General features: G+C 42.7%; 1 protein-coding gene across 1 annotated transcript; it reads right to left on the bottom strand.

The window, feature by feature from the left end:
- Positions 1–73,443: 73,443 nt before the first annotated feature.
- FOXO1 (forkhead box O1) lies at positions 73,444–138,747 on the bottom strand. Its single transcript, XM_030456612.1, has 3 exons — positions 137,924–138,747; positions 77,413–78,769; positions 73,444–77,053 (listed from the first exon to the last, which is right to left on the bottom strand). The coding sequence occupies exons 1-2, from the start codon at positions 138,527–138,529 to the stop codon at positions 77,426–77,428; spliced, it is 1,950 nt and encodes a 649-aa protein (XP_030312472.1). The 5' UTR covers positions 138,530–138,747; the 3' UTR covers positions 73,444–77,053; positions 77,413–77,425.
- Positions 138,748–144,179: the final 5,432 nt, after the last annotated feature.

Below are 144,179 nucleotides of genomic sequence, written 5' to 3'. Positions count from 1 at the left end.
TTGTCTGATGAGCTTCAGCTCTCTCTCCAGCCCTCACTAGCACAAGTTCCTATTTCAAAGCTGAAAGACACAGGTACTCTTTACAGCTTCCTGCAGCATCTGAGGCATTGGCACAACAGCTGTCTCCTACTGGAGAGGCAGCCAGAGGCCATGCCAGGCACCTGGGGGTGCCACGGATGGCACTAGGTGTTTGGGTTTAGGCAACTGATTCACTCTGTACACAGCAGGCATCTTGCCTAGGGCAGGATGCTGGCCTCATGCTCAACTCAGCACAACCTCAGTTCAGTAAACTGAACCAGACATCTGTATGCTCTGGGAGGACAATAAAGTGAATTTTGAGGTGTCCAAGCCACAGTCATGCCAGTGTGGCAGGAAGAGGCCCGAGAGCCTCCATTTGAGGGAGCAAAGACTGAAATCTTGGCACACAGGGAGCACCAGAAAACACAGGGGAAAGGTGCTGGGCTTGGAGCTGTAGGCTGGTGCAGCAGCCTCCACTTCAGTTTCTCTCACTAGTGGGTTTACTTCAAAGACTTTGATGCTATTTTAGAGTGTTGCCTTATATTTATTTCTCCTTTTTATCTGTGCAATGAGTTAAAAATGCCATATGCCTGTTTTGATATTCCTTGGGCTTCACCCCCACGCACACCCCATACACACACAGTTTCCAGTTGACTAAGGAATGCTAAACATTTATCTGTGGCTCAGCACAGCCACTGGTATACCAATGCATACATCCAGTGTGGGTGTACTGAGAGATATAGATGCCATATGGAAACCACATCTGACACATACAGCTTGGGACAAATGGGAGAGAAATCTGTGCCACTTGCACTCACCATGCGAAGAACTTCTTCTGAAAACTGCTGTTTGCTTTGGCTTTGTACCTCTCTGATACACCAAAGCACAGATGACAGCTTGTTATTAGAAAGGAGTTGGATGGAGGCATGAGGTTTGACTGTGGCACAGGGGGAGTATCAGTAGCATTTAGCTCCTTCCCCTAATCCAGATTTTCCAAAGGGCTGGACCCAGCCGAAGGAGGCAGCTGCGCTACGCCCACCCACCGACTGGCAGCTCCACGTCGGCATTCCCAGGGCTGCCAGGAAAGAGCTGGCTGCCATCCTGCCTCCCAGAGCTCCCTCCCTTCGGGGGACAATATACACTTCACCTTCTAAAAACTGGATTCCCAGATGCTTCATAGAGCCAAATGATAACTGATAGGCAAACAAGTGAAATCAAGCAGGGCAAGGAGTTTAAGGTGGGCTGAGAAAAAGATAAGTTAGAAATCGGATTTAATTATACAGATGTTAAGGTGATTAGGGTCATCCAAGTAGGTAGATGGATTTACAAATTCAGGAAGTTTTGCTCCAGTGGCAATGATTTCCAGCCCCCCCTCCCTCTAATGTGCCTCTGCTCAGAGCCTGTCTAAGGCAGCATAGCACACAGAGTCCCCAGAGGTAGCAGACCTGGGCAGTGCCCCTGCTGCTAATGACAAGCAGGGTTGTACCAGCACTGATTCAGCTTCTTCAGGTGCTCAGGGCAGACTCAGCCCCCAGAAGTGCTCAGGCAGTCTGGAGGGAGGGTGCTTTTCCAGGAGTGAGGAGGAGGAGAGACCTGATTTCTGAAGAAGGTTGGCACCAGTCTATGGAGAGGTTTGCACGTGGGAGGCTCTATCACCCACTCTCTATGCAAAGAGACTCGTACCACCATCCGTGGAAGCCTGGCTGAACAAAAACCCAAGGGCTGGGCCTGCAGAGGGAACATGTTGTTCTGCAGTGTGAAAGGAATGTGTAGCCAAAAAAGCTGGTTTCAGGTGGAGCTGAGGTGGTCGTGCTCAGTGGGTGTGGGAGATGCAGGCAGCAGCCCTCCTCTCAAGCCCTAAAGCGGCAACACTGAGAACTGAGCTGGGTAAATTCTTGTGTTTAACCCCAAAAATGTAGATTCTACCTGCAGCTGCTCATAAAACATCTTAGATGGAGTGAATATTGACAGAAGGTTCACAGGTTTTTCACTTCCCCAACATCAGAGCTAATTCCAGTACTTACAAACTGCGATGGGGTAGTGGTGGTGGCAGTTGTTGGCATTTCTCAGATGAAATTTCTCTCCGCAATCATTACTCTTAGTCAGTCCAATCTGACCTGAAAACCCTAACACCAACACAGTCCTGAAGAGGGAACTAGTTCTCATCTATCCAAAGGGGGAGGAAGAGAAGTAAAAGGCCAAGAGACAAAAGTGTACAAGGTTACTAACATATGGAGGGGAAGTAAAAACCTCTCATAAAACAAGAGCCAAGGAACGTGCTTGCTCTCCTTCTCCTTCGAACAACTGCACAGCAAGGTGCTGACTGTAAAAACAAATACAACATTACAATGCAGAGGCAGGAAAAAACCAAATCCCAATCACACAGAGGCAGGGAAGAAAAAAATTAATCGAGTAATGCCAAACCTAATAATAACATAGTCCTCCCCATCAGCCTCCCCAAAAGAGAGGAAAGGAAAACAAAGGCACTGAAACTCTAAAAAACAGGAATTAATGGAAAATATCAAACACATGTAAGAATAACAAGGAGGGTAAGACTGCATACGGGCCTCCACTTCCCTTTCCCCCTTAGGCGTACAGAGAAAGAGAGGGAAAGCAAAACACCATTTCCCAATCACAGTGTTTCTGGAGTTGGTAGATTGGGAAAATATTTATATGGTATCCAACTAAAAAAAAGAAAGCTCAGGAAAGTAATCTATGCTGTGCTGATGGATGCATCTCCTCTGCTCTCAGTTTGTTTGTTGTACAAGCTAGAGCCTGGAGTGGAGGACAGAGGAGGTCTGTCTGAACATAGACGTAGCTGTGGGAAGAAGTGTGGGATAGTTCTGGGTTTTTGCTGTCTCATGTTGGACAAGGAGCTGCCAGAGACAGGAGATGCTGAAGAGAGCCAGGAGAAGGAGCATAAGGTGCTCCTGGAGAAAAGTCTGACGTGGAGGAGCATGTTCCTCCCTGCTCCTGAGTGTCATCCTCCAGCCAGGCATGGGGACAGGCATCGTCCATCTTCTGCAAAGTCAGTCTGTAGGGGCTGCCACATTTCATCCTGCCCAGCATGGTGCCCGGGCTCAGGGCAACATTTTCCCATGTTTTTGGCACCCACCCTGGCTGAGGGATAGGGCTTGTTCCACCTGACTGTATACCTCTACAGAGTAGACATTTCCAGCTTAAATAGCCACTCAAGGGCTGCCCTTGGTATGAGTGCAGAGAAACAATTCTTTCTAAGTTGAGATTCACCTCACCTTAAAGGAGATGTCTGAAATAGGTCAAGTGAGTCAGTCACAACAAGTACCAATTGCCCTCCATTTTCTATAAAGAGAGTGTAGGTATCTGGTTCAGGGGAAGTTATATGGTGATATGAAATTGATTCCATCCCTGGTGACCTTTGGGCAGTCTTCACTTCAGTTTCATCTTCAGGGTAGCAATAATGATAAATACCCTGCTCTGATACATCTTCTACAAGTACAATGGCATATAAATAATGTGTTTTGATTGTTAATACCATCTTTTTAAAAATAGTAAAAATCTCTCCCCCTTCATGATGGGGGGAGCAGTGTTTGTTTAGATGCATTTATTTTAGCTCCTTATCTTCCTGTGTACACATTCAGGGAATGCATTTATTTATATTTAATTTCATAGAATCATAGAATCATAGAATTGGCTGGGTTGGAAGGGACCTCAGAGATCATCGAGTTCAACCCTTTTACCACCGTTGCGGTTACTAGACTATGGCACTGAGTGCCACATCCAGTCTCTTTTTAAATAACTCCAGGGACAGAGAATCCACTACTTCCCTGGGCAGCCCATTCCAATGCCGGATCACTCTCTCCATAAAGAAATTCTTTCTAATATCTAACCTAAATTTCCCCAGGCACAACTTAAGACCATGCCCTCTTGTCTTGTTGAAAGTTGTCTGGCAAAAGAGACCAACGTCCACCCGGCCACAACCTCCCTTCAGGTAGCCGTAGACAGCGATGAGGTCCCCCCCAAATCCATTTATCCGATCCATTTATTTTCATGGATCCATTTATTTTCATGGATCAAAGGAAGAGAGAGTGAGAGAAAGTGCACTGCGCGCTCCTTAAACAATGAGACCCACAGGTCATGGCTTTCTTTCTGTGGCCCTTTTTTATATCTAAATCACCCCACAAACCCACCATTCTGTCAAGCATCCAGGGATTCGTTCTAAACCTTCCCTTTCCCCTTCAATCCCTTCCTGCTGGCTATCCAACCCATCTAACCTAAATTTCCCCAACCAGCTTTCTCACTGAGATCTTCCAAATCTTCCCCCTACCCCATCATGGCAAGAGCATTGAAACTGCAAAAGAAGCAGAGTTGCTACTCATGGAGTCTGTGTTTGGACATGGATGTGGCAAGGGAGGCACCAGTCAGGCTGGGGAAGAATCCCTGTTTGATCTGTCAATCCATCCCCTCAGCACTCTCATATGGAAAGGAGCAAACCTTTTATGGATCTAAGTCACAAGGCCAGTGGATGAGAGTTTTGCAATCACCAGCAGGTTTTCACACAGAGACAAAGGTACATTCCTAATGCAAGACCACCATCCTGCCAAATTTTGAATCCATGTCACAGTGTGAGGGAGATAGAAGTTCTCAGATAAAAGGACAAATTCCAGAAACTTCTGTAATATGGGGGCTGTTCACACTCTTGTTCCCAGCTAATAAAACACAGTATAGCATCATTTACTCACACACTTCATACAGCTCCAAAGCTGAGATGTCTGCTTCTAAAACTCACTGCCCCTGCTTCCCAATACACAAATTCTGCTCTTACACGATGGACTTTACAGCCAACTGCACCAAATCTTACATAAGGCCAAAAAATTACCCACACTGGGTCTTCATCTGATTTATTTCTGGCCCTGATTCAGTATATGTGAGTAAGCTGAAACACTGAGTCCACACAACCCACATTTTGGGGAAGTTCAGCTCAGTACCCACACACAGTGGCTTGCAACATACCTTTTCCACAGAAGCCACAGTAGTGTTCCTAAAACTTGTTGTGAGTGCAAGGATGACATGAAGGAAAATACTTTAAAAGCTAGGGAGCCATGTACTTTTAAGGAGGACTTCTAGTATGTGAGCATGTCAATCTGCTCCGGGTGTTCTGGTGCACCATCCTCATTCAGTTTCTGTTCACTTCCCACACCTATGAAACCACTTCCCACACTCAGCTTCAAATTCTGTTCACCCATTTTTCTCACACAGAATCACAGGGCCAGTCATTAAGTTTCTCCAAAGAAAGGTCACCACTCTCTCCATACTTTTGAGTGTCCACCCTATACCAAAAGCTGTGGATCCACAGTTTCCCCTACCACCTCCTGCAGCACATCACTATCCCCACTGCTGATCTAACCTCAAGATTTCATGCTCTTTAAACCCAACCTATCCTCCTGTTATGCCTCAGCCTCACAGATATCTGAAGGCTCTTACCATGCCCTCTGCGCCCCACTACTCTTTTCTTTCTGTGAAGTCACCCCTGTCATTCAGTTTTTATTCAGAGAAAGAAAATTTCTAGACCACTGACTACTGTAACAGCTTTCTTCTGAATCCCCTTCCACTTCTGTGGAAGGTCCACTTTAGTCTTGAAGCACAGTCCTCAAACCAGATACATGTCATAGCTGAGGACCCACTAGCAGTGGGCAGGATGGACAACTGATGGAGCATGTCAGGCACATCACAGAGTGGCATCATGTCTTATTCGTGGCATGTGCCACAAGGTCTGGGTTGTTACCATGACCCTCAGAGCTCTGTCAGGGCTGTGTGAAAGAAATGGAGTTATAATTTTAACTGAGACACTTAGCTTAGCCTTCCCAGGTGGTGAGAGAAGCAAGATATGCTGTTCAGGAGGGAATGAAAGAGGGCAGGCAGAGTTCATTCTGGGCTGCTGTCACAAGGAGCTGCTGGCTAAGATGTCCAAGGTGTGGCTTGAGATTAAATAGTTGGAAGACATTAGGTTTTTGTTCACAGCATGTAGAATGAGGGCCTTGTAGAGGGGACACCCACCAGACCTCCCCCAGGAGCTGGTAATCCCCATCCAATGGCACCAATCAGGTTCCTGCATCTGGACCACACACAGCACGGCTGCTTGGCAAGTGGTTCTTCCAGAGTATCCGTGTACTTGGTGTGGCTACCCCTACTGGTTTCCAGCAGGCTTTGAGCCTTTTCTCACATCATCCTCTTCTCAAACCACCAGTCCCACCGTATCTCTGCTTCTGCTTATATCACACCCCCAAATTGGCTTTCATATTCTCTCTGAACCACAAACAAAACCTTTGCCTTAGAGCAAAACACTCCTCTCAAGCAACAAGGAACCAGGGCAGGCTCTGAGGTTACATCCTGGGAGTGCTGCTACCCAGAGAAGGGCAGCCCCACACCACAGCATCCCCAGCAAGCAGGGGGCAGTGAGGTGCATGAGTGGAAGCTGCTTTGCCCAAAACCCCTGCTAATCACCCAATATCACCCCACCTCAACCTCAGTATGCATATCAATTGTTGTAACTATGTCAGAAGACCAGGAATGCATCATGGAAACCCTCCCCCCGTAACCATAGCTGGATGTAACATTTGCAAGTGTTAGGTGCTCATCTTTGTGCAACAGCCCTTCCGTACACTGTGTTCCACCCAGGGCTGGGCAAGAGGAGTTCATGGAGACCTCGTCACAGCATCAGATTTAGGCACAGTCACACTCTTCTGCCATGAAGGAGGTGAGGGAGGGAGAGAGGGAGGGGGGAGTTGAAAGCTCCAGTTCAGTGCCAGCTGAAGCAGTAAGCTGAAGTGACAAATTTCAGGTTTCCACCCACCTTCTTCTAAATTTGACATTTTGGTGCTATCGTTTTCCACGATTTATCTCAAAATGTAGAGTTAGTAATAGCAGCTTGAATCCAGTCCATAAAAGTCAAATGAAAGGAATCAAGTCATTTAATTGATGAATGTGCCAAGCAGCAGCGCAGGCAGTTCAGAGGGGACATCAGGAGGAAGGACTGGCCAGGACATTGTAGGTACTGGTACAATGGGACTGCAGGACGGAACACACAGTGGCTGTCAGATTGTCAACAAAAGCACTCAGATGCATCTCAAATTCCTTTGTTCGAGAGGTAATCTAGTATTATTCCAACAAATACAGGATAAAGTCTACTTAAGTAAGGGATACACATACCTCTATTTAATCTCCACTTAAATAGAGATAGAGAATGCTTTTATTAGACCAACTGTCTCTTAAGTGTAGCTGCTGCATGGAAGGCAGAGGAGAGACCAGACAGCACACAAAGCTGAGCAGTTATCTAACATTTGCCAAGGCTGTGAGACTCAGATTGTTTTTAATCAGCCCAAATATACTGGCAGAACAACTGGGAGTTAATTAAGCTAATGAAAATACTGCATAGATAGAGTGACCTACAGCTGGGTTGTGTTGGAGTTCGTGGCCAGGACAAGCAGAGCAGCCCAAGGGTCCTGAGAGAGCCATGAGGAGGTCTCCCTCAGTTCCTAGTAAGGATGTTCCTCACTGTGAAACAGCTCAGTGCTCCATGGGAGGAAGCAAGGACCAGGGACTGACCCTGTGGAGCGAGTATCAGAGCATTTAAGTGGGGATGGAGGGATCCCCACTGACTTCACTCCTCCAATCAGCGTATGCAAAGTGGAACAGCCTGAACATGAGAAATTGGAAAGAAACCATCCTAAAATGTTCAGTGACCTGGTGACTGGAGGAATCAGGTTCTGTCACCAGAAAAAAAAAGGGGGGGGGGGGGGGGCGGAAGGGCAAGAGAATGTGCAATTGTAAGTTGCAGCTCTTGGGAACAGATGGAGCTGAAGATGACCTCAGAGAGCAACCTCAGAGAGCAGAATCAGAACCTTCTCCCACAGCAGGGGAGGGGGAGGCATTGTAGCAGCAATCCCCTTCTTCTGCTGCTTCACATGACAGCAAAGACAAGAGTTTGTGGTCCCCCTGCAGATGCAGCTGCAAGGATGGGTGATGCTAGACACATCTGCCAGGGCTTCATCAAAGCTAATACACCTAACATTTGTGTGAAACCCTTTCCTATCCTTCCCAGAAGTATTTTGTAAAGAAATAGCTTGGAGTTTTCTCCTCTACTTGACATTTACCCTGCTTTCAATGCAGCAAGATGTTTTTAAGATTAATATGTTGCCTCCATTGAAAAAACATCATAGGCAGAATTGGTTACAAGATTATAGATTTTTTTAAAACACAGCCTAAGTAAAGAGCACAAAATTTTTGTAGTAGAAATTGGAATTTGTTCTTTGCCTATATAATGTCCCATGAAGTGGGGTTCCAACTTATCTGGGACATCCAGATGCTCTGAAAGTAAAAGAGGATATTTAAAATATTAATATTCATCAATAAATCTACTCATGTTACTGATTTTACCACTATTATAGCAATATTCCTAATGATTATATAGTACAAATAATTGTAAGAGCAAAGTAATAATAGCAAATACAAAGTAAAAATAGCAAAGCACAATGGGACTAGAACTGACTTTTTAAAATAGTGATACCTGAAATCTCTTCTATTTTGAGCACTTAGGAAACAATCCCATCACCTTTATTTGCTGAACAAATCACTGTTAGCCTGTGAAGGAGCAGCCCATTTGCTAACAAGTCATCAGAAAGGCTGACAAAAATCAGTAAACCAGTCATTAATATATTTGCAATTATGCCAAAGGACGGTATCTGGACAGACAGCTTTAAACGCGTCTTTATACTAACTTTTTTCCCTAAAAATAAATCAAAATTGTCTCCTTCAGTAATTAAACAGAGGTGCTCTCTAGTGTTTAAAAATCTAGTATTGACCCACACAGTCCAAATGTAAGAAAAACTCAACACTAAGAGGGGCCCAAAGCAAAACCTCAGTGAATAACTCCAGTTTTAGGGAAGTTCTAAGTCTGGTTCATACATATGTTTCATGTAAGAGAGCTCTTTGGGCTTCATTTGTCCTGCAGATTTTCCCAATCCTGCCAACCTGGAGGTTGCACCTATGGAACAAGAAGCATTCCCAAGCAAAAGTCTCCATGACCTACACCACAAGGATGGCTCCTGGTTTGCCTTCAGGTCTCAGCCACCAGCCCCAGGACTGGCTCAAGAACTTTCCTTGTTTTGGAGGTCCCTGAATGGGAGAGCAGAGTGTTGCTCCTGCAGAATGGCATTGCCATGATGTGATGACCTATGCAGACCTCTCCCTCATTGTCAGACCCAATGCTCACTTCAGCTTTCCAGCTGTCTCCTGTTGGTTTTGTTGTTGCTGCTTTGGAGGAGCACAGGAGATGTCACCACCCATGTATGAAAACAAAACTCACTTTACGTTACATCAGTAGCCTATTGACATGGAACAGCACAGTAAGCTTTCTCACTGATAAATAAAAATTTTTAGCCTAACTGATTGTTGTATATTCATCATTCTTGATACCTGGCAAACATTCTGGTTGTCAAGCAGGTAATATCTGAAACATCTGCTCTGTTGTTTATCTCTCAGACTACACTAACTCAAGCATTCCCTCCTTGACTTCGCTCTTTGACCACTCTCTCAAAAGAGCTGATTGGAAGTATGGCCATATTTCCATATATGTATGGTATTTTTTTAAACTTTTACAGTACTAGGCTAACAGTGAACTTCTGAAAGCTTATAAAAACTACACCACATACTTAGTACCATTACTAATTCCAGCCATTTGCTACCTGCTAATACAATAAGCACTTGCTTAGGGCTATGCTCAGGCTACCTAAAATAGCATCTAATACTCCAACCTCCAAACCAAAGCTCAAGGGAACAAGAGCAGTTTTGTTGGGAGACAAATATTCACAGGAACTTTATTATTCATAGGAACTTTATAAGTGCCAGTTAGAAAACACAGACCTTACACCTGGATAAAAAGCCAGTTCTGCAGCCCTGGGTAGCAAGTAGCTTGTTCAGCTAACCCTTAGCTCCCTTGAACTTACAGTTTGTAATCAGAATGTAAGAATAGCTGGTGTGAGGCTCTTTAAAAGGCTGACAGGACACTGCTTGAACTGCCACATTCAGATAAAGTGGAATTCTAGCTAAGTTTGTATCTAGAATCAATAAGTCTGACAGGCACTTACAAAACCCTTTCAGGGCAATTTAGAGAGCTTACTCAAGGTGCTCACTGCCATCTTCTTGGCATAGATTCAGAAAGTAAACAGTTCTTACCTGGTCATTACCATTTCTGATCAATTAAACTATGATCTCTACATCTAAAAATAAGTGAAATGTGTCTCTAATCCCAGTATTTAGCTTTTAAAAAAAATCATTTCACCTTTCCACCAAGATACGATGAATTTTCATTCCAAAGTATTAAAAAGAAGAACAGCAACTAAAATATCAACCTTAAAAGAAGATTGATTTATGCCCTAATTACTTTAGGAACAGCTGTAAAGAACACATGCAAAAATAGAGAAGATCTTCAGTGTTGGATCCCACTTGGGACTATCTCTCAGGCTCCCAAAATAGATGTAAAGCCATGCACTTCATCTTAGGATCACTACTTTCTCCAGTTCTTCCCTCAAAATTGCCACAGGGTGTAATGCAACCCCAGCCCAACCATGGGAAGACAGAGACAGAGAATAACACTGGAATTTTCAGGGGATGAACAACCTGTTGTGCCAGTCCAAAAGCAGCAGGGCTGCAAGGTTGGCACCAATAGAGTAACAGGGCTGTGCCAGTCCAAGTGGAGACAGAGGGTCCCTGCCTGCTCCCTGCAGAGGGAAAGCTCTGGGTAGTGGGGCAAGAAGAACAACACTGTCATTTGCAGCCTTTTACATTTCATTAGTTGTAATTTTAATGCTACGTGGTGCTTCACCAACCATATAGCCCCTGCCTCTGACACAGGTGATTTCTGCATGAAGAAAACAGACAGATGTGCATTCTCTTGGCAGAGTTTGTTTCAGGCACCCCTTCTTCACTGACTCCCCACTACCCCAGGATCCCAAGCCCTTGCTTATAGCTTGCCCACGTGGGTAAAGATCACAAGAAATCCAGGGAGTCTGAGCAGCATTGGAAGCCATAAGAAAGCCTCCACCCTTGACCAAAGGAGAGGATGGACTATTTACTTCACCTATTATTTTCTTCACTCTAAAAAACAAAAAAAAAGTTTGCTCAACTGTGAGAAGAGAAAGCTTAGAGGAGACATTATTATGATGTTCCAGTACTTAGAGGGGAGCTACAAAGAAGATGGAGACTCCCTATTTACAAGGAGTCACATGGACAAGCCAAGGAGCAATGGTACAAGTTGCTCTTGGGGAGATTCTGACTGAACATAAGAGGAAAATTTTTCATTTTGAGGACAGCCAGACATTGAAATAGTTTCCCAGGGGAAGTGGTGGATTTCCCCACTTTGGAAATTTTTAAATATCTGCTTGACAGGGTGCTGAGACATCTCATATAAACAATAATATTAGAAGGGTTGGACCAGATGATCCTTGAGGTCTTTTCCAATCTGACATTCTATGATCCTATAAATATCCTCTCTTCCTCTGCAAGGCTGTATCAGATATTCCCATGCTCAATGATTGGAGTAAGCAAGATAGAGAGACAGAAATTGAAACTGTATAGAAAATAGGAAGGACAACTAGAAGGCAAAGAATTATGAAAAAAGCCTGAGACTAGAGAAAGAGATGGGGACAGCCCCTGGCTTAAGGAAAGGCAGGGGACCACCTGACAAAGAGCCATTCTGCACCAGACAATTGGGTATAATTGAGCAGATTCACACTGGGAAAAATACTGATATCAGACAAGCAGCTCCAGAAGGAGACCAGACCATGGAGCTAATCTGGAGAGATTACCAGAAGCACAAGTGAAGCTGGGGAATGACAAATGGGAAGAACTAGCAGCAAAGAGGAACAGATAGCAAAACAAAAGTGCTATAGTGCCAAGTGGGAATGACTCGTTCCAGTGAAAACCAAATGGGGAGTTTGCAATGGGAAGTTACTGGAGGACCTGCTGAATGAGGAAACTGGAACCTGAGATAGGAGATCTGAAAATGAGAGAATGATGCTGGCTAGACATGTAGAAAATGGTCAGAACAAGCAGCCAGATTTGGCACAGGAGAAGGAAGAAGGATGTGTTGATCCTGTACACTGAAGTAAGCAGTGCTTTTGAGCCCTCCATCAGGAAATTAAAGACTATGCCAGGAGATAGACACAGGAAATTATGATTAAGTTAAAAATCCAGAAGGAATCTTGACTCTCAGTGTAACTTGGAAGAGCTGAATTGTGCAGCCTTGGAGTTCTCGTAAGGTGCTTTGTGCTTGTATATGTTTGTGCTTTATAGCACAGGATGGGTTCAGTCCATTCTGTGCCAGAAGCTGGTGTGAAAACAGGGCTTTCCTTCTTTGTGATTTACCCCTTCTGACTCTTCAGCTGGAAAAGTTCATTGGCTTGTTTTGTTTGTACTCCACATTACAGCACCTAATCTCTCATATGATCAGTTGTCAGACAAGGCTCGTTAGAGCTGTCTCATCTCCCTTATTTGTCCCCCATCCCAGTTTTTCAAGCTTACTGCTCCACCAGTTTCTCCTTTCTGTGGGAGGAGACCTTACATCACCTCTAGAGGACTGGCTTATTTTTACCTACACTGAATTTCTTTGTGTTGTGTTTTCTACATATTTTAAACACTGATATATCTCTTACTCACTGTTTTTCTTTTCTCAGTGGGTCTCAGCTTTTCAGTTTAGCCTCCTCTTGAGATGTCACCTTCAGGCACAAGCCACCATTCAGCTGAATCCTTAGCAGGCCACTCCGTGGGAATGCAGGGGTCTCAGAGGCCACCAAATATCTGGGTTCTACTGAAGTGCTAAGAGAACAGAGATGACAGCAGTACTTAGGAGAGGGCAACAGCCCCATCTTTCCAGTCCTGCTTTACAAACAAGACCAAGCTCCTTGTACATCACCTGGTGGTGTGCAGACACCTCTCAGTCTGGGCAGAGCACCTTCACTACGGCTCCAGGCAATTCCACACATATCAAGCTGTGGATTAGCACTAGCCAAGCAGCCTCAAGACTCTAACAGAATAAGATTCTTTTCTTCTCCCCGGCCTAATCCAGTGGAAGCCCTTTTCTTGTTCCCCTTGAAATGCCAGCTCCCCAAACCAGTACCCCCAGACTGTACATAATAGTATTACAGATTTATAATCACAGAGTCATCCAGGTTAGAAAGGACCTTCAAATCACCAAGCCCAACCAGCAGTCCTACACCACTGTAACTACTAAATCATCTCCCAAAATGCCACATCTACCATTTTTTTTAACCACCCCCCCCCCAAAAAAAAAAACAAAAACCCATGGGTTTTCTCATTTTCTCATTTCCCAAACTCCTACAGTTTCACACACAGACCCAGACCCTCAATTCCTGTTTCACAGCTCTTCCTACTGTTACTTTACAGGAGAACTGTCTGGTGACCTCTTCCATATTCCATGCCCACTGTCCCTTTTCCTTACTTTTTGAGCCCACCCTTCTTCCATATCCTCAGTTGAAAGCACTGGCTCCATCATTAGCTAAATTCCTCCCCAAAGTGCTCCAAAAATGGCTGCAGAGCAGACATCAGAGCCAAACCTGCCTCCATACACAAGACCAAGTCACCACGTATGAATTGACCCTTGCTCACCCATGACCACTCCCGTGCTCATCTGTGTGATCAGTGCACAAAAGTTTCTCCTCTGCCTATATCCTTGTGTTGCTAAAGTCCATGCAGTCCCAAGAGAGTAGGCAGGAGCAGCTGATACCTCCTGGCCACCTCAAAACTAAGACATATGGAGAGAAGAGCTGATGAATTTTGAGATATATCATGTGACAGGTGCTTTTGGCTCTGGGTGTCTGGAATGAGGGGGAAGAGGTGGAGAGGGTCTCAGATGGATAGCTTTCTAGGGGAGGTTTAAATATGCCTAGCCATGAATCATTCTTGCCTGTGCTGACCACACAGTATCACATCTGTTGTTTTTATGGTCAAAAAATTAAAAAAGAAAATGACTAATACATCCTTATATAGACAAGCCACTTGTGTCAAGTCTAAAGCAGATTCTGCTAATTGGACAAAACCATGGCTTGTAATAGCATTTTAACTTTTTGCTTTCTTTATGTTTGTGTTTTGGTTAGTTACTGGAGGGTGTTAACCTAGAATTGGTCACCACAAGGGTTTGAAGTTACAGTAACACCCCATTAAGCAGAACATGGCACATTCACTTCACACCTGCTTTGCCAGTGGTAGCATTTCACACTGAGGGCTTCCAGCCAAGCCAAACAGCACAAGGATCCATGCAATGACTGAGAGTTTACAGACAGAAAAGCAGTCTGCATTCTTCCATCTCTTGATGAAAGCAGGAGGGGATTCAAGCAAAGGCTGTGAATTGACCATGTCCATATCTGCAGCTTGGATAGGTCTTCTCTGCCAGCACTTGTGTGCTCAATGATGGGCAAAGCTGTCCAGTGCATGTGACAAGAGCAGCAGAGAGCCAGTGTTCATACAGTGTCTGGGCCCCAGGACACAGATTCATATCCCAACAGTGGTAAAAGCATACGATAATAGCACACAAAACACTGGAGCCACAGAAATAGTCTGGGTGAAAGCATTGGCTGGTAGAACTTAGCCTCACCTTTCTTTGCCATCACTAAGTTAGAGACTATGAGGTTTCAGTCACGCTCTGGGTAATACTTCTATGCACTTCAGAGCACTCTTCCTGGCTGAGTCTGCAGTTTTCAGTCCTTGTTGCCCTCCTTCTCTACTGATACACTCAGCAGATCATACCACTGTGGCCTCAAATCTCCTCTGCTACTATTTGACCAGTAAACACACAACAAAGAGGAAAAAGTCTTTCTACATTCCTGTAGTTCCTCAGGCTCAGCTCCCAAACTCCGTCTGAAATAACGCCAGCTGCTTTACATAGGTGCTATTCATGTTTTTATTTACATATGAAAATTTATTTAACCTACAGGGTGGGGTTTGCTCCTTGTCCACCTAACAGTGCCACCTTCAAACATGCAAACCTGATCTGTTTGTGGCATCCAAAATAGAAACATCGCTCTAACAGTAATTAGATCAGAGTTTAAAAGAATCAGATCCTCATTAAGGCTTTTTCTCAAAGACTTTACAAGCTTAGAGCTTGAAGCTAATCTTCAGTGTCAGCTGAAAGGGAAGCCAGGGGCATTGAAAGAGGGGAACAACAACCATAACTGGCATTGGTTGCTGTCAGTGAAAAGAAACAAGGGTTTAGTGCTGCATATAGTTAAATACATAAGATCCTTGAAGGAGAGCCACAGCCTTGAAACTCTTTGAAGTATCCCTGCCTTCAACAAGACTTCAGTGTATTGTAGAGCAGAAGCTGAGTTGCAGAGTGCCCTGACTTTCCCACCCTCCCTCTCCCCCCCTAAAAGCAGCTGTCACAGCAGGCATCCATGCTGAGCATGTGGATTATTTTCGGAGGAAAAATCCATAATCATGGTGCTGACCCAGCCAGGTTTCCCCTGCCCAGGCTTAATTCATACTTGCAGAAGCTTCACGCTGTCTTTTTTTCTCTCTGTTTGGTCTTGGTCATCTCTTCCCTTCTTCCCACCACACTGCAACCCTTTCTTCCACACCATGCTTCTTAATAGGGCAAATGAGTCACAAAATATCCTGGTGAGTTAGCAAAGGTTTAATCACCCATGTTTTATAGATAGGAAACTGAGGGACAGGAATATTATATACCTGGCCTATTCAGCACTAAGAAGTGTGTGGAAGGGCACAGACAACCTCCAAAACCATCTTTCCTGTCTGTGGCCATTCATTCACATACAGCCCTTGCACAGTGTGCTGTGTCTTTACCTTTCTCCTCTTGTAATCAACTTTTTTCCCCCTTGTTCCCTGTCTGAAACTCTGCTTCTTGATGTTCTTATTTTCTTCTTGATCTTTTGCTACAGTCTTCACTTCCATAGGTCTTTACTGATAACCCCAAACATCCCCTTAGCAGGGTTCAATAGATTTTCTTCATGTCAAAGCTTTGCACACCCCAGGAAAGCCTTGCATTTAAAAGGTATGAAAGGCAGCAAGAAACCTAATAGACACTGGTAGATCTCTTCCAAACTATAAGGATGTGTTTAAGATAAAACTGATTCTTAGGGCCTGGAATTTAATATGGAAGATGAGCTGGAGGAAGTAATCCAATTGATCTAAGCCTTAAATATGGCCCAGCTCTGCCTGCTAATTAAAAGCAATAATTATGCATAACCTATATAAGCATTTGATTTCATTTTAATGGCCTTTGCAAATTGCATTACTGGGTCATTTGTTTACAAGAGCAACAGATTGTGAAACAAATCTATCACCTCTTATCCCCATTATCACATTGATTACAAAGAGCAGTGCAGGACATAAAAGCAAGTGGAAACAAATCCAGTCTTTGATAATGTTGAACTTTAAATTTCTGTCATACAAAAAGAAGATCAGTTTTTTCTTTAATACTCAAGATGCTTCTGGTCTAAATCTTACACTACTAAGAACTGTGTTTGTACCAGATGAATGATGTCAAAATGCAGGTACACAAATGAACTGATTATGAAGACTGATAAGACTAAGTGCAATCTATAATTAGGGGAACTGGTCTACTACAAAGCCAGGATCAGAGCACCCTGCTCATGAGCCACAGAGTACACAGGATTTTACCCTTTGTCTCACCTCTTGACACTCCTCAAATAGGAAGGAAGCACCTAAAATACTTTTTCAGTGTTGCAACAATGCTTCTTCTGTATTACTCTTCACTTCACTTCCATTTATTAAGATGGGTTATCCACGTCATGCTAAACCCTGACATCTTTTTCCTCACTAATTAGCTAAATTCCCACCCAACCTGGTGCTACACAGTTCTGAGTTTTGCATTGTCAGTTAGGCCTGGTCTAATCAGAGCAGTTGCATTGTACAATCACTCCTCAAAGGTATAGAAGTACATAAAAGGATAAGAAAGAAAAAAGACTGTTACCTTGCATTGATTTCAGTGAGTCAATGGGAGGTCTGACAATTTCAACCTATAGAAATGCTTTTCCAATAAAATAAAACATGGGGCACTGACACACCGGGAGAAATATTTCAAGTGCCTCCAACTTGAAAAAAAGTAACAAATAAAAAGAGACTATGCATTTTGTACAGAATGCCAAAGATCTTAGATGTCAAAGCAAAACAACAACCAATGTGAAGGATTATCTAGTTCGGTGGTCCTCATGTTGGATGAAGGTAAAGAAGAACAGACTATCCAGATTTCATCCCCACACTTTTCTCCCTCCATCTGACAATCCCCTAAAAATCACCAAGATTAAATGAGCCATCAGGAGCTAGAGGAAAATGCAGTGTAGATGCTAAGCAAGCCCATGGACCAGTCCCATATCTCACCATCATGTGGGATCCAGGATCAGGCCCACAGAGGGATTTGCCAGAATAGGAATTCAAGGATTGCTGAATTGACCGGGTCCCTCTAAATAAGATTTTAAAACTTCTGAAATTTGTACCAAAAAAGAAAGCAATTATATGAAAAAAATGAAGAATTTGTGTGGTGAGACACCAACATCTCAGAAATGCTGATGGAGACCTTTACGCCCATGCTAACGAGCATCCAGATCATATTCCTATCAAGACTAGAATCGAGGTGCTTTGTTCAAATCTTTTCTGTTTATTAAAGCAAAAACAAACAAATGAACAAAACAACAGCAAAGAAAGCAAACAGTGAGGATAAGAGAGTCAGAGAAGTCTCCTGGGCCAAAATCTGCTTTCTGAAGAGAACAAATTCTCATCTGGACTCCTCAGATATGTCTTTACTCATATGTCAGGCTGTTCCTGCAAATTAAATACACTTTCTAGTCTGAATGAGATTGGTACCTTTTTTGCATGTCAAAACTTATTTATCAACTGAACAGAAATACACAGGTATCATGAAACACTTTTCATTAAACTTGCAGAACCCCTCAGCCCTCAGTGAGTGCATGAAGAACACAGAATGGTTTGGGTTCGAAGGAACCTTAAAGATCACCCAGTTCCAACCACTCTGCCATGGGCAGAGACACCTCCCCCTGGACCACAAGCCCCATCCAACCTGGCGTTGAACACCTTTGATCAAATCCATGGGTGGACTCACCCCAACAGCTCCATGTCCTTCTTATGCTGAAGGCTCCGGAACTGGACAGGGTACTCCAGGTGAGGTCTCACAAGAGAGTAGTAGAGGGGGAGAATCACCTCCCTCAACCTCCTGGTCCTGCAGCCCAGGCTACAGTTGAATTTCTGGGCTGCAAGTTCACATTTCTGGCTTGTGTCGAGCTTTTCATCACCAACACCCCCAAGTCCTTCTCTTCAGGGCTGCTTTTAATCCATTCTTTGCCCGGCTTATATTTGTGCTGGGGATTGTTCTGACCCATGTGTATGATCTTGCAGTTGGCCTTATTGAATTTGATGCAGTTTGCATGGGGCCACCTCTCAAGCCTGTCAAGGTCCCTCTGGATGACATCCATTTCCTCCAGCACTTTGATCACATCCTACAGCTTGGTGTCATTGGCAGACTTGCTGAGGATGTGCTCAGTACCCCTGATTTTCTGCACAAGGTGAGCTTTACATCAGCTGCCACATTAAGTCTCTATTATATATTTCAGTATCACTTTGGAGTCCTTAAGTTGACAGAACCTCTTGGAATGAAATATAATGATTTATTTTCCTCATGTATTTTGAGGGAAATACATAGTTCATATAGTTTCTTCTTATATAAGAAGCTGTGAAACAAATCTCTGTCTGCATCCTGGTCTGTCTTACATGATGGGTCTAAGGGTCTGGAACAGGTACTGTGCTAAGTAAGAGGTGAAGTGCAGGCCATCTCAAAACATATTCTCTGACTGCTTATCTCTGCCTTATAACCTCTAAACGAAATAATCAAGACAGTAATTAGGCTTTCCTCAGTTTGTTTTTCTGGAATGAGGATTTTCTACATTTGCACCTAGCTTCCTTAGGATCTATCTTTGTAGATGCAGCTTTCTCTGATGATTCTGATATTTTTTAAAGTGAAGTGTTACATACAAGGGTGATTTTTAGTTTTACACAAACAAAAAATCTGTTTCAGTTTCAGTTCCTTGGTTGGGATATCTAGTTGATCGGTTCATTGTTCAGCTCTAAACTCAATGATCAAAATATTCAAAGGGCTTTCAGAAGGTCATCTAGTGGTGCCCAAAGGCAGAATTGCCTATATATCAGCCATTCTTGGCAGCTGCTTGTCTAACCTGTTCTTAAAAACTTCCAGTGATGGAGATTTCATCATCTCCCTAGGCAACCAGAGCATAGCCATCCTTATCATTACAAAGTTTTTCTTCCCAGTATGTAGGATCATCTACTGGAAGACATATCAGTCACAGAAATGCTTTGAGATAATGCTGTACTCTTATCCAAATCTACCAGGTGCTTTCCTAGGTCTAACATTTGGTCAGAAATATGCCATCCTTAAAAGATACAGAAATGTTTCTGAGCCACTCCCAAGGCAACTGATAACAACTGATTCAGATTCAATTAGCTCTTGGCTCCTGGGAGGCAATAAATATCTTAGTGACTGCTTCTGGATATCCTCCACATAATGAATAGGAACAAACTGGAACCCAAACTTCTCCAAAATACTTAATTCTTAAAGAATAGCCATTAAGAGGGGGAAAATAAAAGTGCTTGGATAAAATACTGAAAGCATCCAGCCCCTGATGGGATCCAGATGGCATTGTGAAACAGATCAGATTAGACTGGATTAGGCCAAATATATATTCCAAGCTCTTTTGCCAGTGAGCAAAAAGAAGAAGCTTCCAAGAAGGCCTTCTGAGTTTTTAATTTAAACTGGCACTCCCTGCAATATAATCAAATCACTTCAGTGGCAGGCAGCCTTGTGAATGCATTTTTGTTTTGTGCATGGTGCACAAATGCAAACAATAAAAAATGGTTCTAATGCGAAAAATAATAAAAAGATAAACAATAAAAAATAAAAATCTAGAGCACTTGTTTAATGGTTGAAGAGAAAATGCATTTTCAATGGTGTTCTGACCAGCAGATCTTATTTGGTGTGTGTACATTTCAAGAAGGAACATGGAGGCCAGGAGAAACCAATCACCCAGTCCATTTTGGCTAATTCAGTTTTCCATGCCTGAGATTCCTGAGTTTAATAAGAGACAGAGATGCATCTTACTTCTTCGTTAACTTTTGTAAGAAAAATATTGAAGCTGTTCTTTTGCTCTATTGAAAAAGCTTTCCATGGAAACCAGATAATGACAGTTTTAAAAGAAAAAAGGAAAAAAATTCAAACAGAAACTCCAAGACTCAATCACAAGCCCTCCATTACAATTTTATTCTTTTCAGATCCTAGCACTCACTTGGTTCTCATCCAAATGATGGCTGAGAGATCCCGCTGAGCCACCTACTTTGTTGCTTCCATTATCTGTCAAGAAAATCAGCAAGCTCTGTGCTTGTGGGAAGGCTCAAACACGTGCAGGGATGCTATGATGAACAAGTAAATCCTACGACCCCAAGAACAAACCAGATGGCACATGAAACAAACCAGATGTGAGAGGAGATAAATACTGCAGTGGTTTTCAGTGAACCTACACTGGATTTTCAGGGGACTTCACCCCTTTAGCTCAGGCACGTAACTGAAGCCTCTTTCTATCCTTTGTGATTTCATTAGTCAGGGGAAGGAGACAGATATCTCCAGGCCATTCAGGACCTGTGTTGTTCTCAGAGGTCTCACTCTTCTACTGCTGCTGTCAGGAGAAGCTGGGCAACTTAATGCCTTGGGCAATGCATCATGGCAACTGGGAGACACGTCAGCCTGTGACAATGGGGAGCCCTATCAGCTGTTCTAAGAAAGAACCTCCAATAAAGTTTAAATCTTGACTAGAAAGCTCAGAAAGGGCTTTTCACCTCTTCAAGATTCTTCAGTACGTGGACAACATGGCAGTCCTGTCCACTCAAGCCTTAGCTGCAGAAAGGCAATACAAGAGCCTCCTGACCAGAGTAATCCCTGTGGACACAAGATGACCTGGGCAAGCCCTCATCCTCCTTGAGGTCATTTTAGACCACTTCCACAAGACAGATATAAAGACAAAGTTATGGGTCATTTAGAGGAACTCAGTCTGGTTCTGCAATATAGTTCCCATCTTGGCTGTCCAAGTGATTAGTTAATTTAGTAGCCATGATCAGAATACTTCAGTAGTCCAGGTCCTAGAGCAATCTGAATTGCTAATTACTAAGGCTCTAGTCTCTGGTTCTGTGTGTTTGTGTACATATGCATGTCTGCATGTGACTTTTCCTAGAATAACAGAATAATTTTTGATAGAAAAGACCTTTAAGACCATCGAGTCAAACAGGTAACCTGGCTTGTTCAAGTCCACCACTGAACCATGTCCCTAAATACCAGATGTACACATCTTTTAAATACCTTCAGGGATAGTGCCCCAGGCAGCCTGTTCCAATGCCTGACAACTTCAATGCAGTGAACAAACTTTTCCTTGTATCCAGCCTAAACCTTCTCTGGTACAACTTGAAGCCATTTCCTCTTATTCTATCATTTGTTGCATGAGAGGAGACCAACACCCAACTCTCTACAATCTCCTTTCAGGTAGTTGTAAAGGGTCAATAAGGTCTCCCCTCAGCCTTCTTGCTCCAAACTAAGCAACCCCAGTTCCCTCAGCCAGTTCTCACAAGACTTACGCTTGAGACTCTTCAATAGCTTTGTTGCCCTTCTTTCTTCCTGTAGATTCCTCACCAAGGACATCAAAAACTGAAGTAAAGACTGTTTCCAAATAATGTATCCTGGGTTTTAGATTGAACCTTTCATTTTCTGACAGTAGGAACTTAGTCAGCATTTTGGTAGTGTTCACACATTGCAGACATGATCATTAAAAAAGGCTTATGGCTGACTGCAGCCAAGAGTCCCTGTTAGACCCCTTCATTTGGCAACCCTGAGGCTGTGTCCTGGAGAGGTTGTGGCAGCACCCCCTAATCTTTTAAACTCAACCTTCCTAGGCAACCAAGGACAAGCAGTCACAGGACTGGTCTAGTTCAGTCTGTGGTTTTTCAGTTGCATGTTGGACTACCTCTTTTTCTCTGTCCCCAGCCCCGGGGTGATATTTCAGGCTGCAGCAGCTCTGGTGTTTACCTCGCTGAGGGCTGCCAAGAGAGAAATTGTGGTGTGCCCCAGGACAGTGTGGCCTGGGAGAAAGCACAGCCCTGCAGGAGACCTTGTTCTGGGTGAGAGACAACCAAAGGGTTTTGCCCCTCAGGCACCAGGACAGCCTCAGCCCCGCAGGTCAGGAGCACCATACCCATCACCTCCATCCTTCATCCCATCCCAGCTATAGCTTTTGGAGCACAAAAGGGAATAACTAGATGGGAATGGAGGAAAAGCTGGGAGTTCTGACCTCCTAATAGATGTTATTTTGCCCAAACCATTTAATCTTTATGGAGGAAAAAACTAGAAAGGATAAATATTTAATCTTAGTTTGGGCATGAATAGCAATTGAGAAAAGCTTTGTATTACCAATCTATATGTTGTCATGTGATTCTATTTCTCCAAGACAAACTGATAGAGAAATTGTGCTTAAACAGGGATATTACATTTTATTGATTGAAAATACAATTAAAGGGTATTAGCCTAGAGCTGCCAGTTGGTCTGTCTTCCATGTACTGAAGAAGGAAAAAAAAAAATTGCCCTGGCATTAATAGCTGGTAAAATATGAAAAATAAATTACTAAGGTTGTCTCTCTTTCCCCTTCCCACCATGAAGTCATCCAGAGCCAGTTCCTTAACCTAATAAAGGATAGTTAATAACTCATTTTAGAAAGAGTAAGTATGCACACTTTCATCTTGTGCCATGGTTACTTGCTAATGATAAAAATAAATCTGTTCAGGCAGGAACTTAGGAGGGTTTCAAGTAGCCAAAACAGTCACAATTTCCAAAAAAAGCATGCTGAACAACTGGCATTAAGATATTTTCCTAAGTCCTGGGTGAAAACCAGCCCAGCTGTAGGTCTGACACTTTGAAGTGGATCAGAGCTCTATGAGTTCAGCCACATCCAAATTATAAAAGGTACATCCAAAGGGAAGCCAGTCAAGTGGGAACTCAAAGATTAATTAATGAGTCTGGTAACTCTCAGCCTCCAGATTCCTCTCCTGTAGACACCAAACCTCTACAGAGCAAAAATCCACTTCACTATCCCCTTTTCTCTTTGCTCCTTGCTGAAGGCAGGTCAAATAAGCTTGTTCCATATGAAGCTGCTTTCTTAGTTTAATGTAAGGTGCTTATTTCAGTATCACTGAAACGGGAATTTAAATTAATCATTCATTGACACCACCATCTTGAGTCATCCAAAAGTGCAGGGGCAGTTTTCTTTACAGCTCCAATTAAAAATAGAGGTGGCTTTATCCTTCTGAAAAGGAAGTGTCAGCAATGAAAAACACATGACAAAAACTCTGATGCCTTGGGATCTTCCCCCATGCCCTGTTGAGATGTTCAAAAGGCCAGCAGGTTCCTGACAGAAGTGTATTCAAACACAGATACCTTGTAAGATTTGCTTTAAAATCCAAAAAAAAAAAAAAAAAAAAAGTTTCTTTATTCACTTATCAGTGATTAAGCTGTTGTTTTGAGTGGCTGGAATTTGTATGTTTGTAAGATAAATGGCTGTCTACTGGGGACACTTTAGTGGGCAGGAGCTGGTATTCAGCCATAAAGGAGTATTTATTTTAAAATAAAATTATCTCTTTGTAATTGCACTTTGGCTCTTCTTTGCAGCAAATCAAACCACAATAATTTCTCAACAAGAAATTCAGCTATCAACTACCAAGCCCCAAACAACCTTGGATCCCCAGATAAATTTGCCCTGAAGGATTCAAACCAGGAGATCACTTCTGCTAAGTTGCAATGCTATGAAGAGTTTCGAAAGCCAAGCACTAGGCCATAAATTTTGGCTTTGGGGCAATCAGCGAAGCAAGTTTTGCTTTCAAAACCTTGCTTCCCACTCACCGAGGCGGGGAGGCTCTGATTTGCTGTAGATGTCACAGTTCGTGCAATATCACCCAGAAGAAAACTAAAATGCACGTGTCCCATGCTGACTCAGCAGAACAGGGTGAGAGATGTGGTCTGGTGAGGAAGAACCACGCACAGGCTCAGGTCCCTGGTTCTCCCTTCGTGGCCTTCTTTCAGGCAAACACCCTGGGAACTGGCAGCTCCTCAGGATGCTGAGTAGCCTGCGGCCAGGGCAGCACAGCAGACGCATGAGCACTCAGCCACCACTGCCCCCAGAATGCACCCATGGGCATGGGAACAACAGCCCAGGCACCAGACACCCTTTTCATGAGCTCAAGGGTGTTGATGCATATGAATCATCCTCCTTCCCTCTTTTATAGGTTGTGCCTTCCCTCCCCCGAAACCACTGTCCCTCTGCCTTCCCCTGCTCCCACCAGACCCACACCACAAGTGGCATTTTCTCAGGGCCTTTCTTCCTGCACCTCCCAGCCACAAGCTGTGACACGAGAGTGAAAATTTTGGCATTTCTTGTGTGTTATGAATTCACGCTCCTCCCTTCCCCAACTTGAGCTCAAAAACTCAGCTGGTGGGGACAGCTGTCATCTTTTTTCATTTTTTTTTATTTCAGTTTCTTGCCAAGGGACCACCCTTCACGTCTGACTCACCACCTCACAGGCAGGCCCAGAAGGAGTTAACTTCCTTATCACCCTGCTCTGAGGTTTCCTGCTTTGATACTGCAAAGACTTTTCATATAGCAACAGAAAGGAAAAGGTGTGGGGGGGGAAGTCCTTGTCGTTTTAACATCTGGTCAAGATCTTCTTGCTTGAAAAAAAATCATGCTCCCCTTTCTCTCAAGTTCAATATAATCAGGACTATTTCCCTGCAATCAGATTGAGATCATAAAATCATAGAATGGTTTGCATTGGAAAGGACCTTAAAGATCATCTTGTTCCAGCCCCCCTGCCATGAGCAGAGAAACCTCCCACCAGACCAGGTTGCTCAAAGCCCCATCCAGCCTGGCCTTGAACACTGCCAGGGAGAGGACAGCCAAAATTTCCCTGGGAAATTGTGCCAGTGTAGTGGGGAATAGTTCCAGTGCCTCACCATCCTCACGATAAAGAATTTATAGCTAAAATCTAATGTAAATCTACTATCTTTCAATTTGCAACTGTTCCCCCTTGCCCTATTGCTATGTGCCCTTGCAAAAAATCCATCTCTACCTTTCCTGTAGGCTCCTTCAGGTACTGGAAGGATGCTATAAGCCTTCTCTTCTCCAGACTGAACAACCTTAAGCCTCGCAGCCTGTTCTCAAAGGAGAGGTGATCCAGACCTCTGATCATCTTCGTGGTCCTCCTCTGGACTGTCTTCATGAGCTAAATAAGCATGCAGCTGTAGGCATAAGGGAGTAAATGCAGCCAGGCTGAGTGGGCAATGGGGAACTGCACATCAGTCAGTGTCTGAGATAAAAGCCTGAAGGTCCTGTCACCTTCAGCAGTTCTGTCTATATAGATGTGGTGGAACACTGCACAGAACAGATCACCCTCAGGAGGCCTTGGGACTAGGCCCTGGGTGGCAGACAGTCTGTACTGTGCAGCACATGATCCTGGATCTCCATCGCTGTGGTCCCATATAACAGTATCATAGACTCATAGAATCATAGAATATCTCAACTTGGAAAGGATCCATAGGGATCATTGAACCCATCTCCCTGCTTCTCTCAGAACTACCTAAACCAAAACCACATTAGTAAGAGCATCATCCAGATGCTCCTTGAGCTCTGGCAGGCTTGATGCCATGACTATTTTCCTGGGGAGCCTGTTCCAGTGAGTGAATATTATTACTTTTTGTGCTTTTCTTAACTGAAAATGTTTGAAGTAGTGAGGATTTGGCTTACCCCTGAGGCATAGTGTCATGGCACTGAGAGTCTATGTTGCACACTCCTGGCATGGCAAGAAGGTGTATTTGGGGATGCACAGCCCTCTGAGATAGCACAGATGACTCTGTGGGGTGAAGGCACCCACACACAGTGCTCTCCCAGTGGGCAACATGAGCTGTTCCCAGGACTCTGGGGTGGCTGTATCATTCAAAGTGTTCATTCAAAAGAGAGATAGGGAATGAGTTAGGCTGGAGAGTCAATCAGGGCTTCAGCACTCAGGATTCTCTCCTGCCCTTTTCCACTTATCACTATAGACATATCCTATGAGGCTGAGGGTGTGGAATCCCATGCGGGCTCACACCCTCTCCAGGAATGTCTCCAGTGGCATGCCTGCAAGGCTTTTGTGACTGGGAAAGTGGAGCTAGCAAGGATGTAGCAACCACTTAACCCAAATGAGCTGAGCCATGGCAGTTATGAATGAGTCTGCTTTCTGTCTGTAGTAAATGCAAAGAGGGCCTGGCTAAACCACAGTGATAGGGTGTTAAGCTGGGTCAGATTTCCTCCCATGTGCCATAAGTTAGGAGCATGCACTCAATTACTGTGCTCCAGCTGATGCTCAATGTATTTATTGTGCTAAAATATTCTGATCATATGTCTGAGCCTCAAGAAATGATTAACATTTCTGGTTTGATTAAGTGAAGGTCCCTTTTGAAGCTGCAAATGATGCCGCTACAATCTATCAAGCAAATATGTACTTATGAATATTTAAAAATGCTAGTTATGCAAATGTGCACTTAGGGAATTTAAAAATACATGTAATTAATCTCTTTGGGGTTGCTGTGATCTGTTGATTGAATACATATCCAAGGAGAATAATCAAGCCAATAAGCCAACAATTACTATTGCAGAAGGATACTGAGTTGTATCTGTCTCTCTTCTCCCCAGGTAACACACAGTGGTTCTGGTGCAGACAGTTATCTTATGTCTTCAGTCATTTCTGTGCAAGGCTGCAATAGCTTAGGCTGTGTGATGAAGCATTCTCTGCCACAGCCACACCTAATCAGGGCCTTAAGACTCATTACAAAATCATTGCTTAAAAAAAAAAAAAATGTGCAGCATCTTTTTTAGATTATATGTTTGTGTTCACACCTTCATCCCACCATTCACTGCAGAATGTTGTGGCATCAACAGTATTCAGTGCTTATTTCTTGTAATGTCTGACCCCACTTTTTGGTGGAATCCTCATCCCCAAATGCATGTGATGCCCAAGGAGTGTGAACTGTCTAAAGAAAGAGGTGCTGGAACCCAGCCAAGTTAAGGTTCACTAAAGTTAGCAAAGATACAAAGGAAAGAAATGGTGCTTAAGGTATATAAGGGTTGTTTTCACTATCTAATAGCTCAGCTCCCATGCTTACTCTTGCATCTTAGTGCCCTTGCTATCCATACTGCATGTATATTATCTTCTTTATAGAAGGCAACAAGAAAAAACATTAACATAGTAATAGCAGGACAGACATAGCCTAAGAGGCTAAATGGATCAGCAGTGCCTGTCTGCAGCCCAGTTAGCATTCATTCACTCCCGAGATGTCCAGCTGCTTTCTCATGGCTTCTACATAAGCCTCTCAACCTGTTCTTGTGGAGCAGACAAATGGCTTTAGGAGCAACACATGGTCCCCAGGGTATGCAGTGTAAAGACCCATTGAAGAAGTCTGGTATCTTTGAGACTTCTTTTTATTTGTTGAATTTGATCAAAATTAGATAATGGATTTTGAATGTACTGGGGAGGAGGGGGGGAAGGGGCAAGGGGAGGTGGGGATAGAGCTAACAGAACACACATGCAGAATAGATTCTCAGAAGAATTTTGTGTAACTTTCTCAGAAGGCAGAATAGCTAGAGCTATTTCACTTCTTCCTTTACTCCATATCAGTTGGTGATTGCCTCTATAATCTGCTCAACAGGGCTTTCACCCTGTTGGGGTGAAATTGGGGATCAGATCCTTCTTATAATCCATTTGTACAGTGTTCAACAGGCAAGATTAAGACAGCCTCACCCCATAATTCTCCACAGGCAGTGCTTCACCCTGTTATTTAGATTGAAGAGAACCATTTGAACCTGAGGGAAGATGCTTTTCACATCCAAGTTTCTGTTCATCCTTCCTACTGGACAAGAAGCCTTCACCATGACATGTTCTGAGCACACATTGAAAGTCTGACCAAAGAGTATCCACCCCATGACTGAAGCCAGGTCAACACTCATCCTGTCTGCATGCTTAGCATTTGAATTTCTTGGTTCAACAGACAAGATTTTCGAGACACTTTGGTGAAATAACTTTAGATTCAAGGCCTCCTGCATGACTGTAATAATGGTGGGAAAGGCACCATGGCAAAGGTCTGTTCTCCTATCCCCTTGGTTTTCATGCCATACCTTGCTTGCTTATCCAGTGACAGAATTTTCCTTGACATAGGCCCCTTCCTTGGAGGTTTCTCCCATTAAAACTCTGGGTTCATGTTCACAGAATTTCTCACTCATTCTGGTGCTAGGAGCATGTCCTTGCCACAACGCTTGCAGAGGTTTCAGCCTGCAGGATGTCAGCATCCCTGGGGGTCACTGGCATCTACCCCAGGAATGTCTATGGAGCCCATCAGCCCATCCTTCCCACATACTCCAGCAGCAAGACTCCAGAACAGGAACTCAAGAAAATGAACAACTATTTAGTCAGCACTGATTCACACAAAGTGGAAAATGCTAGGCCTCAAATATTACACATTGTCATCTCCCTATAAACAGCATAGCTATTTTTCTAGTTATTTCACATATCAACTAAGACGAGCAGTCAATTTGCAACTCCAGGTTTGCCAGAATAAAACAGAAAGAAGAAAAGAACCAGCTTAAAAAAATACTGCTTTGAAATCATGGTAGCTGGGTCTATTCTTTCTGGAAGTGAGAAGTATCTCAAGATCCTCCAAAAGGTATTTGAACAGGCTACAGACCTGGAACACAGAGAGAAATGGCAAAATTCATCATCATGCAGATGTCTACAGCAAGTTGGGGGTGCACTGAAGCCCACAGTCCACACAGTCCTGAGTAGTCTCCATCATGCACACTGCAGCTCTGGCACTCTGCACTTGTGGCAGTCACCCTACACCAGAGCAGTGCTGGTCCCATAGCAGATTCAGGAAATACAAAGGCAGGTGGGTACCAGTAACAGAGGATACTTTGGATGGTTCTGTTCACTTATGTTCACTTAGTGACTCCTTTCCAAAAGCAAATAGAGACAATACAATCTTTCACAAAAAAGCTTGTGAAATATAGACCCAGGGCCAGGCTTGTGTAGAGAGGTAAAGTTCAGCCTTTAGGGAACAGCCACTAACTTCATAGGTACCTTATCAGCCACATCTAAATCGACTACTACCACACTTGAGACCACAGGAGAAGCAAATGCACCCTGCCTGGGAATTTGCTCAGTGTGGAAGGGACCAAGGAACTTGACCATAATTCAGCAGAACTGACTATAAAGTTTAAGATACATCAGCCTGTTGCTGATTTCAGATGTCTGTGAGAAAAGGCAAAAGCAGGACCGTTGTGTTCAGCAGTGACATTTTCATATGCTAAGTTTCAGTCACAAAACCACTTATCTCTAGTGGAAATATTGACACAGATCTGAACAGCAACACTAAACACTTTTAGAAAAGCATTTTGTTCCTGAGCTTAAGACCTACTGTTTCAAGAGGCCACAACTAGTAGTTCTCTTAAGCAAATTAAGTCAAATTATCTGATGTCTAAATTATAATCCTCTCCCTGCTCAGCTCCATTTGCAGCAATTTTTAGCACAAGAGCAATAACAGTTACTCACACTTACCTAATTATAGATAATGATCTTTATAAAGAGCTGCTAGAATATGCTAAGCATCTTAGCATAAACATACTCATTCATTCCTACAGTAAGAGTATGGTAAAGCCTGGTGATCATGGCAAATAGTACCCCCATGGAAGCAACTTGCTCAGTACAAAATACTGTGTTAGTCAAATCACTTACCCCTCTCCTTTCCGTCCTATTGGCTGCAGAGGTTTGTTCCCATCTCAGGGAGAAGATCTCAGACTGTTCACCACATTAGCAGTTTTTAGGAAAGGATCCTTCACTGCCTCTGATGTTTCATGCTTTCTCTCTTTGCTGCCATAAGGCAGACCAAATTGAAGATCCATTTTTTTCCAGACCCCACTCTACTCACACTGTCAGGTAAAAATTCATGAACAGATTCTTCTGCTAGAACAGATTAAAGAAACCACTTGTTATGAAAGGGCCAGATTTCATTAGCATAAGGAAAGTTACATGCAGGCAATAAAATAAACATCCAGTCCTGTCTACTACTCTTCTTTCCCTTCCTTGATCTTTGTAGTCTGATTCTGCACACCAATAACACATAAGAATTAAATAATAAGTGAACAAATCCTTTTGATACCAAATGATTTTGGGTGAAACTACATCTGCACCATATCCCATATACTGAAATTTATTCTGCATATTACAGCTTTTTCCTCATGGAATGGTTCTTTCTGCTGAGGAAAGATAAAAAGAGGAGATTTCTTATCCGCTTGTAAAATTAGAGGCCTGTGCCCAAATGTGGTGCTTGTGGACCTGTGGGATGCCATGGTCACATGCAGAAAAGCCCTGTATGTCTGTGATGTTCAGGACCCCCCATCTACTGCTGCTCCCCAACCCACAGCAACCCCACAGATAAAGCAAAAGGCTGCCCAGCAGCAGTAAGCTTTCCAAGTAACATAATGAATCTGGAAAGGGAGAGAATAAATACATTACAAATAGAGATTCCCCAGCACTTGGGCAGTGGAGCAGGAGAGCATCCTGACATTAAGATTACAGAAGCAAACTCTGCCAGTTGCCAGGATGGCCTGTGCCACACACTCCCCAGCCCTCCCTGCCTGACAAAACCAGCTCCATGTCACAAAGGGCAGCTACTGGAAAGACAACCTCTCTTCTTACCACCATGAAATTCCTCTCAAAAACAAACAAACAAACAAACAAACAAAAAAAACCCAAAAAACAAAACTATGCTGTTAATAGAGAGCTAAAAGGAAATGAAATAGCACCCCTGCGTGAACCCCAATGGCCTGGGGAGGTCCTTCGGTCAGATTTGGAGGACCCAGCCCCTAATGTGCTGTCTGGAACACACACACTTTTTAACATCTGAGGACCTGGTCTGCAAGCCCCAGGGAGGCAGGCTGAGCAGCAAGCTCATTTTCTCCCTTTGCTGCCAGCAGACCTGAAAAACCACAAACCACAGGGCTGGGAGGGGCTGTGGGAGCAACCTCTTCACAACAGTGGTCCAGCATCTGCACCTGATGCAAGAGCCTCCTGAAAGAGCTTGCACTTGGCCAAAAAGTTTCTGCCAGAGGGGGCTGTGCTCTTGCATCTTTGACAGCACTGGGCTGACCCACCAGAGAAATCATTCCTGCTTTATATCCCTGTGAAAAACAAAAGGGAGGAATCCTAGTGCATACACTGCATCTGCCTCGGGGTTTCAGGCAATGGGGGGCATGGCAGTAGCAGATTTTGCTACCCTGGTCACCCGGTAGAAACAGAAATTCATGCATCTGGCATTGTGAGAACCAGCACATGGGGCATTTATAAGATGTATTTTCATGAGCTGTTGAGGGTCTGTAACTCTTGCAAGTACAAATAAGCCACTTCTGTCAGAGGAAACACAAAAAGGGAGCATCTTTGCTGCTGTAAGGAGCAAAAGATGCAGTAATAAGAAGAAATCAGAAATTGACCCTACTGAAGTCTCATCTGCTTGAAGATAAAAAATTAAAAGGTCTAATCAGAGAAAGGCATGATGCTGAAACAAAGCTGCTCTGAGAGGCCAATCCCATGCTTGGGAAAAGCAGTAGAGATGAGGCTGTTACAAAAGAAGAAAAAAAAATGGTGAAAGACCTGCTCCTACATGTGGTACACTATCTGTGTGAATATCATCTCTGATGCAGACTCATATGACAAGTACAAAACCTTTCATAACTTAGAGGTGAGGTTGCAAGACAACTGGCCTCACCATCACAAACCTCAACACTTGGGACAAGCCCATCTCACAGCTGCTGCTCACAGCCTGCAGCCAGACCCTCCCCATGATCTCCAGAAAAAATCAACTGTACAGTGTGGGTTTAGGAAATTCACATTAATTGTGTGCAGAACAGATGAGGGTGTAGCTGGTGTGCTGGGTTAAGAAGACTTCCTGCCTCTTACCCAGGAAAGGCATGGTCTGCAGGTGTCATCTGGGGTGAAAATAAAATGCAGCTCCCACTGACTTCTAGTTACCACTTTGACTTGCACAGTTTGTGAGGGAAGCCTTTTAGTCATGCTGTGTTTTTGAGAATCGTAGAATTGACTGGGTTGGAAGGGACCTCTGAGATCATCAAGTCCAACCCTTGATCCACTACCGCTGCAGTTACCTGGCACTGAGTGCCACATCCAGTCTCTTTTTAAGTATCTCCAGGGACGGAGAATCCACTACTTCCCTGGGCAGCCCATTCCAATGTCTAGACACCAGGTGACAGTAGGAAAAGGAAGTATCATATTCTTCTGGGCAGGCAGGGTGCTACTGAAGGTAACACACAAAACCCCATTCCTTACAGTGGCAGAGGAGTGGACAGGCCAGCATTGCTGGAAACAGCCCTTGCAGATGTGCCTGGAGTGCTTTTGCATGAGGGACCTTTGCATGCCCCAGGCAAGCAGGGATCCCAGGGCTGAGGGAGGCTTCCCACCTCAGCCAGCTGCTCCACGGAGCAGTTCTGTGACAGTCACCTCAGAATGGCCTCAGCTGGGTGGATTTAACTGTCAAGAAAAAAGTCATTTCCTGCTGATATGAGCAACAGTACTAACTCTTCTACACACCTTTTTTTTTTTTTTTTTTTTTGGTCACACTTCACAGACTGAGAACCAAAGAAAGAAAATGGTACTGTGATCCACCTGACCTGGAGTCAGGCTGAGCACCCAGGGTGCCAGGAGTTTGCTCTAAACATTCCTGTGACCTTGTCTTCAAGGAAATACACCAGCTGAATCAATTTTAATAGTGTCAGCCAGGAGTGATTCTCTGGTACAGGCATACATTTTTCATTACCTGAAACTGCAGATTTTCTACCAAACGGGCTCTGCTAAGTGATCTGAAACACTCAATCAAATCTTGATTAAACGAATGATTTTCATAAAAGCCTTCCTTTGGACAACTAGGAAATCTGAAGGGCATGTTCCCTTCTGCATATACTGGCCTCTTTTTGTATAGGTGTAATAGGCATTAATGATCCTACTGTTTAGAATTATTTACCATAGACCTTCTGGAACAGTAATTCTTACCGTATCCTTATATAGTTTTATACTTAGTTTAGGAAGGTCCCGGAGCGGGTCCAAAGGAGGGCAACTAGGCTGGTGAAGGGACTCAAGCACAGATCCTATGAGGAGAGGCTGAGAGAGCTGGGGCTGTTCAGCCTAAAGAAGAGGAGGCTCAGGGGAGACCTCATCACTCTCTACAACTCCCTGAAAGGAGGGGGTAGCCAGGTGGGGGTTGGTCTCTTTTCCCAGGCAACTCTCAGCAAGACAAGAGGGCATGGTCTTAAGCTGTGCTGGGGGAGGTTTAGGTTGGATATTAGAAAGAATTTCTTTATGGAGAGGATGATCAGACATTGGAATGGGCTGCCCAGGGAAGTAGTGGATTCTCCGTCCCTGGAGATATTTAAAAAGAGACTGGATGTGGCACTCAGTGCCATGGTCTAGCAACCGCAACGGTGGTAAAAGGGTTGGAGTCGATGATCTCTGAGGTCCCTTCCAACCCAGCCAATTCTATGATTCTATGCTGATTCACCACAAAGCTTGTTTACTTTTAAATACTAATCTTTTTTTTTTTCCCAGTTAGTATTATGTTTTGGAGAGGAGACGAGAGGAGAGGTGAGAGGAGAGGAGATAGAGAGGATCCATTAGATGTTGCTTTACCATAGGTAAGAATAAGACCTCAGAAGGAAGGTGCCAAGCTCCATCCACTTTGATTTACTTAGGAGGAATTGAGCTGCAATTCAAGATGAACTGGAAGTGGTAGGAAATGCAGAAATACCAGGGAGAGTGTGTTTTCTTTCCAGCACAAACCACTTCACTTGACTAGGTCCCTGTCAGTCTCATTTAGAGAGGAGAAAATATTTACCCTCTTTGTAAACCTACAAACGCAAAACCGTGAGATAAGTGCTAAGTATTAGCTGAGGGACTGTAACATTCAAAGAGACATCTCCACCATGCTGGAACTTCCTTCTGCAATGGGGAAAAGACATTGCCATGAGTAAAGGAGAAAAACTCAATTCCTTCTCATTCACTTACTGAAAAGATAATTGTAAATCACCCTGGACCAGATGACTTCAGAGAAACAAACACTGTTTCTAAAGTTGTTTAGAAATCATTGTCAGTAGCAATAAATGCTCCAAGCAGTTGTTTTTAACTAGGGACAGTTAAATTACAGTCCTTGCCATGCACATCAGCAATGACAGATAATGTAACTAAACAGCTTCTATCATACTCCATAAAATTAAATGCAAGTATTCTCAAAGGTATGGGTTTCTATTCAATGAACAACCATGAGGTAAGTAATTACTGAGCATACACAGAAGAAAAACTCCCTCTCTCTGTAGGCAAATGGTTTAAACTATAGACCCTGCAATGCTACTTGAAGGTCTACATCCTAAAACCTATGGCAATCTCTCAATTTATGCCAATGGAAAGTTTATCCAATTATAATCAATGTGAATATCATTGTTCCAGTCTCTGAAAAATGCAAACATGCGTGCCACAGGTTGGAGGAAATTACAAGTGAGCCATTATAATGATTAAATAACTGAGAAAGCTTTTGATAAGTCCCAAGTTATTTAGCTTTCCCTGGAGCCACGCTGTACAGTGAGCAGCAGAGGAAAGAGTGCAAGAGGCTGGCTGGGAGGGCAGCCATCCTAGAGCTATGGTCCTGCATGAAAACAGTGTTTCTGGAACATTCACCTCCTTAGCCACACTTCCACTGAGCTCACTTTTTAAAGCTACAATTACGTTACACACTTCTGCCAAAAAAGCAGCTGACACATGACGACATTTTAGAGAACTCTGCTTGCTCTCTGACTACAGTACTTGTCCTGCCCTGTGTTGCTTCTCTTGGCAACTCTGTCAAAAGTCAATTTTTATGTGTGTTTTTCAGCTGGTTCCTGTAAATAAGGATCTGGGGAGTCAGCACCTGGCTGCAGAGCCCAGGTCTGCCAGATTTTCTTCTTCTAAAGTGCTACTTTTCAAGAAACAGAGAACATTCTGCTGAGATGAACAGCAACACTGACTGATTTTCTGTATATTGGAATTATTTTTTGGTCCTGTTTTGCAGATTAAGAAACCAGATCTTAAAGATAGGTTGCAATTTAGCTGGGAGCAACCCCACAGAAGACGCACATGGAAACAAGCATCTGGAAAAACCTGGATTAGCATCTGGAAATGCCTCCACGGCCACGTTCCCCTGACGCAAACCTCTGAAGAGCCAGTGCCCAACCAGCATTGCTCCACGTGCCCAGAAATAACTGCACAGGACCTACACACACACCCATTAGACAATTTCAGATGTCTCTTACAAAATACAGAAGTACTCAAAAGGCTGAAAAGAAGGAAATGGGTATCCACACACAGAAGAGGTTCCTCTCTCAGGGAAATTAGGTCCCTGGAACCGTATCTCCAGCACCCAAGTTCACCTTCAGGTGTTAGATACATATGCAACTCTAAAAATAATTTCAGTCCCTGGGGATGACACCTTCACAAGTGCTGTCATCTTCATCTGCAAAACAATCAGGTTCTACTCACTTTTTTTCTTTTTTTAAGGCTTGTGTATTCCCCTTAAAAACATCTCTTATCTTGCAGGGATATAGCTACTTGTAACCATAGCAATGAGATAACAAAATCTTCTGGCTCTAACCACAGTCTACCAATTAATGTTGCACAGGCAAATGTAGTTCAGAAGCAAATGAAGTTTTAACCAAAGGTTTTAAGTACCATTGTGTCATTTGTCTAACTGAGAGAGAACACCATAATTTGAATCTAATGCAGTTTTCCATGTTTTTCAGAAAAAACCCAAGTATTTGGATAGGAAAGTAGATATGTCCTTCCAAAAAAGACCCAAGTGGCTTTTTCTTTTTTTTTTCTTTTTTTTTTTTTTTCTGTATTAATACTGTCTCATCATCACCAGTACTCCAAAGGCATAGGGAGACTGGAGCTCATGTCAGTAGAGTGAGGCTAGTTCAGTGCTACCTGGCTTTGAAGACCCAGCCCAGGAGATCCTCCAAGAGCACAGGCTGTGCAAAGTAGGGTCCAAATAGCAGAACTTCGAAGTGGGAAGGAAGTAGGTGAAGAAGAGACAACAGTGAGTTTTGACAAAAGGGGAAGTATCAGTTCACAGAGAAGCTACTAATAAAATTACTCTGGCATTGGCCCCATCTTGTTTAATGTTTTGGCAAGTGACTTTGAGATACAAAGTGAGTGTGCTGGTGACTTGCTCACAGAATAAAGGAGACATGACGTTCATAGGGGAGTCTTGCAAAGCCAAGAATCACAGAATCACAGAATCATCTGGGTTGGAAAGGGCCTCTGAGATCATCAAGTCCAACCCTTAATCCACTGCCACTGTGGTTACCAGACCATGGCACTGAGTGCCACATTCACTCTCTTCTTAAAAACTTCCTGGGGTGGAGAATCCACCACCTCCCTGGGCAGCCCATTCTGGAGGAGTAAGGTGACTGGAGACACAAAAATGGGATGAAATTCAACACTACTCAACACAAGATCATATATTCATGGAGTAATATCAAGAACTGCTACCATAAGCTGAGAGCTCATTAACTGGAGATGACTGAGGAGGAGAAGAAGCATGGAGCATTAGTTAATTATAGGATGACTTAAAACTACCAAGTGATGCAACTATGAGAAAAAGCGAATGTGATCCTAGCATATGTCAGTCAAGGTATTTCCAGAGAAGACAGGTGATTGTTGTCATAGCATAAAGCAGTGGTGCAACATGGAATGGTAGTAACATAGAAATGGCCATACCCGTTCAGACTAAGGGTCTTCCTAGTCCATTACTCTTTCTTCAACAGTAGCCAGAGTAAGAACAGGAAGAATAAGAATAGGACCAGCATATGCAAGACTTCCCTCTGATACTCTCACAGGCTCAAAATATTTTCAGTTCAGGGGATTTCCTTTGCTAGATGTGGTTTAACTATTAAGCAACCCAGAATGGATTTTTCTGCCAAATGATTATTGACCTACACTTCAGAGAGTGTAAATTTCTTTGAATCCATTGCGTCCTTCAGTAAGGACTTCCTCACATTTACTGCTTATCACATTAAGAATTACCCTTTTTTTGGTTTTTGTTTTGTTTTGAAAACGGTTCCAAATAATTTCATTGTGTGGCCCCTAATTGTTGTATGGGATGAAAAAAGGAACAGTTGATGCACAACAACATTTTTCCAAATTTTGCAGTTTTCTACCATGTCTTCCCAAGCAAATTCTTCCAGGCTGAACTGGCTCTGTGTATTCAGTCAGCCCATATCCTTTATCATCCCTGCTGCCCTATTTCAGCTTCAATACACCCTTTCTAAGTTAATGAGAGTAGGACTGCTCTGAGTCTTCAACGCATGGTCAGGTCACAGATTTAAACATCATCATAAAGGTTTTGTGTTCTCTATTCCACTCTTAATAGTTCCTATGTTTTATGTGGATAAGCATGGTTTTGCTTTCTGATGAGTATAGAACAGATGTTTGACTGTCTAATTCAGTCATTCATAAGAAACATTAACTTCACTTCGAGGAGATTCTGAAGTACAAAATCAGGCTAAGATGAGAGATAAGAAGAGTTTAACATATGAGCTGAGTTTATAAGAAAAGTTATGATTCCTCTCTGTACGTATCACTGAAAGCACCAGGCAAAGAGTAGAGGTATTGAGGATGAAAAGCAGTGTTAGGACAAAGATGTAAATTGAATGTAAATCAGGCTTGAATATATTCTGACTGCTAAATAGGAAAAAAAACCCCATAAAAACCTGAGACTGAGAGACTCTAGAACAATCGCTCAAGAGAAAGGGTATAAAACATTATAAAAGTTCCAAGATGGGTGACAATCAGTTTGTGAAGGGACAGTCACCTTCTGACACCAGATGTGTAATAGAGGAAGGCCCCATGTAGGTATGCATTTAACAACATATGAGGTGCTTCACACCAGATCTTTCCAAAGCTGCACTTAGACCTTTCCAAGCAGGATGCTGCTTGCTTTCCTCTTAGGATAGAATGTATTTCTTTGCATGCAGACACCCAGAGAACTGCCAAAAGCATCCACAAAGAAGTGAAGGCAGAGTAAGCAAGACAGGATATAAAGTTCACTGCTAGTTAGAGTTATGAGCCATTACCAGATGAAGAATTATCTTGGGAAGGTACAAGGGACTAAGAAACCTTCATTAATCCTTCTACAGTAGAGCGAAGCGGTGGGAGGAGCAGGTTGCATAATCCTTAAACATCTAAATAATTCAACACTTATTAAATATTAAATCATTTAAGCAATTATTTATGGCTTGACTAATCCCCTCATTTATTGCTCCTTGTGTAGACAGTCTCAGAGTAACCATTACTGCAAATAGCTTATAGTAGACCAGATAACATAAGAGCGGAGCTCATCTCCCTTACTAAATTGCCAGTAGAAATTACAACTTTGATTCAAAAGAGTGAGACTGGTATTCTACATCTCTCTTTACCTCAACTGTGAAACAGCTACCTTGTCAGTACCACTGACAGTCTCAGAAGATTCAGCCTATTGACACAGGTTATAATGCTGTGCCTTAGTGCCAAAGTCATCCAGCCAAAATCCAGTGTCCAGAAGGACAAGGATTTAGAGCTGACTATAAGAAGAACTTGATAAATAATCTTAAAACATGAAATATAAAAACTTAAATAAGTTTCCTGTAAGATGTGTTTAAAAAAAAGCATGTAAAATAATTTAAAATAATTTAATTACTTATGGTATATGGGCAGTGCACAAATACATTTTTTTCTCAACAAAAATATATTTTGCCTGTCACAGAAACATGCGAATGTGGGGTTGATAACCACTCTCTGTATTTTTCTTTTAAGAGTAAAGGAGGGATGGATTATGATGATGGCTGCAGAATTTCAGAGGTCCATCCTCACACTGCTCAGCTATGGACACCTCACCCAGAAGCCCCAGCTTCCACATCAGGAAAGAGAGATCAGAAGAGAGCAATGCAGCCCCCTTAAAACAGTCCCAGTAAATCAAAACACTTGAAACCCCGTTTAAGAAAGAAAAAGAAAAAAGAAGAAGAGTAAAAAAGCTCTCATCATTTCTTTTCTATTCCCACCAGGACTGTGTCATCTAATCATCAACAATAACAATAAAATCAATTCATTATGTTCCACTGAGGACAGCCTCAGGAGAGGGATCAAAGAATGAGAGGAAATGAAAGCTGACCGACTTTATCACCTTTGGAGTCAGTCCCAAAGATCTCAAATTAATTTAGATTGGTGGGGCAGCACATAAAAGCTGGCAAGTTCTTTACCAGCAGAGTCTCTATACAAACCCGTGAAGTGCTGTTGTCTCCAGGGTTTTTCAATAAACCAAACATTTTTGTGAGTGCTAAGTACTTCTTCCTTTGACCATTTCAAGTTTATTATCAGAGGCAGGGGGAATACATTCACATTTTCCTCTTGAATTCTGCAGGGAGCCATCTCTCTCTCCTGAAAGACCCAGTGGTGACATTTCTGTGTCAGTACTCTTCCCCCACAGGAGGCTGCTGGCTGCTGGCCCTTCGTGATGTCGACACCAGTCTCCCCAGTCTGTCTCCTATGGACAGCAACATCCCCACCCCAGCACCCTGGGACAGCATCCTGAGCCCACTGCCTCTGGGATAGCATCCCGAGCCAGTAACAGTGTTAGGGGGAAACAAGAGCTGCCTGCAGTGAATCTTTCTCTCTGCTCAAGAGAGCAAAGCATTTCTCTGGAGCTGAAAGTCACAGGGAGCTTGCCAGGGTTGCCACAGCACAGAAGTTCTCTGGGAAAGGACTGCAGCCTGAGGGGGATGCTCATGTGGGAAGCAAGGATCCTCCTGCTGCTGGCTTTAATGACCACCAAAAACCTGACCCCAGCCTCCCTTCCCTCATCCACACCAGTGCTGCAAATGCTCCCAGACCTTCCTCACCCCGCTGTTCATTTTTGTCCCTTTCCTTGGAGCTGGATTTCAGATGTTTGTGAACAGCCCTCTGAGCACTAATTTCCCCTCTGGTCTTCTCTCTCAATGCCTTATTATGTTCAGCCTTTGCTTTTATACCCAGGTCCTGGAGTCTGAGACACAAGACAGGCTCTGTGCAACTTCCCTGCCTTATACCAGGCCAAATTTCACAGCATCCATGGTACCACATGCCACAGAGACAGGGACAAGCTCCTGACAGACACCTTCCCTTCCCTCACCTCTTTGGCAAGTGGCTGCATACTGGAAACACCCAATTAGTCAGTGGATCTCATTAGCCCTGGTGATTCAAAGCTGTGTCATCTGCAGCTGCAGATGAGCACTGCCTTTTTCCCCTCTGCTGAGTGCAGCTGTCCTCATGGCTTGAAGGTATTAAGCATCTCTGGCCTGATTCCTCAGCAGCCAGCAATGTGGAGCTTGAGCCTACAAAGCTGTGGAATCTCCCTTGAAATTAGATGTGCTTGATACCTTAACACTTTCTGCATGAGCCACAGAATGATTTGAACCATGTGTTTCAGAGATGAGATGGAATTTAGAGAAGCTTCCAGGCATTCCACACCATGAGATCAAGCCCTACCACCAAAACTGGGAACCTCTGAAAGGACTCTCAGCTACTTGCTGAACATCCAACAAAAACTGAATTTGCTCAATCAGTCCCAGTTCTACTTTTAGTAGGAGGTAAAACCTCATGAAAAAAATTGTATTTCATCAAACAGTTCCTGATTCTAACTTAACTTGTCACCTGAGGACACCCACAAGGAGCCCGAGGGAATGAACAAAGTTTGCAGATCAGCCAATTTTGAAGGCTCAGCCCTGAAAGAAAGCTGCTCTGAAGAACTTAGAAAATATGCATTTATTGTCATTAAAAAATCTACATTCTTTGCAAGCAGTTTGAAAACTTCCATTTTCTTTCCCAGGACCATCCCCACGTTACCTTACTGGAGGGCATCTTATATTTTTGTCTGCTGTTCCCAAATCATGGTGAAAATGCTTTGTGAATAAACCTAGTCATGAACTGTGCACCCAAAGAAGAAGAAACTGTCCCCAGCCCCCAGACGTTCAATTTGCATGAAAATAAAAAATAAATAAATTGATAATATTTTTTAAACTGACTGCTGTTCCTGTATTTGAATGCAAGGGGTGATTTTTCTCACAGCTTGGCTCTTGATGGATAAATCCACAGGATCAAATGAGTTTTCAAAAGTAAAGTATAGTCAGACTGCTGGCAAGTTTGAAGAACAGACGTGCAGAGAGACAGAAGAACTTTTCAGCTTCTTTTCCTTGTGGTCACTTCAGCTGAGTGTCAAAGGACAGTGATAGTCTAAAGAAGAGATGCTGCCACTGACACATACCAGCCTTGCTTGTAAATAAATAAAATGCATCACTTTCCTCTGCTGTGAATCTGGCACCCTTCACTCAACTGATTTAAAACCTTCCTAAGGAAAAACCTCAATGTTTAATTTCTCTGGCTAGCCTTAGGTTCTTGGCCCTACTTTTATTTTCCAAAACACCCAGTTTATTTCTTTTGATGCTTGTTATCCTTCAAAAATGCTATTGTAATTAGATCATGACACTCTACAACTATCTCCAAACTTAAGTATTCTCTTTCATTGAAGACAGTCTATGTGTAAATTTCACAAGATTTTGAACAATGTTATCTTGAAAGTACACAGTGTTCAGAGCCAGGGTGGAAGGAAAATAAACTCATAGAAAATAAAAACCAATTCAGACTTCTGCCCAAAAACTCAAATTAAGCTCTTTTGATCTTCCAGAAAAAACTTACTTGATTTTTATTTATTTTCCCATTCTTCTCTACTTCCTCTGCTCAGATCAGGAGGGAAATACTGAAACACAGCATGAAAAAAAATTTTCTTACTGTATTTCAGCTTAGCAATCTCTGGAAAACTAAAAAGAAAGCAGCATGATCTGAAAGTGACTCAGTTCATTCACCTCAGGAAAGTTGTCTAGTTAAGGGATGAATATGACATCTGAACATGGTTATCTGTAATATGGATTCTGTCCATTTCAAACTGGTACAGTGCCACAGACTCACCAAGGATCACTCACTGCTGAGGCCAAAATCATTGCTTCTCATATGCCTTTGCTTTCAGCTTCACATAGTTCAGCATCAAATAGCTCATTCTCCCCTATTTTTTTCCAGAGTATCTCTGGTCTAAAACCAGACAACTTTGCTTTCTTTTCCCAATTCAACTCATCTGCCAAGGAAACTTCTTTCCAAAAGCAATCAAACTAAATATCATCTGCCTTTTAAAGGTGAAATGTTTATGCTCAGCCCCCTGTTCATTCCCCTGTACATATAGCTTCTTGGGAGTTTTGTTGGCACCTCTCTCTAACTTCTGGCTGCTGGCCTTGAGGGCTCCTTTCTGTACCACCATCCAAGGGTACATCCAGAGGCTTCACCCTGAGCTACCATGTGGGCAAGAGACAGGTCCTGGCCTTCACTTGGCAAAGCTACCTGAGCAGTTGCCTAAATACACCTTCCAGATGCTGAATGCAAAAGAAGCTGCTTTCAAACAGGGTCACAAGAAGAAGTGCCATGGAAGAAAAGAGAATGAAACCAGCTCCAATAATGTCCCCACTGCCTTTCCATAACACTGGCACCAAATTTTTGCAAGACAGTTCCTCCTCCGAACCAGAGAACAGTGTTATGCATAGGTTTATACAGAGATCCTGAGCCAGCAAGACAAGAAGCTGAGTCCAGGAGTGGTTCCTTTTACCACAGTTATGTTATGGTGTCCAGACACAGTCATCTGCAAACCATCTGAGCTCCCCAATCCTCCTGCTGCACAGCAGCCCACTGTTCTGGGTGGGACTCAGATTTTATGTTCATGTTCTGAGCATATAACCTCTACCTTCTAAATCAAAAGCTTTCAGTGAGGCCTTGATTTCCCTGAAGTTTCAGGCTTTACACTCAGGCTCCCAGCTGTGCCATTCCCACATTTCAACAACCTCACCCCACAACAAGACATCTGCAAGGCAGCATTGCTCAAGTCTGAAAGAACACCAAGGACATTTCTTAACATGCTAAGGAAATAATAATCACTTTTAAAAGAGAACTTTTTTTTTACTGTAAGTGGACTCAACTTTTAGGAGGCCAAACAAAACTCCTGAGAGGTTTAAAACTGCAGACAGCTTAAGGCACTTGGCTTTAGAGCAATCATTACAGAAATCTGTTGATTTGGTAATTTGTTGCATGTTGATTGGCAGGTTTGAAAGCAGATCAAAATAACCTTCCTCATGGGCCCATTTTGTATGTGAAAAGCAACTTTCTTGGGCCTGCCTATAAAATTGACCTTCCCTCATCAAAGCAGACTGCAATTAAAAACCAGTCATTGGTGGCTACTGTCCAACCCATAAGCTGAAAATTCCCCTGAAACTGCTCCCCCTCCCCCAGTCTCTGTATTTCCCCAGTCCAACAGGCATGTTCAGGAGAACAGCCCTGCAACACAGAGCAATGAAAGCTCAAGAAGACTCACATGATAAGCTTGAACTCACCTAATCTTCCAGCAGTCAGAGACTGTGTCCCAGTGCTTCATAGTGAATAGAACAGATGTAGAAATATAGATAGATAGATAGATAGATACATACATACATACATACATACATACATATTTATATAGAAATATATCTCTGTATATAGGAATTTAGAGATTTCGGCTGGAAGGGACCTACAACAACCATCTAGTCCAGCTACCTGATCAGTTCAGGGCTGATCAAAAATCATCAAAGGATGATTAAGGATATCATCCAAATGCATCTGAATATTGCCAGGCTTGGGGCATTGATGAACTTCCTAGGAAGCTTTTTCCAGTGTTTAGTGAACCTCATGGTAAAGAAATGCTTCCTAATTTCCAGTAGAAACCCCCCCTGGGGCAGCTTTGAACCATTCCCACCAGCTCTGTCATTGGATCCCAGTGAGGAGAGCTCAGCACCTCCCTCTCCAATTCCCCTCATAAGGAAGCTGAAGGCAGCCCTGAGGTCACCCTTCAGCCTCCTTGTCTTCAAAGTAGACAAGCTCTAAGTCCTTAGCTGCTCCTCATAGAATGTGCCTTCTAGACCTTTCACCAACTTTGTTGCCCTCCTCTGGATGCATTCAAGGACATTCACATTCTCCTTAAACTGCAGGGCACAGAATTGCACACAGCACTCAAGGTGAGGCCACACCAACACTGAATTAATAGAATAAAATAGAATAGAATCATAGAATCATCCAGGTTGGAAAGGACCTCTGATATCACCAAGTCCAACCCTTGATCCATTACCACAGTGGTTACCAGACCATGGCACCAAGTGCCACATTCAGTCTCTTCTTAAAAAGCTCCAGTGATGGAGAATCCACCACCTCCCTCAGCAGCCCATTCCATCAGCCAGCCTGATCACCCTCTCTGTAAAGATTTTTTTTCCTAAAATCCAACCTAAACCTTTCCTGGCAGAGCTTAAGTCCATGCCCTCTTGTCTTATTGGCAGCTGCCTGGGAGAAGAGACCGACCCCCCCCCCCAGCTCCAATCTCCTTTCAGGGAGTTGTAGAGAGTGATGAGGTCTCCCCTGAGCCTCCTCTTCTCCAGACTGAACAGCCCCAGCTCCCTCAGCCCTTCCTCACAGAACTTGTGCTGGATCCCTTCACAGCCTCCTTGCACTTCTCTGGACCTGCTCCAGCACCTCAATCTCCTTCCTGAACTGAGGGGCCCAGAACTGGAAAGTCACCTCTCTTGACCAGCTGGTCATGCTGTATTTATTGCACTCTAGGTTTGCCCTCCTGGCTGCCAGGACTCACTGTTGACTCATATTGATCCTGCTGTCAACCAGTTACTCCAGGCCCCTTGCTACAGGGCACTCTCCAGTCACTCCTCTCACAATTTATACCTGTGCTCAGCATTGCTCTGTCTTAGGTGCAGAATCTGGCACTTGGAGTTACTAAATTTCATCCCATTAATTATAGCCCTATGCTCTGATCCATCTAGATCCCTTTGCAAGGCCTCCTCTCCCTCAAGAGAGTCAACAGCAATTCCCAGTTTGGCATCATCAGTAACTCGCTACTGGTGCATTCAACTCCTGCATCCAGATCATTGATAAACATGTTGAGCAGAATTGGGCCCTGAGGAATGTCACTGCTGACTGCTCACCAGCCAGATGCAGCCCCATTCCCTACAACCCTTTGAGCCCTGCCTTTCAGTCAGTGGTCTCCAGTCATTCTCATGCAACAGCATGAAGGTCAACCAAGGCCATTCCTTACTATCAGACACATTACCTACTGTAGTTCTTAAACCCATGGGAAAAGCTGATTCAGCCTGTACTTAATGTAAAAACTCCTTCAAGCATAAAAACCCTCCAAAACACTGAATAAAATCTTCAAACATTTTATCCAAATATTAAGAAAAACAAGCAGTTCTCCTTCAGACAATTTTGAAGCCCTCTTCTGGGAGATTTTGGTTGCCCCAGAGCCAGTTGGCTTCAGAAATGTAGGATCAGTTCAAGATCTTTAGGATAAAGCTGATACTGAAGTCCAGACATGTTTTACCTCAAAGATCAAAAGCAGTAACCATTACAAGGCTCTTCTGAATGTGTCCCTTTTTGAGCTCTCTTCATCTTATTCAAATCTAGTCTCTGGGAGAAAACTCATGGTAATAGCACTAACCTGGTTCTTTGTTCAATGGGTTTGTTTCCTCCCTGCCTTGATACCCAGTACAGTTCCCAGTACCAATGCACCACTAGGAGGTAAGGTTATGAATGAGGTTTATGTTGTTCTCACCTTTTGGGATGGGGTACTTCTCAAAATGCCCAGGTTAAGTACCCATCAGAGGGAATCCTAGCTCCTCTCTTAGTTTTTCCTTTCTGAAAAAACAGTTCATGCTGGGAGGAAACTCATCCAGGCTTAACTCTCCCTGTAGAAATTTGCAAACACTTCTAGATATTTTACAAGAAGATGAGAGGGACTAAATTAATAACCTGTGCAATTCAACTATGTACAACTCAGATTTTTAGAATGCATTAAAAAATAGAAGTGCAAAGTTCCCAGGACTGAACCTGGCCTCTTTCTTCTGCCACTAGAGGTGTTAAGGGGGATGCTCCTTTCGGCTGACAATGGTAATAAAACCAGTATGTCCCAGGGCCAAAATTCTCCTTCAGTTCCCGCAAGTACAAGATGGAAAGAATTTCATGGGACATTATCAGAAAGAATTCACAGTGAGATAAACACTTCTTCCATTTGTTTTCATTGAGACTTGACTTGTCACTAGTAATTATGACAGAGGATGTGATAAATGTCCGCTCAACCTTTATAAGAACAATATGCTTTACCCAAACATGAGAACATACAGGAAAAAAGGCTAATCATAAACTAATTATTTCTTACACTAATCATTACTGATGTGAGTCACTGTTTCTATGAATTGCAGGGCTTTTCTTTTTTCCTTCAGAAGTGAAGCAAAGCAATATTTCAACCTTATTTTGTTCCTCACTTTGCATATTTTTCTTTTCATGTTCTTATGTATTTTATTTCTCCTTGTCAAGCGTTTGTGGATGTTCCAAAACCTATTGAATTTTCCAGCCTTCATAAATCTATTTAATGTCATAAATCCCAAAACGCTAAAAGTTATTGCATTTTAATTCACTTGAAGTGTAGCTCCTTGGAAGTCACATTCTTTTCATGGAGTTGGATGGAGTTTGAATGACAAAGTAGGCCCATACTTTACCTTTTTTTCAGCTGCCACCTTTCCAGGAGGTGGAAAAACTCTTTTGCCACAGAGGTTATTTTGGGCCTCTGTTTGCTTTCATACCTAAGCAATAGTCAAATGGTTGAAATATCTTACCATTCCCAAATGAAAAATAAATAGGTAAGTTTCAAATTCTTGACACTCCCTCCTGCCATGGCAACAGAAGTCACAGCAACTGCCCTGGAGAGCAGGCATCACAGGTTGGAAAAAAAGGTGCTGAGGAAACAGTCACAGGCTCTGTTGGAAATTTACAATTGTTAAACCTCACAAGTTTAGAAAGTCAACATTTCAGGGAGTTTTATTTCCTTCATGAACTGTTGAGGTTCTTTCAACAATGGGACTGTGTAAAACCTCAAAACTGAACAAACGCTTTGAGGTCTTGTAATTATCAGGCACAGAAAATCTGCTCTTCTTCTGGGTACATTCTGTAGAATGATGGACTCTCAAACCAGTCTCTGTGCCATCCAGAAATGGGACTGTGTGTCATGCTGGAATCAATCAGGCTTTTGTGCAGGCAAGGAGAGTTTCTGCATATTTCACCTAAAAAGACAAATTCTAGATCCTTCAATGAACTGTGTAACTCCTATGGTACTGAGTGTTCTCACCTTCTCTTGGCTTCCTGAAAAGTTCAGCATTCTAACTGGCTAATTCTAAGCATTCTAACCTTCTGGATTTAGTCCTTGATAGTAATAGACTGCTTCTTAGATAGGAAACTCAGGTAATTTGGTTAGCATTCAAGAGAAGGGAGTAGTTCTGGATACTGTACAATCTCTGGGGAAAAGAAAAAAAAAAAACCTCAACCACCAAGATATGAGCAGAAGCAAAACTAACAAATGCTCTCTAGAAGCTGCACAATCTGACAGTCACATACAATTTGGAGTTATTGTCAACAACCCTATCTCCTTGGAGACTGGCTGACGCTGCAGAGAAATATTAGATGGGAAATGAAGGTTAACAAAGGGTTTCCTACTGTTGTTCCTAGTAATATAAGCACTTTACACATCAGTTCTAACTCTGTTGCACTGAGAAAAAGGAAATGGGAGAAGGAAATTTAAACAGGGACCCTCATTCTACAGCTGAATCAGCTAGCAGAAACCCTCATTAAAACCAGAGGCACCTTATCCTCCATAGACTCATGTTCCCACCAGCAAATCACTGATTGCAGGCTTACCTTACCTTTGTTGACTTGTTCAGACGCAATATTTTGTTTATTATTGTTTTAAAGTTCTGTTATTTTGCTACTTACCCATGTTCAATAGCTGTTTTTCAGCAAGGTCTTGTTTCTGTTCAGGTAGAAATGTGACATGATAATGTTCTCAAAAATATGACAAATGGCTTATTCAAAAGTTGTCTCGGGCCTGATGCTGAGGGCCAGTGAGCAACCCTCACAAGCAGTGCCACTGATGCAATGCTTGCTCAGCACTCTTAATCACCATGTATATCAAATTATTCCAATGAATATGAACTCAAGCCTCTCAATAACAGCTGTTATTGGCTTTCCAGCCAGGCTCTGACATGAACCAAGTCAAAGAGAAAAATTTCCATCTCACTTACATAGACGAATCAGCAACCATGAAAATATTTCAGGAGCTCTAAGAGTTCATTTCCATTCAGAGCTGACTTTCTGGCTGGTGAGTGGTCACGAGTTGTGTCCCCTAGGGTCCAGTGCTGGGGCTTCTTCCCTTTAATATCTTCATTAATGATTTGGATGAGGGGATGGAGTGTTACCTCAGTAAATTTGCAGATGACATCAAACCAGATGGGTGTGTGGATCTGCTGCAGGGTAGGGAAGCCTTACAGCAGGACCTGCACAGGTTGGGCCAATGGGCCAAGGTTAATTGTATGAGGTTTAATAAGGCCAAATGCCAGGTCTGGCACCTGGGTCAGAACAACCCCATGGGAAGCTACAGCCTTGGGGAAGTGTGGTGAGAGAGCTGTAAGTTGGAAAGGGACCTGGGGACATTGGTTGACAGTCAACTTAATATGAGCCAGCAGTGTGTGCAGGTGGCCAAGAAGGCCAATGGCATCCTGGCTTGTATTGGGAACACTGTGGCCATCAGGAATAGGGAGGTGATCATCCCTCTGTACTCAGCTCTGGTGAGGCCACATCTTGAGTGCTGTGTTCAGTTCTGGGCATCTCACTACAGAAGGGACATGGAAGTGCTAGAGTGTGTCCAGAGATGGGTAACAAAGCTCATGAAGGGCCTGGAGCACAAGTCCTGTGAGGAGAGGCTGAGAGAGCTGGGGGAGTTCAGTCTGGAGAAGAGGAGGCTGAGAGGAGACCTCAGAGCTCTCTTCTACTTCCTCAAGGGAGGTTGGAGTGAGGAGGGAAACAGCCTCTGCTCCTTAGTGACCTGTGACAGGACCAGAGGGAATGGATGGGAGCTGTGCCAGGGGAGGTTTAGGTTAGATGTTAGGAAACATTTTTTCACTGAGACAGTTTTCAGACATTGGAATGTCCTGCCTGGGGCTGTGCTGGAGTCACCATCCCTGGAGGTATTTAAAAAGAGCTTGGATGTGGTCCTTAAGGACAGAGTTTAAGCAGTGAGTTTATGGTGTTACTCAAAGGTTGGACTGGATGATCCCGGAGGTCTCTTCCAATCTCTTCCAACCAATTCTGTGATTTTGTGATTCTGCTATTTTCCCAAATTAATGCAATATTCTCATCTTGGACTGAGAAACCCTCAAGTATTCAGAGATGATACTGACAAATCCATGTTAGCATCAGTGGCTACGGTTCTCCATGTTCTCACATGCCTGTGAAAAGAAAGGTGGCTATTTTGAATTAGAGGCACCACAGCATGCCTGCTTAGTGAATCTTCCATGAGGACCCAAAGACAGAGAGAACATTTCCAGGGTGAGGTTCCTATCTGAAGCGAAAGGGTTCTCAGCCTTCTCATTCACATGGGGAAGAATGCATCCAGTCTGAACATTTTTATCACAAGGTGGCCAAATGGACCTCAAATACCATGTTTTAAATTCTGCTTTGATTCAAGACTCGTGGACTTCATAATAGTGATTTCTGTGCCTTACACCTTTGCCTCACAGGGATAAACAGGTTTGCAGAAACTCAGGAGAGCAAGAAAAAAAAATATTTTCTTGTCTCCATGAGTAGAAAATAGACTTTGTGCAACCTCTGCTATCACTAAGTGTGTATCCAGTGCTACCATGTGCTCTCCTGATCCTTCTTATTCCATGAGCCTCTGACTTCATCTTGCTTTTGGACTGAAAGAGATCTTGAGATGGAACCATCTATCTGTATAGTAAAGCATATACTGAGTAGAGAAATGTAAACCATGGTCTTTCAGATAATATCCTTATCTTCTGAGAATTCAAGATCTGGAAGCCTGAAACTTCACAGAACTTTTCTTCCTTTAGAACAACCTAAGCCTGGTTTAAAAGAGCTGCAATAAGAGTGGAAACAATGCAGACTTAGCAGCACAGAAATTATCTTTCTGTAACAAAAGAGCTAAGAAAATACGAGGGGAGTGTGAATATATTTGCCAGTATTTGCTTCAATGGCCTCCCAAATGCCTCTGTCTCTATATAGTCTCAGGCTATTATCATGCTCATATACTCAGTTAATGCATCTGCATCCCACTAGTCCTAGACAATATTCCAGAACACCTCTCTCCCTTCACTGTTTCCAGTTCTCCTTGATCAGCTAGTCCCATTTTATTCAGCCATGTACCTGACCACAGCTACCTTCCCACCCAAATCCCTCTTCATTAGTTCACTGATCCACTTAAACTGAATTTCCACCTATTCTACCTTCCAGCATTGTTTCTCTTCCCTCTTGTCACTTTGACCAGCTGAGGTCCTTATTTTACACACTCTTCCCACCATGACCCTTGCCATATTTTAATAAGACAGCTTTCTCCTCTCTACTTCTGGGGTGCCAATAAAAGATCATGAACAGAAGAGATATTCTCCATTCCATTCTCACTTCCAGCAGCTGCTCTCAGCTCAGCCCACAGTGGTTCAAGACAGACACGAGATGCTTTCCTACCTGCCATAGACTCAGATGAATTGCAAAAATGGAGAATACATGTGAGGACATTGCCAAGGCTGGAAGGTGGCCAGTGAGGAAGATATCTTCAGGAGATCTGGACTCTAAAACAACCTCAAACTTTGTGCAAAATGCAGTTTCATGTGACTTATAACTTGATCAAATGATGTTCACAGGGATGAAAAAGTGCCATCTTTGATAGCAAAGCAAACGCTTCCTACTATATATTTTTATCTCTGCTACAAAACAGAAGGAAGCATGGAAATGAGAGTATTCAAAAAATAAAAAAGAAAAAAAAGAAAAAATAACATAAAAAAATTTTATCTTGAACTCTCTTTTAGGGAAGACTAAAAAAAAACCCAAACAAACAAAAAAAAACCCCATTCTTGTCTCGTTTCCTTGCTCTACTTACCTCATTGCATTCAAAATTTTCAGCCTACATAGTTGAGCCTTGAGAATGTGAGTAATAATTAAAAACTGAATACCCAGATGCCAGGTACCACATGACTTCAATGATAGTCAAAGCTGCCAGCCCCACCTATATCCACATCTTTAAAAGAATAGAAATGAACCATCCATTTCTAACCTCTTTATGTTCATTATCACTGTACTTTTTTTTTTTTCTCCCATCTGCCACTCTTATCTAGCTCCTCCCATCACAGCCACAGTATCTTGTGGAAAGACCAGTCACAGCCTGGGGGTTATGATTGTTTTCCAGGACATGGTCACAGAAGATTTCACTATGGCTGGCAGTGTAATGCTACAACACATTGTACAATAATATAGTCATATTTTCAAGCAACCCTGTAATGCTCTATTCTTTCTGAATCAGTTGAGTTTCATTATCTAAATCCGTGTGAGAACACAGGAAGCTGTGTTTCCCCAACTCCTGAAATATCTGCCTCAGGAAGGAAGGTATATTGTCTTTTTGATGCCTCTGTTTTGCTTGTGAGATGGTTCTGTGTGCCTGTTTTGCAACAGCACTACAAAAGCTAACCAATTCAAATCTCCTATGGAAATGGCATGTTTGCTAGACACAGTTTGCATCCTTTTAACTCGAGGATGACTGGATCTTGAGCATATCTTTAGCATTATCAAAACCTCTGTGATCTGGAGAGCTCCAAAGTACAATCTGTTTGAGCTGCACTGGGAAATTAACAATATGAAAATTATTCTCTGCATTTCAATCACCCCATATTTTTGTTTTGAGAATGGGAAATATACTTCCTGAAAGTCTTTCACTAAGTCCACAACAAAATAAGAAAACCAACTCTATTATTGTCTTTTAGTGTGTGAAAAATAGTATCTGTAGCGTGAGATGATTTTTGCGACCTCTGAAAGCATGAAAGCAGAAGTAAAATAATAATAATAATTACCCAGACTTCTATCTTCCTCATTCTTTGCCTACACAAATCCTACTCCAGGCACTTGGAATTTGATCCGACTAATAAAACCTAAAGACGCAGAGATTCAGCTCAGTTAGGAAAGTGTTACTAAGCAAGTGCAAGGTGCTGACATGATAAATTTCAATCCACAAGTGTAAGTCATCAAAATAACTGTGAAGTTTAACTTCTTGGTTTTACAGTGAGGCTACTTTTGTAATGCTTCAGATTCGTTTCTTAAAATTATGCTCTTTTTTTCTGCACTCCGCTCTTCCTCCCCAGCCAGCAAAAGACAGTTCAAAGGAGCACTTACACATGCACGTACAGCACACACACCAGCTGAATTGGAATTCTCACCAATCTGAACTATCCCTTCCCTTGCAGAGTCCCATCCTTGCTTACCCTTAGGTACCTGCTTCTGATAAAGCTGTGTCCAGTCCCTGGGCCCTGATCCATCCTGCATCTGCTTTGGTTTAGCTTTGGCTCACAGGCTTGCTGCTGGCTGCAGTAGGCTGTAGGTTAGCCTTGGAAAATTGCTGCTGTAAATTACCACAGATGCAAGCAGAGACAAGAAAGCTTTGTGAGAGCTGCTAAGAAAAGGCTGGCAAGTCCCCTTCTGGGCATTGCTTGGGTCCTGAGGGGAATATCTAGAGGGACAGACAAGTGCCTGAGGAGCAGGACAGAGCAGGTAACGGAGTCCATTGAGGACACGTCTCCTGTGACTGTTCTCATGTTTATTGCTCTGGGAGAGCTGTTGTGTTCTAGCAAGGCTAGTGGAAAAGGTTAATACTTGTAAAAGGTGACTAAGGGGGTTTTCTTCTTGAGTTCATAAATGTTTTTGGAATGGGAAGATGTTCCTTAAGTTTACAGTATACCTTCTGCCCCTCCTACTCATTAGACTGGATAAACATTTCACAGATGCAAAATAAAGCCTGGAAGAAGGCCCAGTGGGCTCTGGTTGTCCATGCCACTTGTTATTCTCTCTCTCAGTTTATAAATACAACTTGAATTTTTTTAAAAAATTATTTTACACACCCTTTTTCATATACAGTGTTGGCCTACTGGGATAAAACATATGAAAAAAAAAATCTACAAGGTTTAGCACAGTGCTTTCAGGTCATGTATATTATCAGCTCAGAAATCTTCCCCACAACAACCTAGGGTAAGAAATGAAAGGAAGAAATGCTCTTAAAAAGTTAAGATACAAGAATAAGGTAGATAAAACACTTGTTCAAGACTACATAATGTGTTCTTTATATTCTCCCATGGATACATTTGTATTTTATAATTCAGTTCCTCCACCGTCCAATTATCTACAGACAATTCAGTCTTGGGTGGACTGTAATAAGTTCTGCTTCAGTTCAGCCAGGACAGAATCCTAGATGCTTGGTACAAGGCCAGAAGCAAAGGAGTGGCAGATTGCTGAAGTATTTTCAAGGTCACTTCTTATTCTGAGCTTCCTACAGTGTGTCCAAGCATATTGTAATTTTAGCTTTTTATGTTCAGCACATATCCAGGTCTGAGCTAGAAGTTTTTACTTCCCTGCTTATTTCAAATGCCTTTGTGATACGAACAATTACCAGCTCACCTCCTGTTCAGGGTTCAGAAACTGTCTACCTTCCCACTCTCCATCCTTCTAACATTTTTTCAAGACCAGCAGCTAAATACACTGTTCTCTACTGATCAACATATCTGATGTACAATCAAGCATAAGACCTTGGTTTTGATTGTTTTATTTTAACCTTTCTTAGGAGGACCGAAACATGGGGGGGAAATTCTCTTTAAGCACATTTAAATGGCAAGTCTACACTCCACAGTTCAACCAGTGTAATACTGTGTGTGCCTGCGACTATGCTGAAAGAAGGATAAATTGAATGTGTTGAGAGCTCAGCTATTACAGCACATTAATACTGCAGAATTTAACTTCTCTTTAATTCTCACGTGAAGTTTCCTGTAATATTATAAAACCCCCATTGTCTTGCATAGAACAGAGTCTGGTACTTTCCTTCTTTTTAAAGTATACTTGACATTTAAAACACCATCAAAATCTTTGAGGTTTTCTGACAAAAGCTCTCAAAGCCTTGCTTCCTGTTCTGATCTACAGGCAGACATAAAATTCACAGCAGAACAGCATGTGCGCCAGTGAGCCCTCGGTTCTAAGGAGTTTGTGCATTTGAGGTGGGTTTTTTTCTTTTTTGCCTCTCCCGACATGCACTATTAGCTTCTACTCCATTTGAAAATCAACTTCAAGAAGGTCTTAAGCCTCCTTTGAGTGAAGGTAGGCTTTCAAAGTATTAGCTGCCAAACACCAGCAGGCTCTTCAAAGCAGATTTTTGGAGCCCCTGAATGACCCTCTCCATTGTCTGCTTTTCTTCTTTTCATCATCTCTCCATCAGCCCTAAAACCTGCTTCTTTGGGATGTCAGCGTGGCAATCAACACCGTAGGTTGTGAGCTTGAAGTGATCCGGCCGGTGTGAGTCCTTACCCCAAAGCAGCAGACACTCCCTGCCACCCCTCTGTCTTCCTGCTGAAGCCTGGGAATGGTCCCCTGAATTCTCACACACCACACAGGTGGCTTTCCTCCAGACTTGGAGTCCCCAGCTGGCAGGAGCACCTCGCTGCGTGGGTGTGCGGGGTGACATGAGCTGTGGATCCTGCCAGCAGGGACACGCCTGGAGCCTCCCACAGTGAGCACCCAAGCTGCTCACAAACAACTATCCTGGAGAGCAAATATTCCATTCCCTCTACAGGTTTCTCAACATTTCTGAGTTTCCTATTGTTCCCAGAGAAAATAGCTCCTGGATTATAACCTTGCTTGGTGGAGTATGTCTCCCTAGAGCTAGGAATATGTTGATTTTGTGAATAATGGAAGGACCTTGGCAATAGCTTCCACCGGATAATATCCATTTCCTCCCACTAAACAACTCCATTTCCATCATAAAATATCCTTAGAAGGATATTTTTCATTTAGATAGTTGTGCTGCCTCCAAGATCAACCAGTCAGACAGGTCTATAGGTTTATTCCTTTGTCTCCAAAATCTTTTACCCTGATACACCCTTATAACCCAAAGGCAGGACTAAAAAGCCAACATCACACCGCTAATAAATTGTTTGCAAAGGATTTCACTTCAACACAATAAACTAATGTAGTCAGTGGGCTAGCATCAGCTAGGTTGGTTTTCACTATCTAGCTTCTGGCAGCAACTCTGCCAACTTTATTAGGACTGTTTACATTGTAGACAGCCGCTTAATTACATCTCTAAAAATCTAGCAGTATTATCTTGGTCCACACCCTGTGTTTTTCACAGCAAACAGCTATGCCTTTCAGTGCCTCTCAGTCACTGTTGCATGGTAATTAGGCCTGTTTTGCAGAAATGTCTGGACTGCAAGCACCTAAGGACAGTCAACTCCTTCCTAGGACCAGCACCAAACAGCTCTTCCACAAGGAGCTGTTTGGTTTTTTTTCCCATGGGCCATTTCAGAGCCACGTGGAGTGTAGCAGCAGAGCCCATCCATCATATCTGGTGGTCTGAGAGATAGGTGTGTCAGAGAAGAAAATAGGGTGCCAAGGTCCTTTGCATGATGGGAGCTGCCCAGTGCCATGGAGTGAAGGGTCACTGTTCAAACTGGGCTGAAGAAGTTACCCTCACTGGCAAGGGCTCTGGCTACACCATCTAAGTCACAGAAGGCAAAGGCAGAGACTGGGAGAATAAAGAACCACCCACTGTAGCAGAAGAGCAGTTTTGAGATCACCTAAAAGTTTTGAAAGTGCCCAAGTCCATGGGACTTGACAAGATCCATCCATAGCTCCTAAGGAAACTGGCAAATGAAGATGCAAAGCCACTTGCCATCACATTTGAAAATGATATCCTGGTCTCAGAATTGAAAGGATAAAGATGGACTACTCAGTGGATAAGGAACTGGCTGGATGGTTGTGCTCAAAGAGTAGTGGTCAACAGCTCAATGACCAAGTGAAGACCAGTGACAAATGGAATTCCTCAGGGGTTGAGACTGGGACTGATGCAATTTAATAGCTTTGTTGGAGATGTGGGCAGTAGGATTGAGTGCACCCTTAGCAAGTTTGCTGATGACACCAAGCTGGTGTGTAGTTGACACGCTGGAAGGAGGGGATGCCAACCAGAGCAACCTTGACAGGCTTGAGAGGTGGGCCTATGGCAACATCATGAAGTTCAACAAGGCAAGTGCAAGGTCTTGAAGCTGGGCCACGGCAAACCCAAGTACAAAGAAAAGTTAGGCAGAGGATGGTCTGAGGACACCCTTAAGGAGAAGGACCTGGGGGTGTTGGTTTTCAAGAAGCTCAACATAAGTGGGTAATGTGCACTTACAGCCCAGAAAACCAACCTTGGTGTTATCAAAAGAAGTGTGGCCAGCAGGCTGAGTGAGGTGATGCTCCCTCTCTAGTTTGCTCTCATGAGACTCCCATGTGTAGTACTATGTCAAGTTCTGAAGGCCCCAACACAGGAAAGACATATAGCTCTTGGAGAGAGTCCAGAGGAGGTGATGAAGATGATCTGAGGGTTGGAGCACCTTTCCTATGAATACAGTCTGAGACAGTCGGGGTTGTTCAGCCCAGAGAAGAGAAGGCTCCAAGGAGATCTTATAGCAGCCTTCCAGTATCTAATCGGGGCCAAGAGAAATCACAGAATCACAGAAATATCATGGTTGAAAAAGACTTCTAAGATCACTGTATCCAGCCATCAACACCCCCAATCTTGAAAAACAGGAAAAAAAAAAAAAAAAAAACCAACAAATATACAGATATAAATCAATGCCCAGTAGAGCATGTCCTGAAGTACCTCATCTGCACAGTTTTTAAATGCCCCAAGGGATGGTGACTCCAACCACCTCCCTGGGCAGCCCATTCCAGCACCTGACTACTCTCTGAATAAATAAATTCTTCCTCATATTTAGTCTAAACCTCCCCTGGTGCAACTTCAGGCCATTTCCTCTAGTCCTCTTATTTACTTGAGAGAAGAGGCCAACACCCACCTCCCCACAATCTCCTTTCAGGTAGTTGTAGGGAACAATACATGTTGTCTTCTTTCAGCCTCCTCTTCTCTAAACTAAACAATGCCAGTTCCCTCAGCCTCTCTCACAGGACTTCATCTCCAGACCCTTCACCAGCTTGGTTACCCTTCTCTGAATTCACTCTGACAGCTTAATGTCTTTTTTTCAGTGAGGAGAGCAGAACTGAACATGGTAATTGAGATGTGGCCACATCAGTGATGAGTACAGGGGTACAATCATTCCCCTTCCCCTGTTGGCCACGCAATTCCCAATACAAGCCAGGATGCTGTTGGACTTCTTGGCCACATGGGCACAAGCTAGGGTGTGTAGTGATAGGATGTGTGGTGATAGGGTGATGATATGGTGTGTGATGTGATATGTGTACCCCCTCATAGGATGAGGGGTAATGGTTTTAAGCTGGAAGAGGGTAGATTTAGGTTACGCAATAGAAAGAAATTCTTTCGTGTGAGGATGGTGAAATGCTGGCACAGGTTGCCGAGGGAGGTTGTGCATTATCTCTCCCTGGAAGTGTTCAAAGCCAGGTTGGATGGGGCTTGGAACTAGATGATCTCTGAAGTTCCTTCCAACCCAAACCATTCTATGATTCAAGGGCTACTCCGAACTTGCACATCAGCATCAAAGCATCTTCTCCGAGTAAGAGAGGACATCACATTGCAACTGGCAAATCTGACATGCAAGTAAAATACAAAGGGTACTTACCATAGCCTCAGAGATCATTAAGATCCACAAAACTGCAATTTAGGAACCACTAACTTAGGCTTTAATAATACAGGCACTCCATACAGGGCTTAAATTTCTGTCAAAACTGTTGACATTTATGGATCTGCAGACAAACAGCAACTTTTCTGGAAATCACTGCTCTTCTTATAAAGCCTGGTTTCCAAGCTTCTCATTTTACTCTCATTGTTACTTCTCATTGTTACTCTCTGGTAACATTTTCATGTTACCAGAGGAAGAAAACCCTTCACATTGCAACTCGTAAGCAGAAACCATGCTTATGGAGTAAGACAATAAAGACAGTCAAAATGCTTATATTTCTGACATCTTTGTGCTATAACTTCTGTGTGACTCCACTAGGAATATTGGTGCTGTACTAGGTAAGGTACCAGGCAAGCTGAAGAGAGAGGTGCATCAGGACTTCAGAACCCCTCAACACTAAAGGGTGGAAGAAAACTGGAAAAGAGGAAGAGTATGGACAAATTATGTCATATTAGCAACCCAGACTAAAGGGGGATTAAATAGATAAACACAATTTTATCAGTCTGATACTGATTCTAGAAAGTAGTGACTGATTGACAAAGTGATTGACAACAGGACTGAGAATGGTGTAGTATTATATATAGTTCATGATATCAACATGGTTTTATGGAAAACAAATCCTATCAAATTAAACTGGTGTCCTAACATGACACATATTTTCACAGTGGTAATAGGAGTGGTTAAACTGCTTAATTACATACAAAGTATTGTGATGGGCGCTAATTTGGACCAGGAAGACAGAAGAAGAATAAAAGAATAAAATGCATGATAAATTAAACCAAATCCAGTATTCTTAAAATGTCAATGGCCATAATCATCAAGGAACTGTCTTAAGGGATGCTCCATAGGCCAAGAATCCCCTCAGGCATCCATGACTGACAGATTATGGGTCATGATTTTATAGCAAATTTGCAGTGTTGCACTTTGGCCAGAACACAAATGCAGTTTTTGGGTGTGTGAACAGTCCTGTTCTAAATCCATGGTGGGAATCAGATGACTACAGCTGGTTCAGTGCCCCTAGCTAGGGTGAAGGGGAACACTGGCAATCAGGGAAAAACTCAAAGAATGACTGAAGGGTTTTAAACACATGCCTTGTGAAGTGTCCATCTAATCACTCCAATTTGTTCCTCAAAGAAGATTGAGAAAACCACAGTACTTTTCCAGGGAAGAGAAATTTATCCACTGTACTAAAAAAAAAAGAGAACAAGATTCAAAGGTTGAAAGCAGAGGTTAGGCAACTGATGCAGCATCTTCAACACCTGTTGGTTACTTCAGACTCCCCTTGTAGTCTAGACAAAACCAGGGTCTTACAGGATGCAGTTCATCTATGCTCATTTTAGATGTCCATGGGGTACATCATACCCCAGCAGTGCCTATATCTCTACCAACCAGCAAATATGAATGGTGAGAAAAAGCTTGAATCTAGATACTCCTTTTGTAGTGAACTGAAGAGGGAGAGAACCTACCTAGCCAAAAAGGGGAGTCAGATCCCTCTTGACAGTACTGGGACAACACACCAAAAGGCAGAATAGATTTTCCTTCAGCAATGGCATCTAAATCATGGTTAGGAGGTGCATTATTGTTGTGACAAGTCTCATGGCCTGTAATACGCAGGTGGTGAGGCAGCACTGAGAGAGATGCAGTGCATCTCTCTGGCCTTGTATCAGTCTACATTTGGCTAAATTTCTTGCAGAACAGGTTGAATTATTCACGTGAGCAATTCCATTTATTTATACCATCAGTCTTCGCTCACTGTCTGTTGTAATATGACAATGGCTATCCTATGTGGGCTTAAATAAACATTTTATGTGGGCTTGTGTACACATATGTAAATATATGTGAATAACACTTGTGTATGTATACACATAGACAGTTTTTCATAGAATCACTAATGTTGGGAAGGACTTCTAAGAACATCAAATCCAGCCACCAACACCACTATTCAACTAAACCATGTCCTCAAGTGCAATGTCCACACAATTTTTTAACACCTCTAGGCCAGTGACTCCACCACTTCCCTGGGTAGCCTCTTCTAATGCTTAACAAGGATTTCAGTGAAGAAAGTTTTCCTAATATCCAATCTGCACCTCCTCTTGTGCAACCTGAGCCCATTTCCTCATGTCCTATCACCAGTGACGTGGGAGAAGAGACCAACCCCCACGCCACTACAACCTCCTTTCAAGGTAGTTGTAGAGATCAAGAAGGTCTCTTTGTAACCTCCTCTTCTCTTGACTAAATAATCCTAATTCCCCTGGCTGCTCCTTGTAAGATTTGTTCTCCAGACCCTTCACCAGCTTCTGGATGCACTTCAGCAACTCAATGTCCTTCTTGCAATGAGGGAACCAAAACTGAATACAGTACTCGAGGTGGAAATTTTACATTTATGTCTGACTCTTGATCATCAATGAGCAATCTAGAGATACCTGTTAAATCCAGCACACTTGGGTATAGGCTGTTGGTGTCTTTCTTCATGAAGCATCTCCTTGTTTTGGAACAGTAACAGTTTCCACCTAGACACTTGCAGGAGTGAAGAGTCACCATTTTGCTGACATACTGTGTAAGAAAAAAAAGCCAAGGTTTGTTGGTACTGTTTCTTGATCCCCTGTGAAGCAGTGACAATTTCCCTAAGCCCAGGGAGGCAGGAGCAACAGCAGAAACATATCAGGAAAAGATCATTTAAATTGTTTTGCCCAGCACTGTCTGTTTAGGGTCAAAAAGGTCTTGCCAGCATTTCTTCCTGCTTTCTCTGTCTTCCTGGTAAAAAAAATGAGATCTTTAAAGAAGATGGTGCCTACAAAGGCCAGCCTATCATCTCTAACATCAACTTTCACACCAGTTGCTTGTTTTTCTGCTCTGCAGGTTCCGCCTCGGAGCAAAGAAGAGGCCAAATGGAAAGCAGGAGTTAGCTGGGCCAGTTCATGTCTTGTGTTGCAACTTTGTGGGAGGGAATGCTTGTTCTGGCTATTGTAAATTAAGGAGAATAATTCCCTCATCTCTGGATGGGGTGGAGCTGCCATTGAGTTGCACACCTTTGTTTTCTGAAACACAGCCAAGGGCTATTACAGTTCCATGTGTGACCAAGAAGCAAACAATCTAATTAACCTGTCCATGCTAGCTTGGGTATGGTACTCACACCATCCCTGCAGCCCTGGGAACAAAGATAATATAACAATGGGGGGAAAAAATAGAAAGTGACATGGCTATTTTCAAACTACTAAGTGAAATCTGTTCTTCAGCACATGGCTCAAATTTGTTGGGTAGCTGTTATCCCAAATCAGAACAGCTGCCAAACAAGAATCCAATCCATTAACAAATGGTCAAGCCTCCACAGGGAGAGAGGATAGAGTTACTTAGAGAAGTTACACAGAACAGAAGATGCCTGGTCACTCTCTGTATTTTGCCAGGTGACAAAAAATACTTCTTTGCAAGCTGAGGAGCTTTTCAGATAATTTTTTTTCCCCCTGTGTTTACTCTGAGCTCCAAAAAATGAAGCTGGCTTAAACACCTGCTGAGTTTATCAAGGCAGTTTCTCAGAAATATCAGAGAATGGCCAAAGGGCTCCATCAGTTCTCCTGTGCAAGGCACTTGTACACACAGACCTCCTCTCTGCTGTGTGCACAAAAGTGAGAAGGAAGCTCTTGCCTAAGTGGCCTGTGTAGGAACAACATACAGGCATTTATTTGTGCTTGCATCTGAAGTACTCAAAGCATTCAGAAACTATCACTAATGAAGCTCCCAAAATCTCCTGTGAAATAGGAAGTTACTCCCCACGGTTCTGGGGACACAGTGTAGAAGCTCTGGAGTCATTTGGTGTTTTGGTTTGGTTTGGGTATGTTTTGTTGTGTTTCTTTTTCCTTTATACCAGACCATTTCAGTTAAGAGTGAGCTGTCTGGAGGCTAAACAAATGCTGAATCTGAGATCTTAAAGCTGGAACACATTTGTGGATTTAGAAGCTTAAATTTTCCAACAAATGGGGTTTTATAGCACGAAGTCTCCTAAGCTGAACATCTCGGACCTACAGACATTGGGCTTAACCTATGCTCAAAGGTCCCTCAGCACCTGATAGACTTCACAGCTGCTGAGTTTTATTGCTAGAACCAGACAGTTCAAACTGAGGACATCAGCCAGTTTAATAAAAGCACAGCAAAATATCCCAACAGTGGCCTATTCCACATATCATGTGTATATGGGCATGCTCATGCCTTATCACAGTCATGTTTGAACAGGTCATTAGACTGGAAACAGCAGCTTGCTACACCTGGTTGTGGCATGCTTGGCCATTGCAAGGAGATGATGAACTCTTCTGAAAGTGAAATCCACTGCAGACCATTCACAGGCTCCAAAAAAGCAACAACACTTCACAGTTTAAAGATGGGATGGAGAAGGAGGAGGAAAAAGGAGGCCTTAGTCTTCTCTAAAATATTTTTCTCCAAAAACATTATAATGAGCTGGGAGGAAATTGAGCACTGAACTACATACAGATAGTTTTATTTTGCACAGATCCATCTCTGTCTAAAAGCAAAGGCACTTCTAAAAATCCTTCTATACTGCAGAGCATGCATCTGTTGATTTCTAGTAATTTTCCTGAGCTAAAGCTGCCAGAGGGTGAGAGGGAGAGTAGAGAGGGCATGACAATTGTCCTGAATGCCCTCAGACAGATGGGTGACTAGTAGCATAAACAGGGCTAGATGTATCAGACCAGCACTGGAAGAAGAAGCACTGGGGAGTTGCCATGCCAGGAGTGAGTTTAGATATCCATTCAAGGTGGGGCTGACTGCACTCATTGAAAATTTTAAGCTGCTAAACTTAAAACTTCAGTATTTATTTACCAACTCACTCCCAACAAAAATATTGGCAAAAGGACAAAAAGAACAAATTATTTCAAAGCTTCTGCATCAGGAGCACTGTTTGGAGTTATCTTAATCAAATGGACTTGGCTTTGCAAAAAAAAAGAACGTGGCAAGCACGGGCAGAGTAATATTTAAAGCATGGTATTTTGGGGTTTTCAGAAAAGTAAAAGTTCCCTGTCTCAGCACCTGCCTTTTAGGCTGGATAGTAACACCTGGGTGTCCCTGTGCCTTGCTTTGGAGGAAGCACTGACCTAGCATGGCTCCATCTCTTAGCTCAGCTGCTATTGAATGAATGGTGTTCATAGATGAATGAATAACTGTATAACATTATGGAGTGTTAACAGTGCTATATAGAATGAATGCAGGTGAGTTGCACTCTACACAGGCTACAAATAGCCCCATCCCAAAATGCAGCACTTGACAACAGTGATCCCATTCCCAATTTCCCTGAAGACGGGGAGAAAACCAGCCCCACACACAGCCTTTACAACAGCTCTTTGAGGAAATATGTGATTGGTTAGAAGCTGATATAACAAGCAAAGCTCTGTTTAGCAAAATCCTAGAACAGATTTGATGTCTTGGAAGGAAAAACCTACAGTATATACCCTTGCTCATAGACCTAAGGATTCAGGCAACATTTTGTCTTTCAAGCACTGCTTTCAGTTCTGAATAATCTCCATTTCCACTGTCATCTGTCTCGTTTTGATTCTACTAGTACCTACTAGTAGATTCTACACTTGCAATGAGAGTGCCTCTACCTGGTGTCAGGCTCTTACAGTGACTGCCAATGTGTTTACTTTCATGGTTCACACCTGATCGACCACACAAATACCATCCAAAACTCCTCTAGGAGCTGAGAGTCCATGGTTTCCAGCATGGTGGCCAAACTCTATCCATACATAGTATAGAACATTCATCTTATATAGCATTGTTAATACACTCCATAATGTTATACAGTTATTCATTCATCTATGAACACTACTGTTAAGCTCATTGTTTTGGATACTTTACCAACTTTGACATAAAGAGCATCCACTGCCACATAGGACATAGTAGCTGAGATGCTGCTTTTCCTGGACATGTGATGGAGATGATGTCCTCCCCCCACCCCAACAACTTTTGCTGGCTCACTGCATGAGGGGCTCTCAGACCAGGGACACCTTGTTCAGCCATGGGTCTGAACACCTGGTAACCCCCCAGCTCTCTCTCTTCTGCACTGACCAGCAACTGAGTCTGCTCTTTTCCACTTCTTTCTCCACGTGGCCCTTACCTCTCCTCCCCAAACCCATTTCATTTACCTCCATTTCTTTCTGCAGATCCTGTCCTTTTGGTTTTCTTTCTCTTTAGCTTCTCTTCTGCTCAGCACATCAAAATCAAATACAAAAACCTTAGATCATAACACAGGTTGGCAGCATGCTACTAAATCCATTTCTTTGTTTTCCCTTTTTCCACCCTGCTTCCCTTTTCACACCAAAGACCATAAAGGCTTCAAATCAGAGACAGTTTCCTGGAGTAGGTTTTTCCAACACCAAGCCCAGTGGGGCTTCATTCTGCCATATGCAATGCTGATTAGTAGCAGTATAAATCTCTTCAAAAAGGGAAGGACAACAGTAACATGGAAAAAACACAGGTACTCAGTAGGCTAACTCCCCTTAATTTCCATCATCTGTCAAGGACTAAATTTATATCTGTGCCCCATATCATTTGATTTATTTTGGACTCTTTCAAGCTAAAAACAATTCAACTCTCTCTCCATATAGACCTAATAACTAAGATATGCCTTGTTCAAATACATTGCTAAAATGTGTTTTAGAACTGTCTATATCATACAAGAGCATGCAAGAATACAGATTAACTTTTAAATTTAAATTCACTGATTAGATGTGTCTTCTCTTGAGAAAAATAATTCAAAAATCCCCTCTGTCCTCATTACACTTGTTGCTATCAGTATAGCAGAATCCATTCTCATCTGAGCAATAAGCAAATCATTTTCAAATATAGTAAATGCATCTTAACCTTAAAAATTGCTTTCAAAGTTTTTCAACAGCACTCCCCTAAAAATAAAAAATTAGAGTCTTTTTGAGAAGTGGGTCCTTTTTTAAACAGATAGAGAGCAGCCTGAGTAACCATGCCTGCTGTCTTCATGGGATTTCCAGTGCCATTGAAGTTGGAGGCTACCGAGCACCGTAAGAGCCCCTGAGAACCTGAACCCAGAGAACTGAAGACCACGCTACCTACCTACTGCCTTTGAGGAGTGTTTTACAACTGGGCAAAACTAGATCCTAACAAAGGGAACAGAAAATCCCCACCATCATGTGCCCTGCAAGGACTGCTCCCTTCCTGCAGCAATGAACAGGGGGGACTCAGCTCTTGGTGGGCAGCTCCCAAGGGCTTGGCATTGGAGAAGCAACTTACCTGAACAGAGCAGCCTTCAGAGCTGGGATGAACCAAGGGTTTGGCAGTGGCTTAGGCAAGCCTTCATTTGCTGGAGTTTGTGCACTCCTCTCCTTCCATGGGTAGGAGTCACATTCCAGCAATTAGCACAGCAGCAGCACCAGAAACGTGGAGCAAACTGGGCTGCCCGAGACCCCGCGCCAGCAGATCTGCCAGCTGGATCTCATCCCCTTGGCAGCCAGAAATAGCTTTGTATCATCAGTCAGTCAACTAACATACAAAAGGCAGCTGTAATGCTGGTGTGCAATGGCCTCTTAAAGCAGGGAATCTTGAGGTCTTCCTCAGTCAAATGATGGGGGTGCACGGGAATGGGGTGAATAAGGGAACTGTCACCATCAGCTGGGTTGTGGGTTCCCTTTATGTGGCCACAGGTACGTGAAGTCATTCAGCTTGATTGAATACAGACCTTCTCCATAGAGTCACAGGAACCAACAGTGTAAGTATCTCCAGACAAAAAAAAAAAAAAAAAAAAAAAAAAAAAAAAAAAAAAAAAAAAAAAAAAAAAAGGAGATAGCAAGTTGATACAAACCACCTCTAAACTGAGTTTATTCAGAGGGAGTGGGCTCACATGCTTAGCTTTGCATCCTCAGTAGCCTCAGAGTATCTTCACAGCTTCTGGAGTGGGTGGTAGAGAGCTTCCTGAAGCTCTCATAATGACCTCAACACATCTAAACATTGCCAATGGCTAATGCAGCCAAAACAGGGTTCAGGACAGGACAAACTAGGAAAATCTGAGGAGAGACATAGCAGCCTCCAAAACCAGTCATGCAAAAACCATTGCTTACTACAAATGGTCTGTTGCAAGCTTTTTCAGAACAGGAATATTTTCATCATGTTTTGGAAAATGCTTCACACCTTGTGCACACTGCTCATAAAAGCAAGTAAAAGAGAAGCTGCTAAATAACAACAGATGCCAGAAGGAACAGAAAGGAGCTATGGATGCCCAGTCTCTGACATTTCATCCATGATTAGGGTGAAATGGGTCCACTAAGCCCTCACCAAACCTATTGACAAGAACGTGGGTGAGAAAAGATTGAGAAGAAACAATGGATCTGCTTGATAAGAAAGCCTGATCAGTGCTTTATAAAGCACATGGTTCTTATATCACTCAATTTGAAATACATTAAAAAGTCCAGGTTGCAGCTTGTTTAGGTACCAAACATTAGAAACAACCTACAGGCTGCATTTATGGAGGATTAGATATCTCCATTTTCTTTTACAGGTGGAAATTTAGAGAAAATAATCACTCGCTCTTGAAAGAGAACACACAGAGGTGACAGCTTTCTTAAAAATTCTTTTGAATGTTTTGAGAAGAGTCAGCATTGATCAGACTTCACATTTCAAAGCTCTGCAGAGGAAGCAGCTTTGGACATAGATCTAAGGAAAGAAAACTACGTTTGCAATGCATATGGCAGTCCATTAGCATTATATTTTCAACACTTGAGTGAAGTCTGTGATTTCCTGCATGTTGACTGGTGAACTACAGCATAAATTCACTCTCACCCAGTATTTATAGCTGCTGGCATTCGAGACTCAGTTGCAATGTCTCTTCAGTGTCTTTTTACATGAAGCCTTATAATGGGCTGTCTCAGCTACCAGTAAGATAACAAACCTTACCTTTCCTTGCATCTTTAGGTCAGTATTTCTTAATCATTTGAAGTGAGTTAACAGGCCTGATATCATTCTGTCACATACAAAGAGCTCAAACTATGGATCCAGCAAGAAAATACTGTTCTGTCCTCCACTAGAACTCCATTGTACATCATTAAAATATTTCAAAAGAGATAAAGCTGCATATTTTACACACATTTCTCTTCTGGCTGACCTCAGCTGTCAGCACTGGAGAAGCTGCTAGCAGTAACACACCATTATTTCTAGACCAGTTCTTCTAGGCTCACTGTCCAGTATCAGTATTGACCATCTTCTAAAGGCTTTCACATGCCCACATGAATGACCTTAACCCCTTACCTGCCAACAAAAGCAAAAAATGTGGTGCTTTAGTCAGGGGTGTGAAAGACCAGGATTTGTAACAAATAATCTTATCCCTTCCCTGAGCATAGCCTCCATAGAGCTGCTAGGAAAGAGCTGCTTGGGAAGAACAACAATTTTGTTTCTCCCTTCTCTGTGCACTTTTTTTCCTGCCTAAAAAGCTTACAAATCCAGCCTGATAGTTTGCATTTTTTACATTGCATCTTATTATGAGGATACTATAATCCCAGCTGGGGCCACAAAGATGATCAGAGGTCTGAAGCATCTCTGCTACGAAGACAGGATGAGAGTTGGGGCTATTCAGTCTGGAGATAAGAAGGCTCTGGGGAGACTTTATAGTGACCTTCCAGTACCTGAAGAGGCCTACAGGAAAGCTGAGGTGGGACTTTTCACCAGAGAAGGTAGTGATAGGAGTAGGGGTAATGGTTTAAAACTGAATGGGGTGGTTGAGCAGTGGAGCAGGCTCCACAGGGAAATATGACACCAAGCCTGTTTGAGTTCAAGAAGCATTTGGGTGACACTCTGATGCACGTGGTGTGATTCTTGGGATGCCCTACACAGGGACAGGAGTTGGACTTGATGATCCTGATGGGTCCCTTCCACCACTCTGCAGATTCTATGATTTCATAATAAGAAATTCTTCACCATGAGGGTAATAAGATACTGGAATATATTACCCAGGGAAGTTGTTGATGTCCCCTCCCTGACTGGATGGGGCTTTGAGCAACCTGGTCTGGTGAGAGGTGTTCCTGCCCATGCAGGGGCTGTGAAACTGGATGATTTTTAAGGTCCCTTCCAACCCAAACCATTCCATGATTCTACAAACTAAGACTCCCAACACAGCCAGCCCATGACCACTGGCGGACACCTGAAAGAGAAAAGTGGATGTCTGAAATCTCCTCACAGGAGGGTGTCAGATGGCTTTTTCTGGCTGCACCTGTTCTCAGCACAACCAAGAAACTACAGTACCCTTGTGAGGTCACAAGTCCACTTATGTCCCTTCCCTGGTACATGTTCCAAGCTTCCAGAGAGTGGCCATTTAGAGACTTCCTGAGCGAGATGCCAGATCCGGACCTCTGTATTTAATTGCTGCTGGACCTACCTTCTAATAATTTTTATAACCTTTTTTTTTTTTAATCCATTTATACTTTTGGCCTCCACAGCATTTCACGGCAATGAGCTCCAAAATTTAATTATGTAATGTGTGAAAAAGTACTTCCTGCTGCCTGATCATTTCATCAGGTGTCCCCAGTTGCATCACAAGAAATCATTTCCATATCACCTCCTTCACATAACCCACAATTTTACAAACCCCTATCACCTCATTCTTCTATCCCACCCTCACTCACCTCTTCTAATGAGTCTCTCCTCTTGGCTCTTTGTAGCCTTGCAATACCCCCTTTGAAAACCAAATACTACACAATATTTATCGTATAGGTAAAATATGCACATAAGCAGTAGCACAACCCAGTTTTTCTATTCTTTTCTCCCACTCTTACCATGTCTTTTTGTTCACAGCTGATTGTGAGCTGAGACTTGCAGGAAATCCTTCCAACATCCCAGAATATTTTTATCAGGGCAGCACTCATACAGGGTTCATTATGCATCCATATGCACTAGTCTAGTATTTCTCTCTCCCCTCCACATTATTTCACATTTAGGAACATTTAATCATATCTGCTGGCTTATCAGCTGGTCACAAAATATCCTGAAACATTTCCACAACTCTTGTCACAGCCTGACAATTCCTCTATAATGGTGTTCTCAGTGTTTTAGGTCATCAACCTCTTCTGCTGATCATTGTTTAAACTCTTTGAACAGCACAGGTTCTTGAGGGGAGGCACTAGCAGCTTCCCTAGTTTGGAAAAGCCAAGCACTATCTGCATTCAGACTGTCAACCCTTTAAAGCAGTGTAGGACTGAGAGGACCTTCCTGAGTAAAATTTCTGAAGCCACTGAAAATCCATCAGTTTATATGGATTACCCACATCCCCAGGCTTGCTGAATTAGACAATGTTGTGAAGCACATCTCCTTCCACCATGGGCATAGTCAGTATTACCCCCCCCCCCATCACTCCATGCTTGTCGAGTCTATGTTACAGATTCTGTGTAGCTTCCCCTATGAAAGCCAACCTCAGCTCCTCTGATCATCCTGGGACCTCTTCCAAAGACCAGAATCACCATTTTTTTAAAACTCCATTTATCTGGCACAAAGTCCTATTTAAGCAATGGGTCCTGTAGCAGTTATGTTGGAGTCCAGGATATTCAATATAATTATACTGAATACATAATTTCTGGAGTCAATGGTAGCCCCATCTGCCTGGCACACTGCCCAGTCCCTAGCAGGTACTTGGCTGTCTGTACTTGCCACAGCAGGACCACTGAGATGAGGACAGCCAATTGCTCAAGGAGAAAGTAGGCAGGAGATCTGCATCTGCACCTCTTTTTTTTAATCTTTTTTTAATTTTTTTTTATGCTGAAAATAAGCTTCCAGATTCATGGGCTTACACAAGCAGTTTGTCTGCAGCAGAATGAGACCTCTGTGCTGTGGAAGCTCTGCTCAGAAACCCCTCCTGCTTAAGCCTTGCCTTGCAAACCAACAAGGTTCAGTGCAAGGGTGAAAGGACAATGAGGCAGGGTGGGAGAGCCAGTGATGGAGCAACTGGACAGGCCCCAAGACAAGATCCTGCCCCAGGACTTCCCCTGCCACCTCCAGGATATTTCTATTTATAAGACCCCTCAGCAGGAGAACCACAAGCAGATGAGTCAAAGCAAAGAGCCTCTGGAGTCATCCCTAGAGTGAATCAGCTTTGGGGCTCATTTGGTTGTTAATTTCAGAAGTCTGTTGTATGGGCTGAGGGAGGAGGAGGAGGCAAAGAACATTCTTATCACAGCTCAGCATTACCATTGGGGTTAAAGAAGGACACAAGGCTTTGCCTAGCCCAGCTCCTCTGAACAGGGTGTAAAGATATTTTTTTAAAAAACCTAAACAAACAACAAAAATGCAATCCCAAGCAGTAACACTACTCTCCAGTATTTTAAAATAATGGGGCTAAGGGAAAAGAAAGGGAGGAACAGGAAGTGGTAACTTACTTGGACTCCTGAAATGAGACTCCAGCTCTCAGTTTCACAGATCATCTCTTGTTTTCACCTGGTCAAAAATCCCCAAGCAACAAATCAGCCCAGGACACTGTGCTGCCTGTGGCTGCTACTGGACACAACTCCAAAATCCAAGAGAAAAGAAGCTCTTTTCTTGCTCCATTGAGCCCTTGCCCAAGAGAAACCCAGCCTCTTTGCTCTTGGAAGCAGCCACTTGCCCTGCTTCATCATCCCAGAAACAGCTCCCTGTATCTGTAGAATTTCTCATTCACCTCTCCCTCTCCGTTGCATATGAATGCACTTCTATAATGGGCTGTTCCATTAACTGACTTCATCAAAATTGAAGGTGATTGAATATTTCAGGAACAATTTAGATATTCCTAGCAAACTCCACAGTTCCCTAGAAACCCAGCAAAGCTGTTGTGTGAGGTCTGGGGACTTGCCTGCTCAGGTAGTGTTACTCTAGGGAACTGAGAAGGAAATGTAACCATTTGGGAAGGACTCCTTATTTAAGGATGATACAAACATCTGTAGATGAGCACACATCCAGGATGTAAAGAGTTGAGGTTCCAAAATACAAACCATCTCTTTGACAGATTTTTCACTGCACAGCCTTTTTATACCCATCAAAAGCTTCCTGCAGTGCTCCTACAGTTGTACTGCAAAAAGCCTTCATCCCTTTCCTCATCGTGTCAAGTGGTAAACACCCACACAAGAAGTTTACTCACGAAAAATACATGCAAAATTTCTGAATGCCCCAGGGTCCAACAGCAAGTAGAAAAACATAAAATAAGATGGGGTGCTGTCCCTGACTCCTCATGTTAGCTATCATTTTGGCACATGCCAGAACATTACCCCAGGCAAAACATCACCAGGTAATGAACAGAGATTTGCATGCAATTCCAGCAGTAGGCATGACCACAGGCACCAATCAGTGCAAGTTCTTCCTTCTCAAGGTGTTCATAAAACTCATATTTGCACACCATCTGCACAATAAATGGCTGCATCATCTACTGCTATTTGTATTTTTAATTGAATTATCACTTGTCGTGACATAATAGCCGATGTTTCTGCACCAAAACATGTTTATTACCTTGATGCAGGACTGACTCAGAGCACAAAGATGCTTTGAGGTTTCTGTGCTTGATCAGCAGATTCAAATCCTTTGTTGCCAAATTGGCATAAATTGCTAGCCAGTCCTTTCCCAAGAGACAAGCTTTGCCTATCTCTCCCGACAGCAGCAACCAGTCGTGTACCAATCAGATGCAGATCCTTTCCAACAACAGCTTCACGAACACCCAAAGAGAGTAGCTTTGGATCTTGCAAGCCTCCCATTTCAGGAGTCATGCTTTTCAAAATGTCAGTGAAAATATCCCCAGCTTCCCCTAACATGCGAAAACCCTTCCAAAACATGCACTGAAGAGAAAAGGGCAAAGCTAAAATAAAGATGGAACTGCAAAGTATAAGGGGAAATTATTTCCTAACATGTCTTTAAAGATCACTGGGTTTATGTAGAATGATACTCTTGCATCCTTTCACTCTCTTTAGGTCTACCTCTGATGACTTTAAGATCAAACTGGCATTTTTGCCAGCAATTCATTAAAAGCCTGCTCTTTGCCATCCCTCTCCCTCCCCACCTGCAGGCAAGCAGGGAGCTGGGCCTCACAAAACTACTGTGGCGTGGGTGTTTTTGGCTCTCTGTTTTGGCAGCTTCTCCTCCTTTCTTCCAGCTCTGTTTTGAAACACAATCTTAATTTTAAAAAAGTAATAATAAAAATTAGAAAATAAAATAGAAATTTAGACATCCCTGCTCTCTTTACTCGTATCAGTACTCCCGCTGCTGCAGCGTAAAGCACGGCAGAGAAAGGAGCAGCAAGGTGCAGGTTGGCCTATACAGCCCAAATGTTTGGCAAAACAAAACTTTTGCTCTGAGAAAAGGTCCATAATTCAGGAAGGCAGGAGGGGCAGAGCAGAAAGCAAGGAGCAAAAGGAAGAGCAAAGAGGGCCAAGAGGACTTTGTGAGTCGTCTCGCTTTAACAGGGGGAGTGGAGGGAAGGAAAAAATGTCTCTCAAGAGCCAGCTCCCTCCCACATTTAATAGCATTAGGATCTAACGTGTAATTTGGACTAAAAGACTAATTCTTTCCTGCAGTTTGATGGATGTTAGCGTCCTTTTTTTTTTATTCTTCTTCTTCTTTAACAATGTATTACATAACATTCTGATACACTAATTACCATCTCATGTCATAGCGATTTTATTAAGAGCTTATACTTACAAATACCCATTCTGAAAGGATTTCAGGACTTTTTTGTAATTTTCTCTGACCTAGGCTTGTTGAAGCATTGGCAACACAGTCTGGTGCTGCCTAATACAGCTTCCAGGAACAAAGCATCTCTACACAAAGTTCTCTCATGGGCCCTAGGAGTCAGGCATGGATTCTTCTTGCGTTTAGTCCCAAAGGCTTGTAAACAAGATACTTGTAGCACACTATGCTGTGATAAAACACTGGTAGCACACCCTACTAGGTTCCTGTACCTGCTACAGTTCCAATTCCAGAAGCAAAGAAAAGAGAGAGAGAAATTTCTTTATACCACTAATGGAAAATTTGTTGACTATTCTGCGGTTAGTGTTTGCTTGTTAATATGGTATCGTCTTGCCAGGCAAGACTTGGGACCATGAGGTATTTTTCTGTATGAAATTGTTAATGCCACGGGGATTGTCCAAATGGGATCATCATCATTAAAAAGATTACGTGGTAAGGAAAGTGATTACAACAATGTCTGAGTAGAAGGATTACTGATCACAAGTAGAATCCTGTACAAATCTCATTCTCTGTATACAAGAAAGGACACAAAACCTCTTAAACATCATTTATATACATTTATGGCTTTATACAACAAACTGTCAGGGATTGTTCTCGTGTGTCTGTAGAAGTACATCAGGCACTTTTTCTGAAAATATCCACGTATGAATTTTAATTCTGCAATGTGACTAAGTCAGAGAAGTGAAGCGTTGAAGAGCTGTCACACTACTCGCAAGCAGAACTAGCAGTATGTACATGCCAATCTCTCATGATATTGCTGGTTTGTGGAACACCCTCTAAAAGGAGGCCAGTTTTAATGCCAAGTAATTTGCTTTTTGCTTGCATAAACCATGCTGCATCTTACATTATGATTACCAAAATAATAATAACAATAATAATAATAATAATAATAATAATGAGAATACCTTATTTAAATCAGTCATAAATTAAAGATCCTAGCAATTTCATAATGAAAATAGGAATTTCAAATCAGTAAAAAAATAAAAAAGTACTAACATACATCCAGTGGTTTAACAAGTGCAAATTTTATACTGGTTTATAATTGGTCCAATTTTATCTTCTCTTCTTAGGGATGCTCAGTTGACTTAAGCCAATAATAAGCAATATGACTTTTGCTTATAAGTGTAGGCAAATTGTCAGTTTATCAAAGAAGAGCTTTCCAATTAATGCATCTACTACCTAAAACATCATATAGCTATATTATGGAAACAATACATCTTTATATTTAAAATATCTGAACAGCTCTATAATACAATAAACTTTTAATAACAGTACAAACCAGAGAAAAGTCAAAAACAAGGCTGCATAGGTAAGATCATCTGCACAATTCACAAACCAATCATTTACAACAATTCTGACAAACTAAGTTACTCCAGAAACTTGGTACTTTTACTGAAATAGGATTTATTACGAGAGGTCACATAATGTTTGTTTTCAAGGCAGAAAACACACCCCTTCACCAGACTTCACAGTATTCCAGAATTACAATTGCAAAATATTAGGATGGCATCACAGAAGAAAAGGAAAAAAACCCCAAAACTTGACCACACAGACCAAACCTCTGATTATCTGCAAATGCTTTCCCATAATAATTAAAAGGGGCTTCTTAGAGACTGCTATAATTAGGGAACGGCTACATTTACGTTACTCATATTTCTAAAATGAAATGAAGAAAGTATCTGTATGCAGCAAGTTACACATTAGCAGTAAGTAATAAACAGGAGCATGTTCAGCTGTAGCCCCATAGAGTAGCCTCAAGCACTCTTTCCTTTACATGAAGAGGTGAATTTTACTATTACTTTGGTTTATGCATATCAGCATCCATTTGGGAGCAAACATTTTTGCACATGCAGCAGAAAGAAGGATCTTCAGAAACCCGTCTGTGAGCTCTCCTCTTGCTCCACTGCCAGGATTTATCACCACATTTCCGAGATCATGAATGTGACAGTGAAGATGCTACTAGAGATACTGACTTGTAAAAGCAGGTTGCTTCATCAAGGCTTCAGAACTAAGAATGCTTCATTTCACTCAACTGAAGTTGAAAGGCCAATTTATGCTGGGGGAGATGCTGTATCACAGGACAGCTGAACATCAGCCTCTGGAACTGCTGACAAGTGTAATAGAATATCTAAAGAAGTAGGACCAGCTGTAATTAGCAGTGATTTAAGCCCTACAGGGAGATAAATGCTAGCACATCAATACATTGAAGAGCCTTGGGAAAGTCATAACAGGATCATTAAAAATATGGCTTGTTACTTAACTTTATTTTCTTGACACATTCCATTTCTTTCTCGGGCTCAGCCATCACTACAAGAAAAAATACGTTTCAATTACAGCATTTTCTAATTGTGCGCTAAACAGACAAAAGAAAAATTGATGGGAAAAAAATTTATTTCTCCCCTTCCTGACAACAACCAGCCTCAGCACAAAAACTGTTCATCCTGTCAGAGCATAAAAAAGCTCCAAGAATTTCTATAACACAAACCATGTGTAGCAATCAGTGAAAAGACAGGTAAGGCCTGTTGTCCACACACCCATGAAAACTGCATTGTACAATTACAAAAAATCAGTAATTATTCAGCCAAGACCCAATCCTGAAAATGCCTCAGTAGCTGTCAGTGTCTCTCTCCAACAAGAGCAGGCTTTTCCATAGGAACAAGGCTTCTATCATTAAAGTTCTCCCTAGAGCTCATGTATTTGTATAACTTTGCCACTTACTTTTTCCTTCTTATTAAAAAAAAAAAAATAATTATTTGTCCTGTATCAAGGGGTCACAAAAGTTTTCACCTCTCACTATAAAGTAGCTCTTTTGCCTCTTCAGACATACTGCATTACAACAGAAACATGGGCAGACCCTAAAACCAGTGCTAATTAAGAAAAATGACAACACTGTCATTAACTTTTCTGAAATTATTCTGGATTTTCTCCAAAAGTTCCTGCTCTTGAGTGCACAAACATTATGAGACCTCCGTGAAATAAATATAAATGTGAAGCATTGTACAAGCGTCTAACAATGAATACTTAACACTTTGTGGTAGTCAGTTAAAATGATAATAGAAGCAGATGACATCTCTAAAAATGCATATATAAAACTGATTAAATATTTCCTAAACATAAAGTTGTTTATATTTATACATCACACACACAAAAAAAAAAAAAAAAAGGGGGGGGGGGGGGACAGAAATGTTTTGTATTCAAGATACTTATTAAGCTTTTTCTTTATTAGCACTCCCAAGTGCTAGGGAAATTTATAAAAACAGGTACTTAATCCAGTTAAAATACTGTACAAAAATGAAGAAGTTATGAATGCTGCCAGATCCCAGATTTTTTTTTTCTTTTTAAGTTGCCTATGTAACAAAAGTAGACTTCAATTATAAGAAAAATAGCTTGGAAAGTATTCCAAAAATTATCTTAAGTCCAACAATAAAGTAACTAGTCAGACAATGAAATCCAGATATATTCTTGCATAAATTTACATTAATACAAGTAACTTATCATATGGCATTTAACCTACTGTTTGCTCTCAACAGTCAGTGAGTTTAGTAGGATCATATTTAACAGGCTATTCTGTTCCCATATGAAATGTGTGGCAATTTTGAGTAAAATAATGCAGTTCATACTACTGCAAGGCAAGTCCACAGTTATCTCAATTCATAAGAACACAGGTAACATCAACAAAGGTTAAACTTACTTAGGGCATGAGATCATCACAGTATTCTTACAAAAGTTTATAAACTTTTCTTGGACCAAAACAGATAGTCTTAAAAAAACGATTCTTCTTCTACAGATCATACTGTACAAAACCGAAAGCACAACATGATGTAAGTAAGAGTCTTTGCTGTGATTACATGGTGTAGTGAATTTGGCACTTCAGAGTAATGAAATTTCCAATGGCACAGTTCTTATCTACAGCAGCACATAACCTGCAAACCTTGGGCAAACATCCTGTACAGGAAAATACTCTGTCTGCTGCCAACTCTGACGAAAGGAAGAAAAAAGAAAAAAAAAAAAAAGACCCCCCCAAAAAAGCTAGTGCGTGCACACAGCTTTGTCAAGAAAATTAAAAAGGAAGGTGAAGGACATCTTTGCACTGCTTTTCTCAGTTCCTGCTGTCAGACAAGTCTGGAGAATATAACCATAACCTAAGAAGAAGAAGAAAAAAAAAATTAACATTCACACCATAAGATTAAATCTATTAAAATATGCTCAAACTAGCTTTAATATAACCTCAGTGGGGAAAAAACACATTCATTAACTACCAGCAAGTTTTTTTGCTTGAATTATTAATGGCAAAGCATTAGTATTCCACATAAAGTAAAAGAAGTTGGTACATGGCAATGCTAGTGCACACATGTGAAAACTTGATTTACAAATGAGGAAAGGACTGTAAAGAGATACAGGCACTCACATGCCAACAGGGAAGACCACCTAGATTTTAAGCATTGTGAGAACTCTTTTTCCTTTACTTGTTTTTCAGATTTAATAGAAAAGCACAGCTTACCTCCCACTACATCCTAGCCTGACACCCAACTGTGTGTGGTTGTCTTTACGCTGTGCTGAAAACTTTGGTTAGGCAATACACTGTCAAAGTTAAAATCTAATGTTTCTCCATCCATAAGGTCATTACGGATAATCGACTCCATGTCACAGTCCAACCGTTCAATTAACATGTCATCTAAGTCACTGGGAAGCTTTTCCTGGTGGAGGGAAACAATTCCCACCCTTCCGTAGCCATTGCAACTGTTAACGGGGGCGTAGGGGTTCATAGCATTCATCTGCATGGGGTGACTCATAGGCACTTGTAACGAAGTCTTCACTGTTGACAAGCGATTTAGACCTGAAGTGTGTGACATGGTGTTCACTGTGTGTGACAAGGCACGACCATTAACTGCAGGTGATGGCTGGTTATGTCCCTGGTGAGGGCGGGCGTTAGGGTTCATCATTTTGTTGTGGGGTGGTTGGCTGCCGTAAGTCGGCATCACCGAGTTAGCAACCATGAGCACACTCTGGCCCAGCACCCTGCCACCAGTCTGGGAAACACCAGTGTCTACTGATGCCAAGATATCATTGTGTGGTGGAGAATCAGAAGTCAGTAACTCCTTCAAAAGTCCTGCAGGACAATTATATTGGCTCATCGATCCGTAGCTTGATTTGCTGTCTTGAAGAGTCTGCATAGGAATCTGGGGCATAGAGTTCATGCTAGCTTGAGCGTAGGTAAATTTCCTGTAGTCTGGATTTGGTGAGCCTATACTTGTGGTCGAGGATGCAAATGAGTAACCTGGTGTTTGTTGCATCAGGGTAGCAGATGAAGACTGAGTTGACACAGTCATTGACGTATTAGGTGACAAAAGGTTAAGGTTATCCAAAAGGTTTTCCATGTTCTCGGAATTACTCATCTCTGAAAGGCTGGGTAGAGTAGAAGTCATTTTGGTGGCTGATGATGGGTATACCATGGAGTGCACATCCCCATCTCCAAGATCATCTTGCTCTGGCAAAATAGGAGAAAGTCTTCCACTAATTGTACTAGCATTAGAGCTCGTTCTAGGTCGAAATGTACTCCAGTTATCAAAGTCATCGTTACTGTGAGAGCTGGGGCTTGCAGGCCACTTCGAGAACTGTGATCCGGGGCTGTCACCATTTCCCTCTTGACCAGACTGAAGGGATGCTTTTTTCTTGGCAGCTCTGCCTCTGCTTTTGGCAAACTTGCTGTTATTATCCATGGATGCTGCTCGTCTCCTAGGAGATTTGCCACTCTTTCCTCCTTCAGGATTGAGCATCCACCAGGAACTCTTCCCTGTTCCCTCATTCTGCACTCTGATGAACTTGCTGTGCAGAGAGAGGTTATGACGGATTGAATTCTGAAAAAGAAAAAAGGTATAAGAAAAGGAGAAAAAATGTTTGGTTTATGGCATACTAATTTTGTCTTTGCAAACGTACTCTCATTTTGTTAGAAAACATGGGGTTGTCACGAAATGGGAAAACGTGACAGTCTGGAAATATCTTTTATCAGTTCACCACTCAGAACGGGCTGAAATGGGCTTGCAGAGAGTTACCATGTCAATTTGTCTGTCACATAACCCAACTAGATTGGACATTATAAAAAGTTAAATAAAATACTGAAGGAGCTGTTCTGAAACACAAATTCACCATAAAGAAGACAAAATATATCAGAAGACCAAGAAGACAAATTAAGAACTCATTATCAGCTTCATTCTAATGAACTGAATGTTATTATTGCACTTAGGGATTTATTACTATTATTAATATTTTATGAAGAGTACAGGAATGCTAAGTCCTGTTCTGTGGTCCTTCGAATGGCACGTCATCATGCACATCTCTAAGCCCTGCTCACATGCCTGCCTGTGAGAATTGCCACTAAACATTAGTGAGGTTTATATTACTGGTGTTATGTGTGGAAATACATATAGAAAACCAATTGAGGATTCAGTTCTGATTTTTATAAGTGAACTTCAAAAATTGCCTATGAAATCGTAAGGTGGAAAGGAATGCAAGCAGCATAAACAAAACTGCATTTAAAACCTCAGTCTTAAAAGCATTTTTCTCTTTCAAAATCAACATTTTAATATGCTAAATACCTGAGGGCACAAGATTACCTTGTGCCAAGACTGACCAGAGGTACTGAAGCTTTTCATTATCTCCTCAGCCATGAGTGATGTCTCATGTTTTGTTTTTAAACCAAAAAAAAGGAAAGAAAAAACCCCACAAAAATAAAAAATCCAACCCCCCAGGTTGACCTGTTAACAGGAGACTACCCTTTGCATTATCAAGCTGTAGTTAAAAAATTTTTTTCCTTGCATAATTTTCTGCTGAGCACATATAATGAACACTATCAACAGAAAAGCTGTCCTACATTTTGACATAACTGCTATCAAAAGGCCACAAGTCCAAAGTGTGCTGAAATACACTGATGTTGGTAGGAGGGTGAGGCAGGAGGGAACCAAGAACAATAAATGAAATGTTTAAAACAAAAATTAAGACATCTATGGAAGAGAAATCAACGATGAAGTAGCTGCCTTCCATTCACAGTCATTTTTAGCAAGTTCTCTAAAGAAAAATGTGGGGGAGCAAAAATAAAAAGCAGTAGTAAGGCTGATCTTGACCAACAGGCCAGTGAGCCACTCATCTCAACACAGTAAGTGGCTGCCAGATCTGCAAAAACCTTGACTGCCTTTCCTACCTCCTTCCTCCTATCTATCTCCTCTTCAGTTTTAACCTGACCCCATGACATAGCATCAAAAAACAAAAAACAAAAACCATAAGGAGGCACACTCAGTGAAAACAATAACCTCAAGGGACCTGGTTTAAACCAGAGACAAAAGGCTCAAATTCCTTCCAAGGGCCGTGGTACATCATGGACCATGAAGGCCAACTGGCAAGAGCTGGCCTGGCCACCTTCAAAGTTCAACAGGAATGGTTACTCTGTGCTTGAAGAGGAGACTTCCATCAGATGAGAGCCACAAGGACTGTAACACCTTACAGGAAGCAGTGTCCCCACACTACCTCCACAGGAACGCAGCTCCACCCCAGAGAGAGGCACAAGATGCTCTTTGGCAGCAGCAGGTGTCAGAATATGGCATCATGATAGCTCATGTTCAAACAGTGCAGCAAGGTGTCAAACTGTGTGCCTCACCTCAGGGCCTTTACAACCTCCCCTTCCCCTTCAAAAAATCGTGATTAACAAATTACATCAATTAAACAAACACCAGCCACAATTGTGAGGGTTCCCTTATTCATTCTGAAAAGGAAGCCAACCTCTCTCATACTAATTAACACAAGACTGTACATCTTCACTGCAGGTAGCCTGGCAATCAAAATCCAATTCTCTATCCAGCTGCAAGGTCTTAGGTTTATTTTATTTTCCCCAGGTTCAGCTAGCACATCAGGAAGGCAAGCCTGAAAATCCATCTTTGGACTTGGCTGCAGCCCCACGGGCCAGCAGAGAGGCCTCGTGAGGCCAGCCACCGAGCTCTGTTGTTTTCACTCAAGGGCCAAAGCCGAATCCCCTGACTGACACAAGTCCAGCTCTAGAAATGTCGCAAGAGAGTTGTTCCGCATGTCTGTTGATTAAAAAACCTCCTGCGCCAGTTCATTTTTTTTTTTTAATTGTATTTTGTAAACATACCCAGTTGGCTCAGGCTTAGTGTTTACTATCAAAATAGGCGTATCAAACAGGCAAAATATCAGGCAGAGAAAATACCGTGCTGAGGCTCAGTTCCCTCTTTGCAATACAAGTGTTAAATATTTAAGAAATCACTGCTATTCCTTAGTCATCAAAAATGTTATAAGCTGGTATTATTGTACTGAGGACATCTGAGGTCGCTCTTTGAGTAACAGAGCTGTCTCCTAACTCTGCCAGCAGTGAAAAAAAATTTTTCCTAACAGGAAAAGGTTTGTGGCCCAGAGCTTGTTACATAAATTCCTGTTTTTCATGCAGCCAGCAGGACATTAAAGAAGCTATGATTTACTAACTTGGAAAAAGTGTTGAAGAGGTAAATCTTGTGAAAATATGCACTGCTGTTAATGATGTTGTGTCTACAGATCTTTGCCAGATGCAAACATGACCTGATAAAAAAAAAGTATAGTTTCAGCAGTGGATCTTGGCAGCCAGAGGAGCAGCACGGCTGTCAGCGGCACCACCAGCCCCAGCACGTTGTGAGACACCTCCACAGCCATGGCTTTCAGCAGGACTTTGAAGCAAAGCTTCCCAAATCCTTGCTTGAATGACATGAAAAGCAAGTGGCTGCAGTTTGAGGTGGGTTTCCACGTAGAGGCAATGAGTGCCAGATGGCTTTGAGAGCATCCGTGCTGGAATTTTATCAAAACCTCGCCAGGCCAGCAGCAGGGCTGCTGCCACCTGTGGGGTATTTCCTGGGATCGAGTTTCTGCCTTCAAGATAAAGCACAAAGAGCCTCCACCTCTCCTGGGTCTGTGACCCCACTTTGTGCCCTACCTCAGCCTGCTGACTACTCACTGATTTAAGAGCCAAAGTAGGCAAAAAAACAGTATCTGCTAAATGCAATATGATGAGAACATACCAGCTAATAAAAGTCATGAAGCCAAGAAAATTATTCCTTTGAATTTAGACACTTATATCCTACAGCTGCATTGCCAGCGTCTCCTACAGCTGAACCACACAGCCCTTCTTGCTTGCCACAAACTTGAATTGTTTTACTTAAAAAAATGTCAGGTAGCTCTGTTGATACCTAATACTGAATTTAAACCCAAGATATTCCCACTAAAACATGCAACTTAAGTTTAACCTGACTAACTGATGAAAAAATCATACCCCTATTATAATTAAAGTTGAGGTATTCAATTATTTTTTCATTAAATTGTTTTGGTGGTTTACTAAAGATAACTGAACACAATCTCACCCACCCTCATACCCTCACACACAGGGCACAGACAGTGCCTGTTCAGCTCCAGTACAGCAATAGCAGAGCAAGGGATGGATCCAACAGTTGACAGGTTTAACAAAAATCAGTAAATTTGCTATCTGAGTGCATATGCTGATGGTACTACAATAAAGCATCCTGTGACAGCTCAGCCTGGAGAAGAGAAGGCTCTAGGGAGGCCTTATGGCAGCATTCCAGCACCTGAAGGGGGCCTACAAGAAAGACAGGGAAGGACCTTTCACAAGGGCATGTAGCAATGGGATGAGGGGAAGAGTTTCAAGCTGAAAGAGGGTAGATTTAGATTAGATATTAGGAGGAGGTCATTTACTGTGAGGGTTGTGAGACACTGGCACAGGCTGCCCAGGGAGTTTGCTGCTGCCCCCTCCCTGGAAGTGTTGAAGGCCAGGTTGGATGGGGCTTGGAGCAACCTGGTCTAGCAGGAGGTGCCTCTGCCCATGCAAGGGGGCTGGATCTTTTAAGATCAACTCAAACCATACTATGATCTCAGAAAAAAAGATTCACCAGTAAGTAGTAACAAAGGCTGAAAAAAGCAGAAGGCCTCAGGAAGCAGCTCGAGCCATAAGAATGTGAGAGGCTGTAAGAAGCCTTTAGAAGAGCAGGACCACTACCATAATACAGAGGCCAAGCTTTCCTATTAAAACTAATAGTCTAATGACTTCCCATCACTTTTTTATTCAGAAGACATCTGCAGCAGCCCACTGCTTGCTACACCTCATCCAAGGCGACAGTCCACAACAACATGTCAGTAGTCAGCTTGCACTACCCTCAGCTGAAATGGCTGCAAATACATATCACAGGATCTGACTGTGGTTCTCAGATCTCTCCAAATAGTATCTGAAATGGATTTGGAAGATGGAGAGAAACTTTCAGGGAACAACATTCAAGACTGCTTCTGCTGTGACCCTTTAAGCTAACAAGACTTTTAAGAGACGAGATGGCTTATTTACTTATTTTTACTAATGATTTGAGAATGTTACAATAGGAACTTTCACTAGCACACTTTCTGCAGCATTAACAGCCAGATAGCCACAGCAGGAGCTAACCATAGCAAGTGGCACCACATAGCATCCATCCAAGGCTAAGGTAGACCACATCTAGTGAAACAAGCAGGTCTTCTCAGAATAGTTACACTGCTTGCACTCATTTTGCTGTGGTTTCCAACCATCCTGCAAAGTTTGCGTAAGCAGGGTAAAGAGGCTAAGGAGGAAAGAACATTGGTAACTCCAGATGTACCAGAATCTCCTTCAGTACAACAGTCTAATGTAAGGCAATCCTGTTTATCTTATCTAGTGACTATGAGATATGAGAAGTTCAGATGCAGATGCTGCACGAGAAGCTTGGGTTTGCCTCACAGCTAATGTTTGATACCCAAAAATGTTTAGTAAACAGATAGCTAACTTGGTCATAAAACAGCATTAGCCTAATTTCTCTCTCCAAAGCATTCCTGATACTACAACATTCACCAACACAACCACACATCTGGACACAGTGTCAAAAGCTTCAAGTGCTAATGAAATAGTTCTCTTTGCCACTCGGCTTTAGCATTCTTTGATTACAGCTCAGGAACCTTCCCTGTTGTCACATAAGAGCAGGGACAGAAAACATGTTACTTAGCCTCAGGTCAAAGAGTCATATTTAGAAGATGCTGGCAATTTGCCACCTGCAGCTGCATGAAGGTGGAAGGGCAGGATTTCCTCCTAAACAGGTCATGCTTTTTTGGGTTCTTTGTTCTTAAGGGGAGGGGGGCATGGGGGGTGCTTTTGTTTGACTTCATATTTGTCCTGTGCTGTAACATGGTTAAGAAGTGTCAGCTGGAAAAAATGCAGAAACACTTCAGTCTTACTAGAGGGACCTTGCACCATTTCTCTGTGTTTTGCACTACAGATGGTGGCATAGTGAGAGTCTTTCCCAGACCACCAGCCAAGAAACACCACCTCCAAACATGAAGATCCCTTTGTAGACTGTTTCATTTGATAAGATCTCAGCAATGCATCCCTTGTTCCCTGCATGGATGTACAGTAAAGGGAGAAATTCTGTTATCACTATAAATGCCTCCAGTGCACAGAGGGGGGGTCTCCTCTGACCTCATCAGTGGCATTAATCTAGGTCCTGCATATTATAGAGTTATGTCCACAGATTTATACTCTCCCATGCTTCCTTCTCATAGCTGTAGAAGACTGAAAAACTCTGGACACTGAAGGGGCTTGGCCGTCTTCCAGGTTGTAACCTGCTGCTACTTGTGTCAGCAAGGGCTGTATGGGATTTCACCATCACTGGAGCTTTCTCCTCTGGAACCTGGTGTGTACAAACAGAAAATGCATGCACAGCTCCAGACATGGATGTTTCAGGGACTTGGCTCTGCACACTTACGTGTCAGAACTGGCAACATTATGGACACGTATTTGGGTAATTCACAGTTGCTGTCCCCAGACACCCTCCTCTTCAGTCCAGGCAGACTCCTTTGAAGGGCTTTTCCATAATGGCAGTTTGGACATTTCTAATGAAATCTCATTTCTAATGAGATGATAACACCTGACTACTTCCTCTTCATGGGTGTTTAGAAAGAACAAGCATAAAAAACATAAAACATAAAATGGGAAATATACACACACAGGGCAAGCACACTCCTGGATACAGCTGTGATGACCTGCAACCAAAACTTCTTGTGACCACCCTTAGGTTTTCTGTACCTCCAAGAGAGAGACAGAGGCACAAGTAGGTTAAGGATAACCTGGATCAGTGCCAATACTCCAGTTTATAACCACATTTTTTTTTTTAACCACAATACAGACATTTGCTAACATTTCAAAGTGGAGGAAACTAAGTGACACTGATTAGGAAAAACAACAGACGAAGATGCATATAAAAAAATCTGAGATTTTTAAGAGGGATTTGTGAAATGGAATTTTCTCCCTCTCTGGTAAAATCATCTGGGAAGCTAAGACAGGCAACAGTTTTGTTGAAAATCTATTGCCTTTCAGGGGTGAAAGAAAGCAACAATAGGAAGGGAGCATAGTGTTGTTGAAGAAAGAAAAAGGAAAGGAAAGAAAGGGGAAAAGGGGGGGAAAGGGGGAAAAAGGGGGAAAAGGGAGGAAAAGGAGGAGGAAAGGAGGGGAAAGGAGGGGAAAAGGAGGGGAAAAGGAGGGGAAAAGGAGAGGGAAAGGAGGGGGAAAGGAGGGGGAAAGGAGGGGGAAAGGAGGGGGAAAGGAGGGGAAAAGGAGGGAAAAAGGAGGGAAAAAGGAGGGAAAAAGGAGGGAAAGGGGAGGAAAGGGGAGGAAAGGGGAGGGAAGGGGAGGAAAAGGGAGGGAAGGGTGGAAAAGGGGCAGAAAAGGGGGGAAAAGGGGGGAAAAGGGGGAGAAAAGGGGGAGAAAAGGGGGAGAAAAGGGGGAGAAAAGGGAGAGGAGACGGAGGAAAAGGGAGAGATAAAGGGGGGGAAAGGGAGGGGGAAAGGGGGGGGAAAGGAGGGGGAAAGAGGGGAGAAAGAGAAGGGAAAGAAGGAAAGCAAAAGACAAAAGGAAAAAGGAAAGGAAAAATAAAATAGCCGTCAGAATAAAATGAAAGACATGAATATCAAGTGAAAAATGCTAGCAGGGATAACTATATATTTGGTGACACAGACAAATCTTAACACTGCCTTTAAAAAACTGATGCTGTAAGCTTTCTGTGCTCTGTTTGTAAGTAATCATTTCCATTTGCCACAAATATGGAATATATACATATATATAAACACATACACACATGTGTACGTATATAGCTTATAATGCAGAAGCATTTCCCAAGTTCACTAGTGACTGAGGTCTCACTGAAGAGGAACATTCCAAAGCCAGGATGCCCTGCTAACTGGGGCTTCTTTAAGCCCTCTCAGACCTCTGGACCCCACAGGCAGCCCATGCTGCAATCACATCAGTAACACAAAAACAGCAAAGCAGGAGGGTGCACACCTAAGCTGGGTGTCCTGACATTAGTCCCGTGTGGTATCATAGAAAAGCTGATTAATTTAATAAACAATCAGAGGTCAGGGATATAATTGTGTTCCAATACACATCCTACACACTATCACACATACAAGAAAAACATCTTTTGGTCAAGAAAGGTAAAATAGAGAGCACCTGTAGATATGCCAATGCCACATGGAATGACAATGCAGCTGAGCTTAGCACCCCACACCACCACTAACGTGCATTCAGAGGGAGTAAAACCATTAAAACAATCTGTTGTGCACTACATCAGGAGGAAGGCTGCTGTGATTTGTGACAGGCAAGTTGCCCTCCTGCAATTATTCATTGCAGGTTCTAAAGCAGCAACCTGGAGAACAGCTGCAGAGGGGATGCAGGCACCACGGCAGTGGCAGAGCTGTCTCTGAATACAGAGTACAAGGCAGGTTATTGCAAGGAAAACATGACTCACAATCATAAGCAGTTTATTAAAATAAAAAAATGAATAAACAAACAGATAATAAAGTTGCCATTGATCCATACACTGCCAGAATGACCCATAACTTAAAATCTGCTTTTGAGACAACAGCCACAAACGACTACGGGGTGTTAATTTTTTTCAGCCAGTGGGAATAATTATGAACAGTAGGACAAAAAATGTTAATCACTCATTTCCTGTTTAACAGACAGCCTGTTTCACCTCTGCCACTCTCCACGGTTACACCCAATTCATCACAAAATCTATGGCACTGTTTATAGAAAGCTTCCCCCCTTTTTTTTTCTTTCTAAAACTAAGCTGCCTTTTATTGACATTCATTAGCTCTAATGAAGAGATACAAATGTGTATACATGCTAAATATATCAATACCAATTAGACCAGTAGATAATCTTGAAAGGAGCACTAGAAACACATTCTCACCAATAAGAAGCAATCAGGTGAGAAATGGGCTAATGTTTCAGTGTAAACTGCAGAAGTGAGAAACATCACAGTCCAGAAATAAGGCTTATTCTTTGCACTGGCCTCCAGGGACATATAGAGAATAAAAAAAACAAAACAAAAAAAAATTTAAAAAATTAAAATCAGATGTGATTACTCCAAAAGCTTTAATACTTTAAGTGAATTGAAAAGATCCCTGCCTAAAGTCACATAATTGGTTTCAGCTGGATGCTTGACTAGGGAGCCACACATCTTCTTCTTCATCTTCATGGATCAACACAGTGATTTCACAAAATCACTGATAACATAAAGGGCTAGAAAGGCTGTCACAGCCTAATGGATTTGCAAGCAATGGGCTACCCACAACAGAGGAAAATTAATTGAAACTAAGGCTGGTAAAGCAAAGTGGGATGCACTGGAGACACATCCCAAGTCCCATGACACTTCTCCCACCTCTCTTTAGGGTGACAGAGAAGAGGCAGCTGCCAGTTAGCATCCACAAATCCCTGGATGGAGCCAAACACACCTGTAGTGCTGGACCTGTGACTCCTACAGTGCACAAACTCATCTGAAAAGGGCAGCAGAGAGATGTATTTGCTTGGTTTTCAGGAAAGCCACTGAGTCTGTCTGTATTTCATACCTCGAAAAGCAAAAGGCGGAGGGGAGGTATGGATGCAGTAATATAAAAAGTTTGGTTTACTGAGTCTTTATGCAAATTAAAAAAGAAATTGAAATAAAATACATCTACTTATTACACTTGTATCAGCACAGCAGAGGAAGCAGTTTCCTTGAGGCAAAGGCCTCAAATTCTCTGGACATGGGTGTCACTACTGAATACTGTTTTTTTAGAAACAAAGAGTCAATGAAAGCAGCAAGCTTCCTTTGCAGTAGGGTTAGCTGTGCCCCACAGGAAATCCCTGGCTGAAGGAAACTGCAAATCTTGTAAAAAGAAGGGCAAAACCTTCCATTTACAGGCTGAATTGTATCCTATGCTACAACTCACTATGCTACAACTCACTAGTCAAATCTTCATTTTCACTTCAACAAGTGCGAAGCTAGGATAAAAAAAATTAGTGTAGTCCCCAAAACTACAAAATGGAAAACAAAGCAGAATTTATCAGGATGTTTTGTTTGGTTTAGTGCATCTTCAGAGGCTCTTTACTGCATATCTACTGGTAATGATGCTGAAGGTTTCACATTTGTAAGGGGACAGTGTCAGCCTAAAAATAACAACCACCCTCTGGATTTCACCTCATTGTTGCAAATACCTCATGTTGCTGTAGTAACCAAGAGAAACTGAGGAAAGAAGACAGGGACATTTCCCTTTCCTTAGTTTCTTTTGTATGGGAGTACAGTCCAGTGTATTAAAAAGCCACTGTTTTTACTATTTATTTTTCCTCTAGCCAATTCTCTCTTCATCTGTCTTACATATAAAAAGAAAGTATTGTTTTCTTGTTAACAAAATACTAGCAGAAAAAACCAGATTGCTCAAGTTTTTATTAAAGTGGCATAACATAAAGATCAGATTTAGGTTCTCTTTAAACTACTGCATCATCTGCAAATACATAGATAAGGGACATGGCTTTATGCAGTCAACATCCATTTGTTTTCCTTTGTGTCCTGTCCTTTTTGCCACAGTTACAAGAAGCAAGGACTGTTTCCCAATTACTCCTTTTTGTGCATCCTGAGGAGGCAGCACATATACTAGGCATTGTGTTTCTACTCAGCCTCTTTGAACACAGATTGCCTTGGTACTTTTTTTCCCCACCCCAGAAGCATGCCAGACCACCAGCACACTCTCTTCAGGAGAGCTCTTGCCAATCCAAGCCTGCTCCCATAGCCTCCTAGTTTTTATGTAATGTGATTTACTACTCCAGTGCCCACAGAAAGCCCTCATCCAAGTTTCATTATAGCCTTGAGCTATGTTCCAGTGTGCATTGTCCCTCTCCACTGTCTGGCCAGCTGCAGCCACTGGTCTTTCACACGAGGTGTGGTTTATACTTAAGTTTTAACTTATTTATTTAGGGTTTATTTACTTCAGTTTTTATTTTATTTTCTCACAAGAGGGTCTTGGGATGTGGAGAACTCTTGACGGGTGGTTGCAGTGTTCATGCCAGCATCTTCCTCTCAAGCACTGCTTTCCGTGACGTTCTCCAGGCTGCAGTTTCAAGAAACTCTGGCGCTTGTCACTGGGTTTTATGACATCTGTTCAGCATTACAAAGCTACAGTTGCCCAATCTTGCAAAATGTGTAGTGCCAACTCTGAAGCAAGTTACCCCCAGACACGCTCACAACTTTCAGGAGGCTTTGGGAGTCTGAGTACTAGTTCTCAGAACAAGCTGGGCACAGAGAGAAGGAAAATCTAAAGGATAATTTCTTCCCTCACACCCGTTTTGGAAGCATTCCTATTCCCTCACTACTGTAGGCTGCTCTCTGTACTTCACAGACCCTTATTAAATCAAAGGACTATTTACAATCTACATACTGGCAAGTCCACATTCCCATAGAATGTCATCTGGCAACAGTGATTTAAAGCATCAGCTCTGTGTTTACTTGCTTTACTCCTTCCGAAACAAGAAAACTAAAAAGGACAAGAAAAAGTCACATTTTTAATGCCCAGAATGGAATTAACAAAGTAAAACCCAAGAGCTCTGGTGTATCAGCACTCATCATAATACCCAAACATCCACCTTTTTTTAAAAACAGTAAAATATTCCAATTACAGTAAAAAGGAGGATAAGCCACACTGTGGGTTGGGACCCTTTACATACACACCTGCTGCTAGAGAGGTGCAGGACCTCGCTGGACACAAACTAAAACAGCTCCCAGAGTGGAGATACTGTTATGCAAAAATTAGTTTTGTTAGGCATTTTGGGTGCTTTTTTCCTCCTGCTAACTAGGCCTAATTAATTTCCCCTCATTGCTATTTATCTCCACTTGACACATGCAAGGATACTGACCTCACTTGGAGCAGACCTCACTCATTCTCCTGTTCTCTTAGTGAGAGCCTGACACAAAGAGGCTCTAGGCATACTGGGGAACTGCCAAGCACAAGAGGTGTCCCAAGAAAGATGTTGCCATCACCCTCATCAGTTGAGAAAAGAAAACATTGCTTTTTAAAAGCCTTTCACTCCTCTTCACTAAATCCCACAAACTCACAAAGCTCTTATATACTTTTGGGTTCGGCTCCCTCCTACTGGAAATTAGTCTTCACTTGGTGCAAACTGCACCATCCTCACCCCCATCCTCCTTCAGTGAAAGCCTGTGGATAACTGGACAGCTAAGCTTGCCTGGCTAGTTATTCAGATTTAAGGACTGCAGTGTCCAACTTCTTAAACACAAAGGCTCTTATGGGCCATCCATCCTTTCTGTACCTTTGTCCAAAGATGGGAAAGGCAGAGAAACTCTCTTATAGCTTTTCCCAGACATGCACCAAAGTGTTAGAGCAAAAGCACAGCTGAGACAGAGAGCTAAAATGCCCACAAGGCTGCAACAAGAAAATCTTAAGACACTCTGCAGAGAGTTGCTCAGTATTTGCTTCCTTCTGCCCACTTTTGCTTCTTTTAAGTATTCTACTTTTCCTTCTCACAGATGTTCAGACAACATAGCCCCCTGCACAGCTCTGAAGATCCTTAAGCTCTTTTCTTGAGAGAATTGGCCTCCTAGGTCAGAAGAGGGCACTCGTTTAAAAAAATAATAATAATGACAAAAAAATATCACAGGACACAAACTTACATCAGATTAAAAATAGCAGGAATGTCAGCATTAGGAGCTGTCATTTGCAATAGCTATCAAGACACAGGAAGTTATGTATTCTGTGGATCACATAAGGGCCTCTTTAAAAACAAGGATGAAACACAAAAAAGCAAGCATGTTCACTGAGGTTTGTTTTCCAATATTATTTATCCAGAAAAGCTTGCTTATGAAGTTTTTTAATAATTTGTTATAGATATATCTCTGAGTTTATGCCCACAGATGCATCAAACTGTTGGCAAACTCCAGCAGGCACCGCAGCCCTTGCTGCCTTTGTTTTATTTTTGGATTATTTTCAGGTTTTAAGGTATAACAGGGAATGTTTCCACATTTTCATTGTGTCTAAAAAAGTAATTGAAGTCTTTCCCCAGAAAGTTAGGTGTTTTCAAGTACTTTGTTTGTTGATTATTCATGTAATCACAAAATTACACAGAGTATTTGGCAGACCATGCCTTTCTCTGTGAAAACATTTGTTTTTACTTTTTCAGTTATTGTTTAGATCCTGGTCATAACATGCTTCGGGTTGTTTTGAACAGCAGAGAGGAAGTAAGCAATATTTTAACTTATATCACACTAACAACTTTAAGTGCCTACACAGCAATACACTGCCTATTCAGTATTTTCAACTTTCTTCCTGTCCGCTGCTGACTTTTAACAGCAAGAAGATAATTCATCATTTTACACAGCTTTGCAACCTGTAAATGCAGCTATGACTTTGCTCACAAGCATGGTCAGAACACAGTGAAGAAAAAAAAAAAAAAAAAGCAAGCAGAAAAAGCAACCATATATTCTAAAGGTTGGTTTTTAAATCATAGGAACACCAACAAATCTCTTCTAAAGTCACTCATCCAGGCACTGCAGGTGACACAGCTAGAAGAGGCAGAGCCCCAGCAAGGCAGGCACTGTTTGCCTACGTTCACCCTGACAGAAAGGCAGAGAGCTAGAAAAGAGACTTTGAACTACATCCCATCCCCACTGATCAGAAGGATCACAGTCTGCTTTGGACACGGTTACTAACCCCTCGTGACTCCTAAGAATATGCCTGCTGGATTAGAAAAAAAAAAAAAAAAAGGCATCCCATTTCAAAAGTCACACAATTAGTACAAAACAATCTCTGTACCAAAGTAGAAATTATGGAATTACACCAGAAATTTCTCAGAATTTTCTCTATACAATTAAGTCAGGTACTATTTTTCGAGCATTCAGTTCTCATACAGCAGGATTTCCACTTTTTCACTAGATACATGTTGGAAATCCAAATAAATGAGTAGGAAGAAACGTGACTGGTTTACTACACATTATTCTTTATCCGTATTTGCAAAATATATATTTTCAATATTTAAAAATCTTGAGTTTTGTCATATCATACTCATGCCTCGAGTCCTCCAAGCACACAGCCTCAAAAAATCAACTCCTCTGTTCTCAAAAGGTAGAGTGAATGACCCCACCCTTAAACAACCTTATTTTGGATCCCCCTGCAATAAACCTTAAAGGATCTCATTTTCTAGGAAAATACAGACTACTGACTCAAAAATAAAGGAGCTTGGCAAGATAACTCCCTCCCCCAACAGACATCTACAGTCTACCCACACAAACCTCAGTGTGCAACGCCATCCAAAAATATCCTTCCTTGGAAGTGGAACACATTTACTAACTTACCTGCAGAACGTTTCTGGCAAACCAGCAACAACAGAAGAACTCATTTTCCCACCCCCAAATTTCAAGTGTGTTACTAAATAAAATTACAAGGAGAGATGCAAGAAAGAGCAGATCTGTTTGTTTGCAACTCAAAAGAGCTCAAGGATCCTTTCGAGCTGTAGACTTACAAAGTTCTTATGTCAGTCCCTGCAACAGAGCAACAGGGGAATGGGCTAAGCCAAATTATTACCAATGGCAACAATAATTGGGGCAGATAGTTTTCCTAAAGATAAGACCATGTGCCTCAATTAATTTTTCTTATCTTTCTGTCCCACCACCAGTTCTGTGTATGCCAGCCTTGACACCAGACATCACCATTCCATACTTCTATTCTAAATTAAATTAAAGTATGTCAGCTTGACAAAGAAGCCTCACCTATAGAGCAATATTTTCCTAGAGTCTCTGTGAGAAAAAGTTGGCATATAAAGCTTCAAAAAAGCAGTGGTAGAAGCTGAGGGTAAATACTAATCATTGCGGTTTATCTGCTTTTACACTTGGGCGATAATGAATGTATCTGCTTCACAGTGCTCAGCCTTAAATAATAATAAGAAAGCTTACCTACCCCACCCCTTGTCTGTCCTCTCCTCTTCCCTCACTCCCTATTTCCCTCCTGGAATAAAAGTAATAAAATCAGAAGAGATAACAACAGAATAATTATCTGTTCATAGGGCAGAGTCTTGACCTCAACATTTACAAGCTAGTTGTTGTTTGCTTCAAGATCAAGATGTATCTCTTAAAAGGTCTACAATTAACAACTGCTCTGATTTAACTACACATTCCTCATTTATCTTGGAAGGAGAAGGAGCTGAAGGAAAGCAGAACATTTTTTCCAAGGCTCAACTGTAAAAAAATTGTGTACAAAACAAAGCCTTGCAGCAAGTGAAGGATCTGGACCTAGTACCTTGAAGTATTTTCACAAAGTCTAGCACCCCCTTAGACAGACACACCTTTTAATGAAATTCTCAAGGCATCACCTGACTTCAGTACCTACCACTTAAAAACACACTGCGCACATCAGGCTCAAGTCATGGGACGGACATGAGCTCAATCCTGCTCTTTCCTCCTCTGTCAATCAAGGACCCCTCATTCACTCCCCCACTCCTCCTACTTCCTTCAGAGCCAGGCATCTCTGGGGCATCTGATAAGGAAGCTCAAGAGTTATCTTGCTCAAAGTTTGCCTAACAACAGCAGCCATCCCCCCCCACACACATTCAACCTTTTTGATTGATTCTCCAAGGAGTAGCTGAGTAATTCTGACAACAAAAAGACACATCTCCAATCTCTACAGCTCTTTTAAAAAATTAACTGATATTCTAAACAGAAAGGATGATTAAAAAAAAACAAAAACAAAAGCCACAAACAATTCTCACCTATTTCTATTTTTGTGTGTGTTAAGTATTCAAATGTGAAAACATTCAAGATTGAGCATGATCAACAGAAGCATTAAGACACACATTCACCCCTCAGGAAGACTGTAGAGAAGCATGTGATTTATCCCCCAGCTGCAGTGATTTCTCTGCAGTGTGGCTGGCTAATGAAAGCCACAGAAACACTTTTAAAGCCTTTTGCCCTAATAAATAACATGCAAGAGAGCAGCAGTGCCCAGGTGCTTGCTTCCTGGCACATCTAAGGGCACACTGCAACCTTTCCTCACTTTGCACGACTCCTCTGCATTGCCACAGAGGCTGCTCACTTCTCAAATAGCCTTAACCATGCAGATTTTATTTTTTTTATCAAGTCTATCAGCAAACCCGCATCCTTTCTAATGCAGCTGTTCTCAGCTTGAAGCTCACAGACTCTTAGGACCTCAAAAATACTTTAAAAATCCTTCAAGAGGCAGGCAGGGTATGAAGGGGCAGTCAAAAATGTCTTCTTTCTGATTGCACTGGCTTTCCTGTAATCCTGACTTAAATACACCTGCACCACAGGAAGAAAATGGACAAATCTAAGTTGCTGACTCTAGAAAAAGAGCAAGAGCCACTTAAGATTAAACCCAGCCTCCAGACTTTGTCAAAAGACCAATTTAAAGGATAAGGCCAAAGGAGATTAACACAAGCACAATGTCAAAGTACACTCAAACAGCAACAGCTTCTTGACAAACACTGAGGGGTCGTAAACCCCAGAACATTTAGGAAACAGAGGACAACTAATAACCCTGCAGCCTGGGTATAAAGGAAAGCTCTTGCAGAGCAGGCTCTGGCACCTGGTAAACTCCAGAAATTAGTTTTGGTTGTAGTGATGCACCACAACTCGCTGATCCCATTACCTGAAATGCAGCCAACTCAGATGACTTTGGAGTAAGAAAATTCTCTGGAAAACACTATCAAATGGAAATGCCAACAATGCCATTCTTCCATCCACTTTGGGATCTGGTGGTTTTCCCTTCAGCTGTCAGAAGCCAGTGAAAGATGCAATAGCAGAGAAGTGCACAGTGTAAAAGAGGACACCCACAAACCCATCAGCAACTTCAGCAAGGGACAGAGAAAGAGGTGGACTCATCAGCTCCTCCTCACTCCTTCCCACAAGGGACAAGAGGCTTTGGGTACCATTCTTACCAAAAGATGTGTCAGACCCTCCCAGACAGAGAACACACAATAGCAGGTCTCAGGTTAGGAAGCTCTGCTAGTTTGCATTTTCCTACAAGAGTGAAAATGCACTGGGGGGAATAACCCCAATAGCAGAGAAAGATTTAAAGACTGTGACTCCTACTGTTCAACAGTTTCATCATAGCTGCTCAAGGAAGTGAAGAGCAGTGACTCAATGACACCAAGGAAAGTAGTGTTGGCTGCTGAACCAGACAACACTTCCCTGAATGCTCTGGGTCATCCAGTTCCTCCAAGACACTCATGGGCTCACGGTGGTAAGAGCAGTGGCTGCCACACACACAAGATAAGCTCTCTCTGAAAGGCTGCTTCTTCAAAAGACACCCAGAGAGCACCCCTGTGAGAGCTTCAGCAGAACACTATCCTGATTTCCAAGCACTGCTCACTAAGAAATGTGGCCAAAGTGACACGAGTTTCCCCATGCAGAAGATACTCTTGTCCACCTTAGCTGCCATCCCCTGAATCTGCTGCGTGTTACCAGAGTCAAGCCTGCTGCTAACCAGAATTTTCTTCCTCCTCTCTCTCCTCCTGCCCACACAAAGTTTACTTTATTTCTACCAGAATGATGACATCTCCAACACTGGACCAGGACCAACAAAGAAACCAAATCCCCACACCAATTCCCAGTGGCAAAAGCTGCCAGTAAACAGGTTCAATATATTAATTCATTTTGGACAAAACTACTCTACGCAAGTCAACAGAAACTTACTGTTTATGTCCCATGTCCAACACCCATCTAATGCTACTGAGAGCAATAGAACACTACAACTAACATTGCTAGTTCTACTCTTGGAGATCTGCTCTGCTTTGGTGTTATTTTTCCTTTGCTGATATTGTGATACAACATGCTTGAATCTTTTTGTTTCATTTTTTTGGAAGGTGTGTTTATTACCCATCCTACGAGCCCCAAGGAAAGAGGAAAGGCAGTAAAGACAGGACAAAGAGCACTTGTGAAGATTGAAAACCATAATGATGATCAAAAGTCACACAGAAGAGGCTGAAACCTCCTTGGTACTTTAGCTGTTGGTACTTGGTTTGACTGGTACTTTGGCTGTCTAACCACTTTGCAGAAGTCTAACAGAGCAACAACAAACAGCCACAAAAAATAACTTTCTCTTCAAGATGCAGCTCCCCCAGATGAATTTGGACCAAAAAATCTGCAACACACAGTAAGCATCCCTCCCTTATCTACAGGTGCTCGTGCCAGCCCAGTGCCTATAGATGTGTGGAAAGGCAAAATGAGAAAAGAAGGGGGATGAAAAGGTGCCTGGCACCTTTGTCAGGCATTTGGAAAACACCATTCTCTCTGGCACAGAGAAGGAAGCAAAGAGCAAGGGCTGCAAGCCCCGTCCCCCAGGCACGGCAGCGCGCACGCACATGCACACGCATTTCCTCTGGCTTCACAAAAACAATGAAGTGTGGGGAGGCCAGCTTGTGTATAAAGTATGTACCAGCTATGTATAAAATTAGGAAAGCAGCTGCTTCAAAAGCCCAGTCACCCTTTTTATCATCAACAGGGTTTTAATTAGTACCCACCTGCTTCCTGTTTTATACTACACAACTTTCGCCTGTTTCAGCAAAACGCCCCCCAAATGCAACCTTGTGCCTACACACCAGCACACACAGAGAGCTATCAAACATCCCTACACTTAAGTAATTAACATCAGAAACCCTTTTTCTGAGTATGAGCAATGTATTCACTTTTTTAAAAAGCTAGGATTTCACAAAGTTATCAAACTTCAGAGCCTACACCTTTAAAACATGCGCACTGTACACTTCACCATTAATATTAACTAATTGGCACGTGGGGACCTCAAAGAAGGGCTGGAGCCCTGCTGTACTGGCACTGTACTACAGAGAGCCTGCCCAGAGGACTCACAATGGAAGCGTGGGTTTTTCCTGAGGTCCGTCACACACATGAAAGGATTTATGAATAAACAATGGCCAGGCTGATAGTTAAGAATGGATTCAAACTCACCCCATTGTTTAAAGAGAAGAAACAACACGCAGAAAAAAAACATTACTGAGGGAGGAAATAGCTTCACCTTTGAATTTCCTGACATTTTTCCTCCCACGCTTTTCCCCTTCACGCGTCAATTATTTATTTATTTTGCAGGGAGAAGACAAGTGAAAGTTAAGTACAACAGCAAAGGTACCTGCTGCCAGACCTCCCCACCTCTCCTGCACAGAGGAGCTACCAATGCTTGCAAGTTTGCTAGGTGTGTGGTATCAAGAGAGCCAAGCAAGAGCAAACAAAGCACCCAGAGAAAGAATTGTTTGGCAATGGCAGAACAAGGAGCAGAGCTTGCCTGCTCCTAGGCCCAGCTGTAGAATTGTAGGAGTGTTGAACAGAACGGTCTTCATAAGGTTTCTACATGAATTTTGTGAGTATGTGAAGCTTTTCCAAACTTAAAGCTGCTCAGTGCATAAAGGAACTTTTCTTAGTGCACCTTTAGCATCAGCCACCACCTCCAGTGCTGCTTCTGCCAAAATAAATCTGGCAACTACTCAACTGATGCTCCAGTTCTCCATTTTTGAAGCAGGAGATCATCCATCTTTACATTTAGAAACCTCATCTGCAACAGCTTTCCCAGAAGCACAAACCTGACCTAACTCTTAGAGTTTTTCCTCACAGCATCTTGGAGCTCCTTCCCCAGGTTTTAGACCTGCCTGTCTGCAGGTTTCATGAGATTCACCTCCAGAAGGCTATTTTGGAAGACTGAGAACTTCTTTCCATTCATTAGAAATCTTACACCATTTGCTGTCATGGGGATTTAGCAAAGACTACCAATTAAATAGCAGAGCCATGAGAACAGGTAAACAGACATCCATACGTACTCCAGTATCAACCATGGCACGTGCATTTAGTCCCCTTTCTTCTCCACTTCATGACGGAAGTTCTCCTGATAGCCTCCGTCTCACGGGACTTTTCCATTTTACTCTTTGCAGTTGGAAGAAAAAGAAAAGGGTAATACAAAAATCTGAAGATTAAAAAGTAGGGGAAAATATACTAATCCCAGTAAAGAGAATTTCAGCAGTTACCCCTTGACATAGCTACTCATGGTGAGCACCCAGCCTAAACTATCTTCCTGTGCCCCCTGCATGATCACCCAAGAGGAGAACACATTGCTGGCAACATCAGAAGGGTCAACACTAAGAACCCAACACTGCTGGCTGTTAAGAGTATTCAGATGATATACTTATTTGTAGCACCCTGCAATTGGTTGTTAACACAGCACACCAAGGTACCCTCCACCTCTGTACATGTATATAGGGGGGGAATGGAGAGAGCTATCCAGCATCACACAAGCCTGATAAAGAATAAGAATTGTCATTCAAAACTAAACACAGAGCCTTGATTTTAAACCCTCAACAGCTAAAAGTTTTCACCAATGCTTCTCCTGTTGTCTATCAAAGGCACGGTTTCATATGTACACTAAGGGAATGAGCTCTATGGAGGAAAAAAATAAAATTAAAAAAAAAAACAAGCTTCCAAGCACAACACTGAGCCAATGAAATCAGCAAGAAAGGATGGAACAAAATGAGTAACAAATGTGAGATCTCCAAATATTTCTTGGAGAAGAAAAAGTGGCTCACTTTGAACTCAACTGCTGCAATCAGATATGAAAAGTATAGGTGCACTGAAGTTTTGTGTTGGGATTTTTTTTAAAATATGTTATAAATTTTGTGCATTGATAAAATCAAATAATCAATTTTCTACTAAAAATAAATATAACCTTGTGTTTCCACCTAGAAGATTACACCACCACTCAGATATTTTTCCATGATATCTCAAGCAACATATTACAAAACTTCATCCAGGACTGAAACAACAGATTGTCTCAAGAGCAAATGACAAAATATTTGTACCAGAAATTCTGGCAACGTTGTGTGCAGATGGGTTTCTGAAAAATGGGGTTCTAAGAATAACTCACCCATGGCTCCAAAAATAAGAGTTAAATTCAAACAAAAACTGGATGTTCACTTAGCAGGGCACTGCAGTCCCTCCCCAGGGTCCCACCCTCACCACACACACGAGACACTTGCTAACCACAAGCCTCTGAAGTCTGTGCTAAACACTCAAGACTAGGGGAACTGAACCAAATCCAACATCCTCGCTGTGTAACCCAGAAAATGGCATGCTATGGCATGGCCAGACACTGTACTGACAATAGACTCAAACCTGAGCATCAGGGCAGCCCCAAAACTATATGGTCACTATCTACAGGGGCTCTGTGCTGCAGCAGGAAAGGGACCATCCCATTCAGCAGGGCCAGGAAAATCACTGGCTGGGGTTGGAGATGTGGGGATGCTGGTCAGGTCTCAGCCTACTGAGGCAGAGCTGGGACCACCTCTGAAACACTCACCCTGCCCCCCCCAAAAGCACCTGGGCAGGCACCCCATGAGCTGAGGCACAGCCAGGTCATGCTTTGGTGGGGGAGCACCAGAGCACGACTGCACCATGGCAGAAACAGATGTCTGAGACATCTCTTATAAACAGGGATGGAGAAATTTAAAACTTGCAGGTTATTTCACCTTCTCCCCCTTTTTAATTAGAATCAGAAGTTCATCAGGCAGTACTGACCTTTTTTTAAAAAATCCCTAGGGTTTGGGATACACCGCTTGATTCAAGGCTCTGCTTGGTTTTGAGAACATTACTCAGCCACACAACCACTTTTACTCTATTTGTGTTGGTTTTTTTTTTTCTTTTTACTGTCAATTGCTACTGACCTGATAGGCAATCCAGGATCTTTGAAACAAGAGTAGGAAAATGGATCCTTGTTTTAAAAGACATATGTAGTCAACTTATTTCTGATCCCCAAAATCTTCAACAGACTTTTCACCTTTAGCTTGCCTTCCTTGGAAATGGCCAACTTTATAGATAGAAACATATATGTGTGTGTGTCTATATATATATATGAATACTGTTTATAAAAGCTACACAAAACTGGTGATGTTCCATAGAAGACAGGCACACATTAACAGTTTTAGCCCAAGATGAAAAAGCTAATATAATTTTTTTAAAATCTGACCCTCAACCAAAACCAAACTTTTCCGTTGAGATGATTAAATAACTGGCTTGATGTATTTTGCATAAAAGACTTAAAAACGCACAATGGATATGGGGAAGGAGAAGTGAAACACGAATGACATAATGACATTTCATGGTAACAGCATTTCAGTTTAGTGCACATAAGCAAACAATGCCCTCCCTTTCCTTTCTTTGCCTCCACATTTCCCTCTGTGTATTAAGTTTTTTTGGTTTGGTTTGGTTTTAAGCTTAAGAGATGACATAAAAATCAGGGCTTAAACTAGAAGCTTGGTCATACTCAAGAGAGTGAAATGGAGTAACATTAGCAGATACAGTACACACCTGATCTTTTTTATTAGGATAATTACAAAGGCACAATTGAAAACTCAGGATCCTAAGTTGGAAGCTTACACTGTGTCAGGGAATGAATAACCTAAGTTTTCAAGAAAAACCAAAGGTGCAGCAGCAGTCTAGAGTAGACACTACTTGCAATATTTATTTAGTTCTGTTTGCAATTAGCACAAAACTTAGTTTCTGCCCCAAAAAGGTCAACTATAATGTATCAAGGTGACAACTTTAGAAAGCTTAGAAAGCTTTAGAAACCGCTTTCAAGCATTTCACTCACTCTCCACTGTATTCCTCTTATTTTGACCAAATATATTTATTTGCATTGGGCAGTAACATGCAATTTTTGTTGCTTCAACACATTTAAAGCCTATATAAGCTGCATTGCAAAATCCTCTTTAAAAAAAACACACAAAAAAAAGGCTTGAATCAATGTTCATCCAATATAACTTCGCTTTGAGCAGGTCAAATCACTGTACAGAATCTGAAGATGACTGTACAGAATCTGAAGATGACTGTACAGATCACTGATACCATGAGATATCCCTGAACTCACAGTCAAGGCTCTCTGCTACAAATACTTATTGTATGTAAGTGCTCACTGGATCTGCTAACCTGCTTACCTGGGACAAGCAATTACATTCTAATTCCAAGTTTTGTCAAAACAAAAGTAGTCAAAGCTTTCTATTACAGTTTTAAAAGTCTTCAAAGGTATTATCTCTGCTGTTAAGGAAAAGGAAAAGAGGAAAAACCAAAACATGCAGCTTTGCACAGTTCAAGTAAGTAATAAGGGATCTACCCACCTGAGCACAAAGGCCAGTCATAAACAAGCACCCCTAACTCCACCTGGTATTTTTTTTCCTTTGGAAAAGAAGCATGGGAAGGGCCATTCAGTGAGAAACTCAAATGAAATTAGAAGTCTGCAGTCTTACTGGACCCCACAGAAATGCAAACTCTGCTCTGGATTTCAAAGGGAAGTGGGAAGAAGGTTACATTCTAAATGTAACTTTCCAATGGCAAAGTAACCAAGACCTTACTGCATCCTGCTCCTTCCTATCTGCCTTGGGGCCTGAGTTCATCAAAACTGGACAAGCACAGAAATTGCTAAGCTGAAGATGACTTCCTTTGGTATGGGGAAAGGCAGAAGACAGAACCCTGAAGCACCAATGTGCATGCAAATGCCAGCTGTAAGAGAACACCAGCAGTTTCAAATCCATCCTGAAAACTCCAACCCATTCACAGAGCAGCTGGAGACATGCAAGTGGCCTCCTATATACCTAACTACCAACAGGGAATCACTTTCTACCACCTTTCTTAATTTTGCATCCAGGCATTGTAATAAGAACAAAAAGCAATAAGAACAAATATATTTCTTAGAAACTGTAACCTTTTTAAAATACTAAGTACATTAAACTAGCATTTTTAGAGCCATTCGTATAACAGTAATCTCAATGATAAAGCACTAACCTTCAGTTGTCAGAAGTTATTTCATAATGAAGAGCAACCCTTAAGAAAAAAAACCTCAGATATTCAAAGCCAACATTTAATTACCACTGTGTCTTGTGTGACTACTAACATATCCTGAAGTTTGATTTACTGCTAGTAAAACTCTGAAGCACAGCTGTGATGAGACATCTTCCTGCACCCAACTATAAAGGTGACTTTACTTTCAAATTGACTCATTTAACTGCAGTGTCATTTACTTCTGTAGTATCTCAATCACTGCAGGTTATCACTGCACACAGATAGATGATATAGGGAGGAAGGAAAAAAAATTCATTTTCTATAATAATGCAACAGGATCACTCTCTTTCCCTACAGAGTGATGTTACCTATAGCTTCTCTCTTGAAAAGAGAAAGAATCTTCTAGCAACTGTAGTACAGTAGTCACTGGGCTCACCTAGTCTTGCCAGCTGGTGGGTTTGCTTTATATTACAAACACAACCACAGGCAAGAAAGGGTCACCCCAAAATTCAGCTGGTCAGGTCACGAGACTGAGGCCAGAGGGACCACACCAACCTGTCCTCACCTTCATTACTTTTCCTTGCCTCCAGCCCAACCACCAGCAGCTTCTTGCCACCACAAGCACAAGCATGCTGTTGCCCAAAAGTACACCAGAATACAGACATGGATAATCAGCCAAAATCCCCAGCAAACCACCTTGCTCTATTTTATTTTCTGTGGGTTTCACCTAGCTGATTTTCTTTAATAATCCTGCCCAAATTGTTTAAAGCAGCTTTGCAGAGATCAAATCATGCAGCTGTTCCACCTCCTTCCCAAACCAAGTCCAGGCTGCAGCATTTTTAAGAGTTGAGACCTCTTCATCTGACAGAGGTCAAGCTACAAGGCTACTTAAGATTTTTCCGTAGCCCTGTTTTACACATTTTCACTTTAATCCTTAAATCTGGCTGTACCCTTTATACTACAGGGCTCTCTACACAATGGAACTGTTTGTCCAAGTTCACCTAGATAAAAATCAGGTCTCTATATCATAAATACATCATTATTTTCTTATGTTACGGATCAACATAGGGATTGTGTCCCATTCTACTGGGCCTTCTGCAGAAGGAGAAAAAGGGTGGACTCTCAGGCAGCAGGTTAAAATCTGAGCTAGGAGAATGTAGCAACAACCAGTGACATGGAAACAGCATAATGAGGAAACAACACTGGAATGTGAATCTGCAAGGGACTAGCAGAAGCAGAAGTCTTAAAAAGGCTACAAAGACTTGAAATGAGCTTTTGAAGGAGGATGCTGAAGTAGTTTTATGGAAGGTTTCTCTCCAACAAAAGATGTATCCAAAATAGGTCTTCTAAAAATGCACCAAGTAAGCAATGGAGACAGGTACTTCAGGCAAACCAGAGGCTTGTATGAACATCACAAGGTGAGTAAAAGTGGGAGGGAAAATAACAGCAGTCTAAATGAGGCCCTGAAAGTGAGTATGAGACACTCAGTTAGGCAGGATGCAGCATGGCCTCGTAAGGGCTCTGGGGTGCTGCCTTTGCAGCCACACTGTGAATGGACACAAGCATGGGAAAGGTCCTTTTCTTGTGGTTAGAACACACAGTGCAAACACAGAGCACTTTCTGGCTTCTCAACTGTTTGTCTGAAATGTGCTTCAGATTCTACTTCAAAATTGGAAGTAGTCATTTACTTTCATAACACCACCTCATCACATCCTTGGCACTATCTACCCTTTTCCCTACAGGATCACCATTTCCCTGTTTTAAGGAAAAAAAAACAAAACCCACAAAAAAACACCCACCAAACTTTGCTGTGACAGTGGTCAAACAGTGGCAGAAGTATCTCAGAAAGGCTGCAGAGTCTCCATCCTTGGAGATACTGAAAACCCAACTGAGCACAGCACTAGCAAATCCAGCTGTGAGTAAGGGGCTGGACTAGACCATCTCCCAGAGGTACCTTCCTGTCTCATCTACCCTGCAGTTCTGTGAGCACTCCCTTTGCCTGTTGTCTTTGTACACCCTGGAGATTCTATCACTGCCACAGGAGGGGGTAGCTACATACCCCATCTCAAACAGCACTTCGATCCACGCTGCCTGTGTGCTCTTTCAACAACTTGGCCCACGGCCACGGCAAAGAAATTTGCACTCTCTGTATTTTATGAAAAGCATAAAAAACTTTCCAACACTTAAATTGAAAATTACAAGGGACCTCATGTTCCCAAGCCATCTTGTACATTGATTCGTCACTGTTCAAGCTTTCCAAAATCATGTTATTGAGATTCCAGCGTGCTCTATCAACGTCTTGGAACAGACCTGGATGAGAACAGCTTTGGTTTACACTGCTCTGGAACAGGTTTCATTAAGATGATGGATCTTCCCTGAAGTGATCAAGCAAAGACTCCTCCATGAAGTTCAGGATGGACTGGAGAGCAAATGGGTTATGGAAACGATACCTTCTCTCTGCTTAGCTGCACTATTCCAGATACTGTATGGATAAAGTTTAAATCATCCTTTAATAGTCCAGACAGCTGTAAGTTTGCATCTGAGAAGCTCTCTTCAAAAGAGCAGCAAGCTTCCCATCACTCCCTCTACACCCCCATCAGCTGATGTCCATCAGCTCTCAGATCCTCTAAGTGGATCCAGGTGCTTGTCAAAGCTGTGTCCAACTCTTCTAGCTTCAACCTGCAAGGAAGGAAACTGGGGGCTGGGTGACAATTGCTTCCAGTATTTTCAATCTGTAGGACAGCTTTATGGCCACAAGCTCTTGTTTCAGCAAAAGACAGACTGCAGAGAAAGTAATACCTGGGCCAGAAAAATAATTAAGACATTCACAAAGCAACTGTTGTTTTGGGTAAGGGAAGTTCACCTAAAACAGCATCAAAGATTGCAAGTATTAATGTTCTTCATGTATATGCTTATAAACTTTTTTTGGCATGTGAACTTCTTGCTCACAAAAATACTACCCAGGCAGAAAAAACAGAATTATTACAAAGTGATATCCATCAATAAAGGCAGATCAGCAACTTCTTTCAAATTAGTTTGTATTAAGCATGCTGAAAACATTTCATTTTCTGAAGAAAATGTTCAGTATAAATTCTAATTCATTTGCAGTTCATTGCCTCCTGATGCATTCAAATGCCATCAACAGATAAAGGCAAGAAAGAAGAAATAGCATCTCCCTCTTCTCATTTATCATTACGGAAGTTTGGTACAAAGTCTATTCTTAAGCAAAAAAAGAAGGGGAATCAAATCCCACAAGCTGTAGGAAGCCCCCAGAACAGAATAAAATTCTTAATAAAAGGAATGGAAATAGCTGCCATAGTAGATAGCTTTCACAATGGACTAATTTATTAATTTATTTTTAAAGCAAGACCATGGGAGAGAAAAAGAATCTTCACCACTGAAATGATTTCTGAAAGAAAATTCTAAGCATGTTCACAAAATTCAGACTATTTTGAATTTTTGCCAGACAGGCTACCTTCCAAGAATAAAAGTGTAGGGAAAAATGCTAATACAGTGACAGAACAACATCTCCACTTTTCGCTCCTAAAAAAGAGACAACTTGAAAATAAAATGAAAGAGTTTACACTTACTTGGCGGCTCTTAAAGCTCATATATTCCAAGAACCAATGTGTGATAGTAAATGGTATCACCTGGAGAAAGCAAATGAAAAGGCTGAACAGCATGTGTAAAAAAAAAAAAAGAACCTGAAATTTCCTGAGCATTTATCAATGGCAAACACTAGAAGTAATAAAATTTATGGATGAATGCATCTTTCTATTAATTACTCTGCAAGAAAAAAAATACCAATGAACTTGAAAACATGCTTTCAGTGCCGAGAGTGGCTCAGGATTTTTTGGGGGAGGGAGGGTCTGATGAATTTCAGTCTCCCATTTCTTTTTCCCGGGCAACGCAGACACATCTTTAATGCACAAACTCTGCTTAACGTCTGAGGTGTAATCAGATTAACCTGGCCTCAAGCATATCGAGTCCATACATTTTTCAGCTGCTATAATGCAAGAGTCACTTAATGCCACTTGATGTTTGCAAGGAACGGGGCAGTACTCGATGGTGTAAACACGGCCACCTGTCCCTCCCTGAGCCTCCACACGTTGCGCCAGAGCTGCCGCCAACATTTGTTCTCCCAAAGTGCTGGGCATATGGCTGAGCTGACAATTTAATAATGATCTCGATAAGGATGTTGCCAGATTTTTGGCGGGAGATAAGCATGTTTTATCATTAAATATTTGTACTGCAGCAGCACCCAGAGACCTTGAGCAGAAAGGGGCCTCGTGGTGCCAGGCGCAGAGGCTTATCAAGTCGGTGACCCAAAACGGCGACAGCCCGGGACAACCAAGCTATGAAAAGAGATTTCATCCCAGTAAGTCTTCCTCCCAAATACACCTACACCTACCCATTAAGCATCTGCCTTTGCAGCAGCACCATTATTTGTGTATTGGCCGTTTTATGTAGTTTTTAAAATATATACACATCATTCACAAATAAGCAACAAAATACTAGTATTGTATATTATATATTTGTATATACACACAATATTTATAGATCTGTTTCCTTATGTGTGTGTGTATATATATCCTTCAATGCTTAGATGAGGCATCTTGCAGACTTACATTGCACAACAGCTGGTAACACCTCCTTTTCTCCTTCTCCCCTCCCAAAGGAATAAGTAGGGGCAGGCTCAGATAACTTCCTTTCATTCTAAGGTTCATACCAACACACGGATTCTAGAATATTTTTGCCTGGCATGTGTTTTGAATTGCTTTTTGTGTCTCACATTTGCTCTGACTTTCAATGCTTAACCAGAGGTTTAAATTAAGTAACCCATAGTATTTTCATTTGCCTTTGCAAGCCCCTGTTCACAGCTGACGAGTGAACTCTGTCCTTATTGCTATTTGGAGACATGTCTGCACAAGCAAGCCAGCCTTATTCTGCCTTCTTTTTTTTCTAGGACTTGTACATGAGACATCATTTCTAAGAAAGTTACAATGGTTTTACTGAAAGTTTTTCTAAAAAGACCAGAGATCCTTACTGTATTTGCTTATTCAGGACAGCCAACAGGATTCACTTATTTCATATTTTTGTGATTTCTTCCTCTTAGTAAGAAATACGACTGAAAGCTTCAACAAGTACCTTCTTGATGAAAATTCTCAGCTTGTAAAATTTTACATGCACTTTACACACACAAATGACAGTAATACTACACCGTATTTCAGGAGCCCAATGTGACACCATTAGCATTATTGGCTATTCATTTAATGTAACACCACAAATTAAGAAAGTGAAAAAGTAATATTTATGAAGATACATGCGTAACTTGAAAATGCAGCTATCTACTTTAAATTATAATAATTTCTACAGAATAAACTCAAAGCTCTTGCTTGAATGTGAAGGTGTTTCTCTGGACAGATGCAAGCCTTAGTCCTGAACTCTAAAACTCCCAGGCAGAGAAAACACTGGAGTAGAAGGATCTCAGAGCTAATTGACTAAAGGCCATTTTCATATTTTGAAATTCACTTTTAAAACACCATTTGGCTGAGGTCAGGTAGGGAACAGACCCTGCGGGCTGACAGCAGTAAAGTGCACTCAGGTGACTTGGTTTTAATTCCGAGGGACTGAGGGGTCGAATGCCTCCCGTCCCCAGCTTCAACTCAGGGATGCTTTGCTGGGGGATACAGCCCTGTACATCCATCCTTTCCCCCGCGGGTGGGAATGCCAGGCACAGCTTCCTCCAGGACAGAGAGCAAGACGGAGGGGGGGGGGAAGATGGAAGGGGGGGGGGGGGAAATCCTTTAGAGATCCTTTTCCGACTGGAGCTCCTCCTCGCTCCTTCCTCCCTGCGTTCGCTATCGTCGTGCTGTAAAACAAACTGGAGGGGAGATGTCGGGATAACAATGGCAGGAAGAGAGCTTGTGACAGCCCGGCCACAGAGTTATGGTGCCCCGAGACGGGAGGGCAGAGGTTCGTGCAGGAAACGATGCCGAGAGCAGGACCCTGCCCTGGGCCGACCGCGGGCCTCCCGGAGCTGCAGCTTCAGAGAGGGGCGGAGAGGAGAGGAGGAGGAAATGAATCTTTACGGTTCCAAGGGAACCGAAGTACAGCGCAGGCTGCGGGGCCTTCACAGTCACCAAAGATCTCCAGGATTCACAGACAGAAAATTCCACTTTTCTCCGCCCTGCGCTGCTGCAAAGCTCGCAGCAGGCTCCGCTCCCCAGCATTTTACCACCACGCCAGGGATTCGGGCGTCTCTGCCGCTCGAGTCAGGAAAAATTTCAGCACCACCTCCCACAGAGGAAGGGCTGCTTTGGCTCCCAAGATGACTTCCAACAGCAGCAACAAGATACTTCTTTAAAGAAAAGCATCTGCCAAACCAAAACACAGACTTGCGGCTTCCAAGGGACTAGGGTGCATCTGAGAGTGGCTGCAGTCTCCAGCACCATTAAACACTGTCTACAACAGAAATTGTGCAATAAGGAATGAACTAAAAAGAATTATTTCAAAAAGAAATACATTTATTTTAGATGATTCAGAGTACCGTGTGCTCTAAGTTAAAGCAATCCTTACGAACGGATTTCCAATTACGAAAACCCAAACTATGCTCCCTGCTTTCTGGTGACCCTGCTCTCTCTCCCCCATCACCTTCTGCTGGAGGAGAAACAACAACATCACATGCTGGGCTGCAGGTCTGGGACGGGATGGATGTTCATAAACACTTGGTCATGTGTCTATCCTGTTTTCCACGTTTCTCACTTTATGCCATTTATTTATGGGTTTTGAAAATCCAATGTAAACATGAGTTTGAAATCCTCTAAAAGCTGCCCATTCTGGCAAGAGTAGTTTCTGATTTGTTTACCTATACATACTGAATAAAAAACACAAGTTCCACTTGTGTTTCTCTGCCCCATTTCAGTCGAAACTCCTGTTTTCCCAGACTGTTCACAGCAATAACACTGGGCTTTGGCTGTGCATACGCTCATACTTCTGGTAACAGCTTCCCTCATATTTTGCAGCCCCTCTAGCATGTTACTGCAGCCAGTGACTCCAAGGGTGGTTTTGTACTCAGCCTCCCTGCATAAACGCCTCTTTGAGAAGCTCTTGCCTGGCACCACTTTCATGCTGATGCATGTGATGGAGGCCAAAGTCTCAGAGCCATAAAACTCGGTAAGTTCAATCACCCGCGGGAGCAGGAGGCACAGCATTCTGCCCACACATTGCTTTAGAAAAAAAGCATACCCAGACTTACTGATCCGATTAGAAATTCTGGCATCAAACCCTCACCCAGACAAAGAACACGCAACTGACGCTCGCCTAGGACCAGCTTAAGGTTTCTCAACAGCGTAGGCAAAATTGAATCTGGTGGCATTACCAGGCTAGTATTAAGAACAGGCAAAAAAGAGGGGTTTTCCACTCCCTGCTGTGTGACATCTTCCATGCATCTACCTCTGTGTACATTCCCACTGCAGCATGCCCAGCCTGTCTTCTCAAATCCAGACTTAATTAACTATAGCTGCCTGAGCCTCCTTCCTTCTGTGAAAGCAATTTATCCTTCACCATGCTCTGCTGCAATCTCTAACCACAGCCAGGCATCTTTCAGGCCACTGTGGCACAGAGAAGGCACAAAGCTGAGGGTTGCTTTGCCTTGAGGAAAGGAGGCAGCAGGATGGGGAGAAAGCACCAGGACTGGAAGGAAGTCAGGCTTTTTTCTTTTACTGAAGTCTGGCAAAGCTGGATTGACAAGGAAAGAGCCTCAAGTTGTGCCTGGAGAGGTTTAGGTTGGATATTAGGAAAGATTCCTTCACCAAAAGGGTTGTCAGGCACTGGAACAGGCTGCCCAGGGAAGTGGTGGAGTCACCTTCCCTGCAGGTGTTTAAAAGATGTTTAGATGTGGTGCTTAGGGACATGGTTTAGTGGTGGACTTGGCAGTGGTAACAGTTGGACTTGATAATCTGAAAGGTCTTTTCCAACCAAAACAATCCTATGATTTGTCATGACTGATACTGCTGAAGAAGGGTTCTCTTTCACCAAAATGCAGGATCCTCCTCCTAGTGCAGCAGAGGGCTGTGTGAAAGAACAGTAAATAAGCCATCTTAGCATCGGGTCATCTTTGGACCAGCCTCTGGTCCAAACAACACTGGCACCCATCAGTATGTCAGCTTCATTCACAGCATCACAGGCCCTAGCATTCCTGTGTTACACGTGGAAGGGCTGGCATCAGGGATACAGGAAGGTGTCCCCCCACCTCCGGGCTCTGTAGAGACCATCACTACAAGTTGTATTTCCCAGTAGCTACAAAAAGCAAATGCCACTAACTGCAGTGCAGATCCTTCTTCTGGGAGCAGCTTTTTCAGGGTGTCTATTTTGTAACAAAGGGAAGGTAGCAGGAGTGCTGTAGCAAGGAAGCAAGAGAAGTTTTTAAAATTAAAATAAATATGGAGGGGGCACAGCTGCACAAAGTAATGAAGTCTCCCATTACAAGAAAACCACCATACGAAGACACTACACTTAAAAAAAAAGGATTCCTTTCATGTCCCAGAACGAAGGAAGACCCAAAACCACACCTAAATACTTCCTACAGTGCAACTGATGAAGACTTCTTTGCTGCCTTCTCTGATCTTCCATGGACATCAATCTGGGGCAGAGGCTTCTCCACTGGATATTCAGGGGTGGGTTCACAGAGCATGCAGTGCCTCAGAGAAATGAGGTGATTGGAGACTCAGGGGAAATAAGGATCACACTTTGGTTTCTGACACATTATGGTTTGAGTTCTCTGCACTGTAGGCTCAGTGTTCTCAATGTAGTCTTTTTAACAAAATAATCTTCTCCCTATAAAGACCCTTCCTAATAAATATTTAGGATAACTACCACAAATAGGCTTTAGCAAAATCCTGCTCATGGAATTTTTTCAATCTCTATGTAGGACAAATCCAGAAGTGCTGTTAGAGATTATCGTTCTTAGAGGAAAAATTCAAATTTTCATTAATGAATGCTCCCAAGTTTTCCCCCAGGGTAAAATATACATACATATTCAGCTACAGTGTCTCAACAAACATTCTTATTGTAAAGCAAATGGCTTAAGAGAGGCCCACATACTTGAGCTTAACACAAATCTAATTTTATAAATTGATGGAAAGGTGGGGCTTAAACTCCAGCCTTAAACTAGTTTTTCACAGTAATCAAATAACTGTAGTAGAAAGATGCTTGGCATGTGCAGAGTAGAGGTAATCACCAATATATTCCTGCTTTATGGTTATAAAGCTGCTCATTATCTAACACTGTGCATTTAAGGGAAGATGGAACTCCTATATTTTGCTTTACAAACTTGGATTTTAGTACCTAGAATTTAGTCCTGCAAACGATTGCCCCTGTTTTTATCTCAACACTTTCTCCAAATACACATGCAGTAAATTCTTCCCAATTTCAGAAATAATTATTTGAATGTGTCTTTTGAAGTTTAGAAGGAAACTATCATGCAGAAAAATTGTCTTAATTACATATATATAGGAATTTCTACCCCCGGTAAAGTTAAAAAGACCTTTATTCATTACAGTCTTTAATCCACATTACTAGGAGAGTATCTCCTCAGCTTTCTCCTTCACTACTTTTCTTCTCCACCCTACCTGGACATTTGACTTTTCCTAGAAAAGGCCTTGTGGTAGCAAACATGCAATGTGGTGCTACAGCCAGACTAACAACAGGAGAGAAAATACAAAGTATTTTGACAACAGAACAACCTTCCTAAAAAAAACCCACCTTGTAACTCCCAAAGAACATCTACTTACCCATTCTTTGTTGATACACACACAAGAGTGATTTCTTACTCTAAACATCTTGTTAAATCAGACAGCTCCTTCCTACTTACACATCCATGTGACCTCAGAGAAAGTACCTACTGACTACAGCTTGATCTTCGAGTTTGCTGCCCCTCTCTCACACCAGATCTCCAGTGCCATTGACGTGGTAATCCTGTTTTGGGAGAAGCTCTCTGGTTCTGCAAGCAACATAATCAAATTCCATTCAAAACCTGTGCCTTCCAGTTTTCCCTTCAACATGAGTTCAGGTCAAGTTTAAAGAAAACAAGCAAGCAAATAAAAAAACAACCACATTCATTAAAGTAACTGATAGATGACCAACATGCTTCATATGATAAAGAAAGGGTTCATAATTTTCCCTTGGGCCCACATCTCCTTTCCACTTGCATATTTTCTATAATCCATTCTCATACTGTGATTTTTTAGATTAGATATGGCAGTTTTGCAGCCTAAAATCTAGCATTTCTTTTTCATATTGGAAGATGTGGGGAGACCCGTGGCACTGGCAGCTGACAAGCCTACAGAAAACCAGATAAGATTTTGGATCCTTGCACAATTTAAGAACTACACTGAATGCATACTTTTGTTTCTTTTGCATGCCAATATGCAGAGAACACGCAGTTATGAATAAGCAGCTTATAGACAGGCTTCATACACAGAGCTTCCCTGTCTGGAAAAAAAAAAAAAAAAAAAAAAAAAAGATGGAAAACAAGGAGACCAAAAAACATTTAACTCTTCTATCATACAATAATTTCTAAATTCTGGCACAAACATTTACTTATTAGGAAAACTGCATGTTCACCGTTATATTTTTTTTCTCAGGAAGCCTCAGCTGTCGTACTCTCTTACACACACTGGAGTTTAAACACAGTAAAAGTTTCTGGACTACCATGATACTGTACTCAGCCCTGGTGAGGCCACACCTTGAGTACTGTGTCCAGTTTTGGGCCCCTCAGTTTAGGAAGGATATCGAGGTCCTGGAGCAGGTCCAAAGGAGGGCAACCAGGCTGGTGAAGGGACCTAAGCAAATATCCTATGAAGAGAGGCTGAGGGAGCTGGGGCTGTTCAGCCTGGAGAAGAGGAAGCTCAGGGGAGACCTCATCACTCTCTACAACTCCCTGAAAGGAGGGTGCAGCCAGGTAGGTCTTGGTCTCTTTTCCCAGGCAACTCTCAACAAGACAAGAGGGCATGGTCTTAAGTTGTGCTGGGGGAGGTTTAGGTTGGATATTTGAAAGAATTTCTTTACCAAAAGGGTGATCAGGCATTGGAATGGGCTGCCCAGGGAAGTAGTGGATTCTCCATCCCTGGAGATATTTAAAAAGAGACTGGATGTGGCACTCAGTGCCATGGTCTGGTAACTGCAGCGGTAGTGGATCAAGGGTTGGACTTGATGATCTCTGAGGTCTCTTCCAACCCAGTCAATTCTATGATTCTATGATTCTGTGATAAAGCATTCCATTCTACCTTTTCCAAGGAGCCTGAGGGTATCAGACTGTCTCCTCAGTTTTATTCTGCATGCTTCTTCCATCCTAATTTTGACAACACCTAAAGTATTGACACAGTCCCTAAAGATGATATGAAAATGAACCACCGAGCAGAATGTGCAATGGAAGCCCACCAAGTAGTCTTTTTGATGACTTGCTCAAATTACCCCACACAGCTAAGTGGACAACCTCCACTGGTTAAGCAACCCAGTATTTTGATTCCTATCAAGCATCCAACATTGCAAGACAAATGCTGCAACATTGGCATACTTTCTAAGCACCCAGAGAGGGAGGAGATCAAATAGTAAAATATGTGTTGAATAGAGGATTTGATTAACTACAGAATGCTGTAGCAGCAGGCTTCAAGAAAACATAAGTAGTCTCCTCAAGAACAGATAGGAAGAAGCAATTACAGGGCAGTTTAAGGGTGGACCATGCAAAGTGTAACTTCTTCAGGATAATAAATAGCAAAATGGTAGCTCCTACATATGCATAAGAAGTCTCACTGGATCTTGATTTTGTATTTGCATTCAAACATGTACTCAGTACCTGGCAAGGGAAAGATTATACAGTTTGTCAGATAAACTCAGTGAATGTCAGTGTAAGCTTAATTTTGAAGTTTGCCATCTTCCTCATTAAAAAAAAAACCAAAAACAATTTGAATTCTTTTGCACATGAGCTCCAACACAAAGTCAAAGGGCTAAGACCTTCAGCCATGTCAACCAGCTCTTCTACATGCAGTTTATTTCTTGCTAGTAACTTTTGCTTGTGTTAAGTGTGTAAAGGCACATCTGAATCACACTCTATTTGTTACCCAGTGACAAAAGTCAAGTCAGCATGAGAATCTTTCTGCCATGCAGCTCAGGGAACACATTAGCCACATGAAATCAACCACCAAAACCCAATCTATTGGACCACCTGCCACCTCCTCCCCAAAACACACTCAGCCTCAAGTCAGTGATGTTACAGGAAAGAGCAATGAAATATTGGCAGAGCCCCCATACATGGAAGGGGGTGCAGCACCTGCCTCAGCAATCCAGCTTTCCTCAAAGCATGGTGGGAGGAGATTTTCTGAGCACCAAGGCCCAGAGTCAAGCAATGGCTACACTCTTATTTTTGGGGATACTCTCAAAGTAGCTGTGACTTTTTGACCTACCATTCTAATTTTCTGATTCTGAGCAGACTACAGACATCCAGTCACAAGCTGCCCACAGTGATGTTTATCAAAGAGCAAAAGACTGCCTGCTATCCTTAAATAGCTATGTGGGAAGAGTCTTCTTAGTTCATCCTGTAATGAGGACCTCAATATCCCTTTCCCTGTCATCTTTTAACATCTAGCTACCCAAGGCCCTGAATTTTGCAAATGCCCTCATTTATCAGGAAAGGCAACAGTATTCACAGGCTGTTACTGAAAAAGTAGAGTACAAGATGAATTGCCACACATTTCCTAGTAAGAGGAGCATTATTAGGAGCTGGCTTGGCCAGTCACACACTCAAACTCTGGTTATTTTTATTCTCAGGACGTATATTCCGAAGTTATTTATACGAGCACCAAACATGATGGGACAGATACTCTCACGAATGCAAAGAATGAAACCTGGGACTTGTCATCCAAAAAGGCACCAGAGCATTTCTTGGGCTCTACACAAGTGTGAAGATGTCACATATCAAGTCAGAACAGTTACCTCCAAGGTGTGATGAAGCAGCCGCCCCGCTTGAACATTACGGGACTGTTTATAGGGATGGAAGGGAATCTCAGCTTCTCCAGCTGGAGCTGCAGAGGAATTTGAGGCAGGCAGAAAGTAATTATTCAGCTGGAGTTTGGCCAGGAGGCTGGAGTCAGCACTGCTGTTCTCGCAGACTGTGTCAGGGGATGGTGCATTGACCACCAGTGCTGTCCCCTGAGTCACCGGCGCCGCTTCCCGCAGGACCTGGGTTCTCCTTGGAAATCTCCTGAGCTGAGCAAGCCCAGCCCCGATCGGTTTGGGAACAACGTGGGACAAGGAGGAAGGGCGAGAAGTATAAGTATTAGTGTCACTTTCAAGAGCAGTAAAATTTATATGGATTAAAGGGATGAAATCTTTATATATAGTAAAAAGGATAATTATAATGAAGGCATCTGTCTAGCTGGCACCACCTACAGCAAGACCTGCAAGCAGTAATTGTACAATAACAACGTGGTGTTCAGTGTGAGGTTTAGGACATTCTGCCAGAAAACCTAAAGCATCCAGGTTGTAAAACACTGTAATAAGTAGGTAATCCCCAGCCTGGCGTCCAAGTTACTGCCCTAACCTGTTCCTTATGATTATAAAATGTCTCGGTGTCAGCAGGTTCACTGTGAGTCAGAGTTGAAATAATAAATGGCTTATTTTCCATCCTGATGGAGGAAATACATCACGGCTTATTGTGGCTCACTTACTGAGGCTTTTTTTTTTTTTTTTTTTAAACAGGAAAATGTAAAAATAACCAAGTCATTCTGCCTTACTGCACTTATTTTTGATTAACAAAGCCCTTATTACAATCAAACTAGCAAAGAAAAAGAAGCATTTTTTCAGAACGGTCCTCACAAACAATACCTTAGGAAAAACACAGAAGAAAAAAATACTACACAAACAGCCAAAGAATATGAAGCTTGTTACAAATACCCTCTTTGCCAAGGTGATTCCACCACTTTATTCCTGTAAATAACGGGTTGCCTGTGCTGAGGTAAAGGTCTAGGCTCGCCTGCAGTTTTGCTCCCAAGAAACTGTCTTTAATCAGGTTCCAGTGCTCACAACATGCTCACAGCTACTCAGTTTTATGCCTTTGCACATTCAGGACCTCTGGTTGTTAACTCCAGACAAAAGGTGCTATCTTTTGCTTTGTATGGCCAGTAAGCAATTAGTGCCCTACTTCTGGTGGGTCTGCACACACACTACACACAAACCACACAGACTCTCCCACTAGAAAGGTACCAAGATACAGAGGAACACCAGCATCCCAAAAATACTCACTGCTTACCTAACACGGAAATACATAACAGCAGGAGTATTGTAGGCAAAGTGCAATCAGTATTTACACCATTTGCAAAGTAAAAGGAAAAAGAAAAAAAGAAAAAAAACCAAAAAACAGGAAAAAAAGCATCATTACAGACTTAAGACAAAAAGTACAAGCATATTAAGATGGCTATTTAAAGCTCTAATTTGGAGCATGTATTTTTATACACACACACACAAACACAGTGCCCTATATACATTAGAACACTTAAAGCAAGAGAATAATATTGAATCAATAACAATAGAACAATGTAGAAAAAATTGTAAGGAAATAAAAGTCTTAAGAAGATTTTCTTCTTAAAAAAGAAGGACTAATATCTAAATATTAGAAAACATCAACAGACCAATGTTTGCACAAAATGTAAAAGGGAAAATCTAGGATGGATATCAGAAAGAGAACCCTGATTGTTTCCGGGGGAAATATATGTGTCTCAAAGAACTGCAAGCTCCATGACTCTTCATATTTGAAATACACAGTAATTAATATTAGGTGCACAAAGAACAAAATTATTTGAATTAAAATAGCATGCACTGAGAATATAAAATTTCAATGTAGGAAATAAACCCCTTATTTTTCTGCATTATATGTAGAATAATGAATCGTAAACTAATGCTTTAAACTGGAGTTTGAAAAGCAAAGGTTCACAGAGAAGTAGTGGCAATGAACTGATAATCAGTAACTACTAAGTTATTCATGATCAAAAGTATAAACTGCACCCAAAATGCAGATAAAACTGCAAAGGTGCTTTTAAAGTGGTGTCTCTTGACTGCAAGGTTTTAAAATGTACAGTTTAAACGTACAAATGAACAATTTTTAATTTTTGCCCTTTCTGCAGCTTCCTATGAGGTAACTCAAATGAATCATTAAAACCTCAGGATCCTTTGGGTAACAGTGGTCAGGACGCAGAGCTACAATTCCAGCAGGCCAGACTTTTTCTTCCCATGCATGTTTGACACTGCCAGAGCTTGCCTGTGATACACACTGCAGTGTTGCTTCCCACCCCATGCTGCTTTCTAGCTGAAACCCCAAATAATTTAAGTTGTGTTCTGGTGCTATCCATCAGCCCTACGCCTTGGCAGCAGCTAAAGCAGTTACTTAAAAGGACTAATGGTCTTGCAATGGGGTCATGGGACTTTGACTCACAGCTCCAGGTTCCAGCATCCTCTCCTTTGCCTGGTGCTCCTCCTCAGCTGCCCCACCACTGCCAATAAGGGTGCCAAAACCCCTCTCCTCTTGGGCCTCCCTAGACTTTTGACTATTTTTGGAAGGTTTCCAATATATTCAGGGCTGCTTTTGCTTGCAATTACTTCTCTCAGCTGTCCTTAATACAGGTAGATTTCAAAATAAGGGAAAAACACTGGCATGGGAAAGGTTGATAGACTAAAGCTGTGCAACCACAACAAGCCATGCCATGGTTTTCTGAAGATCTATCCCACCTTGCCCCACATCAAGTCCCACAGATTCCCATTGGACATAACCTCCACCCCACAATATACACCCTCTTTCAAGCTTAACTGCTTTCATTCCTTTATCAACAGCTTTCATTCCTTTATCTTTTTTGTAGTGCCCAAAAAACTGTAAGCCAGTACACAGCTCCCAGACTCCACAGCATCCTTTGGTCCCTCCTAAATAACCTCCTTTGGGGGTCTACCAGGTCCACGGTAGACTGGTCAGCAAGCTGCTACCCACCCAGACCAAAACAGGAGATCCAAAAAAGGCTACTTAACTTTGGACTTGAACCTTCTTTTTTTATTGTTGTTTTATGACAGTTACCCATAAAAATGAATATTACAGTGACGAGCACAGAAGCTGGATTCATTACTGCCTTGTGACTCATTACAGGGTTTTTCTAACCTGAGTAAAGTTTCCATAATTTGGGGGCTACATTTCACTTCAAAAAGCACTACAAATCAAAACAATTTAGATTACAACACTACAGGGAAGCATAAGCACCCAGCATTTGGAATGACAAGAAATTAGGATTTATAAGTATCCCAAGGATACACTTATATATTTTTTTAATCCCTTTCACACTTCAGATTTCAACAGTTAAAAATGGTTCATTTTAATTTAAGATTTTGGGTTTTTCTTTTTATTTAGTTCCTTTTTGGATTGTGTTGTGAACAGATCTGTTCATTGACATTACACAGCACTGCTTCTGAAAGCAAAAGACAGCTCTTTTCTATCCTACACCAGTAAGAGAAAAATAAAATCTCTTCCTTCTGATCCAAAGATCATGTAAAAGAATACATATGTCTAAAAACAAGACTTGCAGACAGATGTCATACTTTGTACTGGATAACAGAGTTGGAAAAGCAGGCAAGCTTTGAATTACACAGGCTCTTCCTTTAGCTCTTTTTATTATTTTCACTTTCTAAGCCATTTTAGGTTTTTAAGCCATTTTCTTGAATACAATTCATAGCAAGTTACCTTCCTCATTAATCACAGCTTATTTATAAGATGCCTTTAATTCTGTATCTTCTTTTATTCTCATCTGCATTTACAATGTTATCGAACAGTTCATGCTTCCAGGTAAAGATTGTTTTTTTCAACTAATAGGAAATCCTGTAAAGTCTTACTGTTGCAGTTTCTCTCCATAACAAACCCTTCCGTTACGTGGCAGATTACACATATTGAAGATATTCCTTCTCTTTGTGACACACATCATCTTCTCTTTAGAAAGTAAAACTTTCCTTACTAAGCCTCAGCAAGAGAAATCGGGATTTTACAGAGGAAAAAAAAAAACAATCAACAAAAGAAAAGAAAAAACCCCAAGAAAAACACAATTCATAGCACTCACAATTTAAGTCACATTTCAAAGCCTTCTCATTTCCTCTCTTGCCTTTTCTTACATACACCACAATCAAAACACATTTGTTTGCTTTGATTTTCAAAACTCTACTGCTCCCAAATATGACGAAATTTCTCTGCAGCCCACTGAGGTTACGGGCACGTTATAGCCTTTGTCCCCATATCAAAACCATTCAGCTTTTGCAGGCTTTCTAAGAAGCACAAACCAACTTCCAGCTGAGATGTTTCTTACATCTGTCCCTGGGTGCAGACAAGCCCAAAACTGACGGACATCATGGACACCTCTGGCTCAAAGGGCAAATTTCATCATTGGTGTAGGGATGCACAACATACACTGCTCTGTATCCCTGATCTTGCTTTCAGAAGGGAAAAGAGGGGGAACCCTCTTGGTCTGCACATGCATGGGAGTTACTGTATCCACCTGCAAAAAAACCACACCTATGCCATGTGTGAATTGTGTGGCTGTGCTCAGTCTTTAAGAGACCAGAGTAAAGATTTGCTAGTGCCAGTAAGTTAGTTAAGCCCCATGTAAGACAATTTCCACATCCTTGGAGGACCAGACTGTTGCTAATGCGTGAGTCATATGCGACTTCTCTACAGACTAGGAGATTCTTGATTTTTTGATCCCTGTTAGAGAATCTTCTCCCCAGGCCTTTAACAGCCATTCTAGTACAGAAAAGAAGATGCCCAGAGCTTTGTTTCCAAACCAGTTTGCCATAATGCAGCCCATACAGAAAGAAACCCTGAGATTCCTAAACTCTCAACAGCTGCAGGGCAAACTGAGCCAATCCCTCAAGAAGCCAAAATACCAACTCTTCACGTGAGCTGGAAACCATGCATTCTGAGATACCACCTTAGTCCCATGCACTCAGGACTAAAGGTTTGATGTGATCAGACTATTTTTGTCAACAACTGAAACAGCCTTTTGGCCTTTTCCTTACACTGATTGTGTCTCATAGCTTGAGCCTAAAAGTACCTCTGGGGATGTTCACAAGAGCTACCTCGTTTCTAGGCAAGTTATTCACCATGCCTGATCATTCTTCTCCTTGAAAACAGCCTCTCTCCTTCACCAAATACTGATCCCAGAAACAGACCAGCCTGCTAAGCTCAGACTACATAACTCTTCTCATATCCACCTGTCTTCCTTCCCCTCTCCTTCGACCCAGGGGCTTTTTTTTTTTTTTTTTTTTTCTTGCAACAGCAAGAGGTACTTTAAAAGACAAAAGTCAACACATAAAAAGGAACCACTAGAGGTTTAACTAAAGGCAACTATTAGGCTTTTTAACTTCAGGCAACCTTACACAGAGTTCAGCACAGGACTGACCTCTCCACACCAGCAAACTGGTCAGGGACAAAGAAGAAACCTCTCTTTCCTATTCTGAAAGCTTCAAGGCTGCAGAGGAACCTGAGAACCTCATCAGACTCACACACAGACAGTTCCTTTCAGCAGTTACACACTTGATCTTTGGGATTCCAGTAAAAGAAGAAAAGCCAAATCTTACACAGTAAGTAAAATCTACTTTTCTTTCTGGTGCTGCCTATGTGAACATTAACACAAAATTCATATAGCAAAGACAAAAGATGTTAATGGGGAGAGGGAATATTGAAGTTTGCACCGACACGTTTCACTATGCTATTTCTATTCCTATTTTTATTCCTTTTTTTTTTCTGTTTCCCTTTTTTCTATTCACTATGCTTTTTCTATTCCTTGTGCAATAAAATTCAGTGTAATAGGTGCTTTAGCAAATGAGCAGCAGAAGCAAAAAACCCAGTCAAAAGCTTCTGACAATAAAAGAATATTCCACTCTTTCTTTCCCTTATATTTGGAAGGAAGTTTCACATTTCACTGCAATTCAGACAATCTTAAAGACATTTCTAGGAAAAGGCACATTTCCTACAGCAAAACTCATTTAACAGTCACTTAACAGCAACAAAATTCAAGCCCTGGTTAGTAATTTCAATTTCTCTTCTGCGTGATTCATTTTTCCCTGGGATAGGACTGAGCAAGGGATTCTCCCAGCAAAAGACGGGATAATCAAAGTATTTCAAGTCAGCCAGGTATTCATGTTATGCCACCCAGCCCCGATGGCAAAATCTCTTGTAATAGCAGATCTCCCAGAGTTAATAAAAAACAAATATTCACAGACTAAACACTGGCTTAACCAGGGCTAAGAGGCAAAGCTCCTACAGCCAGGAAGACATAAATGTTATCATTCTCTCATTCTTGCTCCTAATCTTCCACACACTGTGTATTTCCAAGTAGCTTAGACAGTGCATATATATGTATAATTATATACATGTTGGGTTTTTTTTTCAGATACACACTTCACAGAGCACAAAACAACCCCAATCAGAAAGGCAACATTTCTACATTGCGTCCCAGTGACAGGCATGGAGAGGACAAGATGCTTAAAGATCCTGACACAATGGCTGGCAAACCTGAGAAAGCTTGAGGCTCTTCACCCCTTTCTGAACAGGCAGGGCCATCCACATGAGGTCCCTTCCAACCCAGCCAATTCTATGATTCTATGATTCTATGATCCAAACGTACTAGGTCCAGAAGAGAAAAATTCTGCTTTCCCATTTCCTTGCCCTCCCATCAGGAAGGGACACAAGGCTCAAGTCAATCACCCCAAAAGTTTACATGGGGCAAGACAGCAAAATTCCCCCATGATGTCCAAATCCCCAGCATCACAAGATACCGTCAGGCAAGGCCACCAGCCACAGGGCCACCACAGGGATGTCATCCCAAGAGGTGGCTGGCAAAAATGAAACTGCCATGGGCCACAGCTGCACATTCAGCTGGTGCATTACTAAACCCTGTTGTTCAGCAGAACAACTGGAGCAGTTTGGGAATTTCTGCCTTGGAAGAAAACTCCACAGCAGGATAACGTAAAAGGCTCACAGCCCTTGTCAGGTGTAACATTTTAAAACATCATTTGCTGTTACTTTTACACACTGTGCCTAGCTAAAGGCACCTAACCTGGTAAGTGACTTTTGGTATACATATTTCTTACTGTTGTCTGTATATAAACTGGATTATAACTTGAAAATTAAGACATTTGGTGTACTTTCACTTCAGGCTTGTCCCAAAGGAAAGGCTGCAGCATTAGCTTGACTGTTGGGTATCTGTGCTGCATGGTGTGGCAGCAGTGAGAAAACACAGCAAATACCATCTCTTGCCCCAGGAGTAGATGGGGAAACATGGGGAAAAGATCAAGATGCTGATAACTATGGTGAGTTATTTTCTTCCTCCCCTCCCACTGACCTCTTCAAGCTCCAACTGCTTCCATCTCTCTCTCCCTTGGGAGACCCCTCTCAGCCCTCCACCTCCCCTGGCGCCCTCTGTACACCTACCAATGATGTTTGTGTTTGAAGATAAAAATGTTTCTTCTCACCTGTACACAGTTTTGAAGTCAATGGCCTTTATTTCACGTGCAAAGAACCTCCTGCTCTCATGAAAGCTTTTCCCCCACAGTACCCTTGGCACTACAAAAAGGCATTGCCTCCTTTAAGAGCATCATGACGCTATTTACTACGTTTTCAAATCCAATGCAGAGGACAGTCACATGCCCCTGTGTTTATACATCCCATAATACAAGGCCCTATTTATCAATAAATGCCTTGAGGTGCAGAGCAAAGCTAAAGCTAATAAATATCTGCTAGGATTATCTGTTGGTGTTTCACATCAGCAACAGCAGCAGCAGCCAGGGAAAAGTAGAAGGAAATGAGAACACAGCAAGGAAAGTCCAGAGAGCAGAAAGCGAAAGGAAGGGGCTGCTAAAAGTATTTGAAGAGTTGGGGAATGAAGAGGGAAGCGACTGCAACAGAAGTGGAGGATGCACTTTTCCTTTTTTTTTTTCTTTAAACTCTAATCCAAGGTATAAATAATGACTTAAAAAAATACGCAGACAAACACTACGTTCCGCTCAGTAGGTAACCAACCATCGGAACCCATGGCTGCAGGATAACTGCTGGAAAATAACTTGCAGTGATTAAAAAGGGATTAAATGGGTTTTATAAACAACACTATCTGTTGTTAAACATGCTAAAATAAAATTACAAGAGTTAATAACCCATTTGCTTCAGGGCATAAACTAATCCTCATCCAAGGGTAGCAGAGATCTGCCTGCATGTCAGCTCGATATCTGGTGCAGCAACTCCTCTCCATAGGCAAGTAATCTTTGCTTTTAATCCCTGGCATTTAAAAATTGTCTTTCTTGCCTGAAAGAGAGAGCATGCTATTGTTCAGGCTTTCAACTGACCTCACAATTAATTCTTCAGTTTACCAGATATAATGTTCCCTTGAGGAGAGGAGGTAAAATGCATGAAAAGGGAAGAAATATTTAATTGCTCCACACTCCAATATTCTGCTCTCAGTTTCTTCAAATGCCATTTGTCAGGGCACTAAAGCCAAGCACATGAGATAAAATTCTTATAAAAAGCTTAAAGACATGAACAAAGCTTAAATCTATTAGTACTTTGCAGTGCAACAGTTCACCAGCCAAATCAGTTTATGAGAAAATTAAATCTTTATGACAGACAGCAAGGGAAGATTTTTAATATATTAAAACAGAAGAATTTACTCTGCCTGGTAATAATTAAAGCGTTATCTAGTATCATAACAGGGCTGAAGTATAAACTCCTTTAAATTATGATTCCAGACTTTGCAAACCCAAATCCAAACCCATGAACCTTACTAACAGATTGGCTACTCTCCCAAATAATTGCTTCTGGACAAAACACAAAATGTGACACGACACAGCCAATGCTCCACTGTGGTTATGCATTTTTGGTTTCAAATGCCAGCTTGCTCTTTCCCACAGCTAAGACAGCTGCATGCTGGGGACAAGCCTCCCCTGGCTCTGGAGAGCTGCTGGAAGAAAAAAAATCTTGAACATCAGCCCGAGAGAATTCATTCCACAAGTGACTTTTCCTTCTACACTGCCAGGCTATCCACTCCAGTTTCATTTATCTACAACTTTATTATTATTATTATTACTATTATTATTATTGTTGTTGTTATTATTGTTGTTGTTGTTATTATTATTATTATTTATTTTTAGGGGGGCATAAATTACAGCTGGCTCAATCTGAAAATCCTGAGGGTCAACATGTGACCTGTGTCTTCAAAAAAGGACTTTGCAATGTTCTGCTTCAACTCACAAGCTGGCCAGATCAAGGGTGCCCTGTGCCTCATGAGTCTCTGCAAATTTTGGCACCCAAGATAGCAATATCAGTGCTGGAGCTGCATGTAAAACTGATAATCAAAGCAAGAAATATAAAATGTCTGCTAGGGGAAAAAAAAAAAAAAAGCTCTGAAACTTAAATTAGTTTTACATTGAATGCAAACACACTGTGTCAGACCACTGGATGTATATATATTCTCTCTCCTCCCCTACTGCTGAAACAGCAAAGCATGCATGGCAGATGGCATGATTCATCTGAAAATTACTCTAGCAGCACTCTATTAGCCTCTAAGGAGTAAACTCAGATAAAAATATTCTGAATGTTAACTTAAATTAGGCAGTTGTCATGAGGAGTCATTAGGTCAGTCTACTTGCTTAGTTTGTAGAATTTTTCTTTCAATCAGCAATATGCATTACATATGAAGAGATCCTAATTTATTTGTTCTGCCCACCAGGAATGAATACAAGAGTAAGAAGGGAAGCAGCTGAGAGACAAAAAGGTTTCTTTTCCCATATATATGTAAAAAAGCACCAGCCAAAGTCAGGTCAAGAGCCTCAGCACATCACATTAACGATGGCACCCAATATTTCTGGAGAGATGGGACAGATTCAGTTTCTAGAGATTGCACATCTTACCTGGGAGAACAACCTCCCACAGAGCCAGTGGCTGACTGTAAACCTGCTTAGTTAAAGACATGGAAGGGACCTCAGGAAGCCCATCTCCTGCTCCGAGGCTTCAGCAGTTAGGTCTAAGACATCTGCAAGAAGCAGGCTGGTAATAACCTCCACTGAGGAAGCCTCCTCCAGCCCCAGCTCCAGTCCCCCAGCTCACTCACAGGCCCACAGAGGACACAGGCAGCCAGCAGACAACCCCAAGGGGGGGAGGGAATGCAATGAGGGGCATCACACCCTGGCTTGGCTATGGTCCCACTCCAGGCTCCCAGGGCAGCAGCACCAGCCCTCGTGACACAGCAAAATACAGTACAGGCTGGTGTCATTGCCAAGGCAGCCTTAGCAATCAGTCTGCCCCAAAAATGCATTTATAGCACCCTGCCATCAGTCCCCCTCCTTCACACAAAAGGCAAGAGTCAGCAGTGCCACGCGTCTTCTTCCAGGGAAATTAAAACCCATAGGAAGTAAGGAACTGGGCTGCCAGCTGCAAAGAATGCTGAGCAATCACTCACAGACCTGTTGGACTAGCACACAAAGCCTCCAACTGAAACTCCATCGCTCACTTGAAAAAAATTTAAAAACCCAACACACACTTAAAAGATGGTTTAGATTATGCTGAAAGTACAAAAACTCACTACAGTGCAGGACACTTCCCCAGGAGTAACTACTGCAACATTAATTGCCTTGACTATGGGCCCCAAGCTAAAAAACTCCCTCCCAAATAAACAGTCCACAAGAACCAATTTATTTTCCTGCTCCATCAACAATAATCCTCAGTCAACAGATGCTGAATATTTGGTGTGCTTTAATATCCAGGTTAACCAGCCAGGGGTTGAAAGCACTAATGCAGTTGCCCTCATCTTTGGGGAGAAGATGGTGAAACTATGCTTAATATCATCTCTTTAAAAAGGTGTTTTCTACACATGTGTACGCTACCACGTCAGCCTCGTTGCATAACTGGGTTGTGCAATTGTTGCAAATTCATTTACATCTTCAGTTTTTTTCCAGAGCTCCAGAAGGAGGAAGAAGGGATCCCTGTCAAAGGATGGGGTGGACTTTGTAGAACCAATCTCAGCCATAGGAAGATGGTCTTTAGCAGCAGGAGGCTGCCAGGACACCCTCACTAATGCCACTACTGCTCCCCCAGAGCAGAAGTTTACAGCAAAGTCTTAGTTAGAAACCTCGAAGCAAAGAATGACTTCATAGCATCAGGGGATGACTAGTGTTGGCTTGGACTGCAAGCACAGAAGATTAGGATTTCTTCTTTTAATACTTATTACTATGTCATTGCCACAGAACTGTAAAGAAGAAATAGGCAAGAGTGCAGTATCAGGTTCTCATAGACTGAACAAACTGGATTATTCAAGAGCAACTAATTCAAGTTTTCTAATATGGAAAAGTCTGCAGTGTGGTAACATCTCTTTCTTTTCCCAAAATCAGATGCAATAGGTCGCATTTTAAAATACTGATTTACAGCCCCATCCTTGTTTATATTTTAAGAAGGCATTTAGTGGATTCACTATATTTGTGGATTAGGGCTCAACACACCAGCAGCACCTGGGACCAGACCCCATTAGCAGCACTGATATTCCACCCACTAGAATACACACTCAAACAGTGTCAGGAAAGATGCCCAGCTCTTGCAGCAAAGGCAAACCCTCAGTGATTAAAGATCTGACACCACAGTTTTACTCAGAAGTTGTGTGTATTCATCAAGGAAAAGGGGAAATAAGGACAAAAAAATTAATTCCCCCAGCTTGAGCTGAAAGAGAAAGCTCTTGGTGCCGCCCTCTCCACCTCTCTCCAAGGTTTCCTAGCATCATGCCACTTGCACTGAAAATGCAGAAGTGCCTCCCAGCTGTGTTTTGATGCCATCCCAGGGAAGGCAGGGTCAAGATACCTTAACAACTGTGACAAAATGAAGGTGATCTGAATTAAATAAACAGTAAACATACAGTCACACTCTAGGTTTGCACACCTTAAACAACCAAACAAAAAAAATTACACCTTTTTTGGCATTGCTTCCTTCGCTATAGACTCCCAGATATTAATCAAGATCTAAATATCACTAGCTAGATAAAAATATGTAGTGCTGTTTTATTTACGTTTGAATTATATGACCCAATTTGATCAGTTCATACATGAGGCTGCATCCTCACCCTCAATTTCAAATAACTTCTGGTTCAAGCTGCAGATCCAGCAGCTGAGCAGAGAGCTCAGCTCAAAGAGGCAGGACAGAAGTAGGACAAGAATAGAAGTGGTGACAGGCAAACAGCAACTGCAAACACCAGAACCACATCTGGCTTTGGCAACTTAACCCTCCTTAACACCACCACAAAGCTCATTAAAAATAAAAATTAAATAAATTAGAAGTAATATTAAAGAATCTAATCAATAAACATTCATCCTGGAACAACACCTCCATCATGAATCCCTCACTTTAGGATGAGTATTGCTTTTGTTGTGGTTGGTTGTTGGTTTTTTTTTGTGATTCCCTTCCCTGACCTCTCCCTCACACCTGAGCAGCCAACAGAGGAGCACCTGCAAACCAGTCCAGCAGACAGACAGACAGACAGGCAGCAGCCTTTCAGCAGGACCCTACCAGTCTGCTCACCTCCAGCATGGTGAAGCTGCCAGGTGACAACTCCAACACCCAGAGAAATCTGCACAGCACTACCCTGAGAGGCTCTGGGCTCTCCCAAAAAAGCCTTCTGCTCCTCCTTCCAAACCTCTTCATGTTTTCTCAGACATTTTCCTGCAGTGCCCTGATGATGGAGCCTGGCAGGGCAGTGCTGCAGGGGAAGGGGCCAAGGGGCAAGGGAAAGGAGAGGGGGCCTCACCAAGCAGTTACAAATTACACCTGCTAATTAGGCATCTCCAGAGGGGAACCAACAGCAGGAATAATCTCTGTTCCCTCAGCACACCACCGGGATGCTCTCAGAGCCAGGTTTTCTGGGAGAAGGGGTGGTGGGGGTTGCAAACAATTACATCTAATTTGAAGGTTCGCATTTGAAGGGAGTATTTTTGGAAAGAGAAATCAACACATTAACAGCAAGAAGGAGCACAGAGCACCTAATCCTTTCACATGCTGACAGGGGAGAACTGCGGAGGCCTGCTATGAGGCATCTCTGAGTAACAGCATCCTCATTTTTTGAATATCTAATTAGGAGTTTCTATATATTGCAAAGAATTGCTATAAGATATAATTTAATTGGCAAACATGAAAGATTTCTCAGTCTAAGTATGCTTTTGGCAATCAAAATCTAAATCTGGATATATATATATCTGAGATATGCACAGCATAGGTACTTTTTTTATTATTTTTCAAACAATTACATTCAAATTAGCAGATTAACTTGAATCAGTTTTAAGCAAATGCAGGCTACAAGCAAATCAGCCTCCACCACCAACATAACAGCATATTTTTGGACTCTTAGTATATCCTTGCTCCTGCTGGTGGCTTCAAGTATATTTCACAGACATTAAAGAGCAGCAGACAAAGTGAAACAAGTTCTGTCTAAACCCAAGAAGGCTGCAGAAGCCAGAACTTAGCACCGACTCGGACTTGAAACTCACACATGCCAAAAAAACATTTGCAATTGCACTAATTCCCACTGTGGGAACTGAAAGGCAGATTCATACAACACAATGGGCAACGAATCTATTCCTTTAATTTCAGTCGCCAAATTTTAATTAATTTCCATCCCGGCAAACATTAAGTGTTTCTGCTGATCTTGCAGGATGTAAGCTCATTTGCACAATAAATGTGGTCTAACAAGTCACCACATTTATAGCAAGTTGCTTCAGCCTTATCTAACTGCGTAGTTTGAAAAGTCAGTGCTGGGTAAGTGAAACTCCACCCATGGTACAGTTTCTGGAGTTAAAGCGTAAGAAAACTGAAGAAGTTGCTGCCTTCTCACTGCGAGCACGACTGCCAGCAGTTCTTGGACAATTAGAGACCATACACTGAGCTATGTGTACAGCCCTTATTGAGGCAGGGGAAAAAAAGAGTGGACGGTGATTTTCTGCCACAAAATGAATGTCCATATTCCAGTGATCCAGAGTACCCTTTCTCACACAACACAATCCCAAAAAAAAAAGAGGAAAAAAGAGGAAAAAAGGAGGAAAAGGAGGAAAAGGAGGAAAAGGAGGAAAAGGAGGAAAAGGAGGAAAAGGAGGAAAAGGAGGAAAAGGAGGAAAAGGAGGAAAAGGAGGAAAGGAGGAAAGGAAAAAAGGAAAAAAGGAAAAAGAAAAAAAAGGAAAAAAGAAAAAAGGAAAAAAGAAAAAAAGAAAAAAAGGAAAAAAGGAAAAAAAGGAAAAAAAAGGGAAAAAAAGGGAAAAAAAGGAAAAAAAGGAAAAAAAGGAAAAAAAGGAAAAAAAGGAAAAAAAGGAAAAAAGGAAAAAGGAAAAAGGGAAATAAAAGGAAAAAGAAAGGAAAAAAGAAAGAAGAAAGAAAAAAGGAAAGAAAAAAGAAAGAAAAAAGGAAGAGAAAGAAGAGGGGAAAAAAGGTAAGAAAAGAAAAAGGAGAAAAAAAGGAAGAAGAAAAGGAAAACAGAAAGAGAAAACTTAAATTTTTTAAATATTTCTTTTTTAATATTAAAGAATCTAATCAATAAACATTCATCCTGGAACAACACCTCCATCATGAATCCCTCACTTTGGGATGAGTATTGCTTTTGTTGTGGTTGGTTGTTGGTTTTTTTTTGTGATTCCATTCCCTGACCTCCCCCTCACACCTGAGCAGCCAACAGAGGAGCACCTGCAAAAAAAACTTCTTCCTTTTTTTCTCCTTTTTCTTTTCTTTCCTTTTTTCCCCCCTTCTTTCTCTTCCTTTTTTCTTTTCTTTTTTTTTCTCTTTCTGTTTTCTGATAAAAAAAAAAGAAAAGAAAAAAAAAGAAAGACTCTCTGCTGCTCACTTGCAGTGACTGCCAAAAGGAAAAAAAAAATAGTGCTAAACAAATAAAACCCGAATACATTATATACATTTTAAAAGGTGAGCAAAAAACAAACCAGCCACAAGCTCTGCCAGGAGGCAGGTATCAGAGACCATCAGCAAGAGGAGGGATTCCCCAGAGCTGGGGATCCACCAGGGAAGGAGCAGGCAGGGACCAGCCCGGCTGCACACAGCCAGCTCCAGCCAGCACAGAGATTTAATGCCAGCCCCAGGTGAAGGGCAGGGGTGCAGGGGTGTCCCCCCAACCACTGCACTTCTGCTCACTCCCTGCCCTCCTCTTCTGCCCACAGCAGAGCAGGGAGCAGTGCCCGGGCTATGCAGAGCTCTGCATCAGCCTCACCAGCAAGAGGCTGCCCTCTGCATCCCCTCCCTTCTTGAACCTTCAGCTTTCCCCATAACTACAGCTTCCACGGAAAGACCAAAGGCTGCTTATATGTATAACTCCTTCATGTATGCACACAACTCATTTAATTATAAAAAATAAAAATAATTATTAACTTCCTGATTTCTGCGCATGATGAAAATTTCATTCTGGTGCTAACTTAATTAAAGGTGAGGTGTCTCTAACATTTTAAAAGGAGATACCAACATGCAAGAAGCAGAGAGCATCCTTTCACATCTGGCACAGAAGAAGCATGGAGGCCTGGCACGAGGTAGCCTCTGATACTAAAATACTGATACAGATACAAAAAAAAAAAAATTAAAAAATGAGAATTTTTAAGTTAATTAAAGAAGAGGTCTTACATATTACAAAGGAGAGCTAGGAGATATAATTCAGTCAGCAAATTCTACAGGCTAAGGGCACTTCTGCTTGCACACACTTTTTTGGCAATCAATCCAAATTAACAGTCTGAATACACACTACTTTAGAAACCATGTCCCACAGGTGCACAGTGCATTGTCTCAAGTGCTCAAGAGCCAGGCTTCAGAACTTACACCCTTAGACTCATGCAACAAAACCAGCCTCGATCGAAAAAAAAAAAAAACAAAATAGAAGCCCCACATGATCCTGGGGTGCAGTTAACACATCAGCAAAGCACTCGGGGAAACCCAGGCTGCCCAGAAATGCCATTACAGCCATCCCTGGCATGCTGGCTTGAAGTGGCAACAGGACTGGATGCACTTCCAGCCGCATGGATTCCTCGCATTCCCAAAAATTAGAACAAGTGAAGACTTGTACCTTTGGGTTTAATTAACTCTACAGTAGGACATATTTACAAACAGAACTACAACGACACTGATACTGTGCAGTGATGGATACAAGATGACTGTAACAACTGCAAGCTGTCCAAGCAAATCAAGTGCTGTCCTTCGCTCCTCCAGCAAATTTCTAATCTCTGATGCAGCAGCTATCAGAGTTCCAGGAGCTTTCAGTATCCACATTTTTAAACCTAGCCACTTCTGGTCTCCTGTATCCCAAAGCAAAGCACTCCTAAACCTTTACCCTTTACTGCAAACTAAAGACCACTGCCTCCTTCAGTATGAGTTTAAGTGGTCTGGTGAAAATCAGTATCTACTATCAAAATCTAGCACAAGCATGAGGCCTAGTAAAGTTCTTAGCAGATAATCATCAATCCAGTAAAAGCACCTGACTTATTTTTATTCCTCCACCTCATCCATTAGGAATGAAGACCTACTAAGAAAATTCACCATACAGGTGCTGCACTGCCAGCTTAAGATGTCTAAATTTTACAAACTATGTTACAAGAATGAAGCACTTTTGCTTGATGAACATCCAAAAATAATATTTACTAAGTATATTTAGAAGTAATACTTAAATGTGAATAGCACTCATCCTCAGAGATCAATTTAATACATGCTGAAGCTGCCTATGGAGCAGCAAAGATGCTGTTCTTCAAAATGTGACTTTTCTCAGTGTATTTCATTCCTGAAGTGCAGCTTCTCATCACAAAGAGCACTGCTTCCCCAATATTTAAAATCCATTCTGGCAACTAGACACACAAACAAAATGCTACAAAATTAATTTAAAAATTAGTATGCACTACCATATGCTCAACTATGACTAGCTAGAGCTAGCATCAGTGAATTCAGTTCCTTCTTCATAGGAGTTAACAATGAAGCAAATATATCAATCTTTTATATATTTCTAAAAGAGGAAAACAAACTATTTACCAGGTATCTTCACTGTGTCTTAATTCAGTCTTTGGATAAATCATTGGATATGAAACAAGGATTTCTAATGGAAAACTTTCTCCGAAAACAGAAGGGGCTGAAAGATGAATCTTTTCAGCCACAACCCTACATACTTCACAAATCTGTGGCTGCAAAATGTATCAGCATTTTTGTTCCAAAAACCAAGCACTCATTTTACGAAATGTTCACCACTTGTGCAAACAGAGTAGCGTGTATTTAGGTAGCATTATGCTTTGGAAACTGAAAGAAGTCTGAACAGGCATCTCAAGAATACATAATTTCTGGAGTCTTATGAAAAAATTAGAACACCAAAAAAAAAAAGTAATTTTACTGCTGATCATTGTATATAAAAAACCAAAAACAACAACAAAAAAAACCACCTCACACACTTTACCTAAACATCTTTAGCCCCTCTCCTTGTACCACACTGCTTCCCCTTTCCACCCCAGGCAGCAAAAACCATCAACTTCACTGCCAACTCCTGAAACAGTGTGATACAGAATTAACCATACAGAGGCAGGAGCTGAGCACATCATAAGGAATACAGTGGGCAAAGCAAGCAGTCACCCCATTTCTATATTAAGGCTCTTTAAAGTCAGATACAAAATTTAGTTCACTATGTCAGTATACAAAGCCGCCCAGGGGTTTTCTTTGGCTGTATAGGTGGTTTGCCTATAATCACACAATTAACTGCACAGACATCATAGCAAATAGAAAATGGGAAAAGAAAATTAAGAGTATGATGGGAAGCTCAAAACCACCGATGAACATTAGGAAACATTGCTTCGGACGGCGTGAGCTGCTGGCAGCAGGAGCATCTCGAGCATCCTTACTGCTATGAAGCAGCTCTGACAGGGGAGCCCACACACTGCCCCAAAAACAGGGCAGCAACATTCAGATTTGAGGCCAGAATGGGCTTTTTCTTTCAAGGAAAAGGGGCTGAGGTCAAAAGGGCAAACATGAAAGGAGAAACAGAATGAAGTTTAAAAGGAACAAAGAATTAGAGGCCCGCATTGCCATACAGCTTTTCCATGCGGGTGGGTGCAGGTGAGGAGAGCACTTTGCACCTGCAAAAACTAAGCTGAACTTTCACACCTGAAGCATCTCAGCAAGCAAAACGCAGGCTGGAGACTCAGACAGACAAGGAAAGCTGCTACAAAGGGCTTTTTGATGGCAGTGAGCAGGTATGTGAGCCACTAAATAGTAAAACTCAGATTGTGGTGGGCAGGGGGTGAGACTGGGCTGGCTGTTCTCCAGCTGTTGTGGCAGAGCAGATGCAACTACAGCTTCCAGCTGTTGAGGCTCTTCCTAGTGCCCTCCATGTGAAAAGGAATGACTGTAATCATCTTTAACTTGGCAGATTGCAGAAACAGAAAATATCCTTACATATTCATATGCATGCCTGTGTACTGTATGTACATGCGTGTGAATAATACAATGAGTGATGCCAGGGGGTCCACATATCACCTGGGGAAGCATTCCAAAGGACAGAGCTAAATGCCTACAGGTATGTAGCCAGCACTGAGGAAATACACAGCAGTTCTTCAAGGCAGTCTTCAGCTGCAGTATTGCCACACAGAATAATAATTGTGTGATAAAAGCCTCGCAAAGACCTACTCATTTCACTTTTAAATAACAGAAACAAATGCCATTTATTTAATCTTTCACTAACCTAGAATCAAAAGGTTTGAACAACTTCCTGTGAAGATTATTCTTGATTTCCCAGAGTCTTTCAAACACCTCATACCATGTGTAGCTTTTGAATCAAATACACCACAAACCAGAATCTGTTTTGCCAAGGGAGCGATTCACTACAGAATAGCCATGACAACAGACTATTCCTCCAATAAGGCCACCTAAATCATCTGCCCAATGCTTATTTGTCCTCAGGCTTTTAGGATTACATTCATTGATCCCTCTGCAGTTAGATATCATCTATTCTCATTCCTTCAGCAATGGCAACAAATAAATTTAGGTGATCAAGTTTCCTTGGCATTGAAGTTGAGAACGTGTAAATACCCATGCAACATTAACACCTGCCATTGAGAAAAATAAACAACACATCCACCTCCAGTTAAGTGCTATCAAAACCCCGAGTTTTCTGTTTAAGAAAAATTATAGGTTTTATTTAAACCCATTTTCAAAAGAGGACTAAAAGGATGAGGCCATTCAAGGAAACTTAACTGTAATAGTTCCTTTACAATAAATCCCAATAGCCTTGTCATAAAGCACAGACATCATGAAATATGCACACCATAGAGACATTTCATATTTTATGTATGATAATTAGGCAAAAAGCTATCAAATTTGAGTAAAGGAAGAGCTACCCACAGCTGTGGTGAAGCTCCCTGGGGACTATAGACTATCTTTAGGCCCATGTCTCCCACTAACACAGGTAAGGGAAAACATTGATTTTTACTTGACTATTACTAGAAATAAGGTTTCATTCTTCCCTGAAACTTGCAGAAAAATTTTTTTGTTATCTCCGAAACAGATCTTGTTCTTTCTTCAGCTTTCTCTGAGCAATGCTGGTTGCTATTGGCACTTGTTCACGTTCTAGAATACAGCAGCTCTGGCAGAGCACATCTTAAATGCTCCACTCAAGGTAGCCACCAAGTGGGGTGTCATGCAGACTTTACTTCCCTAGAGTTCATTTGAGGGGATGGGGTGCTTATAGAGCATAGTTTGTACTAAGGAAGTCTATATGTACAACTAAGAACAATTTTACCTGCCTTAATTTTATCTTACTACCTTTAGTTTCTATTCTTTTTCTTAAAGCCATTTTTATTTTAAGGTTTTAATCAGAAGAACCGGTGTGCTATTTTGGACTCCTAATAGATAATGTTGACACCACTGAACTATCATATTCAGTGGAAAGTGAAAAATCAGCTCAACATCTAATATTAAATCAGGACATGACATACTCACAAGAAGTAGATCAGTTAACCTCATCTTCTGTGTGAAAAGCACATCCTTGCCACTATGCAGAAAATGCATATTCTTTTTGATTTCTCGTGTATTTCATAGACTTTTGCGTGCCACGTAAGAGATGCCTTGCTGCACTTACGAATGTGCAAACTCCAGCAAGATGAAGTGTCTCCAATCTTAAGTTAATGGGGGGTGAGCACCCACCCTCACTTTCTCAGACTGCAAAACACCCACGCACAATGTACTCCTGGCCCTAAGTCAGTGCCAGGCTGGAACACGAACCCGCGCTCCCTCTGTCAGCAGAAAAGTCCGCTGCTAATCCCAGCTCATCCCTGGAGTGATGCTCCTCCTCAGCCAGGGCCTTTGGCTGACTCAGGCTTCGCTCCCAGCCCTGTGCCTGCACCTACTGCAGATCCCCAGCCCCCAGAGCAGAGGCAAACCACCAGCTCCCAAACCAGAAAATAAAAATAATCCTGACTCCAACCGAGCCGCAGATAAATGGTAATAAACGAGGCAAACGGGTGGCACGCCTCAAACAGATCAGCTATAGCATTGACACCCAGTGGCTGCCAGTAACTAAACTTGCATTTGTGCTTAAGAAACATTGCATTTGCCTGGCTGAAGTGGTAAAACCTTCAAGTGTAACTTTCTGAGTAGCCAAGCAGTGAGGCTGCCAGAGAAAGGGCAACATGTGTCCAAGTCGGAACACAGTAACTATTTAATTATGGCAGAAGAGTACAGGTGTAGCTACCTGCCAGCAGTGACAAAGTACCTGCTGCACCCTACCAGGGGGTACCACAACAAAACCATACCAGTACCAGCTCCCCCTGCCACAACGGGGGTGTGTGGGCATAGGAACAGCTCACTTTGTTAGGAGGAGGGGTGCAGGACTTATTTGCTCAAGCACCACAGGAAGAGCAACAATAAAACAGGAATCAGCTAATAAGTTACACAGCTAGCAGAGTTTCTTATTTGCTCTCTTAAATTTGGGAGTGCTTTGATTTTATTTTGGTTTGTTTGGTTTTTAGTCCTACTCATTCTGAAAAGGCACTAGATGTATCTTGCTTTTTTTAAGGAGATGGAAATACCACCAAAAAAAAAAAAAAATTCTCAAGTGGCAAGTTACCTTATTTAAAAGTTGTCAGCTATCAATCATTTCACTCCCATGAAGGGTTTTCGTGACAGATGTCTTCAGACAATTATCCTTTAAATTTTTTACTCAAACAGCTCAACAGAAACTAACAAATTACTTTTAAAAGCCTTAAAAGCCTTCATCTCAAAACAAGTTTAAGATCAACCTGCATTTCTTTAGCAGGCTGTTGCTTACCTCTAAAAAAAAAAATCAATTTACAAAGGATCTGATGTAACAAACATTCTTAGCTATGCAATTAAAGTTACATAAACACAATCTAAGTTGACATTTTATTTAAAAAAAAAAAAAAAAAAAAAAATATGGGTACCAGGAAGTCAAGGAAAGAGTTCAGCTGGCCCAAGCTGTAACTAAGTCAGATAGACCAGAACACACTGAAACCATCACTGAATCCCTCGTGTGGTGTAGGAGGCTCTGCCTTTCCCCAGACGGCTAAAGAAAAGCTTACTCTGGCAATGCCGCCACAACAGAGCCACAAAACTACGCACCCTTACTTCTACCGCGAGCAGGGGCACGGGTGGGTGACACTTTCTCCACAGAGGCCTCGGCAAGATTTGTTTTCAGCCACCTCAAGAGCTCGGCAGGTACAGAGATGAAGAGCGAGAGCGTACCAAGGGCCCCACGCAGCCACTGCCACCGTGGGCGAGGGTTAGCGTGGCCACACAGCCCCACGCCAAGCAACGCCAGGCTCGGGGCCATCTGCCCGGGTGCCCACGGACAGCCCGGGAACCTGGCGAGGAGATGCCCCGGGGCTGCGGGCGAGGCCGCTGGACTGGCTCTGAGCGGCACCGGCCGCTGGGTTCCGACCTGCGCAGGGCTGAGCACAAATCCCGACGCCAACAGGTTCCAGCCACCAGCCAGCTCCGGCTACTGAGACTGCGCTGCAGCAGGAAAAAACTCCGTCCCACTATTTAGCAGGAGAAAGACGCTCCCGCAACCCAAGTTTAACGAAGCCATCAGGACAAATACAGCGGCTTACTCATTAAACACACGGTTATTTCTGCAACCCTTGTACTGCCTTCGCTCTTTCCCCATCCCTGTTTGCTTCTGCCCCCTCTCCGCCGCCTGACGGCAAATCCTGCCGCGCCGGACCGGCTGCTGGCACGGACCCCCCACCCCCCCGGGCCGGCAGCCCCAGGGAACGCGGCGGTGCCCCGGCAGCGCCCGACCGCCACCGCCACGACACGAGTGCTGAACCCCGGCCCCCGGCAGCCCCAGGGGAGCCAAAGGCGACGGTGTTCCCGCCGGGTTTGCCCGGGGACGGCGCCGTGACACGGCATGAACTTTTGCTTTCGGCGGGGGACGGAGGGGAGGCGGAGAGCAAGGGCGGGGGGGGGGAGGCAGCCCCGGCCCCTCCTGCGCCCCACTGGGGGAAGGGCAGAAACGTTTGGGTTTTGGGTTTTTTTTTTCCTTAGGAAGGGTGAAAACAGTAAAATTTAAGGAAAAAAAATATAGTATGGAGCTCTGCGAGCTCCGCGGCGGGCAGCCCGTGAGAAAACAGATCCCCACCCGGACGGCATCGTGTGCTGCGCCGAGCACCGCTCCGCGAAGGAGCCTCCCAGGACCCCGGCTCCGACGGGTGGGTCCCCCACCACCAGCCCCTCACCTTCCAGCCGGCCGAGCTGTTGCTGTCTCCCTTATCCTTGAAGTAAGGAACGCTCTTGACCATCCACTCGTAGATCTGGGAGAGGGTGAGCCGCTTCTCGGGGGAGCTCTCGATGGCCTTGGTGATGAGGTCCGCGTAGGACAGGTTGCCCCAGGCATTGCGCCGCGACGAGCTGCTCTTGCGGGGCTGCCCGGCTACGGGGCCCGGCGACAGACCGGCCACGGGCGGCGGTACCGGCGGCACCGGCGGCGGTCCCGGCGGGTGGAGACGGCAGCCGGGCTCGGGTGCCGGGAAGTCCCCGCAGCGGCAGGCGGCCGCCTCCGGGGGGGCGGCGGCGGGGGGCAGCGGCGCGAAGTCCTCGCTCTCCTCTAGCAGGCTGAGGTTGCTGATGAAGTCGGCGCTGAGCCCTCCCGAAGCAGCAGCACTGGCCCCAGCCGCGGCACTGGTCGCCCCCTCGGGCTGCCCGCCACACGACGGCGCGGGGCTGGAAGTGGCCGAACTGGGGGGGTTGAACTCCGGCCGCGGCAGGGGCCAGGTGCAGGAGCGAGGCCGCGGCAGAGGCTCGAAGTCGGGGTCGATGTCCACCAGCTGCGGTGCCTCGGCCATGGCGGGGCCGGGGCGGGAGCGCAGCGGCGACGACGGCAGCAACGGGGCGGCTGAGCTCAGCGCCGCCACTCCATGCAGGCTCCGGCCGCGGACCGGCGAGGCCCCGACGGCCCGGCCGCCAATTCCCCTTGGAGGTTCCGGCCCCACCGCCCTACTCCTGCCCGGCTCCCTGCTCCCTACCCTCCGCGGCGACGACGACAGCAACAACAGCAGCAGCACCAACAACCCGGCCGCCCAGCGCGAACCGACTGGAGCGACCGCCCCGCGCGGGCCCGCCTCCAGCCTTCCTCCTCCTCCTCCTCCTCCCGGCGGGGAGGGACGGCCCCCGCCGCGCCAATGGCAGCACCGCACCGCCCTCCCGCCTCCCGCCGCGGGGCCGGTTTGGCAGGAGGGTGCCGGTGCCCCCGTGCTGTTTCTGGGTGGTTTTTGTTTTCCGGGGTGAGAAGGGGCGGGCGGCCCGGAGTACCCCCCGCAGCCCCGGGGATCAGCTCCACGGAGGGGCTGCGCGGGCGGTGCCGAAGCGCCTTTGCCCCGCCGGGGAATCGGCGCCCTTCGGCCGCGGAGTGCGAGAGAAGTAACTGCGAGCTGCCGGGGCGCGGCCAAGGAAAACGACCCCGCCGGTGCTTCTGCCCTGGCCGCTGCTCACCGGGTCCCCCGTGCCGGCCGCCCCTGCGGACTGGAGAGGGCGCGGGGACATCCCTCGGGTTCAGCGGGGAGTCTGGCGGGTGCTTGGGGGCTCCCCGCTGCTCCTCGCTCCCGCCGGAGACTCTGTGCGGGATGCTGCCGCACCACCCCGGGTGGGAATGTGGGGGAGTGGGGGGGTGGGGGTTAGCTGCCCCCGTGCCGAGGGACGGGACCGGGGGCTGCGACAGCTGTCCGCCCTTCCTCCCTCCCTCCTTCCTGATTTCCCTCCCTCCCTCCCTCCTTCCCTCTTCGACGGGCTTCTCGCCAGAAAGTGTCTGCGCCTCCCGGAGCGAGAAATCACCCCTTCGTCTGAGCGTGTTTTCATACCGTGAGCTGGTGTTTTATTCCGTGGGCATGCAAGGGGACTCGGGATAATTTCATTTTAGGTCAACTAATAAACACACTTTATCTTTTTTTCCAGGCAAACTCGAAGGTCACGCAAACTAGTAAGGCTTGCACTCCCCTCTCCCAAAGAGGCAGCAGATACAGAACGTGCCACCTCTGCCTCCCAAACCCATAAACATCTAGAGATACACATTCCAGGCAACACTGAAGTGTTGTTCTGTTTAAAATTTAAAGGAAGACGCTTGGTTAAGCTAGAGAAACACAGGGATGAGGATTGATTCAATACCTCATTCAGACTGTCAAACCCTTCTTTTTAGAAAATGTTTTGTTTTCAGTAGCAGGAGTGGTTTAAAAAACGTATTTCAGACAGGTAAGTCACCAAATACACGACTACCCATGGCATTAAGAACCACGGAAGCAGGGTAACTGTTACCTTTCAGCCAGAGAACCTGTTATTCTTCCCTTTTCCCTGAATCAAGGCAGAGAGCATTAACGTTATTTAAATATGGTTCATTGTTCTCATAAAAATCTTTTCTGAAAATGAGTAACAATAATGAAGCAGAGAGAGCATAAGACTGGATTTAGGCCCAGAGCATATAATTTAGTGACAGATCATACCTCTCCATACACATGCTGTCTCCTATGAAAACACTTTTTAAGACATGCAATGACACCTAACTATACAGTTAGTGCAATGTATGCATTGTGCATAGTAACTGATCAAATTTTAAAGCACTGTTTTTGTCATGTTTCTTTTCCCAAATGCCAAAGGTGATTATACCTTATTATAGGTTGGCTGCTTGTCAAATTTCAGAGCTGCTTTGCCTTCAAGTCATTTCTGTGTTTTCCAAATTCTGAAAAGGATTCAACTGACAAATCTCTGTTGTTTAGCCCACGGATTTTAGAAAAACTTTTTTCTTTTATTTTTTTTCTCCATTTACAGAAAAAAAAATTAAAAAAAAAATAGTCCCAGCTCAACCTAATAACTTGCATGCCACGTTTCAGCTTGGAACAGCTCTTTATCCGGCAGTGTTACACAACTCAGCTGCAGTAGTTGCCCTGCAGTAAGGGAGAGCACCCTGCCTTGGAGAAGCTGAGATTATATAAGGGTGAGAAGCAGCCAGGGACGGGCAGCAAATGGACATGTTTAAATGGGAGCCAAAACAAAAGAAGTGCCTGAGAACACTGCAACGTTTTCTTTTTCTTTCCTTGGCATCTGAAAAAAAATTCTAAGAGCCGGACTGGCACCCATCCTGCTAAAGGAAATGGATTCATTACCCAGGCTTTCTTCTAAGGATTTTTATTTAATCTTGCACTCCTTGTTTTTTTGTTTGTTGCTTTTGGGTTTTGTAGGGTTTTTTTGACAAAAGTAAGAGATGTTATTCTCTGACTTCTTTTGGTATATGCAGATGTTGAAAAAAAATAGCTTTCTTTTATCAAAGGCCAATGTAAAAACTGGAAAGAAAGCTACTGCTGGGGGATTTTAGGAAACCCTGGTGTGTTTGTAACTCTGTGTGGCTTGTTCTGCAGCATAATGGTTGTGTTGCCCTTTCTTGGCCCCTTGTGGTGTTGTTATCGCCAACCTCACCTTCTTGGTGAGGCTTTGCCACATTTGTGCCCCATGTCACTGATGTTCTTGCAGCTCAACACTTAGCAGTGAATACAGGCAGCAGACTGGAGTGAGGGTGAGGGACATGGAGGTAGAGAGGGATAAAAACAGAGCCTTCAAAAAGCTGCATCTGCTTGGCAAGCAGGGCTCTGTGACTCAGCTTACCCCTGCCACCAGGCTTTTGACTGCTGCATCCTGGCCCAGGTCTGCAGAGGGTTGGAGGAAGGCTGAGACCGATGAGACAATTCTGGGCACTTTCCTGGCATGAGTAACTGAGTCTGCTCTGACCTCAATGGAACCGCCTGGGTGAGTGAGTCCTTCTGTAAAGCCCTGGTCCATGCATACACAATCCTCTGCTTTCCTCATAAGATTTTTTTCTCTCCGTTGAGGCTATGGTAAGAATTTGGGGGTTGAATCCTTTCCAATCAACCCATTTTAGAGTCAAAGCAGGATACATACCATATGGGGGACACAAGGAGCTGCTTACTGTAACCCTACTTGCACCTCTCTCCTGGCACAGCCCATCATTCACCACCCTTTAGGACACAGTGTTGTCATTTAAACCTCCCATTTGACTGCTGAAGGGGGGCTTGCACCTCCTAAAACAGCTCAGCACAGTGATGGCTCAGTACAAGAGATTTTACTGCTTCTACAAATGACAGTGTTAAGTTTATCTCATCTCCCACAATGCCGAAATGCTGATGGATGCACCACAATTCATTTTCTACTCCCACGGGCCTCCTCCTACACTCCACCTTTTCATTTCTCTACTCCTACTCCTGCTCCCGCTTTCCACTCTTCTACAATACAATATCTCCTATCATCCTCAGCACCAACTTGTTTTTTTCTTTTTTTCTCCCTCTTTTTTTTTTTTTTTTTTTTTTTCAAATTAAAGATCTGAAGATTGCCTTTTATCATCCCTGGATTAAAGCAGAGCTTTCTATTCATATGCTGGGTTTGAGGCAGCCAAAATAAAGATTCTGTACTGTCTTTTTACTACTGTCTGTACAATTCACTTTCTGAGGTGTTGATCAAATTCAGCAGGAGATTACATGGAGTTGAAAACACTCATACTCTGTGTACAGCTCTTTTCTACATATATGTGTGCAGAGACTACAAACATTTTAACAGAACTAAAAGCAAGGATGAAATACCAGTTTGTGCCTGGAATCATCAGAGCTGGGAGAAAGATTATTTTCTGAGGAAGGATGGGGGAGTTCAGCACCTCCAGTTTCCTCCCACATGTCTCAAGGGATTGATTTTGGGTTGAAGTCCGCATTTCTGAGGAGCTGGGGTGCCAGGGAACTGGTGTGGCACCTCAAGCACATCCCCTCCCAGATCAGGGTCACTGAAGGTCCAGGTTTTGGACATGTCTCAGGTGGACAGAGTGTTCACTCTGTCTGACTGAGGGAGTTCAAGGTGCCTGAGGCTCTCCCTAAAAGTCTGAGGCTTCCTATACAGCCCTGGAGACCCTCCAGAGTACATTCTGGAGCAGGAGTTGAACTTCACTGCTGTGATTTATCCCCTGGGAGTGGGTATCTTTCCCCGCAACCACACAAACCACAGAATATATGGACTGGGTAATCCCTAACCATTATTTGATGGTGCTACTGCTCCCACCTCCTTTCCATCCTGCCCTTCACCTCCTGCCTCTCACAGCAGCAGTTTCACATGGATCAAGGTCCAGCTGGCCTAAGGGAGAGATGGGCATCACATTTAGAGTCTCTATCCAGCCAGTGGTGAGAAACACATTCCTCCCCATAGGTGACTTCACTACCCCATATAGTGGAGCTCACTGAGTACAAGGATGCCGGGCTCCTGGGCCGGGTAGTTCATTCTCATTTTCAGCCAGCTGCCTTCAGGCCAGCCAATTTTAGAGCACATGGAATCAGTGCTTCACCTGCCATCATGTTTCTTGGATTTTCAAGGCTCCTGAAGTGTCTGATTGCTCTGCACAAGTCAGAAGTGATGGGCAGGATGATGCTCATCTCAAGGAATGACTTGCTCAAGCAAAGCAAGTAGCACTCAGCTTTGCTTGGCACAAAATGTTGCATAATTTCATGTTATCCAACTTACACTAGCACCTGAAGCCCTCCTGGGCTGGGCCAACAGCCTACCCAGGCACTGCAGTGAGATGGCAGCAAAATGAAAGGCAAAATGATTAGTCTTACACAGGGGAAATTGGGGCCATCATGGACTCACATAATGTGCAGAGGACCACACAGAGGAAGGAACAGCAGAGACAGACTTCGAAGCCAGTTCTACCAAGCCCCAGTCCTTAGGCTTAAAAAAAATAAATCATTCACTTTGGGGTGTTTGTCAGTGAGGGGTTTGAAGTTACCTAGACTCAGCTCCACCTTCTGCTAGACAATGGGGAAAATCCTGAATGGTCCCAAGACCCTTCTGGATTTTTATCTGTATGGCTGAAACTAGGGCCAGGAGAGCTCTGTAAATGCTGGCAGCCTACCCACCTCACTGGATGTATTTTGGAGTCAAGAACTCACATATCCTCACACATGGTGCAGCTCTAGCTCTTAGAAAGTCTCCAGGCAGCCCAACCCTTCTTCCCAGAAGAGATGGGGAAACATAGCTGGAGATAGAAGAGCTGCCCAAACGACTAAACTACATCTTCAGCTCCTCACCACCTGCCATGTGCAGTTGTGCTGCTACAAGCAGAGCTCTCTCAGCAGCTGCTGCATCCTTCTCCTGGACCACACTGGCTTAAAAGAAATGCAGCAATAAATATTTAGTTAAACAAATAAAAACATTATTTATTTTTTTAAAAAAACGTGTTGGTTGTTTTGGTTTGGTTTTTTAAATGCTAGTAAAAATATTTGCTCTGTATTTTTGAAGAACTTCCTTTGATGTCCTTCATACCTCATTTGTTCTCAGCATCTGCAAAAATGTAAACAATTAAGATTCAGGGCAAAGTTTTACAGAAGCCACTCTTAGTTGCATTATTTGAAGGATTCAGAATTTAATTTCAAACTTCCTTGTGCAAGATTCCATGTC

This window comes from Calypte anna, chromosome 1 (genome assembly GCF_003957555.1).
Source record: "Calypte anna isolate BGI_N300 chromosome 1, bCalAnn1_v1.p, whole genome shotgun sequence".
Classification (NCBI taxonomy): Eukaryota; Metazoa; Chordata; class Aves; order Apodiformes; family Trochilidae; genus Calypte; species Calypte anna.
This window is presented reverse-complemented; position numbering and strand designations above follow the sequence as displayed.

Bases quoted from the DNA above. Each gene is read 5' to 3' on its own strand.
- FOXO1 (XM_030456612.1), bottom strand. From the start codon at position 138,529: ATGGCCGAGGCACCGCAGCTGGTGGACATCGACCCCGACTTCGAGCCT. The intron at 78,770-137,923 runs GTGAGGGGCTGG...TTTCTTTTTCAG, and splicing joins ACAGCTCGGCCGGCTGGAAG to AATTCAATCCGTCATAACCT.